This window comes from Alosa sapidissima, chromosome 6 (genome assembly GCF_018492685.1).
Source record: "Alosa sapidissima isolate fAloSap1 chromosome 6, fAloSap1.pri, whole genome shotgun sequence".
Classification (NCBI taxonomy): Eukaryota; Metazoa; Chordata; class Actinopteri; order Clupeiformes; family Clupeidae; genus Alosa; species Alosa sapidissima.
This window is the reverse complement of record NC_055962.1, coordinates 34,529,617-34,671,080: the sequence shown is the minus strand read 5'-3', so window position 1 is coordinate 34,671,080 and position 141,464 is coordinate 34,529,617. Positions and strand designations below refer to the sequence as shown.

General features: G+C 43.0%; 8 protein-coding genes and 6 non-coding genes across 25 annotated transcripts in view; 5 read left to right on the top strand and 9 right to left on the bottom strand.

Annotated features, from left to right (window-relative positions):
* Window positions 1-11,378: 11,378 nt before the first annotated feature.
* LOC121711604 (cation-independent mannose-6-phosphate receptor-like) lies at window positions 11,379-18,788 on the bottom strand. The gene is made up of 13 exons (XM_042095351.1): window positions 18,690-18,788; window positions 18,163-18,242; window positions 16,947-17,153; window positions 16,007-16,162; window positions 15,723-15,881; window positions 15,419-15,611; window positions 15,113-15,265; window positions 14,506-14,740; window positions 14,074-14,207; window positions 13,689-13,806; window positions 13,083-13,229; window positions 12,657-12,841; window positions 11,379-12,525 (listed from the first exon to the last, which is right to left on the bottom strand). Exons 1-13 carry the CDS (start codon window positions 18,733-18,735, stop codon window positions 12,335-12,337), a joined length of 2,004 nt encoding a protein of 667 aa, XP_041951285.1. The 5' UTR covers window positions 18,736-18,788; the 3' UTR covers window positions 11,379-12,334.
* Window positions 18,789-25,285: 6,497 nt separating this feature from the next.
* On the bottom strand, window positions 25,286-37,581 carry LOC121711600 (plasminogen-like). 2 transcript variants are annotated; one of them, XM_042095344.1, is made up of 19 exons: window positions 37,472-37,581; window positions 36,963-37,107; window positions 36,776-36,882; window positions 36,531-36,645; window positions 32,895-33,040; window positions 32,514-32,643; window positions 32,275-32,393; window positions 31,884-32,046; window positions 31,626-31,738; window positions 31,281-31,437; window positions 30,422-30,618; window positions 28,875-29,023; window positions 27,978-28,071; window positions 27,658-27,772; window positions 27,177-27,248; window positions 26,934-27,080; window positions 26,061-26,167; window positions 25,823-25,968; window positions 25,286-25,498 (listed from the first exon to the last, which is right to left on the bottom strand). In XM_042095344.1, exons 1-19 carry the CDS (start codon window positions 37,515-37,517, stop codon window positions 25,334-25,336), a joined length of 2,433 nt encoding a protein of 810 aa, XP_041951278.1. In that variant the 5' UTR covers window positions 37,518-37,581; the 3' UTR covers window positions 25,286-25,333. The 2 variants fall into 2 exon arrangements, with proteins under 2 accessions (XP_041951278.1, XP_041951279.1); XM_042095345.1 differs by having other exon boundaries at window positions 31,884-32,031.
* Window positions 37,582-38,157: 576 nt separating this feature from the next.
* On the top strand, window positions 38,158-62,695 carry si:ch211-140l13.3 (centromere protein J). Of its 4 annotated transcripts, none has more exons than XM_042095331.1 (19): window positions 38,158-38,307; window positions 39,304-39,635; window positions 46,738-46,834; window positions 50,797-50,967; window positions 55,709-55,838; window positions 55,946-56,045; window positions 56,126-57,146; window positions 57,311-57,431; window positions 57,959-58,019; window positions 58,181-58,369; window positions 59,837-59,956; window positions 60,227-60,290; window positions 60,411-60,496; window positions 60,706-60,828; window positions 61,075-61,149; window positions 61,272-61,412; window positions 61,512-61,596; window positions 61,851-61,971; window positions 62,059-62,695. In XM_042095331.1, the coding sequence occupies exons 2-19, from the start codon at window positions 39,315-39,317 to the stop codon at window positions 62,237-62,239; spliced, it is 3,207 nt and encodes a 1,068-aa protein (XP_041951265.1). In that variant the 5' UTR covers window positions 38,158-38,307; window positions 39,304-39,314; the 3' UTR covers window positions 62,240-62,695. The 4 variants fall into 4 exon arrangements, 3 of the variants coding, with proteins under 3 accessions (XP_041951265.1, XP_041951268.1, XP_041951266.1); XM_042095332.1 differs by lacking the exon at window positions 38,158-38,307 and adding an exon at window positions 38,964-39,104; XR_006032382.1 differs by lacking the exon at window positions 62,059-62,695 and having other exon boundaries at window positions 61,272-61,404; window positions 61,851-61,958.
* LOC121711622 (12-(S)-hydroxy-5,8,10,14-eicosatetraenoic acid receptor-like) lies at window positions 48,638-50,082 on the bottom strand. Its single transcript, XM_042095391.1, has one exon. It carries the CDS (start codon window positions 49,930-49,932, stop codon window positions 48,922-48,924), a length of 1,011 nt encoding a protein of 336 aa, XP_041951325.1. The 5' UTR covers window positions 49,933-50,082; the 3' UTR covers window positions 48,638-48,921.
* On the bottom strand, window positions 52,628-53,832 carry LOC121711621 (12-(S)-hydroxy-5,8,10,14-eicosatetraenoic acid receptor-like). The gene has a single exon (XM_042095390.1). The coding sequence runs from the start codon at window positions 53,676-53,678 to the stop codon at window positions 52,665-52,667; it is 1,014 nt and encodes a 337-aa protein (XP_041951324.1). The 5' UTR covers window positions 53,679-53,832; the 3' UTR covers window positions 52,628-52,664.
* Window positions 62,696-62,744: 49 nt separating the features above from the next.
* Window positions 62,745-62,830, top strand: trnay-gua. The gene is given in 2 exon segments: window positions 62,745-62,781; window positions 62,795-62,830. It is a non-coding gene; the product is annotated as a tRNA-Tyr (tRNA).
* A 3,001-nt stretch (window positions 62,831-65,831) lies between these two features.
* On the bottom strand, window positions 65,832-89,875 carry LOC121711602. Of its 3 annotated transcripts, XM_042095348.1 has the most exons (9): window positions 89,491-89,875; window positions 84,077-84,269; window positions 70,357-71,072; window positions 70,120-70,188; window positions 69,268-69,809; window positions 68,045-69,171; window positions 67,704-67,910; window positions 67,206-67,573; window positions 65,832-67,121 (listed from the first exon to the last, which is right to left on the bottom strand). In XM_042095348.1, exons 5-9 carry the CDS (start codon window positions 69,306-69,308, stop codon window positions 66,831-66,833), a joined length of 2,034 nt encoding a protein of 677 aa, XP_041951282.1. In that variant the 5' UTR covers window positions 69,309-69,809; window positions 70,120-70,188; window positions 70,357-71,072; window positions 84,077-84,269; window positions 89,491-89,875; the 3' UTR covers window positions 65,832-66,830. The 3 variants fall into 3 exon arrangements, with proteins under 3 accessions (XP_041951282.1, XP_041951283.1, XP_041951284.1); XM_042095349.1 differs by lacking the exon at window positions 89,491-89,875 and having other exon boundaries at window positions 84,077-84,495; XM_042095350.1 differs by lacking the exons at window positions 84,077-84,269; window positions 89,491-89,875 and adding an exon at window positions 72,554-72,706.
* trnaa-agc lies at window positions 77,304-77,376 on the bottom strand. Its single transcript has one exon. It is a non-coding gene; the product is annotated as a tRNA-Ala (tRNA).
* On the bottom strand, window positions 83,520-83,592 carry trnaa-agc. Its single transcript has one exon. It is a non-coding gene; the product is annotated as a tRNA-Ala (tRNA).
* On the top strand, window positions 88,715-88,787 carry trnaa-agc. The gene has a single exon. It is a non-coding gene; the product is annotated as a tRNA-Ala (tRNA).
* A 14,269-nt stretch (window positions 89,876-104,144) lies between the features above and the next one.
* trnak-cuu lies at window positions 104,145-104,217 on the bottom strand. The gene has a single exon. It is a non-coding gene; the product is annotated as a tRNA-Lys (tRNA).
* A 126-nt stretch (window positions 104,218-104,343) lies between these two features.
* trnan-guu lies at window positions 104,344-104,417 on the top strand. Its single transcript has one exon. It is a non-coding gene; the product is annotated as a tRNA-Asn (tRNA).
* A 10,920-nt stretch (window positions 104,418-115,337) lies between these two features.
* Window positions 115,338-120,023, top strand: LOC121711625 (mRNA decay activator protein ZFP36L1-like). Its single transcript, XM_042095393.1, has 2 exons — window positions 115,338-115,541; window positions 116,799-120,023. Exons 1-2 carry the CDS (start codon window positions 115,488-115,490, stop codon window positions 117,738-117,740), a joined length of 996 nt encoding a protein of 331 aa, XP_041951327.1. The 5' UTR covers window positions 115,338-115,487; the 3' UTR covers window positions 117,741-120,023.
* A 3,058-nt stretch (window positions 120,024-123,081) lies between these two features.
* The window catches only part of rad51b (RAD51 paralog B), a 47,222-nt gene continuing 28,839 nt past the window's right edge, over window positions 123,082-141,464 (bottom strand). For 4 of the 6 annotated variants that reach the window (XM_042095381.1, XM_042095380.1, XM_042095383.1 and 1 more), the window contains one exon: window positions 123,082-123,631. In XM_042095381.1, the coding sequence (XP_041951315.1) occupies window positions 123,462-123,631 (170 nt within the window). In that variant the 3' untranslated portion in view covers window positions 123,082-123,461. The remainder of the gene's footprint in view (window positions 123,632-141,464) is intronic. The other 2 variants (XM_042095384.1, XR_006032391.1) reach the window with 2 other exon arrangements.

Genomic DNA, 141,464 nt, shown 5'->3' with positions numbered 1-141,464 from the left:
TAGACCGTAGTGACGGTCATCCCTCGGTCTCGCAGATCCATAGTTACATGCGTAACTTACGATCTCCAATATGGCGATGTCCAGATCTGATGACACACTGTGCAAACCCCTAATACTGGAAGACTCTCATTTCGTTTATTTGACAGACTTCAGAGCAAAGATTCTAGAACAGAGCTTCTACAATCACGTTTTTCTAGAGACACGTTTTGAGTTTGTGGCCAAGAACCTAAAATATCGGTTTCCATGTGTATGTGCTGGATGGTGTGCGTCCTTTATGAAAGTAAGTGTTTTATAGAGTTACAGACATAATGAGTCATGTTGTAGTGGTCCACATAAATGTGCCCCTTCTGTTATTAGAATGCTAAGCGGAGATTTAACATCATTCATTTCTTGTGTGGCTAGAAGCTAGCTAGCTATGTCATAGCAGAGCCCGTCTATGGAGAGCCTTGCCACTCCCTTTGTCGGCGGTCGGCCTGTCGCTTTGTGGATGCAGAGGTGTCGTTCTCGTTTTCCGGATGCCCATGCGCTGGCAAACCTCAGCAAACACCTCTGCCTCGAAATTCCGCCCTTGGTCGCTGTGGAGCTCTTCCGGTGCCCCGAACCGGCAGAACATCTCAGTGACCAGTCTGTCCGCTGTCGTCTGGGCGCTCTGATCTGGCACTGCATACGCCTCCGGCCACTTAGTGAAATAGTCCATAGCTACGAGCACGTAGCGATTTCCCCGCTCTGTGACTGGCAGTGGGCCCATGATATCGACGGCTACCCGCTCCATGGGAGCCCCGACTGCGTATTGCTGCAGCGGAGCGTGCGAGCGTCGTGTGGGGCCCTTCTTCGCTGTGCAGGCGTCACAGCAGTGAACATGCAGTTCAACGTCCAGCCTGCATCCCGGCCAATAGAAGTGGCTTCTCAGCCGACGAAGAGTTTTTGCAATGCCGAAATGAGCCGCCCCCACTGCCCCATGTACCTGTTCCAGTACACGGGCTCGTAATCCAGCAGGAACCAGCAACTAGAAAATGTCAGATTGTCTATCGGGAGCTCGCCAGTGTCTACACAGCAGTCCTTGACGTGCTACTATTCCCGGCCACTGTGAATAAATCGCTTTGGTCTCTGGATCGAGTGCTGATACGTCAGTCCATGGCGGTCGCTGACCGGCTTCGATCCATGACCACACTCGGGCCGAGTGTGGCGTCTTCCGATTGCGCCTTCCGGATCTCCTCCCTTGACATCACGTCCACCGGCGACTGCGCGTCCATGGCCCCAGCTGCCGCTCTGCAGTGCTGCGTTGTGGCGTTGGGCTGCGGTGCGTTGTCTCCGGTCTCTCGATCACTGTAGCTGGTAGCGGAAGCTGGCGAGCGTTGGCCCCCTCACTGGCGTGCTGTTGGCGAGCGTTGAAAACAGCGACTCTCTCTCTCTCTGCCAGCGGTGATGCAGTCTGTAGCCGACGAGCGGGCTCCGGTTGAGCCGCGACCAGGCTCCTCTCCTCCCTCCGGTGGCAGTGCTGGCACTGGTCTGCTGCACACGGACGCCTGGACAGGGCGTCCGCGTTGCCGTGAAGGCGACCCGCCCGGTGTCGAATCTCCATGTCGTAGTCCTGGAGCGCCTCCAGCCAGCAACCCAGCTGGCCCTCTGGTTCTTTGAAGTGCAGCAGCCAGGTGAGCGATGCATGGTCCGTTCTCAGCAGGAACCGTTTGCCGTAGAGGTAGGTTCGGAAATGGCGCACTGCCACCACCACAGCCAACAGTTCTCTGCGGGTCACGCAGTAATTCTTCTCCGCCCGGTCCAATGAGCGGCTGAAGTATGCCACCACCTGCTTGCCCTGCTCGCCTGCTTGAGAGAGGACGGCGCCAATGCCCACGTCGCTGGCGTCGGTGTCCAGGATGAACGGCAGTTGGGCACTGGGGCCTCACATAGCGCCCTCCACAGCCGCAGGAATGCCGCGTCGCACTCTCGCGTCCACTCAAAGAGCTGGCCTTTGTGCGTCAAACGATGCAGCGGGCTGGCGACTGTAGCAAAGTCCCGGATGAAACGCCGGTAATATGACGCCAGGCCCAGGAAGCTCCGCAGCTCAGCACCATCGCGCGGAACAGGCCAGCGTCTCACCGTCTCCACCTTAGCTGGGTCGGTGGCCACTCCGGCGGCCCCCACGACATGGCCCAGGAATCCGGTTTGCCTCCGGAACAGGTGGCACTGAAGGAGAAATTTTGGATTACTAACATTTTTTTAGATTCTTTGTATGCTTTCTATACATTCAATACTGTGCATCAATTTTGCTTTGTCTGTCATTTGCTCTCTCCATGTCATGATTTTCTAATAAAGGTCATGCGACCCCCTTTGTCACGAGTTAAGGGTATTCTGCCTGAGGCAGTAATATTAGGAATATTAGAGAATGCTGAAGGATGTATATGTATTGTATTGACCAATTATCTACTTACTTGGAGTAGCCCCATGACTTGCATATGGTGCATGGATCACATGCTATGTCCAAGAAGTGTATATGTATTGTTGTATTTCTGCATGTATGAGGATCTTTGGAAAAGACCATTGTACTCATGTGATTTGTATTACCAATGTAATTAACATGTATAAGATGGGGCTTCGCCCTAGAGAACTTTGAGTTGTGTTACTGGAACATGCTGTTGCTAGTGACCTGCTCTCGGTATCGTGAATAAACCTGCAGTGGTTCCTCACACCTGAGTGTTGCCTGGATATTTTTGACCACAGCACTTTTTCGGGTGCAGTTTGAGCACAAAGCGAGATGGTGGAGCCAGTATCGATCAAGGCGCGACACCGAGTCCCGTCTAGCGTGCAGTCCACATACAGCCGTATGCAATCCATAGCCCTTCCCGCCGTGCCACCTTCTTCTAGTAACTGGGGCGCGAGCGTGAGGGGTGCCGGGGCTGGGCAGTACCACGGGATGTGTCCCGGCTCGCCACACCGGTGGCATCCATCTCCGCTGGCCGGCCTCTTCCACTCGCGTGGGCGGTGTTGTATCGTGGTCTGCCGCCTCACTTCCAGTTCCTCGTCGTCTTCCTCCATCGATGTCTGGCGTACGCAATGCCTCGACTCTGTTGTGCGGAAGATGTTTTCCACCCGTTCGGCTTCCGCGAGGGCCGCGGACAGCGAGCTGGGGGCGCTCAGGCGAAGGTGTTCTTTTAGCCGCTCTGGGTGGATGCCTCGCACGAACGCTTCCAGTGCCATCTCTTCATGTAGACCCTGGCTGTACGTTGGGTAGCCCCGCCGGGCATACAGCTGCAGGTCAGCCGCGAACTTGCCCAGTCTCTCGTCCTTGTGTCGCCGTCTGGAAGCGAGTTGTTCTCTGGCATCGCTGATGAAGATTCTCTGGCCAAATCGTCGTTGCAGAGCTGCTTCGATTGCGGTCCAGCTTACTTGCTCTGCCGGTGGCAGGTCTTCTAATACTTGTAGCGCTTCCCCCTCCAGAGCCAACGCCACCTGTACGGCCGTTCTCTCCGCCGACCAGCCATTCAGCTCGGCTGCCAGCCGGACCTGTACCAGGTATGTCGCCAGTGGCCTTTCGCCATTGTAGTGGGGCAACTTTACGCTGGGGCGCCCTTCTACCGCCGCCGTCGAACCGGGAACCGGCCGGTTTCCATCGCTCCCGTGTGGAGCGGGTTCAAGTGGCGGGATGCTGCCATCAACCCGGTTCGTTTCCTCCTGTTGCCGGGGGCGGGTCTCTTCGTCACGGTCACACTGCAGGCTGGCTCCGTCTGCTGGGCCCAGCAGGTGGCCATGGGCGAGCGCGCTGTTGAAGAGCCGGTTTGGCAGGAAACTCATCATCGCCAGGGTGTCAGTTGCAGCTATCTCCTCCCGTCTAGTAGGGGTCGTCATCCCACTTCTGACACCAATGTAACAATCTTGCAAAGTTGTCTCAGAATGGTTTTATTGGTTACGCACCAAAACACACGGACGTCCTTACACAGGCAACACAAAGGAGGTCAATTAAACAAGCACGATACACAAACAGGGTAGTCACATACAATACACGGGGTAAACACATGAGGTACAACATAAAGAAAGACTATACCAGCTAACACATACATGACAAGGTAAATGCAATTACTCATACTAAAACCAACATCAACACACACACATACACTGCACAGCATTATGGGAGTTCAGTCATGAACCAGCTAGGCTCAGTTCACTACAGTAGTATACAGTTGATTTACAGAAGGTGGTTTAGAGTAATATGAATTAAATATAAATATGTGCAGTGTATTAGCAGTTATCTCATACAATAAGTAGAATAATGTATGTAGATGTAGCAGTAACATTATAATAGTAGAAATAATAATATAGATATATGCAGTGTATTAACAGAATATAATAAAACAGAATAAATATGGATATTCAATATGACAAATATATAACAGATATGTACATAACATACAGCTATGTGCAGTGTGGAAACAGTGTCATTGTAGTGCAGAAACAACATTATAAGAGTAGTAAGAATAAGTCTATGTGCAGGATGAATACTATGAAGATCAGTAGAATAACTATGTATAAATGTAATTGCAGTAGGCTATGTACATTTGTAAATAAATAGAAAACTATGGGTATGCAAAAAGTACAACCAAAGCTGAGCTTGATCAACTAGAACGTCTAAAGAACCAGAACTTGAGTATAGTTTTTTGCTGGGTCCCAGGCCATGTTGGTCTGAGGGGAAATGAGAAAGCGGACAGTGCTGCTAAGCAAGCCCTCAATGAAGAAGTCACAGAATGTCAAATCCCTGCCCCAGACCTTAAACCTATACTGAACTCTTACATCACAGATAAGTGGCAATCTGAATGGGATTAATGTACCAACAACAAGCAAGGAATGTGAATTTTGGCACATTTTCATGATCCACTGGGTCTTTATGGGCCACACAAAATACGGTGTTGCTAAAATTACTCCTATTGTGGCTATTAGAGACATGCGTTCATGAGTATCCAGCTACATTTAATGAGCTAAGTAAAATACATTCACACACACACAAAAAACATCACTAATGTTGTGGACATTCCTTTATTCTGAGATACATCAATAGGCTCTCAAAACAATCCCAAACAGACATAAGGTCTTCATAGAGCAAATCCATATAGATTATTTGTCAAATAAACCAGTAAAACAGAATTAGGGGATGGAATATATAACATTCACTCATAGCTCATATTTTTTAAATAAATCAGTGAAAAGTATCCTGACAAACAAGCAGCATTTTAATGCCTTGGTCATATTTCATAATTTCAATTCTTCTCTAGGTTACCTGATAGCCCAGTTTGAGAGGTGCAAGACGCGTGACATTATTTATTTTTGCAGCCAATCACTGCTGTTGTTTTATTTGATTGATTTGATCTTAGTCATAGAAGCTAAATTCGAAGGCAGGCCACAGGTAAAATCCAACGAACCGCATTCACCCCGCAAGTCAATAGTTGAATAGCCCTCTCCTAGAGCTTTAGAGGTATTGCCACTGCTCCAACACTGAAAGGCACTGTTAGAATGCTTGGATCAAGCCAGGTTTAGCATAGCGTATGCCACTGTCTGTGCACGTTGGTGACCGGACCAGGGCAAGCACACTTTCGCAGTTCCCGCGGGAAATGCAGTCTAGTTTCATATTAGATTTGTACATACAAAATAGAACCATGTACAAATGTATGTCCTCCAAAGTTTTCAGGAAGGTGGGATATGTCCTAATGTATGTTAAATCACATCTACTAGTGAAAAGCCTTCAGAAAATATATGGTTTGGTTAGGTAAAATTGCTTTGCCTTCAAGTTGGAGCTTAAAACGTATCATATGTGCCTTTCGTTCGGCCAAAATATACAAAATAGAACCATGTATAAATTTGTCCTAATGTTTTCTACACCTATTTTAAATTTGTCCCCTCTACTTATGTTTTAACAGATCCTTGCTCCTGATATCCTGATGTTTGGGTTGCATTACATTATACGACTCCAACAGAACACCTACAGAAATAAGTGTTCCAGTACTAATTTCTGCTCATCTGTGGTTCTCCTGACTCTGGCATGTTTGGAGAGCAAGGATTCCAATGAATGACTTCTCATCAGTTGCACCATTAAAGCCCGTGGTGCAGGTTTTTTTTTTTTTTTTTTTTTCTGGCAATTTTCTAGTTGGTAATAAACATTTAAACAATTATCCATTGTATTTGATGTTGTAAGGTATCACAAAAAAGAAATATAATAAGGAAAAGTAGGTGATATTTTAGCGGTTAGCAACAGGTTTCCGATGATTCTTATTTCTCCCACAATGCATTCCATGACATCACATGAGGTACTCGCTTTGGGATGACAGACGAAAGCCCGCCTTGATATCATTGAGAGAGACGATGAGTAGTGAGATTACAGTAGCAGCTAGTGAGAGAGTAAGTGTCAGATAGATAAGTAAATATATAGATATAGATAGATAGATAGATAGTGAGAGAGATAGCATAGTATAACATAGCATAGATACATAGTGAGAGATAGCATAGCATAACATAACATAGATAGCTGAGAGAGAGAGAGAGAGTAGATATAAATAGATAAAATGGTACTACTGTGTTTGTGCCGGGTGCAAGAACTCTAGCAAAACTGGACATAGGGTCCATTGCTTCCCCAAGGACAAAGGGCTCTTCCGAAGCTGGGTGCAATTTGTCAAGGTTAGGCGGGCAGATTTTTTAGCTAGCTCTGTCACCGCCTTCTCGAGAATATGCAGCGCGCATTTCAAGGAGGAGGATTACCACTCAGGGGATGCCAAGATGGTCTCACTTGGTTTAAAGAGTGAGAGAATGGCGAAGTTAATTCCTACCGCTGTGCCGTCTGTGCATGCAAACCTCTCTGCCTGCCCTGTCCCAAGGTCGAGAGACACTGTCTGCCGCAAGCGAGATATTGCCATGGTAAGCATCATGCTAATGTTTACAAGCTGCGTGTTAGCTAGCTCTGTGTGTATTTTGCATACCGTGTTCCCTTTGACAAAGTTGTAAATATGGGATCCGAGTGAAATTACCTCACACACCCAGGAAGCTACAGCAACACACAATCAGATTCAAGTCTCAAATACAGCAAACCAGTTTATTCCCCTAAATCCCCTAACCTGTGCCGCATGTTGTTATTGTTGCCCCCTAGAAATCTAGATTTTTCAATCTTTGGCTCTGCCTCCTGTCAACACACAAGCAGTCAGAGGTCTAAAATTTGACAAACAAATTTGTTATCATATCCTGTATCAAAATATGTGCCACATGCCAACATTTCATGAAATAATGAGTGTGACACTAACCTAGACCCCTCTGGCCAATATGGGTGTCTGAATTGTAGTTTCTGAATATGTCCAATGCATCAAACTTGCCAAGGCGGGTAAGGTCAGTGAAATTTGGTTTATTTCAGTACAGCACACCTCAATGTATGGTAATCAATCAAAATATGGATGTTTTAATGGTTTGGGTATGATTTAAGAACTTTTGTTTATCAATGAAAAATATGCTCTCTAAATGTCAGTTTCTGGGTTTATTTCAGCACAACACATATCCAAATATGTAGCAGGTATATGCTAATACAGAGCAGCACTAGAGGGAGTAAATAACAATAATAATAATAATAATACATTTAATTTTCATAGCGCTTTTCAAGAACATAGAGAATGTGGTTGCAGTAGTCCAGTCTGGGGGGGTGAGGGCATGGATGAGAATGATGCATTGTTCAGCCGTGCGGTCACAGTGGGTCACACTGACCCATCCTGAAGACTAGACTAGAGGAACAGTCCCGCCACCAGAATTATGTAGAGGACTCTGAGACAGCCATGTGGTGCCTTTGACCAGTGGTCACAATACGGAAGACCCCTGACCAGTCAATGGGCAGTGCTTGACAAGCATCATGCGTAATATATATATATATATTAGAGAGACCAATTTTGTAGACACCCATCTATTCTCAGGAGCAGTCCATCTATAACTGGCAGGAACAGCTGCAGAAAATACAGGGTACACCTGATACAATTAAACAATATAAACTTTATATTTTCTAAAAGCCTTTACTCTCTAGATATTATTTAACATGAATTGAGACATGTCACACCTTCCTCCACAGTTGTGTCCAAATAGAGAAAAGGCCAGGAGCTTCTTTCCACAGGAGCAATCCAGCTCTCAGCAGTCAAGTGTCTTTCTGCTTTGGGATGAGCCTATCAACTATCAACCTGGAAATCTGAATCAGAAAGAACATTTTAAATGTTTAGAGTACCAAGAAAGAAACTACAATCTCAGTGTTTCTTTTGACATGTTCAAACATACTGATGACTAAAGTTCACCTATACAACACAGGCCTATGTCTTGAAAATAGTGCACTATAGCAGGGTTGCCAACTTTGGGTGTTTGGCTGGAGTGAGATTTTGTGAAGTCATAGTGCGTGTGCGTTAAATCTTTCCCTAAACATAATTTTAAAATTGTGTCCCTTGACTTTTTTGCTATGTACAGTATAATCCCTGATTTATGTTTAAAAAAAAAAAAACTAATAGAATGGAAAAGTTTCTTCAAAATGTACAATTAAATTATTGATTGCACTTGAAAACAAGACCAGTGTTTTAACCCCGTGGCATGGAAGGATTATGAGCCACTGGGCCCCTGGGCACAGACAAGAAAAGGCCCCCCTGCCCACCTGAAAAAGTTAGTAGCTCAGTAGAAAAAAATTAAAAATAACCCCTTAAATGCTGACTTCTGGCGAGTTTTGTGGAAAGAAATGGACAGATTGAGACTTATGAATGTGTGTATGAGTGTACATATGTATCAGGGATGGAAATAGCCTAACATTTTTTTCCACCTACCATTGTGGCTGGTGGATTCCAAAGTCTACCAGCCACCAGAGATACAGTATGAACATTTGATGAAAAATCATGACCAAAATGATCACGGTTATTGGTATTATTGCGATATGATTAAAATGTGCTGACTTTTTTTCTAAACCTACCATCAATGTTGGACAGAACTCATAATTGGCCTGCCCTTCATGCCCAGTAGCAACAAATCTAAAGGTCAAAAGAACAGCTATAGTGTCATAAAAGTGGTGTGGCTCCTTTAAGACCCAATCCACTGGTGTGAGTTCTGAAGCCATCCAACTTTATCTAACTCTATACTAGCCTACATCATCTGATTTTAATATTATGTCTAGGCTATATTTAACACATACCTGTCAACACTCCCGTTTTTCCCAGGTTTCTCCCGTATTTCAAGGTCATCTCCCAGCACCCTCCCGTTTTGTTATTTCTTCCGGAAAACTCCTAACCTGACCCTAGCCAGATGAATTTCGTTCCGCTTAGCTCCGCCTAGCTTCACTCACATCCATCTGGGACCTCTTCCATTGAGAGGGATTTCTGCAACCGACTTTATGGTTCAGCCAATCACCAGGGCGGGAGTTTCATAGATGTGACATAGCGTAGAAGCGACTGTGACACTGTTATTAGCATCACGGGTTGGCTTCGATGTGAGTGATTGAAGTAGCACGTCAATAGATGACGGACAAGTGGCTTATTCAATCATATGCAAGCATTTTTTGATTAGGCCCAGCCTTCTGAAGCAACACTTCAATGGATCGGTTCCAGATGGATGAGTGGAGCTAGGCGGAGCGAAATTCATCTGGCTAGGGTCAGGTTAGAAAACTCACGTAATTTGCATGGCCATCAAACTTCATTTTAAAATCATTGATCCATTCAGGTTGCCAGATTGTGTATGAAATACACCCTACACATACACGATCACTTAGTTTCAATTTCAACCGTTTTGTCATAGGCTAAAACCTGGCAACCCAAAACCCAAATAAGAAAGCAGGTGCCGACTGTGCAGCCTGAGTCTCGTCGTAAGCAAGCGGGCTAGTTGAATGGCCTACTCCAGAACTAGCTGTTGTGAAATTGTTGGGAATTTAATTGATTAACACATCACATAAACTGTTATTGAGTGTTGTTGATACACTGAACTTGTGCCCTCGGAACCAAATCTGACAGCAAGCAGCTTTGGAGTTTTGGAAGTAGGCTGCAGGCAGGCAGCTGGTGGATACATAACTGGCATGCATAAGGTAATGGTAAGGTAAAAGCAACGACCGAAATGCAGTGTTGAAACACGTGTATGAAACGTATTAAATATGCAAACACAGACCCCCCCCCGAAAAAAATCTCCCGTTTTTGGAAAGCTAAATGTTGATTATGTATGATTTAACATTTAACATTTATTTTCTATTTGACCTGTTATGAAATTATGCGTTGACCAATATAAGCACACTTTTTTAAGACACTTAAATACATGCATGCTTAGCATTTTGTGAAAACAAATCATTATGGCTACATCACAAACTCTTAGCCATGAGCTGTATATCCTCTGATTTTAATATTTACACATATGTAGGTATTTAAGCACAGCTCAGTTTTAAGACACTTAAAACCCAAAATTGGAGAACATATAGAAATTTGCTACCGTTTCAAAACCGGATTACTCTGGAACGGCTTATTGTACAGGGGATTGCATTACACCTTTGTGTTCGGTAAGGTCTGCTGTTTATTCTGGTTTACGGTTTGTCATGTGTGGAACGAAAAGTTTGTGAGATATTCCACCTATATGAATTGAAATGAGCGCAGAGCTATAGCCTAATATGATTATTTCTTGAAAGTTAATTTTCTCGCGAACCGTTGATCGCAGCAAATAGCGGCTATAGCACCTTATAAAAGACCTCTAGAGGCTATGGGCTTCCAGAAAATATATGGTTTATGTGGTCAATTCAGCTGTCCCTTAATAGTGTAGGCCAAAATGTATCAGCTGAACAATTTGCTTCTCGATCTACAATATGAGCCTATATATACACCTTATGATACTCCAAAGTAAGTAGGAAGGTGAGACATGTCTTAATTCATATTCATTGACATCTACAGGCTATAGGCTTTCAGAAAATATATGGTGGAACTCTGAATCTCATTCATAGTGACCATTGGGTCCTTGGTTACCTGTCCGACCAAAGCCCTTTGTCCCAGATTACTCAGTTTGGCTGAGCGGCCAGGTCTAGGAAGACTGTTAGTTGTTCCAAAGTTTTCCAGTTCAGAATAATGGAGGCTACCGTGCTCTTCAGCACTTTCAATGCTGCAGAATTTCTTTTGTTTCCTTGACCAGATCTGTGTCTTCTCACAACCCTGTCTCGCAGGTCTACAGACAATTGTCTCGACTTTGCGGCTTGGTTTTCACTCAGACATACACCATCAACTGTGAGACCTTATACAAAGAGATGTCTGCCTGTCCTAATAATGGCCAATGAATTAATTTAGGCACAGGTGGACTCTAATCAAGTTGTAGAAGCATCTCAAGGACCATTGATAGAAGTAGGATGCACCAGAGCTCATATCAATTGCAAATGTCATAACAAAGGGTCAGACTTTTATTTTTTATAAATTTACAGCATTGTGTGTAGATTGATGAGAAAAAAAACCAAACCCATATGTACAAGGTCTTATGTGAGATACAAGGTCTTTTGTGAGGTACAAGGCCTGATGTGAGATACAAGGTCTTATGTGAGGTACAGTATAAGGTCTTATGTGGTGAGGCACATGGTCTGATGTGAGGTACAAGGTCTTATGTGAGATACAAGGTCTTATGTGAGGTACAAGATCTTAATGTGGTGAGGTAAATGGTATTATGTGAGGTACATGGTCTTAATGTGGTGATTGTGGACATCCTGCAGACATTGTGATTCCATCTGGTTACTTGAAATATTCTTGAAACGTAATGTAATTTCACACCAGTTGAGCAGGAAAGGTTCAGCAAAAAAAAAAAGATGCTATGAAACTATTTGATTGGTAATCACAATGGGGAGAAGATGCAAAAATGAAGTGATTTGTGCTACAGGCTCCCCCTGTTTCCCTTTGGGCTTGTCCATAGTCATGAGGTGACAGCTTTGATATCAGATGAGATTAAAGGTAGGGTTTATGATGAATGACACTGCATTTGTTATTGTTTTAGGGGCAGGCCACAGTAAACACTTCAACACCCTCACCTACTGTACACATACTGTACACATTATATACACATGTATATATTCCCTGGGCAGATATCAATGAGCATAACATTTATTATAAACTGGGTGGCAGCTTCAAATGATCTGTTGTTGCAGAATGACCCAATGTGATTTGGGAGGAGATGTGAGTGTTGATCATATGGAGCACATGAAATGCACTTTCTTTTGACACCTGAACCAGAATCTCCCTTCTCTTTCTAGGTAGGCCTACGTGAACACCACCATCCATGCTGGCACACACATAACTGTTCACTAGAGTAGACTGACTACTGAAAACAGTAGAGTGCAGAGAGCCACTCACAAAAAGTCACACACTCTGGAGGTGTGCCACACAAACAGGTACTGGCACAGGTCCGTCTCCAGCAGGAACTCTGGAATGCCCTCGCCAGCCTCGGGGTTGCAGTGGAACAGGATAGCCGACGAGACCGTGTGCTTCCTGTCCCGTCCACAGGTCGACACGGACGGCACCAACACGTCCAGGTTCCCTCCTGCGGGAGGAGAAGGACAAAACCACTTCATTATGCCCGATGAGGTCATTACAAGATCCCCAAGATTAGGGAGGTCCATCTTTGATTGCTACTCAGCAGAATAAGATGGCTCCATGAGAGAGTGGGCTCACCTTTGATGTAGTACTTGGCCTTGCTGGAGGAGCCAATCTTACGGTGCCAATTACCGTTCACCTTCACCTGGCAGATGTAGGCCCCCATGCAGTTGGTGACCGAGCTGTTGGTGATGCCGGACAGCTGGATGTCGTAGACGTAGCGGTCTCCATTGGGTCTGATGTCCCCTGTGGCCTGGTGCAATCTGAGGACCAATAGACAAGTCACTCTAGGACAGTCTCATAAACCCATGCAAGTCTCGTCTAAAAGGCATCACTCGTTCTAATGCTACAGGTCAGCCTTGGATGGACATTTGCAATGCACATCACAGTAATACGTAACTATATTGAGCTTCAATGTGCAAGACCAAGACTGGGTAGATATGTGACCAGGATTTTAATTTCATAACATGTGTGTGTCTGTGTATGTGTGTGTGTGTGTGTTACCTGGTGTACAGGTCCCCCAGGTTAATTCGGGCTCCGGTGTCCGGGAGGGTGATGGTGCCATTGACCATTTCCACCTCCTGCTGCTCAACAGCACAGGCTGCTCGTGTCTCCCACTCCAACCAGAACTCACACGCGACAGGATCCTCTCTGTGCGCACACACACACACACACACACACACACACACACACACACACACACACACAACGATAAACAAGATCCGAATACTCTGGGAAGAGCCATTTACAAGGTGACAGGTCATGGCTTACATACTGTTACTGGTCCTTCAATTTATAACACTTAAGACAACATTCATAACATTTAAGGATAAACAAAACATCTTCGTCCCAGTCATATTTGCCTGCTCCCTATGATAGCCGAGACAGAGCAGAATTGTGCAAATCTTTTTGCCTTCTATTTTTGCAAACCCCTGCACATTTATATGGACGTGGCCTAGACTTCCAAATACCAGAGTTATTTATTTCAATGTGATGCCCAGTCTTTAGTGTGCCTAATTCAAGCCATATGCATTTGACATGAGGAAACCAGATTTCCTTGAAATGTTTATGCAGAACAGCCAATGTGCAGTGACACTTAGGGACACTTACCTCTGGAGTTTCGGATGGCCAGTTATGGTGCTACATGTCAACTGAATTATAGTTTTGGCACGAAGGTCACTCCCACACACGGCATCTCCCATTGTGTAGTTAACCAGAATCTTCCCCTCTAGTATTGTGAAGAGAGAGAGTACTGGTTTATATTTTACACATTACAGTTTGGAGTGACAGTAATACAACAATTCTACAAAGCCACAGAACCCTTATTTCTCACACTCAAACCCTTTAATGTTCAAAGCTCTCCCATGGTTCAGACTACTGTATGATGAAATAATTGCAAATAGGTCCCCAAGGTCATGGTTAGACATGGGAAGGTGAAAGGTAACCCATACAGGTTATGATGAAGGATCTCAGCGAGACCTGATCCTGCACTCACCGCGGTACTCCAGGGTCTGGGTATGGACTAGGCCCAGGGTCTGGGTCTGGCCTTTGTTCTTGCGACACACAGTGGCCCCCTCTGGACAGTCAGTGAGCCCCCCGTGGATGCTTTGACACAGATTAATGTAATACCTGCAGAAGACACCAGAGATGGAACATGGGGGGCATTTTCCACTCGCCATGACAACAGGAGTGAGGGAGAAACAATAGGCAACAGAAACACATGCAAAGAAGGACAGCAAACCGTGTGCATGTATATTATGGGGGTGTGGCTGCATTGTCGATTCTACTTTTAAGTTCGAAGTTCGAGATTAAGATGTAATTTCGATCAATTTCAATATAAAATCGAAATCGTGATATAATGTATATACATATATACTGTATATAGTACACACGCACACGTTACAATCAGAGAGAAAGGGGGACTCACTGGTCAGTGCCGCTGCTGAACTTCCAGGGCTCGGTGAGGGAGGAGAGGGTGCGCAGGTCGTAGGTCTTGTGGAGGCTCACCAGCTGGCACTCCATCTTCTTAGGGGTGCAGACGGCGCTGGTGTTCCACCGGAAGGTGCTGGAGCAGCCCTTCGTCTCGCTCAGAAGCTCCGGGCTGCCCCGCCCCGCCGTCCGGCTGCACGTGAACAAGATAGTGGACTGACGCTTCGTGCTCTCTGCCAACGAAACAAGTACAGCGCCATGCCGTCCATCAGAGAGTGTAACAAAGGGCTTTGGACTAGTTGCTCATACAGGTTATGATAAAGCTCATGAAACACCATTTGAATTGTTGAATTTCCCCCAGGGATCAATAAAGTATCTATCTATCTATCTATCTATCTATCTATCTATCTATCTATCTATTTGCAACCTCCCTTGACAGCCGCTGTGTGTGTCTGCTCTCGACCCCTTATGTGTTTTAATAGTCATTGCCTGTGGAAATGTGGAAGTCTAGGCATGTTTGATAACGTTTAGGTAGTAGTGCTTCATTGAATCCATTTAACTGAGCCGTTTTCCATTGCTTTGCCTGATGTGTGAGCAGGTCTCACCTGTAGCGCAGTTACCCCATTGGTGGTCCTTGTTCCAGTCACTGGTGATGGGGCACCATAGCCGCTGTTCAGTCATGCCTTCAGTGGTGCATTCTGTTAAGGTCTTCTTCAGGTATTGCGAAGGGAAAACGCACATATCCCCCTTGTCTGTTACTGTAGAGGAAAACACAGTCACTTCACATAAGTCAGCAAAACTTGTTGCATGTTTAGTCAGGTCCTGGGAATGGTGCAAAACCACACTGTGAACAGACTATTTGGCACCGGAGGTCAGAGTTACAGTGAGGGTCACAGTGGGAAATGCCTGACCTGGAGGACACGGATCCCCGCCTGCGTAGGTCATGATGACGGTCTGGTCCTGGCGCTTGTAGTCCAGACTCATGGCTTTGCTGTGGCCGAAAGAGACGCCCGAGGCCCCGTCCATCTGACACACGGCGCTGTTGTTACAGGCCGAGTCAGGGATGGAATCACACACGTTTATCTTGTAGGAGCTGGCGGGCACCTGGAGGACAGCAGGAAATCACTGATTTTCCCAACCACATGTGTAATACGCCATTGGGAGTTGTGTGTGTGTGTGTGTACGTTTAGGGGGGGGGGGGGTAAGAACACATACCTGCACGAGCCCTGACAGAGAGGTCAGGTTGAAGGTATACTGCAGCTGGGAGACATGGAGAGAGCAGCCACTGGTGGTCAAGATCTCTGGGCAGACAACAGGAGTGGCCCACTCAAACACGTACAGACACTGCTGCTGTCGGATCATCTGAGGAGTACCCTGACAGACACACACACCCATACACACACATTTATCACTCTGACTAAATAGTGCCATGAATATACACCTTTCCATTACACCAGTGGCGTTGGCACAGACTGCAGAGTCTCAGGTGTGCATCTTACCAGATCAGTGCCTGACTGGCAGCTGAAGATGACTTTGGACGTGTAGTTCAGGGAGGCGTTCTGGCTGCAGGGGGTGGTGCTCTGGAAGACCATCTCCACGTTGCCCGTGTTGCTGTTGTACTCTGGAGTGGATTGGAATGTGATTCGCCCAATATCCTAACCAGGACAAATACAGGACAGGTGTAAACACACTGGTCAAACTTTGACATTTGACACATGCTACTGATTGTTACAAATGCAAACTAAGTAAATAAAGTTGGGTTACTCAAGCAAGCAGTAAAGCTAATAACCAGATATACACTAAAACACTGGACATATTTGTATTAATATATTTTGGTGATATTTGATGATATTCCATGACTTTGCCCTAAAAATAAGCAAATTCCCTGACTTTCTGGAATAGACAGAATTCCATGATATTCCAGCAATTCCATGACCCGTGGGAACCCTGCCCTTATCTAACTCTGGGGCGACTCAACAGTCAGTCAGCATCACAGCTAGTGCTTTTGAAGTGGGCTTGGTCTGTGCAAGAAGAGTATAAGTATATATACTTTTTTGATCCCGTGAGGGAAACTTGGTCTCTGCATTTAACCCAATCGGTGAATTAGTGAAACACAAACAGCACACAGTGAACACACAGTGAGGTGAAGCACACACTAATCCCGGCACAGTGAGCTGCCTGCTTCAATGGCGGCGCTCGGGGAGCAGTGAGGGGTTAGGTGCCTTGCTCAAGGGCACTTCAGCCGCGGCCCACTGGTCGGGGCTCGAACCGGCAACCCTCCGGTTACAAGTCCAGAGTGCTAACCAGTGGGCCACGGCTGCCCACAATAATGTGGTTTATGTACTGACTGAAACACTATTCTGGTACAGGCCTGAAAATGTAACATAACTTTATGATGTCTACATGAATATGCATGCAGAGTAAGGGCAGGTAACTCACAATGGGCTGGCCTTTGTCAGGGTCCATGCACACGGCCGCTCCTGGGGGACAGAGGACTCCGGGGATGGGGTTGAGGGGCTGGCAGATGTTGATGTAGAAGTCAGGCGAGTTCTCATTGTCCTTGTCCGTGGCCAGGTAGGATCCAGTGGTGTGAATCAGAGGACGCAGGTCGATCAGGTCCTTGCCTGTCCACACGGAGCACCTCACCTGTACAGGTAACACAGGACCACATCAGACCTTACGTCAGCACAAGGCTGCCTGAGTTAGCACAAGCTTCCTTCGGACTTCACTTTTAAATAACAGGAGAGGAGAGAACTTCTACTATACTATGGGCCTCTGGTGCCAATAATACATTCACACTTAAGATTGTGCTGTGCACTTTCTACACGAAACATGGTATTAATGATGGGAAAACATGGACAAGCATACCTCTGTGTGTGATCTCAAGGTGGCATACAGATTATATTTATGATTTGCAGATTGGCAACATCATGAGGAACTGATCATTTTAACAGCAAGGAGGTTGGTGCTGATTTTAGAATAATTTATCATTCAAAATATTAATTGTTATCAACATTCAAAGTGACATTTAATATTACTAAAAGGGAGATCCCAGGTCTAACAAGGAGCAGGACCGGAGCACTCAATGCTTAAAGAGCCAAGGAGCGGCCCCAGCGGTGGCGCGACTGGCTGGGGCACCTGCACCGTACGCCGGCGACCCGGGTTCGATTCCCGCCCCGTGGTCCTTAGCGGATCCAATCCCGACTCTCTCTCCCACTCACGTCCTGTCAATCTCCACTATCCTATCTAATTAAAGGCATAAAAAGCCCAAAAAATATACTTTAAAAAAAACAGCCAAGGAGCAGGACCGGAGCACTCAATGCTTTAACGTGTTTTTATTTGTGCAGACTGACTAACGTTTCAACACCCATGCGTCTTCTTCAGAGTCAAGAAAAAGACGCATGGGCGTCGAAACGGTAGTCAGTTTCAGGTCAGGTTCAGCACTCTGGGAACACAAATGAAATATATTTGTTTATTTGGATTAATGCAATCACATACAAGGCTAATGGAAATAATGTTGTACCATAATCCAGTAACTAACCCCTTGGAATAAAATAGAGAGTATTTGACAACCATTTACTACAATCCTCTCCTTTCACAAATTCAGTCAGGAACTAGTTCTAAAGGAGTGATAGAAATGGAGAGTGGATTTAACCTCCACGGCTGCCGTGTTCACTGAATATGCCCCATCAGTTTTAGTGTAATCATCAAGGACATTTGAAAGCACTCCAGTGACTAAAGAGACAGAGGAGAAAACATTGATTACTATGCCCCTATTGTCTGAAAATCAAATAAGAGCTTGCACAGTTTGAATGTTTGCTAACATACTGTACAATTGGGAAAGCAATGGTATAATGATTTTATCAAACTGCCAAATCTCATTGTAACTGGCAGACTTCTTTTACAAAGATGTACGGATTAACAGATTGCTTAATTGACATTTCTGTGACAATATATGAAACAGAATCACTTGGCTAGTCAAACTTTCATCAACATCAAACAAAAAATTTTTGATGAAAACTATCAATGTGCAACATGACTTCTCCAGTGTAAGACACAAACTGTATTGGAAAAACAATTACATCATGAGATGAACTCCAAATACAGATGGAAAATGAAATGGCAAATATCAGTTTCCAGATGTACATGTAAATGTAAAGTGGATTTATTGATTTATCTTACCTGTACAGAGCAGCGCACATGTTAAAAGAAATTTGGATGTGTCCATGTTGTGGCAGGAAGAGCCACCGCAACCAGGCCCTTACATGGATTTGGAGTCTTTTAAACCATGTCAGTAAGACAAATAGATAGATCTCACTCATCTGTCAATCATTGTCCTGACAAGAACAGGGTGCAGAGGTCAATATTTGGGCCAATTTGCTATAGAGGTCTCAACCCAGATTTCTGTCTATCTCAGGAATGACATTGTGATGTAAATAAATGTTGTTAATGGAGCCAAAAGTATATTTTCGACACATACTTAGTGTTTCACTTTTTCTTAATCGATGTACACACTTCACAATTGAGCATAAACACATCAGGTATAAAGGATCAGCATTATTTTTCTTAAATGATTATGGGAATGTTGAAGGAAATAGCTATGAAATACATTAGTTCATTCATCTACTAAAAACACATGAGCATCAATAAAAAGCCAAGTATTTTGCAATGTATTTTCTGCATCTTGCATCAATCAATAGGAGTTAATATTTCACAAAAATAGACCAATGTCCTCTTTAGCAAACAGAATTCACCAAACAACCTAATTTGGTGACTGTGGACATTGCATACATTACAGTGTTAATATATAATGGGATATGACCACATCATAGCATAACAACTCTCCCTTTCACAAGGCAAAGATTGCAAGCCCAAAACTATAAACTACAAATATGTCATTTTAAATTAAATTTTTAAATAAATAAATAAATAAATAAATAAAGCACTACCATATGTGGATCCTACCATCAAAAAGGCTTTGTGTGTTAAAGTTGCTATGTCATCAACAATATTTTTCTAAAGATAGAGAATTGTTGGAGATTCAGTTGTATGTTAATACTAGATGTCATTGTACCCCTCAAAAATAGCTTGATGTTGTCCATTTCCCACATATGTACTGCTTCAATAAAACATATTGTGTGCATTGGCAAGGGAGATGACACTACATCAGACCAATCATAATGGGACAATTAACTGCAAAATCATTCAGCTGGTATGACATTTGACATATATTTCATATATTTCACCTAAAACTATTTTTACCCACAAACAAAGCGCTTCAGTTGTGGACCCACAGTAGCCTGGGTGTAAAAAATTGTGGTTTGTCAAATGAAAATCCATGATCCGTTTTTCAAGATGGGTTCTAATTATCTTCATCCAACTGTCAGTTCATATGTTTTTAAACATCCAATGTCTGGACGGAGGGATTGCTCAGCAAGGGTGCCTAACGTCAATCTGCAAGAGATCTGCAGCTGCCACGACCACCGAGCTGCGGCTGACATGCGAGCTGCCATGCTAGCATCTACCGGTGCCTGGAGTCTGGATTGAGTGCTAAGAAACTCTGATGACAGTGTCAACCATGAACAACAAACAACAAACGGTCACTGTCTAGGACCACCGAGCTGATAATCAGCAGGGTTTCCCATCACAAATTCGGACTGTCTAGTCCTTCCAGTGCTCTCCAGACCGCCAGTGAATTCTCTGGGTTGGTCAGTTATAAAGTTGGTGTTGCATCGTGAAGACACAGCTGTGCGCAGTTTTCACCCGGGTCATCTTTGCCCTTGGACATTTTCAGCCGGTTGGAAATTGGACTAATTTTATTTTTAATTTTTATTTATTTTATTTATTAATTTGTTTGTTGTATGTCTTGGTGTCACGGGTACGCTGGCAATTTCTTCTTATTACTGCACTGTACTGTTCTTCCTAGGCAACAACTTTTTCTTCTTATTACAGTGCATGAAAATGCACTGTACTGTTCTTCCTAGGCAACTTCTTCTTACTAGCTGTCGATCAACAATTTTTAAACTATCTACTGTCTATCAACAACTTTTAAACTATCTACATTCAGCTTTTAAACAGTCTACTTTTAAACTATCAACTTTTATGAAGCTATGCAACCACCATGTCTATCCTAGCATCACCGTAGTAACCATCTCTGTATTATCTGTTTTAACTATACATGATATTTTACATCACAACTTTAGCATTTTCATGCACTGGTAATTCCTTGGAATTGCATTTCTAGTTATTATTCTTCTTCTAACGCTTTTTCCGCATTTAATGCGGCTTCAACCGTTTAATGTAGACTTCATTCAAACTGTGTTACGTAGGTCTTACTTAGGACAGGTGTGGAATGTATTTTTCATATTTGTAACTTTTATACTTTTTGAACTATTAATTAAAAACTATTCAAAATTTCCCCATAGACTTAACATTGGCGATTATGGCATCACAATAGGGCACTTAGAATCCTATGCCAAGTGTTCCGGCCAGAGCCATATGGTTCCGGCCACCTCCAGCAACTGTCTGTCTCAGGCTTTAAGCATACAATCTGGCTCTCTTAAGACTACAGATCCTGTTCAACTGTTTCCTCTGCCCACAACTGTTTCAAAATAAAAGTCTCCACTACAATAATTCCCTATTAAATAATTTAACCATTTAAACTATCAAACTATTTAACTGTTCAACTATTCCAACTGTCAGTTATCATCAACTATGCCTCTAGCCTACTATATTAAACCACCACCTACCTAGTAACCAATTTAGCAACTATTAAAATTAAGCATATATGTCAGTTTCCATAGCAACCAAGATGATTATACTAGCAAACCACTGTAGTAACTCCTTTATTTCTGATAGTAGCCACCATGGACACCCTAGCAATAACCTAGCAACGACTTCAAGTACCCTAGCAACAGCCTAGCAACCACATTCCATTAAAACCTAGCAACCAACATCATTAACCTAGCTACCAGCATAGCAACCACCATAACTACTCTAGCAACAGTCAGTTGTCATCAACTTTGACTCCAATCAACTGTTTCCTCTCCCCACAACTGTTTCAAAATAAAAGTATTCACTGCTATAATCCCCTATTAAATTATTTAACCATTTAAACTATCCAACTTTTTAACTGTTCGACTATTCCAACTGTCAGTTGTCATCAACTGTGACTCCAGTCAACTGTTCCCTCTCCCCACAACTGTTTCAAAATAAAAGTATTCACTGCTATAATCCCCAATTAAATTATTTAACCATTTAAACTATCCAACTTTTTAACTGTTCAACTATTCCAACTGTCAGTTGTCATCAACTGTGACTCCCGTCAACTGTTTCCTCTGCCCAACGCTGTTTCAAAATAAAAGTCCTCACTACAATAATTCCCTATGAAATATTTGAACCATTTAAACTATCCAACTATTTAACTGTTCAGCCAATCCAACTGTCGTCATCAGCTATGACTCCCGCCAATTGTGTCCTCTGCCCACAACTGTTTGGCAGCCTGGGCTTTTCAGTCAACTAGTGTGATCAACTCCCAATCTACATTCAACTTTTAAACTGTATACTTTTAAACTATCAACTTTTATTAAGCTGTGCAACCACCATGTCTGTCCTAGCGTCATTTTCATGCTCTCGTAATTCCCTGGAATTACATTCTCTAGTTTCTTAAATGTATGTCTTGGTGTCACGGGTACGCTGGCGACTACGCCGCTCCGTCCGGCATCTATTGTCTTTGTTAGTCTGTGTCAATGACAATGTCTTATATGTGGAGCGCTTTGGGTTGCACTCTGTGCATGTTAAATGCGCTATACAAATAAATTGTAATGTATTGTAACATCGGGCATTGTGACATTATTAGTAGTTGAATTAAATAGCATGTCCAGATGATAATTACTACAGTGTAGTGGCCAGATTAGGCTGGACCTTCTCCCCAGCCTCCCGATCACGCATGGTCAACCAAAGTGGCCTGGTTCTCAAGGTGATAATTTCTCTTCCCTTCTCGCCAATATTGGTCTATTGTTGTCCAAATACCCTCCCTAAAATGCGTGGTCAACCAAAATGGCCCAGCTCTATGTGGGAATGTTTCTCTTCCTTTCTCTCCAATATCGGCCTATTGTTGTCCAGATCCTTCCTAACACTCATGGTAAACCAGAGGCCAGGTTCTCACTGGTGATGGTTCCTCTTTATTGCTGTCCAAACCAAGGCATCTGACATTTGGCCTATTTTTATTGCTCAAGCTCTGATTTCCACAAGGATCTGGTCATAAGTGTTTTCATTCATGAGGACTCAGGTTTGGTCATCGGTAAGGTGTAACAATTGGATGGCAGAATTCCTTTCAAAAGAGACACAGGATTTTCAGTTTTGAATATTGTGTCTAATAGAGAACTGAGTCTAATGTTTTAGAATTGCAAAATGTGAGTATAGTGGGCAATGTGCTTTAGCAGACCAGCTCAAATGTGCTTTAGCAGACCAGCTCAATAATCTACCTGAGTAGTTTCAATGTCTGTTAAAAAACTGAAAAAAAAAGCTTTGTGTCTGTCCATCTTATGAATAAATTTCTAGTTAACCATGTCAGATAGATCTCTCCCCTCAGTCAGCCATTGTCCAGGGTGAAAAGGTCAGTAGTTACTTGTCATCTTTTAGCTATAATACGAACATTCATTTCTATTGACACATTGTTTGCAAAGACACCTTGACATATCACAAGTTTTGATGTCAGACATAATAACCCGAGAGATGTTGAAGAAGGTTGAAGAATTGGAGGGGTTGTTTCTCATTCATGTCCTTCCCTTTTAAAGGTCAGGTATAAGCGATTCTAAGCTATTTTTAACAGTTTTTGTAACACTCAGCAAATATCTGCTCACGATTCGCTCTCTCCACTCTCTGTAAAACACACTTCTTACACAGCCCTGGCTCTGTGAATGGGAGACAAAGTGGGGGCAGCCTGCCCCTAAAACAATAACAAACCACTGTGTGGGGTTTCAGGGAGCACTGAAGGAAGGGGTGAGCTACTTTGTGTGCCCTTTGGTTCAAATGTAATGTAAGTAGCTTTGGTCAAATGCATCTGCTAAGGAACATAAACATAAGTGCACAAATGCAATGTCATTCAGCACTGCAAACAAAGCTGTCACCTTATGACTATGGACAAGCCCAAAGGGAAACAGGGGGAGCCTGTAGCACAAATCACTTCATTTTTGCATCTTCTCCCCATTGTGATTACCAATCAAATAGGTTCATAGCATCTTTTTTTTTTTTCTGAACCTTTCCTGCTCAACTGGTGTGCAATCTCAGTGAATTGTACGGTGAGTAATTGGCGGACCACAAAAGGCCATATGTTCTGTGCAGCCATTTGAGGAAGCCTCCTTGAATGAACATCAGAACACTATGTCCTTACATGGCAGATGACGTAACCGATGTCCACCACCAGAGATGAGAGCGGTAGGTTGCTCATGAGACCCATATTATGAGGCAACTGGTAATGACTATTTCCACATCCATGTCAAAATGTCAAAACAAGCATGTAGTCAAAAACATACAGTAGTATGATAAACTATGTATGTATATTGACTAGATTGAAGCTTGTTATTTATTTTTCTTTGTCCACATATTGGGGGAGTCATTATGGTTATATTTGAATATTGGACACAGGGACGTGCAAAGGGAAGGGCTAAAGTTGCCCAGGCAACTGCCCGTCTGTCCTCTTTGACTGAGATGCCCCTTGCTTTGACAAATATCCGTCAACTTATTTTAGATTACTTGAAATGTAATCCATTACAGAGTACAGACTACACACCAATTTTTGTAATCAGTAACGTAATCCATTGGATTACAAAAATAATGTAACGTAATTTGAATACTTTTGGATTACTTCAAAATAAAAAACTCAAAAATGAAATACATTGAATAAAAAAGACAGAGCTTACGAATACATTGAATAAAAAAGACAGGGTTTACAGATAGCAAGCGGCACTTGTTGCACTTGCTACAAGGTTGTGCTGGGTTGAGTGAATGGCCCAAAGATTTGTGTTGTGGTGCTATTTCTGCTACTTTATAGTACACATGTAGCCCCCACTTCCCCTTCGGCGTGTTCATGTCTAAACCTCACTCCTGATCTGGGTCAGGGCACCAATGCCTTGTGCTGATTTGCACGGCTCAGCCCTGCACTCGCTCGGACTCGAACCCGCAAACAGCAGCACCTTGGATTCGAGAGTCAAGCGTGCTAACAATCGAGCTAAACGTTGGGGGGTGTCCTCATTTTGGCCAATTTGTCCTCACTTTATAGATAACTTGTCCTCCTTTTCAGAGTCTGGTTGGTGGTCACCCTAGTTCTGCTACATTATAGCACGCATGTATGTAGCCTTATATGGTACAGATTTTGTCTTTGCTTTAAGCTCTGAACAATGTCCAAACCAAAATGTCAAAAAGAAAGAAGAAAACTAAAAAGATAGCAAACACCCAAATGATCTTACTGTAATGAAAATAGCAATATGTAATTAATTAATTTATAGAATATTCTTTACTCTCCCCCCCCCCCCCCCCCCCAAAAAAAAGGCTTTTTTCAGGAAAGACCAATGGCCCCTCAAAATGTCTGTGCACGTCCCTGGAAGGACATGTCGTTCCCCCCCACCCCCCCCAAAATGTCTATGGTGACTACGGCCCTGCGTCATCGTGTTCTTTGCCACTTTAATTGTCATTTTGTATGTTTGGATGTTACAGTAGAATAACACTTTAAGTTTCCTTACTTTTAACATCAATGAATCAAGGTGACCCAGGGAGAATCATGTCCAAATACAAAGTGAAATTTATTTGATCATACTCTGTGCTTCTTATTTGTTTTTTAGCATTTCTTCTCCAATCCAGTTGACAAATTTGGACACTCTGACGTATACCCCTGGAGAATTTGGTCTTGCACAGCCAAGCCCCCATGATGTCACTCCTTGAAGAATGAAAGTCGTCTGATGGACGCATACAAGCGGCCCTCCACTGTCCCCCTGAAATAGAGATTAAATAGGAGTTACACTGACCCCTGTCACACCTCACCATTAAATCAAGGAAAAGGTCACAATGATCTTAAGAGTTGAAAGAGGAGTTAATTTGCAAAAACAGATAGGCCTACCTCCATTTTTATAGATATTCGTAAAGCATGTTTGTATTGCACATTTCAGGTAACATCAATCAAATGTCTGTTTGCTTGTTTTGATTATGCAAAAATGAACAAATGCAATTACAGAAAATAATTACAAATTAACTTATTTAAATGAACTTCGTATTCGATACACATTTAATATATCTGGAAGACAATTCCTCCAAAGAACCTTGCAACTGTCTGTTCCTCCTTCAATATTTCCACCACACATTTCATAGTCTTTCACTTGACCATTCAGGTAAAGAGGTTGGTTACAAATTCTGTTTTCAATGACTGGGAAGCCAGTTTCCTTCAGAAACCCATCTCCTCCAGTACCTGTGAAACCAAGTCAATACACTGAATTTACATAAGGGATAACTTCAGGTTTGTAAATGATATGAAATCAAGGCAAACATTGGAAACTTTACCTTGTGTGTCACCCCATCCAGTTATATAGCATTCAGTTTTGGCTGGAACGATGTAATCCTTCTCTGGTAAGCATGCTGGCAAAACCTTATCATTAAGGACAGCTGGTCTGAGAGCATCAAAACACAACCAAAGGTGTTGTGCGACATAAATTATGGGTATATGGAGACAAGCTCTTGTGTTCTGATGTCAACAACAAAGAAACCAGGAGAAGAATTCTCTGAAACTCGACCCACTCCATAGCAAGCAACTAAACTTTCACTGATTTTTAATTGTATTGGCTAATCAAGATCCCTCTTTGCTCATGGCTAAGTGGATGTAAGCTTGACAGATTACACCAAGGCTGTATTTGCTTAAATTGTGAGTACATCATTTGAGGTCAGTGGTGCAATATTAACTTGCTGATATAAATCAGGTATAAATATTTGAAGCATTTTTTAGAAATAAGTGTACACACTAAGATGTGAAATTACATTACGTTTCAATAATATTTAAAGTAGCCAGATGGAATCACAATGTCTACAGGATGTCCACAATCACCACATTAAGACCTTGTACCTCACATAATACCATTTACCTCACTACATTAAGACCTTGTACCTCACATAAGACCATATACCTCATATAAGACCATGTACCTCACCACATTAAGACCTTGTACCTCACATAAGACCTTGTACCTCACATAAGACCATGTACCTCACCACATTTAGACCTTGTGCCTAAAATCTTATCACCACATTAAGACCTTGTACCTCACTGTCTCTAATCATTCAGTCAATCAATCATGCAATCAGTCCGTCAGTCAAACACCACACAAATACTGGAAACTAAAGACATTTTGGTCAAAAATAGAAATATTACCAATACCATACTTTTCAAGCTTGAGAAGAGCAATGTCTTTTCCTCCTGGTTCAAGAATCAGTTTCTCAACCTCCCTTACTTGCTTTGATGGTTCAGTCCCTCTCTCTGAATGGATTCCCAAATATACCCTGTATGCAGATGGCCCACTCGTTTTAGGCCTGTAAAAAATGAACATGCAGTGTATGTCAGAGACTAGATCACCACATTAAAAGCAAAGTCTGAGGAAGAATTGGATGAACTACTGAATCTCTCACCTAAGACAATGTTCAGCTGTCAGAACCCATTGTGCCTCTATCAAAGTTCCTCCACAGATATGACTTCCAGAGCTGTCAAAAATTGTAAGTTGTCAACAGATATTGCATGGACTGCAAGGCAAGGCCGTAATCATAATATACTCTGAGGGGGGCTCTTTTTTAAGTTAAATCAGGCTAGCGCTTAACTACGGTACTAGCCACACAAATACATACCCAGAAAGCATACCAGACCTGCACATATTACACAACCAGGTTTTTAAATATTTGCTACATTTTGGCCACAATATAAGGACTTATTTTTCCATACCAATGCAAATATTTATATTCATTTGATTATGGCTGTAATTTGTTCAATCCTCAAGATAGAATGGCACATTGAAATGGGAAAACAGTATTATAAGCCATTAGTGCTAAAAACAAAACATATAAACATACAGTATATCACCCCATGTGTTCATGAATTATATTTGTATATGTGTACCTGGTCCGTATGCTGACTTGCCATGGCCAAGAGTGAGGTTTGGCTACACACTCTCCTACTATGCGGCCAAAGCATTGTATTGGAGACTCCTGTGGATGTCCACATTTGTGCTCAGCTGGTGAAACACCACAATCATCATATTTTAAGATTATTTTATCATTTCCATACAAATCTCACCACTAATAGTGATCCAGGCTGTCTAAACCCTGACAAATCACTGGATCATTTTCTTCCTCATTTAGCAGGTTAAAAGTGCACAAACTGTCTACCCTTGGTCTTAGCTTTTTTGTAAAAACGTAAGGAAATGAAGAGATACATACAGCAGTCTGGGATCTGGCAGTAGTCCCACTTCTTTTTCTCATCCATAGTATAGCACCATGGTCCATTTACATCATTGTCTGGGTTCCGACATTCCTACGATGAAATATACATGATCTACATTTCATGAGGTTCTAAAAGAGGAATTCTGAAATTCTCTGTGCACCCCAATTCAAACTATCGATTAGCTCAATGCATGGCAATTCCATCGATATCTTATTTGGTCTTCAGCGGAGAGAATTTAGCTAGCTATATTTACATAAGACAAATTCAGTTTCAAAACTTAGCATTACATTACATTACATTACATTTGGCTGATGCTTTCAAACCAAAGCGACTAACAACATGGTAAACAGTAAGTTTTAGAACAATTCTCACAATTTTAGGACAGTTTAAAAAAAACATTAGAGTACAGTAAGAATAAGTGCGTCGGTGAGTGCTGTTTTTAACAGTTACTTGTCAGTTTAAAACGGCTGGTGAGTGCTAGGATCAGTTAGACTTGTTGTAAGTGTTGCTATGAGAGTAGATGTTCTCTAAAGAGCTGGGTCTTCAGGAGTTTTTTGAAAGTGGAAAAGGATGTCCCTGCCCTTGTAGGAACTGGCAGTGTGTTCCACCAACGAGGAACAACAGATGAGAAAAGTTTGGATTGGCTTGAGCGTACCGGTGGTAGAGCTAGACGTCGTTCGTCAGAGGAGCGCAGCGATCTGGAGGTAGTGTAAGTCTGTATGAGGGCATTCAAGTAGGTGGGAGCAGAACCGGAGACTACTTTGTAGGCAAGCGTTAGAGACTTGAATTTGATGCGGGCCGCCATAGGTAGCTATGATTACCATTAGCCATAGATTAGCAGGTGATATTGTACAATGTGTCTAATAAGCATGCAGATATAGTCAATGACTTACGTTTCCCTCTAATCCTTTATCAGGGTGTGATTCTGAGGTAAAGCTTGCATGGGGATGGGGCTCCATGGAACTCCAAGCCTGGCAGGTAGTGCCCGTCAGAGTGGTAGATGTCTGACCCCTGTAATCTTTCCCGTTCCCTACCTTGCAGTCTAAAGGGAGAATGTGATGTAAGCAATCAAGAAAGTTATATGAAGTAATATAGTTATGTGTGAGCAGTCAAAATGTAATATCCACAACCACAGCTGTATAAAGTATCCGAAACCCACGCTTAAGTAGAAGTACAGATATTTGATTAGAAAGTGACTTAAGTCAAAGTAAAAGTAATCTATAAGCATACCACTTAAGTAAAAGTCCTAATGTATGTATTATTTACAGTACTTAAGTATGACAAGTACCCCATTATAAAACATACTTAAGTACTGAATGTAAAAGTACTAGTAAAAGCTTTCAAGGACAGGTGGGGTGACAGCCTCCTTTCTTTGCTATGCTTTTAATAAAAAAGAAAGCAGTCAGAACTTTGAATAGGCTATTAAGTTAATGCAGCACCTTGAAACTTGGTGCCTACACTTCATACACAATGTCTTTGAAGCCTGAACAAAGGTATGGCTGCCATTTTTCACTTTCATTTTTCACTGCTGCTTCCTTTTATAGACCGATAATGAAGTTTATCCAACATGTTTAGAAAGGCAGCTACATCACACTCCATAAACACTTTGAAAGCCTACATACAAGTGCTATTAATAAAAAGCAAGCTGTTAGAAATTTAATTTAATTCAACTCCACAACAGCCTACATATGTAAGGCCTTTGTGTGCTATGTCTTAGCTATATTTGCTAGGCTTTAAGTCTGTCACTATCTCTTCATTCACCTGATGTCCCGTGGTGACATCAGGTCAGAAAATCTTGAGGTTTCAAATATCTAACATACTGAATGGAAACTGGTTTTGTTTTCATTAGTTCAGTTTGGGAATGTGCGCACATCCAAATTAAGGTGCAGGAGCCAAAAGTCCAAGATCCAACGTAACAAATTGAACTCAAATAAAATTTAAAAAAAAACAACAGCAAGTGTGCGGACCTTCTCTGTTTTGTTTTCATTAGCACATTATTTCAGCCTACCTTCAACTTGAAATGAAAATGTAGTGGAGTAAAAGTATAGATTTACCGGTAATCTAAAAATGTAGTGAAGTAAAAGTAGGAAGAAAAATAAAAACTCAAGTAAGCATCCACTTAGCCATTCATACTTAAGTACTGTACTTAAGTACTTACTTACTAGCCATTCATACTTAAGTACTGTACTTAAGTACTTACTTACTAGCCATTCATACTTAAGTACTGTACTTAAGTACTTACTTACTAGCCATTCATACTTAAGTACTGTACTTAAGTACTTACTTACTAGCCATTCATACTTAAGTACTGTACTTAAGTACTTACTTACTAGCCATTCATACTTAAGTACTGTACTTAAGTATTTCTACTTAGTTACTTTACATCTCTGATGACAACAAATGATCCGGTGGGAAAGAGTGTCTTTGATGACCCTCTCACTTTTGACTGGGAGTTCGAACACAGCTGGTTCAGTGGGTTTCTCTTCTGGACCTAGCGCTCGTCCAGTAAACTGGACTGTTCTGGCGGTGGGACACTTCTCCAGTTTGCAGTACTCCCAGCGAACTGAGGGGTCAGTGGTGTAGCACCAGGGAGCAAGGTCACCTTCTGGGTTCCTACACAGGTTCCTCTGCAGATCTCTGACATAGCAGGGGGAGACCAAAACAACATTTAATTGTGGTGTTTTCGGAGTAGGTATGGAGGCCATACATAATCTGTTCTTTGCTGTTGGTACTCTACAAAGTGTTTGACTTACACTAAGTTAAAATAAAATAACTTGAGCTGTTACCTAGTGAGAAACACACTACACACCCATACATTGACTTTTTTGTGGCGGCCCACCACAATATCAACATTGACCACCACACAATGATTTTCTATGTTGTACTAATTTATACAGTATAGGATGAAATCCTTTCATTTCATCTCTCTCTCACTCTCTCTCTAATTAAGTTATGTGCAAACATATAAGAAGCACTATCCCTACGCTAATGTTGAATACTGTTGGGTTGTCGAGGTTAGCACACTATAACATTACAGCTACTTGTCAATATCGACTTCTTGTGCAAGGCAAGTATAATTATGGGGTATTCATTTTATTGACTCCGACACAGAATGTTTGCTCAACACCCCCCCCCCCCCCCCCGCCCCTTTCACCTACCACCACAAATACAATTCAATTCTGCGGGAAACACTGGACTGCTCTGCAACACATTGCCATGTCAGCATATTCTCTGGCATGATTATCATCAGGGTAGGGAAATAGAGAATGCAAATAAGGCATTGGTGGTTGCTGTCTTACGCATGCGGAAAGGCCTGAGGTGTTTTCATGTGGCGGTGAGGAACCATGGATGACCAGGCCTGGCATGTCTTCCCAGTAACAGTCTCTGCTGTCGTTCCTCTATACGAGCCACCATTATCAACATAGCAGTCCACTACTTCACTGGCAACAGGCTCTTCTGTGGGATACATAGATTTGCATGATGCGGTCCTCAACATTGAGGGTTAGTTAGCTTTTCTTTGTCAGATTTCAGTAATTTGCAATTTTAATAAAGATTTTGATTCATTCATTCATTCATTCATTCATTCACTCATTCAGCGTAGCTGTTCCACTATGATATGGAGAGAGTATTATGTTGTGACTGACCCTCTCCACATCTGGTCACCTTGCAGTACTCCCATCTTGTTCCAGGGTCTGATGTGTAGCACCAGGGACTTCTCTCATTGTTGGGGTTTCTGCAGTGATTTGCCTCAAGTCCTCTAATAAAGAAAGTTCAACATTACACCCCAGTGTTGTCTAAATGTACGTTAAGTATATTCAATAGAGAAAATACATTTTGTGGATTGGAAATTGTACTAAAGGAACAAGTAAGATTAAATGATGACAACACCCCGACCCTCTTACTTGCATGGGTGGTTTTCTGGTGTGAATGAGTGTTTATGCGGAGCCTGAGATGACCATGTCTGACAGGCTCTCCCAGAGACTGTTATAGACACGGTTCCGCGGTAGGCCGAGCCCTCACCAGTGATGCAGGTGATCTCCTCCTCAGTGACTGGAGGATCAGAGGCTTCATGAACAACACAAGTCAGGTTAGTATTCCTGCACCTCAACAGTGAATATGAAATGGGAAGTAGTCAGGAGTCACCTAGGGTTCCCTCAGCAGAGCTACGTCAGCTTATCTGACTGTAAGAGCCAGAGTGAGTGGATAGTGCTGAGTATGTGTAGTACTTATGGGCCCATGCTATCACAGAAGGCATAGGACATAAATGGCTAGGACAGCAGAAGTGGGCCTCACCACACTGAGGGATGTTACAGAAGTCCCAGCGCATTCTGGGGTCAGTGGTGAAACACCAGGGCTTTGCCTCTCCGTCTGGGTTCCTGCAGTAGTTCTCCTCTAGGTATTTATCAGGAAGTCTGTACAGGACCACACACACACACACACACACACACACACACACATTATATTACATAAGTATTCTCAATATGTGAGAAAATGGCATTGATAATGTTTGTGTTTATAGATCCCATACTCACAGAGAGGCAATGTAACTATGACTGTGGGGAGTCTGAGAGTCCCATCGTTGACAGGTGTATCCTGATACCGTTCTTGAGATGTTGCCTCTGTAATCTTCCCCACTGCAGTGCATGCAGTCTTCTGAGGAGTCTGATGCACACGAGAGCACATTTACCGTGAAGACAAGTCAAACGACGACATAAGCTGGCCAAGACCAATACAACTTTAAACCACAGCTTTGATTGATGGTTTGCAAAACCAAAGCTCATTCAGAGGCATGAAAATAAAGCTATAGTTCTTCAGATATTCATCACCTTGGTAGAAATATTTAGAGGTGTATCTCTGAAACCTCAAACCCTAGAAAATTGTTGTTTTTGTAATGACAGTTTGCCAATGCCTACCTGCACTAGAGCAGTCCTGAATATCACAGGACTCCCATCTCTTCTGTGGATCCATAGTGTAGCACCAGGGTCCACCAGCATCATTGTCTGGATTTCTGCAGTAGTTGTACTCCAGGTCAGCCTTTGGATATCTCTGAGGAGTCATACTGTGAAGAGCAGATCAGAAGTTCCACTCAAAGAAAGCCATTCAAATGAGAGTTTGCTCACTGCTAGTGTGTTTAATTACTAGCACTGATGCTGCTGAGAAAGTGGCTGCTGATAACTTAATTTGGCCTTGATCGTGCAGGACATTTCAGAATGTCGAGTATGTAATCCATCATAAATGGCTAGGTTCAATGGAAAAGTTAGCTGGACAAATGAAAGAAAACGAGAAGGATTCAGTGAAGCATAATAATGTTTTAGAACCTTCAATATTAGAAAACTGATGCAACTGAGATGGAGGACAACTGCACGTAGAGTAGAACGTAGGCCTATTGTCCTTAGGAACTTACATTAAATGAGGAGATATTTGCTGAATGTCACAAAAAGTGTTACAGAAATTGCTTGGCATCGCTTATTCAATGGCTCTCTACCGAAACACCTGTAGTTTGCGGAGGACGAACGAGAAAGCACTCGTTTGATAAATCAGCCAGTAGTAGACAAATAATTAAATAATAAATAATCAAATAATAGAAATAATCTGTACTGCAAAAACGAATGTTGGTGGGTATTTAAACTATCTAGCGGGTGTTTTAACAGCTGCAAGAAATTCACTTCAGTGCCATCATATACAACGTTTTTTTACACAACAAATACAGAAAGGATGGAGGCAGCAAAAGTAGAGAAGTCATTTCTACGACGGAGTATTAGGGCCACACATGAAGAGAAAAAATATTTTTGCCATGGCGAGATTAAACTCGACATGTCGACTTTAAAGTCGACATGTCGACATTAAACTCGACATTTCGAGAATAAAGTTGAAATTTAATGTCGACTTTAATCTCGACGTGTCGACTTTAAAGTCGCTATGTCGACATTAAACTCGACATTTCGAGAATAAAGTTGAAATATCATATCTACTTTAATCTCGACGTGTCGACTTTAAAGTCGACATGCTGACATTAAACTCGCAATAGGCCCTACTGTTTAAACATAGCCTACACAGTTTAAGCTATGTAGCCTACACTAATACACAATATGTTACATAAAAAATGGGCTTCAAATAGGTGTTATTTCAGATAGATTGCAGATATTCAGATAGATTGCGTCTTGTCTGTTGACAATCATATTATAGGCCCTACACAATGCTGGCAATGCTGAGAACAATTAGCATCCTCGTTTATCTTACTTACATTGAGTTGACTGTGTAGCTTAATCCACAGATGTGGTGAAGCACTGTTTCGTTATGGTTTGCTAAGGAGTAACCCATTGCTTAAAATAGTGGAGAGCTGGGATGAGAAGTCAAATCTTCGCATTGTATCGCGGAGTGATTTATTATTAGCTGTGCAAAGTCTGAGTTGAAATCAAAGATTCTAGAACAGAGCTCTGCGTAGCCTATAGGAGGCTAGAAACACAGGAATAGCCTAAGCATATATAGCCTACTATTTTGATCCCGTGAGAGAATATGTGTGCATGCACTTTATTTATGCACTTTGTGTGCATATGTGTGCAAGTAGGCTACTAGCCTACATGGGGTGGTCGGGAGGACAGCTTCATTCGTCCCTCCATAGACATTCAGCAATGGGCTGTTTTGCATCCATTACAAACAAGCAACGTGAAAGTCTAGGATTGGGGAGAGCGCCTAGTATGCCTCTAGTGCATAAGCATGAAGTTGAACATTTAGATGCAACAACTAAATGTTTAGAACAACACTTTAATAATAGGCCTACAATAAATAAATAAACCGCTATGACGTTTAGGCTACTTTTGACCATCGCATTTATCGCCTGTAACTCCGTGATAAGGACCTAACAGCAAAGTATTTGGCTGAGCAACGTAGGTTAATATGTTCTATGTTTTGTCCACATGATATAGGCCTATGTCTAATCATTGTTGCACTCGAACACTCTGAATCATTGTTGCACTTGTTGCATTGTTTCATTCGTCCTCCCTTTCAATCGTCCCGAGCGGTCGTTCTCTCTCCAAACTAACTTTATTCTCAAAATGTTGAGTTTAATGTCGACACGTCGAGATTAAAGTCGACATGGTATTTCAACTTTATTCTCGAAATGTTGAGTTTAATGTCGACATGGCGACATTAAAGTCGATACGTCAAGATTAAAGTCGATATTACATTTCAACTTTATTCTCGAAATGTCGAGTTTAATGTTGACATGGCGACTTTAAAGTCGACATGTCGAGTTTAATCTAGTCATGGCAAAAAAAAAATTTCCTTCATGTGTGGCCCTAATACTCCGTTGTACATTTCAGATGGGGCAAGAACAAGGTGAATTTGTATGCTTGTCAAAACGTAGTCCTACCCTGCATTAGAGGAGCTGATCATCATACCAAGCACACTTGCTGTTTAAAATCATACACCATGGTAAACTAAAACTAAAATGTTACAAAGGTGGCAAAAATAATATAGGGTATTATTAGCCATGACATTACTAGGCTATGAATCGTTCGTTCATTTATTTATTTATTTATTTTGGGGGGGTTTACAAACTTATTAAAAATCATCCCCCCCTCTGGTTTTTACACAAATCGCACCCTGACTACCGCTACTAGCGTGGAATGGAAGTTTTCCTGGACCCCGGAACACCTGGGCACATGAAACACAGTGGGCATGTAGCTCCTCTAGACTGATAAGGAATGGAAGATTTGGTTCTCGGTGTGCGTGGGCCCTCGAAAGCCGGGAAAGCCTAAAGTAGTTTTCGCGGAATCACTCACTCAACTGTTGTGCTCAACACATTTTTGGCGAGAAGGTGTGGATCTTGTGGCAGGAATGGGTTAATCATGCACATTTTAAATATAGGATCACTACTGCCACACACACACCTGTCCTACTCAGACATACTGCCACAGTGACACTGACAATAGACCGTTTCAAGAGAGTTCCATTATCAGCATCATATTTGACCCCACAAGGCTTCCGTTTTAACATTCCATATGTTATCTTAATGCAGAGGAAGTAGATTGGGAACCAAATAGAACGTTCAAGCATTGTTTTTGTTTTTCCTGTTGAAAGGGTCTATACACAAATTTGTACAGACACACATGCTACATACAGTACACACAGGTACAACTAACACACACACACACAGAAACATATATCATACTGACATGTGTTAGGGTGTCAGCAAAGTACAAACACACTTGCCCTCTCTCTTTCTCTCTCTCTCTCTCTCTCTCACACACACACACACACATTTGAACTCGATGTTAAAGCACTTCAAGCAGATAAGCCTTGTATATTGTTGTCTTGAATTGTTAAATGCTGATTGAGTAACCAAAGAGTTACAAGAGTAGGATGGAGATCCAAGCGTGACTTTCAGTTAACTAGGAGTTGTAGGAGTATAGTAAGCCATGGAGAGAACATAATAAGTTTCATTTTCTTTGCATAGCAGGTGGCGATACCATGCTGCGGTATCATGTTCCACTATGCAGTACAACTAGTAGATAGTGATATCAGGTTGTCAAAGAGAATATACCAACTTGGGTGCCTGTGGAAATCTTGAGGTCCAATGCTGGCATATTATTCCTGATTTAGTTGTGGATTTGGTACCTCTGTAATCAGCTCCAATACCATTGACACATTCCTTTAAATACTCTAAGAAAAGGGAAATTATTTCAGTTTCTTTTAGGTGACTAAACTGCATACACATACATCACAAGGACAAATGCATCACATTTCAGTGAAACCAAAGTGCTTTAGTTTTTATTGAAGTTAAATATCTCACCTTTCTTCTCATAGAGTGTTGCACTTGGTCTCCAGTATAAAGACTGGACTTTTGAGTTAGCTGGGATAGTCTGACAGTCTTGATATTCTGTTTCATATACAAATGATCTGTGGAAAGTGTGAAGTGATTAATAATCATTCAGTCCTAGCTGGACAGCAGAAGAGCAAGACACCTGGATCTGATGTACCTGCAGGTGAAGGTTGTCTCTGCGTCACACCTGGCTGCACAATCAGTGGCTGTTCTCACAGAGTACATCCTTTTCACCGGTGACAGAATCAAAGCCCCATCAGTCTTAACATATGCACGCAGACCTTGTGTGAATACTCCAGTGACTTCAGTGATGTAAAATAATGGAATGAATGAATTAATAAGATACATTTTACAATAAATTAATATGTGCCCTTTGCACATAAAGTAGCCTGCATGACGTTTTAGGTTCAAAGTTACATTAGCAGTCATTAACATACATATACCATCTACCCTACTCTTTTTTCAAATTCTATATTGAACTTGAATAACATTAAGTTAACATTACGTTTCCCCTAAACAACAGGCTACAAGCTAAGTACTAACAATATTTCTGGATAACTACATAACAGAAAACAAGACAGCATAAGTAATCAAACATGTCGGACAGAATCTCAGATATCTTTGCTTAATTTTGCTATAACATCTGTATGTTTTTGTCTGTCCTACCTGTACAAAGGAGTGCACATATAAGGAGAGCTTTGTGTGCTTCCATGTTGTGACGGATGAAGCCTCTGCAAACAGGCCTTGTAAACTTTTTTTATTTAACAAAGCAACAACTCAGTCAATCATTGTCCTCACAAGGACAGACCATAGGTCATCTGTTTCCCGTTAGGGCCTGCCTGATCCCAGTGCATATGTGTCTCTCACTTTCAAGTTCATGTGTAGTAAAAAATAATTATCTAAGTTATTTTCAAATGCTTCAAATACCCAAAACAACAACCCTTACAAGGTCTGCTCACAAAGCAGTTCATTATACACTATACACATCAGATATACAATGTTCAATCTAGTACCTAAAACTATTTTCGTATGCCAGGCTAATTTCATAGATCAGAAAAATAAAATTGTTTTCCAAATATCCAACACATTACACTGTGCTCATGGTCAAAAGAACAAAACAAGAGAATAGACCTAGTGGTTCAAACGTTATAAACATCAGATCATCTTTGACCTGGGGGTGGTGCTAGAAAAGTTGGACAGAAGCTGTCAGTGTATGATACTATCCTGACCCAATTACCTGCTGTGCCAAATTTCACAATGTATGTGTCTTGGGGCTAGTAGGCTACCATACACACTGCAGTTATGTAACACAAAACTGCTGTTTTTCTGAATGACAATGCAGTTTCATGTTCAAAATACTGCATTCCTGCATGTGAATGGCAAGGATTCTTAAAAACTGCAGTTCTGTACTTTATCTGAAATTATTTTTTTTAGAAGGGTATCCTTTGACAGATAAATATGACAACAACGACCAGGAGGATGGATGATGAGAAAACAATGAGGTAGGCTAGGCTATTATGATTAAGTTATTCTTAATTAACGTTGTAACTTTTGTGTTGCCCTGATGGCGAGGAAGTTGAGATCAGTTTTCAGTGTAGGCGAGCTTTTTATCTCTTTTCTCCCGAACTTAATCAGTTCAGTGTATCTAGGAACAGGAGCGTCATGGCAGAGTCAGTGCCCCCAAAAAGGAAAATGTAAGACCCATTTCAAAGTGTACCCTTGTCTCATAATCATAAGAGTAAAAAAGAATGATAGGCCTAGTCTTGCACGCTGCACTGTTTGTAACAGTGACTTTAGCCGCATGTCGTGAGATACAGTAGCCTATGTGCCCTTTTTGTTTTTTCGACCCTGCCCTGTCCGCCACTGCTGAGGATGAAATATCAAAAAGATTTGGCTATGTCAGCATTTTCATGCGACATATGCCAAATCCCATAACCATATTGCTAGGCTAGTCTATATAACGCTGTTCTGGCAAGTCATGGCATTATATTGAACAGAAACTAGCATTGACAGATGATCGATGAATTTGCAGGTTTGGATATGCTGTTTTGTCTTCGCGCTCTAAACGCGCGCATTAGTGTGTGTCTCTGTGTGTGTGTATGTGTGTGTGTGTCGCAAAATCTATTTGAAATGAAATCTCACCAAAGCACAGTTGAGACGCTTTGCGTTGCCGTGGCATAACCCCACACACCACCGATAAAGTCTGTTTACTGTTACTACTGACTACTAGATTAAACAGCCGTGTGCACATCAGTGAGAAGCACATGAAGACGAAACTCTGGTTAAATGTGGAGATGAGGTAAAAGCATTTTAAACGATGTATTGCACTTTGGGTGGGCATTTAAATTAGCCCATCACCTTTATATTCACGTTATTCGAGACTTCATAGGCTAGCCCACTCACAGGAAAGTTTTTAGGTTGTTAATTATGTGAAGTGGTGTGTGTGAAACGATGTCCGCATGTCAATAATGGCCTACCCCTGAAATGTTTCCTTTCAGGTTGGATACCCATGTCTGCACAGATTAACAGAGACAACCCTGAGACCAGTGTGTGTGAAGCTCAGGTGTATAATGTACTATTTAACTCAAGGCAATGTCCTACAAAAGTGACATCTCATACCTCATCTGGAGATTGTACAAGACACATCTTGCCTGGCATGCATGGCATTGGAATAGCAAGTGATGTGAAGAGAGCCATACTCCAGAATTCTCGTAATGTGGAGTCAAGCAAAGTCCTGCTCTCTCAAGACCAAGAGATGAAATGTGGAGCTGGAACAGGAGGTTGCCAACAGACTTCACCTACTCTGCACATGCCAGAACTTTCACAGAAGGTCAGTACTATCTTCCCTTACAGTAAACAATACAACACATGGGCACCCAGAGCACTTGGGATATCTTCACCTTTTCACCCTGATGGCAGGAGGCGTGTTCCCATTGCCACAAAGATAAAGGTCAATGTAGTGGAGGCTAGAAGCTACAGTTTGGGCTCTTTTCCAATTCTTGTGTGTTCAAGAAAATAAACCTGACTGTTCACAGATGTGTGACCAGGTAGGGGGCGCTCTTTGGCCATACCTCAACCTACTACCCTGAGGAGCAGACTACACCCGCCAATAAGGTTCAGAGGCCCATGATACAAGTTTAAAACAGTTTATTGTTTATTGTTATTTATTAAAAGTGTCTCTAAGATTAAGGCAGTCGTCCATGGCCACGGTCGTCTCTGGGCCTGGCTTGTTCGATTCTGAATATGGCGCACACGTTTCTCCCACACTACCCCACTCAGTGAGTATCACGACCTGGCTGAAAAGGTCCCGGCAGATGAACTGGAAGGGTGAGACCATAAGTTACTTCGGTACAGCCCTGGCTGCCAATGATGTAAATACAGCAGTACACTACATAAACACTACAACGGCTATTACCTGGCGGTGAGGTGTTCCGGCTCACTCCCAGACACTTAAGTTAACCGCTCAGTCTGGTACAGCCCTGTCAACGGGGCCTGGAAGGGTCCACTACAAACGTGGGGCACACTTAGGGAAAACACCGCAGCACAAAGTGCAAAGGAAGTCTCACCGCAATCTTTATACAAACAGTCAGCAGGCACTTGACTCGGAACAGTGGCAAGCAGGCTGCGTCGTCAGTGCTGGGGTGCGATACTCGGAAGGGTACTCGGCCAGGGGGAAGGCAAGTTGGACGATGGGGTTGCACTTATTGGGAATGGGCTGGAAATGGAGAGCTGTGGGTCCCCAGGCTGTGATGCAGACTCGTGGTGGCAAGGCACAATTGTGCAGAGGCTTGATAGGACAGTGCAACAAGGCTTGTGGAAGTTGGCTATAACACAGACAAGGCAGCAATGATGTAAATCCAGTATGAGAGTCCCTTTAACAGAACTGAGGGGCTGACGCGTCGTTGGCTATAACACAAGTAAGGCAGCAGTAAGGCATGTTCAGTATGGAAGTCACTATAACAGTGCAGTAGGGCTGGGAGTTGTTGGCTATACACAGGCAAGGTACCATATTGTACATCCAGTGTGGAGGTCACTATAATATTACAATAAGGTTGATGGGTCGTTAGCTGTAACACAAACAGAGTCACTAACTCACTCTTTAAAAATGTTTAAATGACCGTAAACTAGTTAAAAAAAGAAATGGTGAACGTGAATTTATTCATTTTAATCTCTATCTGAATGTTCAGCTATTTCCTATGAAGTGTGAACTGACCACCACTGAAACCATCAGCAGAACCATGCTTGCAGTATGCTACCACCAGAACACAAACTCCCATCTCAACACATTTCATAAGTCATCTGTCACAAGGTGACGACAAGTAGGAGGGTGGAACTAATTTTCCGTAGTGTATGTTCGTACAGGTGTGCAGCGGGAATGTGTGGGTTTAATGATTGGTTAACAAGGCATGGGCGATGTATTTTTTTTGTGACTTTTTGTCTTTAGGACACCTTGCTTTCAATTACAAAATAGTATTTTGTAATTTGTATTTTATTTTGCGTTCGTATTTAGTATCAAAATATTTAATCGGTATATTTTTAGTTTAAAAATAAATACTGCCAGATATTTTGGGTAGAACAAATAGCCTGCTTTTGGTGATGTCATGACATCATAAAAGTGCAAAACACTTTTAGTTCCACCAGCTCACCGGGATAATCGGTTGTCCCATGTGTTTTCCCACCAGCGGAGCTAGTTGGCTAGTTCAAACTTTTGCCAACTTAAAAAAAGCTTTACTTGTGTCATGCTCTTCGCCAACAGCAACATCTATCTTCTTTGTTTTTAAGTAGCAGGGAATTCAAGCCAAACCATTGGAACTCTGCCATCAATCATTATGTTAAGCCCGTATAACGTCTCTACACGATGTGATTGGCCCTATCGAAGTTTAATTTTTCCAGCTTGCAAGCCAACGGAGAGTTGCTAGACTAGCCTGGGCAGCAAATTATATTTGCAACAACACATCATCAGTAGGGTAAAACTAACCTGTCTCACGTCACGACGGGCTAACCTAGCTCATGTTCCATATTAGTGGGTGAACAATCCAATGCTTGGTGAATTCTGCTTCACAATGATACTAGGGTGTGTCTAGATTTCTAGGCTGACTGGTGTTGACTTTGAGATATTGATATTGAGATTCAGGAAGATGATCCAGTGCAAAATTAGCAATTTAAAGGTTTCTCACACACACAATACACTCCCTCTCATACCAACCTCAAGTTTCTTCGGAACACGGAACCGGTTATGTGGTTACTCTGCAACATTGCTCAATCTGGGCATGCATTGACAATGTCAGAGACTTGTCTCCACTTTGTACCGTTTGACAAGTTCAGTTGTGACTTTTTGAGTGCATCTCTGATACAGTATTTAGGCTATGAGATGTAACAGGCAGGGGTGCGTTTCCCAAAACCATAGTTGCTAACCTGCTAGCAACTTAGTTGATTGGCAATTGGAGATTGCATTGCAACCATCAAAGTTGCTTACTTAGTTAGCAACTATGGTTTTGGGAAACGCACCCCTGGTCAGCAAAGTTGATATGTTGACTGTTTGCAGGTTAGCCTATGGTACTGTATGTCTCTTAGGCAGAGAAAAGCTGTTCCTCTCAAACACTGTCCACTTAATCAACAGAGTCAGTGTACAGATGAAGAAATAGAATAGACAGATATGGAAGGTTTGCAAAGTGATATCATGCTCTTAGGGTATTTGATATTTTATTTTTATTGTATTGCCAACAGCTAGAGCAGCCAGGCAGCTAACAGTGCTACACTCTGGGGGCATCTTTAAAATCATGCCCCCTAGAATGTAGCACTGTAGCTGCCTGGCTGCTCTAGCTGTTGGCTGCAGCAACTCGAGCTAGTTAGCACCAATAACTGTCCCCTCATACTGACAGAAGGCTACTCAGTGACTTCAAGTTTTTTTATTTTATCAGGAGGGTGGTTTTACCCAACACACATACATAGGCCTACTACACAGCTATATACCAGCTAACGACCATTAAACTCAACACCAACTCATCTACATCCAAGCAGGGTTTGAGGCGGCACATTGGGCATATGCACCACTGAAAAAAACTTGACTTTGTTTTGGGGGGAAGGGGACACAATGCTTGGGTGGGCGTAGCCCATTTTGACCCCTGCCTAGAGACGGCCCTGGCCTACCCTAAAAAATGGCGAACCCCTCTTACATGTTACACACAAGGTTTTGTTTTGGTCACAAGTAGTACTGGGTTGTGGACATGCACATGTAAAACTGCACTGTTGTTTTGATTGGGACTCTTGGGCATGCTTAACTTGGAAGGGTAGGCTATAATAAGAACAGTGATGAATGATCATGAAACATGCCTTGTCAAGCTACATCTGTCAAAAAATGAAAAACAAAATCATATGAGACAATGGACTTTATCTTACAATAATCACATTAAGTTTGTTCAAGTTCAAGTTTATTTATATAGCACATTATCATACATAGAATGTCACTCAATGTGCTTAAATTAAAATAAAAAAGAAATAAAAAAAGAATAACAGTAATAATAATAGTAATTAATAAAATAAAATAATAAAATAGATCAAGGGGGAAAATAAGACTGAATAAATAGGAGATAAAATAAATAAATAAATAAATAAACCTAAAAACGAATCAATAAATGCAAAATAAAAAAGTTCAGTTTTTAGTTTCTTTTTAAAACACTGTATTGTTGGGTAAAATCTAATATCTATTGGAAGCTGATTCCAGCGCTGTGTGGCACAATAGGTAAATGTCATTTCTCCTTGCTTGGTTTCAGTAGATCTAAGCTCTCTACCAGGTGTATATTGGGGAAGCATTTCAGAAAAATATTTGGGGCCAAGTCCATTCAGTGACTTATATACTAGGAGTAGAACCTTGAAATCAATTCTGAAATTAACTGGGAGCCCATGTTATGATTTAAGAATGGGTGTAATGTGATCTCTCTTTTTAGTCTTGGTTAACAGTCTAGCAGCAGTGTTTTGAATTAATTTAATCTGTCTAATGGACTTCTTTGGGGGGCCAGTTAGGAGACTATTACAATAATCTACCCTACAGGATATGAAAGCATGAATAAGCTTTTCTAAATCCTGTCTAGAAACAAAATCTCTGATCTTAGCTATGTTTCTGAGATTCCAGAATGCTGATTTAGCCATGCTTTTGATGTGATCAGTCATAGTCAGGTCCCCATCTAAGATGACTCCCAAGTTTTTTTTTACTTGAGTCCTAGTTGTAAGTGCTGATTAAGTTGTAAAAAAGTCTGCTGCATCCAGGTATGTACTTTTTCAAGGCAAAGACATAAGGAGTCAATAGGACTCAATTCGTTTGGTGACAATGCAAGGTAGACCTGTGTGTCATCTGCAATCTTGTACTCTTGAAATATTTCACCAAGGGGTAGCATGTACAAGTTAAATAAGAGTGGCCCAAGAATGGATCCCTGTGGCACCCTATATGGCATAGTATGTTCTCAGATACATAGGTACCAATAGAAACAGAATACTCTCTGTGATCTAAATAAGACTTAAACCATCTAAGGACAGTATCAGAAAGCCCTACACAGCATTCTAGTCGGTTGAGAAGTAATACATGATCAACCGTATCGAAAGCTGCATTAAGGTCTAACATTACCAGGGCAGTTGTTTTACCTGAGTCTGTATTCAGGAGGATATAACTTAATACCTTTACAGTGCTGTTTCGGTACTGTGGTGTTGGCGAAAGCCTGATTGGAGTTGATCATAGATGCTATTTGTATTTAAATAGTTATTGTTAGCACAGAGGGATCAAGGTTTCTTTTTTTATGAGGGGTTTGATAACTGCATTCTTAAGAGAGGCTGGGAAAATGCCTGAAATAATAGAGCCATTCACAATCTTTAGAAGCTCAAATGCCACGCAACCAAAGATGCTTTTAAAGAAGCTTGAGGGCAAGGTACCAAGACAGCAAGTAGATGAGCTGAGCTGCATCACATTTTTTTCCAAGAGTTTTGCTATCAATGGCAGTAAATTCAGATAAAAAGGCTACATGTATTTGATGATTTAACCAAGACCTTACATAAGAGGGTGGAGCTAATGTGTTTTCTAATATTTTCAATTTTGGAAGAAGGAAGCAAACTCACTGCATTTATCATATGACATAAACTCCTGATGTAGATGTACAGGAGGATGTACTATGTGGGGGGAAAGTGTTAATAGTGTATAAAAACACAGTGCTTCAATGTTGTTAACAGTGTTTAATGAAGGGTTTCATACACTGTAGAATTGTGTTTCACTGTAGCCTACTCAACCTTCTATTGTTCTACTCATAGAAATGAATAGTTCTGCATATGGAGAGATACAGATATTTTTCATTGCTTACTGTAATAAAACATTCCATTTAAGTCAAGTGGTGCAGAGTATAGCTCTCCACTGAATTCATGTATTTCAAAATAATTAGCTCCATTTACACTTGGGCCAAACCTGGTCTGGCATACAGAGTTACACTGGGTTAGCCTTAAGGCCTCCGCCCTCTGTATATAGATGCCACCATTAGTGCTGTGCACTCCACTTTCGATGTTTGATTCCATTAGATTCCATTGTTTACCATACAACCCTGCACACCGCAGTGAAAAATTTCGCCACCGCTAAGAGGATTACAATTCAGTTCTATTTTTGCGGGCATAGATCAATAAATAATCATAATAAAAGAATAAAAAGAAAAATATTCCATTCAAAAATGTGTATATTGCTCTTGGGTGCTCCTTGTTGGTGCCCCCCCCCCAATCCCAATCCTCCCTTAATCTACTAATCCCCCCCCCCCCCCCCCCCCCATAAATGCACAAATAGGCTGACACCAGACATAATTTCACTGCATTTCTTACTTCCAGTAACTATATGCATGTGACAATAAACTTCCTTGTATCCTTGTATCCTTGTATTGATTGCTTATCGGTTAAAAATATCAGTGCTGGTGTGATTGGGCAGGTGACAGAAAGTGTCGGTGCTGGTGTGCAGAGGCCATTAAACAGGGTTTAACCAGGAACATGAGCTCGGGTCACCAGCCAGGGTTGCATCGCGCCTGACCAGAGTTTGCATTCTCTCCAAAAACGTAGTTTAGTTCCTTCAGCTGGTGAGAAGTGGAAGGTGGTGGCACAGGGCCCAACCACATTTCAATAACTTTCATGCCTTGTAGAGCAAACTTGAACACATTGTATATGACTTCCTTTTTCCCAGAAACGAAAAGCAATAGGGTTGAGCACTCCAGAGCAATGTATAATACAGCAATGTATAATACATGCAATGTATACATGCAATGTATAATACAGTTGATTTGTTATCACACGATTGCTCTTATCTTGATGATTTTTGTTATGTCTTGGCTACGTCTGACTCCACAGGACATCAAAATGTAAAATATAACTTTGAACACAGAACAGCCTGAAAGGAGCCTCTGTACTGATACTTGCAATTGTGGTATTTGCAAACTTTGCATGCATCACTTTATTATCAGTACATCACACATTCTCTGGGCCATACCACAGTTTGCTAGCCTGACGCTGTCATGCTCAACATTCTAGTCAGTGTATGAGTCTGATACTGCCCCATTGGAACGTAATTATGGGGCATGTTTCAACCGATACAGGGGGGGGCTCACCTTCATTGTCTCTGTACTTGTACTCTGCACAATGACAATAAAGTTGAATCTAATCTATTTAATCTAATCTAAAGGAGTTTCTGTTGTCTGTGTTCATCATAATCACACCAAAACAATCTCAGCCAATTTGTGCCAACACAACACAATTATTTGTAGTTATAGTAGTAGTAGTAGATAATGACAAAATGCAGATGCCTTATGTACAGATATATAGATGACCACCTGACATTTTGTAAAAAAATCTGTGACCAGTCTGACTTTAACACATGTGTGTGTGTGTGTGTATGTGTTTCTGTGTGTGTCGTCTCTCAGAGCAGTGACCAGAGGGAGGCGCTGCTCCACCTGCATGTGGAGAAGCTGCAGAGGGTCCTGGAGGAACAGGCCAGACTGCTGTCGCTCCTCAGGCCAGGTAGGTGACCGACTGTCAACAAACCCTGAGGTCAGCAAAAACACCCCACGATAAGTGTCAACAGAGAGGAGGACTTCAGCACATTTTAACCCAATATGGAAGTGCTGTGTTTATCTGTTGTCAGGCTGAATGGAATGCACAGATGGTTTCTAGATTATTCCTACACATATTGTGGGGACTCCCCTAGAATTTAGATTTTTGTGTTACAGAACATAATTTGAAGCTTTAATTAATCTGTCTTTTAAAACATCACATTTATTTACAGAAGATGATGTCAGGGAGCAGCATGACATACACATTGTTAGTCTTGATAAACAAACTTGATAATGTTTTATGCAAATGCAGTAGCTGGAATGGAATGAATATAATCCCTTTTTCTTACATTTATGAATGATACATTTATGATTTATAATAATAATAATAATAATAATAATAATAATAATAATAATAATAATAATAACAACAACTAGAGAATGTAATTCCAGGGAATTACGAGTGCATAAAAATGTAAAAATGGCTGCTGAATGAAATATTGTTGAATATTGTCTAAAATATAATCTAGGTAAAAAGATGGAGGTCAGATAGAGAAAAAAGCTGGCGGGGAGTCATAGTTGATGACAACTGACAGTTGGAATGGCCCAACAGTTAAATAGTTGAGTAGTTTAAATAGTTAAATTATTTTATAGCGAATTATTGTAGTGAGGACTTTTATTTTGAAACAGCGTTGGGCAGACGAAACAGTTGGCGGGAGTCATAGTTGATGACGACTGACAGTTGGAATAGTTGAACAGTTAAAAAGTTGGATAGTTAAAATGGTTAAATTATTTAAAAAGGAATTATTGTAGTGAGGAGTTTTATTTCGAAACAGTTGTGGGTAGAGGAAACAGTTGACGGGAGTCAAAGTTATTGACAACTGACTGTTGCTAGAGTAGTTATGGTGGTTGCTATGCTGGTTGCTAGGTTAATGATGTTGGTTGCTAGGTTTTAACTGTGAATGTGGTTGCTAGGTTGTTGCTAGGGTGTCCATGGTGGCTACTATCAGAAATAAAGGAGTTACTACAGTGGTTTGCTAGTATAATCATCTTGGTTGCTATGGAAACTGACATAGAGGCTTAATTTCAATGGTTGCTAAATTGGTTGCTAGGTAGGTGGTGGTTTAATATAGTAGGCTAGAGGCATAGATGATGATAAATGACAGTTGGAATAGTTGAACAGTTAAATAGTTGGATAGTTTAAATGGTTAAATTATTTAATATGGAATTATTGTAGTGGAGACTTTTATTTTGAAACAGTTGTGGGCAGAGGAAACAGTTGAACAGGATCTGTAGTCTTAAGAGAGCCAGATTGTATGCTTAAAGCCTGAGACAGACAGTTGCTGGAGGTGGCCGGAACCATATGGCTCTGGCTGGAACACTTGGCATAGGATTCCAAGATCCCTATTGTGATGCCATAATCGCCAGTGTTAAGTCTATGAGGAAAATTTTAATAGTTTTTAATTAATAGTTCAAAAAGTATAAAAGTTACAAATATGAAAAATACATTCCACACCTGTCCTAAGTGAGACCTATGTAACGCAGTTTGAATGAAGTTTCTACGTTAAACGGTTGAAGCCGCATTAAACGCGGAAAAAGCGTTAGAAGAAGAAGAAGAAGAAGAAATCGGATAACAGTAGATTGCATTTTCATGCACTCTAATAATAATAATAATAATAATAATAATAATAATAATAATAAGCTTTATTTGTATAGCACATTTCATACACAAAATGCAGCTCAAAGTGCTTTACATTTGGAACATGTAACACAATAATAAAGAAAAATCAGTCCTTCCTCTTCATTGCTGTGGCCGTTTATGATCCAATCAGCAACAAAATCTAGCATAATGTAGCCTTAATTATGATTTACTGCTTAATGTGCAGAACATGTGCTATAAATGTGTCAGAGATTGTATTCTCAAGATATGAAATGCTAATTATTTAAAGTTTTTTCCTGATACAATTTATGTACAGACATTTGCAGCAATATAGGAACCAATGATATGTATAACAAAAGCACTGCCATACAAGTAACTATTATAGCATTTTCTTATTACGGTTCAGACACAGATTTATGTGAGCTCAAAGGTATAGAGGAGTTCACCAAGTCTCGGGAAACACTTCTCTCGCCCTCATGCGTTTGCCTCTTGACCCTTGAAGGCAAAACAGAGGACAAGTACACTTCTTTGAATTTTGAACAGCAGAAGCAATACACCAGAGGGTCCAGCAGACAGTCACTGTACGAGAGGCACATGAGGGCATCATAGATCTGTACAACCACTTTCTCTGCCACCGCATCTTCACGGACTCTGACTATCAGCAGAATCATCCTCGATACAGCCAGGGGCAGAAAACAGAGGGTAAAGACTAGCATCACAGACGCCATTAGAAATACAGCTCTGCGCAATTTGGTCTTGTCCCCAACTGTCTTTCTCCTCAGTCTGTTGTTAATCTGAACAGTACAGAACACTAGCACACTGAAAGGTATGAGAATCTGAGTGAAAAATACAGTCTCTCTTAAGAAGTCCGCCACTTGGGTCATTAGTGTGTGGTTCTCTGCACGACCAAAGCTGTTGCAGCATTCAAAGGTTTCCAGCATGGTAGGGATGGTCAAAGGGAGCAGCAGTAGCCAGATGAGAATGGAAATATGAGGTGACTTTTTAAGAATCTTCAGAAAGTTTTTCCTGCCAGAGTGAACCACATTAAAGTAGCGATCCACAGAGATGATGGTGAGAAAAGCAATACTGGCTCCCCGGTTCAGAAATAACATAAAGAGCATGGCTTTGCAGATGATGTTGTCATCACTTTTTCGCATCCCAGTCACAAAGTTACATACTTTAAATGGCAGGCATATCAGAAGCAGCAAGTCCGCCAATACCAGGTTGAAGAGAAAGAGGCTGTTATTCTTCCAGAATTTGAATTTAAAAATGAAGACATACAAAACAGACAGATTTAAAGGCAGTGCTAAAATGAATTCAGCTGACACTACCACAGAGAGGAATATATAAAGCTTACTCTCAGTATTGCAGTGATCTGTGCCGTTATTCGTTCCATTCACTTCCATTTCTCTCTGTGAGCCTGCGGTGTTGGCGCTCAGCTAGTAATGGTTTGGGTAAGTGTTGTGCACTTGCATCAGAGCCACAGGATTTATGTGTGAAACAGAGGAAGTGAGACGTACTGTAGTAGGCTTGACGAGCCTGAAAACGTACTTCATGTTTACGCTCTGGAACAACACCATATCAGGAAGAGGGCTCAACTACACATGATGTGCATTACTGAACATGTACTGAAGTACAGATAGGTATGAAAATTCCCACGTTTGAATAAAACTGTAAATGAGGCGCTAGAGTGAGAAATGAGGTTTATCCACACAATGTGGGTGTTCAACAGTCCACTCTAAACAAGTGCAGTCAGGGTCCTGCAGACCCTCTCCCCTTTACATTGGTCACTGTGAAAGGAAGTTAAAAAGATTCCAGAATCCACATCCTCATTCAGGTCCGGATTATCATGTAGGAGAACTGAGATATGGTGACCCTCAGCCCGTTAAACATTTGCAAACCAGTGTTTTTTACCTTACATGAGAGGACTCACACACACACACACAGATGGACGAACCAGATTACAAACCCTCAGTGGTGAATATTTAAAGTTGTTGAATTTGAATTGGAACCTTGTTTTGGTGATATTCTTAGTCACCCTTCAGACTGAAAACAAAGGAAAGAAGAAACAAGTCTGATTGTGAGAAATCAGTGGTAAGGTTTTTTATTAGTAGTAATTCTGAAAGCAGACCTCTCCCATATTCTGCTGAATTCCATTTCTGCTCTGATCCCAAAGAGTCTGCATTATTGATTTATTTTTGACTCAAATATCTCCTTTTTCTCTCTAAGATTTTGTTTGTAACTGATGTGCATTTCATTTTCCCCTGCAGGGCCGAGCCTGGCTCCTGTTCTCTCTGCACAGTGGCTAAATCCAGCACCTGCACTGATTGCTGCTAATCATGCGGATACCAAGAACGGCTCTCCCAGCGCAACACTTCCTAGTGGAGCTAGACCTTCCCATGCAATGACATGGCGCTTGGTTACAGCCAATCACAACTCAGGTCAGAAACAGGAAACTGCCTTGCCATTAATAAAACCTCATGATACATACATAGTGTACAAAGACACTTATTTCAACTGATGTTAGCAATAATATGAATATGAAAGTACAAACTGATCTATAAATAATCTTAAAAAACCAACAGGCTCAGATTTGGTAGAATGAAGTAAGTTGTACAGAAAGCTACCTCATGTGAGGAACAAGGCAATTACACTGTCAGAGAAACCAAACTTACAGTAGCAATGCAGTGGTATTTCAGTTTTCCCCCTCAATCCTGGAGGTCAGGAAGGTAGTCAGTCATTTCGCAAGATAACAGAATCAGAAATCAGGTCTTCAAACCTGAACTGAGCTGACTCTACACCTGTCTCTGTGCCATGATTGCGTAACAGCGTGACTAAATTGTTTTTTCAAATTGCCATTGTGTACACAGCATGTGTAATACAACCTGTAGTGTACATTAACCCTTAGAACCCGATTGACGCAAAGTGCCCTTTTATTGCATGACAGAGCAGAAGCGGGGCTTTCCAAAGAGATTACACACTTGTCTGTACAAGTTAAAAATTAAAAAAATCATGAAATTAAATCAAATTGCATCATATTTACAGTCTCTGCATTCACCTGCGCACCCATTACTCTCGTTTCAAAGTGACTGCAAAATAATAACGTCATGTACACAAACCAAGCTGTACACCCATTACTCTCGTTTGAATTACTCGCGGACAGATCGGATAGATATGCCACGCATGTCAGATGAAAGAGGAGACTCAGAGCTATCATTTGATACCAAGTACATCCTTCTGGGTTATAAAACAGATGAAGTGACAGCAAAATAATAACTTCATATAGCTGGACTTACCCCACGTTTTTGTCTGTTCTTGTGGTAAAGCATGTTTATAATCCAACGCTATCGTGTGTTTCTCTATGGCAAAGCATGTTCATAATCCGGTTTTGAGATCCTAGCAAATTCCTGCATGGCATCCAATTCAAGGCTCACATTGCATCCCAATTTGTTCAAACCTTTTTTGCCTTTACTTTGTTCATGGCAATGCAGTAAAAAGTTGAGAATCATGAGTGCATTCACCATAGACACGCAGGCTAACACGCAACCTCGGGTCAAATCAGGTCAGATCAGTTCGTGTCTCAGATATGGAGCGCAGAAAGGTCATTTTTCATCACTAAATAAAAAATAGCATTTATTTCCGTAAATTACACACCACATATTTCTGTAAATTGCTCAGCCCCAGAGTATCCCTCCAACATGGCGATTATATTGCCCGATTCAGGACAGTCTGCCCTACACACACATGAAATGCATGTAGAGCTATGAGCTTGCTGTGGTGAGATACATGTTGAAATATAAGAATTTTTATAATACGCTTTTTATATTTTAATTCTTTAAAAATCTAAATAAAATCAATGCTAGTACTAATACATGAAATTATGGGGAAAAAAACAGTATATAATATGTGTGTGTGGCACTTACAATGACCAGAATAAATCCTTATGAATAAAGGTAGTGAAAATTAATTTCTATACATGCAGTGGTGAGATTGGGCGACTAAAAATGACTCCAAACGAGTTCCTTACACATCACACACAACATACAAGTATAACATTTGTACAGTTTTTACACAATATGGCATATACAAAATAATGTTTTCATCTTACTGTGCAGTCTATTGCTTTTCATGATGCAGATTAAGTCCCTTGTGTGGCCATGTTCTCCCTCTGAGCATGCTTTAAAGGGGCTGTATTGGAATTGTTTCCTGTTGAGTGACTGCTGTCACTCGGTTGTCCATCTTTTCCAATGAGAAATGGGAGGTAGTGTTCTAGATAAAGGGTTTGGAACTTTGTGCTGCTTAAACAATACACTAAGGGATCGAGCAGACAGTCCAAGTAGGACAAACACATGAGCCCATCGTAAACCTGAACAGCAATCGCCTCAGCCTCTGGATACTCCTTGACACGCACCAGTAAGAGAACCATTCTTGATATGGTACACGGTAAGAAGCACAGAGAAAAGACCAGCATGACAGATGTGACCAGAAAAACAGCTCGGCGCAACTTGGTCCTGTCTCCAACAGTCTTCATTTTTAGACGGTTAACAATCTGTGCTGTACAAAACACCAGGACAATGAAAGGGATGAGAATCTGGGTGAAAAAGACAATTTCCCTGAAAATGTCAGTCGTCAAATTTTCATCCTCACGACCTAAGCTGTTGCAACACTCAAAGGTCTTCAGCATAGTTGGAATAGTCAAAGGGAGCAGCAGGAGCCAGATAAGGATGGAGATGTGTGGTGATTTTTTCAGTATCTTCAGGAAATTCTTCTTCCGAGGATGCACCACGTTGAAGTAGCGATCTATGGAGATGACTGTGAGGAAGGCAATGCTGGCGCCCCGGTTCAGGAACAGCATGAAGAGCATAGCTTTGCAAACCACCTCATTCTGACTCCTCCGTTCGCCCATCTGGAAGCTGTAAGCCTTCACAGGCAAACAGATGAGCAGCAAAATATCAGCCAAGACGAGGTTGAAGAGAAATATGTTGTTGGTGTTGGTCTTCCAGAATTTCAGTTTGAAAATGAAAAGGTAGATCACAGTGAGGTTCAGTGGGAGAGCCAAAACAAACTCCACAATCACAACAACGGAGTAGAACACATACAGAGGCTTTGTCTCTACTGTGCAGTTATCACTCGGGTGCATAGTACTTTCCATTGCAAAAACAAAAAGAGGGAAAATACTCTTATCAGTGGGCAGTTATAGATATCGTCAACAGAAGACCAGAGACAGCAGATCTCCAGTTGCTCTTCCTCACGCTCCGTAACAAATTCCAGTGCTCTGTGGAAAGGTTGTGCCTCTGTGATCGGCAGTGCGGTCTGGGAGTAATTTATTTCCTTCAAGCACGCAGCTCATCTAAAACTGCTATGACTTGTTGGCCAAGCACCGCCCAAGCCTGGGCAAGCAAGTCACTACAGACTGAGTAGATAAGCAGCTGAGCCCATGAGAATACCGCACTGAGATGTAGGATGGAAAAGATCATCATCTCATACTAAACACCAAGAGTTCCTTATTTGTCATTTTGGGGGGGGAGGTGACAGTTGACTTCTTTTTTCATTTATTTTCTCTTTCTTTTCCTTGTTGCTTCTTTGGGGGATTTCAGTATGAAGTAACCTGAGCTGGGTAGAGCATTAAATGTTGCACAACCTGTCTGGGAGTAAAAGCTTTCAGTCACTCCTCAGAAGGTTTACTAATGGTCCAATGCACGAGAGCTATGGAAACCCACAGGAATACTTGGGCATAAAAAGACAACTGTGAGCGGGGCAGTGTCCATGTAGTTAGGGTGTGCCTAGGGATCACTGAATGGGTTTGAAAGTGCAAGACGGCAAGGCATGTCTTTTTTTACCACAGTGTATGTCAGACCAAACAAACAACAGAGGAATTTCATGTCCAATGAGAACTTGGAATATGGAATCCCTTGAGTCCATAAGAGCGGCTGGTCCAGACATGTCAGAGCTGGCTGACTGCCTGGTTTTAAGGACATGTTGGAATTAGGGCTGTCAAAATAACTGATTAATTTTGATTAATTAATTTGAGAAAAAATAACTGATTAAAAAAACTGATTAATCGATTCCCTATGACCTTTGACCCCGAGCCGCTCTAGTCAGTAAAAATTAGACTGTAAAATGAAGGAGAGAGAAGAAAACGTGCTGCCTGGGTCATTGATTGGAACATTTACTTTAAAAAACGGCCTAATGGTTTTGATAAAAAATAAAGTGTGAGTTCATCAACTCTATAGTCACACATTAATGCAAAGAAATAAGTGTTGACATTGAGGGGAGTGTTAATTTATTTTCATTGTGTCCCCTAAGTTATATCTGTGGCTTGAAATTCCTTGTATGTGCAAAAAAAAAACTTCTTCCCGAAGCACTTTTGAATTTATTTCCTCAGCATATTAGGTCATTATTTGAACAGTGAAAATAATAATAAGAGTTTTTTAACTTTAATGTCACTAATGCTGATTATTCAATGATTCATTTGAATTTAAATATTTAAAACACTTTCACAGCAACAATTATATATGCGATTAATTTAGATTAATTAATCACAGAGTATGTAATTTAATCGATTGACAGCCCTAGTTGGAATACAAAGAAAGAGGACATGACTCATTCAACAGTCAATTAATTACGTTTTCCAGGAGTTTAAAAAAAGTAACAAATTCAATTTAATTTTTGCCATTTGTTAAAAGGAAGTTAACAGTTCACTTATACAGTAGCCCTGTTGCTATGCATGTCTGTCTGTGTGTGTGTGTGTGTGTGTGTGTGTGTGTGTGTGTGTGTGTGTGTGTGTGTGTGTGTGTGTGTGTGTGTGTGTGTGTGTGTGTGCTTTCCCACCGCCAGGATTTTTGCAGTTCCTAGAACATAATGTTATAACCCTTTTTTCTGGTGTTCCGACCGGACAAATTTGGGTTAAGATAAGTTCCTATGGCCACAGTTCCTGTAACTCTTTTAGCTCCTGCTTCAGGGCAGGGCCTTGTGACCTAGGTCTGTGTTGATTGGTCCAACTTATAAGTCACCCCACTGTCAACCCAAGTCGAATGGCCAATTTGCAATTAAATGGGCAACCAGCCCATACCGACCTGGTATCAGTATCCTTTATGAAGGGGCTATTTGTGTCATTCCTGCATGGCTAAACTAACAAAAGTATTGATTTTTGTGTGGTTTTATGTTTATGATATGAATCAGGTGAACATCTTGAGAAAGGTAGGGCAGAACAGAGGAACCTTTCTCCTATTCGAGAGGAACCCGCGGAGGAGCCCCATCCCGTCAGTCCTTTCGGAGATAGAGGGATACGCCAGGTGAACCCTGAGGACAGGTATTGATGACCATCAGAAATAGGAAACCTGTCTCTCCAGTTGGGCTTTTAAAAGGTGTTGTGTGATAATGGGCTGCTGTGTACTAATCAAAGCTGCACAATTCCAGGCCAATAAGACCTGCGGTGGGAGAAAGACGAAAAACATTTGAAGATTTTCTCGAGGAGCAGCTCAACGTCGAGGGAAACTCTCTGTCAGAGGCAAATCAGGTTGGAGGAAGTAACACCAACACTATATTGCACATTTTTGCTCTGATCATCTGTTTCAACATCACTTTTCTTTTGAACAGAGCAATAAAGACACCCAGATGCATCCAAAGAAGTTCTTGAGAAAAGGGGATGGTGTGACCAGCATTGGCAAGATCAAAGTCAGAATTTCCGATTTGCTTAAGTCACCCAGTGAAGTAGTAGATCGGTGGGAAGATACTGCTGCTCAGAATGTGGGCCAAATATTTGTAGATAAGAAAGCAAAAACTACCAAGCAAAATGCCACGAAATCGATCACGGCTGCTGCAGGACACCTTCGCTGCACTGTTGAGAATGACGCAAGTCCAGTATCCCAGTGTCAGACTTCAGTTAGTTACATAAGTGCATCACACGCATCTGAGAATAAAAGGACAGACTCTCATGATCACATCCAGTACAGCAACTTAAGGACAAACAGCCTCCATCAGACCTCTGCAACTTCATCAGACAGAAAGGTCACCTTTAGGGCAACACCACAGACCGCAGGTGGTGTTGCCTTTAAAAAGGTAAATGACCAGATTGTGCGTGTGTGCCAGAGAGCTCCTCGTGGCACAGACAGGGACAGTGAATCGGACAGGGTCCAGTCCAGCATCGAGCCTGCCGTGCCAGACATGCTTAGCCTAGCCACAGAGCTTACGCGGTCTCTGCACTGCGCTACCTCAGGTGAGAGCAGCGGCAGTGAGGATGACCCTGAGTCACAGTGTCACAGGGACCCCATGCCCCCAACCCCACCTGCCCCTTGTCAGGAGTACCATAACCTGGACCTATCAGATGGAGACTATGCCAGCGATGCCCCCAGTGAGGCTGGGCCTTGTCGCCCTGTTCAAACCCGGACCTGCAGCATCAACAGTCCCCAGCTCCCCTACTCCAGTGACGACAGTGACTCAGAACTAACACACTTGAGCTGGAACAGGACAGACCATTCAAAGAAACCAGCAGAGGTCAAAATGATGTCTGCTTCACAGCTGCTCGCCAGCATTTTCCCCCAGATTGAGCCTGCTGACAAAAAGACTGTCAATGACAAACTGAAAGAGAAATTTGTGAGCGCAAAGAACAATAGGCATGGTGAGTAATACTAATGTGTGCTTGAGTTAGTCCATTAGTGCTTTCTTTACATGGGTGGTGACTCTTAACTGTTGTGTAGTCAACAGAGCTTGCTATTGTATCCCCTGGCACAGCACTTACTCGAGGCCAGTTAAGCTAATCATTAATTCTTTCAACTCTTGCAGGTGATCGGGCACCGGCACAAACACAGAGAGATCTTACTCAAGCCATTAAGGCTGAAGTGAAACATGACACGTTGTTGGATGAATTAAAAAACAAGCAGGACAAGGCTATGCAGTTTCTCAGGTTGTCCTTGCGGTCGCTGTTTGAAATGGGTTCAACGATGCTTGAAAATACTGTCCTTGTAATCAATTTCATTTTCAGTTTGAGAATTAAATAACCTGTACTTATTTTAAGCAAAGAGTAGTTATGGATAGAATGAATTATAAAGATATTTTGTATTTCCTGTTGAAATGTGTTTTTATATTCTTTTAAGGGATTTAATTTTAAAAAATTTAAATAGTGGTGAAAGGTGGTCACTCATCAGTGCCAAACCAAAAAGACAGATCAAGTATGGCGAGTAATTGGTTGTAAAATGAAAATGTGTGCCCATGTGCAACATGGAAAAATAAACTGATTGGTTTGTAGATTATGCTGTTTTCACTCTGGTACACTGGTTGCCACAATCAGATTACAAACATCCTGTTCTCGTATTCCTCTTTCGTAGAAAAAACACGTTTGCTATCATTTTATCACCTCTGAAGGCGAGTGTGTTTCGTGCCATGATGTTCAATCTTTGACAAGCATTAATTAATATGCTTTTGTGTTGACAGAGATAGCAGTAGAAATGATGAAAAATCCACAAGGGGCGAAATGGATAATGGCGTTGCCCTGGTAGGATACTTTTTGTTATTCTAAGCATTCAACAGTATGTTTATTGTAGTGACAATTATTTTGTTTTCTTCACCGAATTGCATCTTTTCTACTTTTCTATACAGAGTATTTATATTGTATGTGCCCTCCCCCCTCTCTATGCATGTTTCTGGGTGGCCAAGCTCCATCAGCAGATCCAGGCTATGCAGGAGCTTGTCCAGCAGAAGGACAAGGAGTGGTCCAGGGCTCATGGGCACCTGCAGAGCCGTATGGACTTGCTAATAAGGGAGAACCAGGAACTGAGAGGCAGGCTCACCAGGGCCGGCCCTGCCACTCAAACACCTCCCCCACTTCACCAACCTCTCGTTAACGTAAGAATACATGACCGTTAATCAGAGTTTCAATATATGACCATTGCCCTTTCACATCACTGACTCAACTTAGAGTAAGAAAACAAAGGTGACTGTTGGGTTGCTACGTAATGTAGCCTGTCTAGACTTGTTAGTCACGTTTATGTTAGTCAGTGGACTGATGGCACAGACAGGATAAGTAGGCTAAAGATAATGTCGTCATGGCCAAATTGGGGCTCAGACCAGACTTGTTTAGGTATGTCACCGACAGTACAACTCATTAAACAAGTGGTATCTGAACTATTTACATATCCAGATACTAGTGAATTACAGATATCTTCATAACAAATGTACATGTAGCCTAGATACAGTGGTTTGCCACTATACTTTCATGCCATGTTTACAATTATAAATGTTTAAAATGTATGTAATTGCATACGATCAGGATGCTGACTTGAGTTTCATGCCATATCTTTAAAAAATACCAAATTCTTCGGTTTAAATCCTCAGGTGTTAGTTTGAAGTATAGATAAGAGCTTGTCTGAGTATGAAGCAAAGGCAAGATAAGACTAACTTCACAAATACACCAGAAGAACCAGAGGGGATTCATAGTCAGTCAGATCAGCCACACACAAATGACCAAAGTTGGTTCCTCACCCAGGGTCTGTGCACGAGGACATTCTAGCTGGAGATTTTACTGTTACATTCCTAACCAATTGGGAAAAGCGGTCATCGTCACTGTCATGGAAAAAAATTCTTATCTACTATTTTGTTTTATTTTTCAGTTAAGAATAATTGCATTCCAACAAAAAGCAGGAGAGAGAGAATCAGAAGCATCTCCAAAAAAAAAAGATACCGAGGTGCTAACTGCCTCGAAGAAAAAATAAGTAGCCACAAGTAGGTTACCACTTCTCATTAGACCACTTTGACACAAGCATTGTTGGTCAGAGACACAGCATTGTCAGCATTTGCAGCATCTAGGCTACCAATAAGAAAACCTTGTTGACAACTGCTCTTTGATCAACATTGGCAAAGCATTTCATTCGCCATTAAAGTTATTTACTTCGTCCATTCTAAAATGGGGAAATGAAGAGAGATGGGTATGTAGAGTGATTGTAAATGAAATCAGGTCCGTGGCTCTATTTTACACTTTCCAGCACAACATAAAAATATAAAAAATGGAAAGTACAGTAGGCATACTTTATCCACAACATGCTTTATTACTTTTACTTAAGTACATTTCTCAAAAAGTAATTTTTACTTTTACTTGAGTACATTTTTAAGGGAGCAATTGTACTTTTACTTGAGTATAGATTTTCAGTACTCTACCCACCACTGACAAAAAGTATGTTTCAAGCAAAAAGCATGCTTGATTGAAATTACAGCTGTATAAACACGCCACCTAGTGGTTAGCTGCTTGAAAGTCTGTAACACATTCAGGCTAACTTTATGAAGATGACTGCTAATTCTTCACTCGCTTAAATTTAGGCTACAGAACAGCAGAAGTCCTCCAAGCAAATTAGTGTGGGCCACCACTCCAGAATTCCTACTCCTGCTTTTGATTACACTCAGGACCCTCATAAAGCAGCTCAATCAAGGATGTTTGTGGTTAGTATGCAGCCTATCCTGTCTAATAATAACACGTAAGTTAAAGAGTAAAGGATGGCACAGGGTAAAGAATGAGATGATTTTTCCCTCCTCGAGTGCTGTTCACTAGTTTTTGCCATTTTTTTTATTTTTTATTCTTAAAATCAGTAGATTTTCTGTTCTGGTTGTGGACATGTTCACTGTTGAAAACATGTTTCTGGTTTGGATTGAGGTAATTAAGCCTGATCAAACTACTTTTGTAGTTATTACTTTTTTATCCTTGAATTACAGCCAAATCAAACCTTTCATACCAGTGTCCAGAAAGCCAAAGACCAAAGACCAAGCACACCCTTCAGTAAGTGGATATCATATAATTCTTCCTTGTAACAGTTTCCATTATAACATTGACCATGTTCTTCATGTTATTGTTATCCTCATGCTATGTATATGTCTTATTGTATTTACAATCACTCAGGAATGTCCTCCGCAAACTCAGGAAGCCTTGAGGGCACACAGAGCCAGGTCACACACCACAGGTCGCATGTCAATAATGGCAGAAAGGTATTCAGTTGACATGGTAACATGCTAGTTCCACTTCAGTCATAGGGGTAGACGTTCCAGATGTCAAATTAATAAGAACACTGTACCATAACACTTAACACAAAATGTAGTTGAGAACATTGTATAATGCAAACAAAGTAATAGCAAGTTCAGGGCCTATGAGTGAAAAGAAGTCTAAAACTGTCGTATTGCTGCTCATGTTAATTCAGGCATCATGGGTGTCCGAAGACAGCCCGAGGAAGCTATTGGACCGGCCATATAAGACCTGGACCCCCAGAGGCAGACGGACACCACCGGTCACCCAGACAACCTCCTCTGATTCTGATCACATGGTAATGTGTGTTGTGTGCATGAATATAGTGGTTCATGGCCTAAATAAAACACTATCCCTTTTATAAGTGTACAAATTAATCCCTGAAATGTGTTACATCCTCAATCAAGCATGCCACACATGGCTATTAATAAACTATTTTTTTGGGCTCATCTGAATTAATATTGCATTGTGCGCTGGTGTGAGGTGTAGGTTCTGTTCACTAAACAATTTTCTGACTAAATGGCCATATTCCAAAACCAAATAGGACAATAATAAACCATCAGCACTGCAGGGCACGGAGAATGACGTGAGAGAGGAAATACTCTACCCAGATGGAAAGGTGACATTTACTTTAGAATCCTTTCATCATTAGTCACTGTCATTAGCACTGACATTTCACATAGTATTTGGGGCACATTTATATATCCTGTAGGAATTAATTCATTCACATTTTCTGTGCAGGTTGAACAAATTCTTTCCTCTGGTTGCCGAATTGTTATATATCGAAATGGTACCAAAAAGGAAGTATCCGCAGATGAGAAATCAGTGACGATTACATTCTTCAATGGTGATGTCAAACAAATATTAGCTGATGGTAAAGTGGTATGTCAAAATGAAGACATTAAGTTGTCCTGCAGAAACACTTCTTTGGTTGGTATGCATTTATTAGAGAAATGAGGGCATGCATTTTGTCTCTCACAGGTGTACTACTATCATGATTCTCAGGCATCACACACCACATTCCCCTCTGGCCTGGAGGTCCTGCACTTTGCAAATAACCAAACAGGTAGTGAGTCAGAAATGAAGGGGTTGGTCTCGAGCACTGAATATATCAAATGACAAGACAGACAGAACAGATAATATTTTGTTTGATACAGTATGTTTGACAACAAAACTCTTTATTTTGAGGTACTGAAAATGGAAATGTATATTGGAAAAACAAGACTAGTGAAAATAGGGCTATGGAATAGGGTTTTTGTCCAACTGACTCAGTATAGTAATTGTTACATTTCCTCATTCATTCTTTATGGGTTATTGTAGAAGAACATCATCCTGATGGTAGCAGAAATATTATTTTCCCTGATGGCACAATCAAGCACATTTTCCCTGATGGTCGAGAGGAAAGCACCTTTCCCGATGGCACTGTGGTTAAGTTAACAGAGTAAGAATGTTTGTCTGTTGAGATCATCTATCCACCAAATATATCCTCCATCTGATCAAGCTGTATTGCTATGTATTGGACCTGTAGGAATGGGGAAAAGTCTGTGGACTTCACGAATGGACAGCGCGAGATTCAAACTTCACTGTACAAGAGGAGGGAGTACCCAGATGGAACTGTGAAGACAGTGTATTGGAATGGAAGACAAAAGACACGTTCAACAGGGAAGGTCGGCATCAGGCACAATGAGATGACTAGGGTTAAAAAATAAGGATTCCTTTCAACTATTGTTTATTTTGTTTTATCAAAATGTGCATACCTTATATTCCATCACATCTAATGCTAATAATACAATGCTGTCATTTTGTCATTTTGTAGAAAATGTATTTCAAATATGTAACCTATGTGTGGAGTGTAGTCTGCTTTATTTTTTTTTACTAGACTTGGATGAATTGCATAACCTATACTCAGTAATAGGCCTAATGTCCAATACACCCAGAAAGTAAGCAAATACGCCACCTTCATCTCAACAAACCAGGCTTAGTGCAGTCATTCTCACAATCACCAAATAAGCTATGACAGATTTAGCATATAGGACTACTATTATGTCAAACTGACCTGTTTATTTGATAAGCTGTTTTTTTTTTTTTTTTTAAATCAGATTTTCCTGGTTAATGGGGAAACGGTGGCCATTAAGCATAAAGTGATTAAAAAGTCCTGATGAGAAGATTAACAGGATCTTTCATTATGGTTTTTCTTCAATTTACCCATCAGCCCCTTCGATAGCTCAGTTGGTAGAGCGGAGGACTGTAGCGGAAACACTGAGATCCTTAGGTCGCTGGTTCGAATCCGGCTCGAAGGAGGACACATTTTCTCTCATCACACACATTTGCTGTCGTAAAAATTAAGAGGGAAAAATAAACCCTTTACCCTAAACCATAAAAATCCCAAACAGTGTCTTAGACCATGGGCAGTGCATGGTTTAGAAAGGGCAAAATGGAAAATAGGCTACACCCGACATGACTCAGCGAAATCGGAGGCTGGCTCTTAAAACTGATAACAATGTGCTCTTTATGTTTCTATCAACCTAAATGCCTTCAAATGTTAACGGTCTAGAAACTCCAGCAGACGCATTATATTTTTGCAAAATAGGTCCGATTTAGATTTTTGTATAGTTTTTTCTATGTGAGAGGGGGATTAACTCAAATGGTAGAGCGCTCGCTGCGCAAAAGAAGGGAGCCAATCTTTTCGCGCAAAAAAAGACCCTTCACGCAAGTGAAAAAATACTGAATAATTAAATAACAGATATATTTTCCCCTGCAAAAATATTCAGGTGGTATCCCTGTGCGTTATGGATATCGACCGATTTCGAGTTCTACCTTGGGTTGGCGCCAGAGAGCAACAGACCATGAGCACTGACAGGGAGGGCACCTCACGTGGCTTAAATAATTTGTTTCATTTTTCCAAAATTGGCATATAATAAAAAAAAAAACATCCTTTAAAAACAATATGATCATAAGGGAAAATAGTGCAAGAACATAGCGGTCATAGCCCAGCGTTTAATAGACTACTAGCCTACAGCGTTTAATAGAATAGCGTTGCACAGGCTACAATACAGTAGGCTATAACAGACTCGCCACTAACAGGCCTGGCTGTGCAAAATGATGAAGAAAAATGCTAGAGTGCAAAATCTCATTATCACTGTATCTTTCCATTAATTTCGAAATCTTCTTGTAAAATCCTGCTCAAAAGCAAATTGCACTGATAATATCGCAACATTGACCGCTCAAAACGTCTTTCTCCGTTCGTTGCTCGAGTTTATTATTAGCACTGGACAATATTGGAAAATATAGAAAATGCGACGTGTCAGTTTGGCCCTTTATTTACTTTATTTGTTTAGAGTCTGCCATTTAGAGCAACAGCTCATGCATTCAGTGCTTGCTTGCTCATCCTGCGGAAAAGCGAAAAACCTTGTGTGTGTTGGCTTCCCAGATCACCAGCCGTAGCTGGATTCGAACCTGCGATCTGCCAGACAAGGTAAGTCAATAAGCCTATTTCACAGTGTCCAGGTGTCCGGCCTCGTTGTAAGTAAACTTTATTTATATAGCGCATTTCATACTCAGAGGTCATTCAATGTGCTTTACATAAACAGAAGCAAACAGGAATGGCTGATAAAAGCATAGAAGGGCAATAGTCAAAGAATAATTTAAAACTAAAGAATAATAATAATATAATAATAATAATAGCCGAAAACATAAAACACACAAGGTGATAGTAGGCTACATAAAAGCATAAAAGGGCAATATTTTAAAAGTGTTTAAAAAGTAATAATTAAAACATAAGAAAACAACAACATAGAAACTATTAGAATTTTAGCAGAAAGACTTTCCCAGATCTAGAAATGTAAAAAATAAGTTAGCAGAAAGCATCTGAGAAAAGTTTGGTCTTAAGTTTAGATTTGAAACGGGCTACAGTTGGGGCAACTTTGATCTCATCTGAAGAGCTGAACTGCATGGAAACTTAACGCTGCTTCACCATGTTTAGTCCTAACAGTAGGTTTTACTAACACTGACAGCGTTAAGGTAAGCGTTCTAAATTTAAATCCCTAAGCTATGATGCCCCCTAGCGATCAGAAATCTCTTAGTTATTTCACGTATTGATTAAAAGGCTACTTAGGCTATTAATATTGTGTGTATTATGTTTATATTTATCGATTTATAGGCCTAATAATAGCTTTGAGTTTAAGATCATATGACTTATATAATTATTTATGCTCTGACCCCCAGAATATGTTATATTTGTTGAAAAAACATTATTTGCAAAGTTCTATGAGTTTTGGAAAATATTTATAGGTAGGCCTAGCTCAGTTGACAAAGTTAGTTAATAAAAGTCCATGGCATTTTCATGGGCAACATCAAAAATGTCATAGTCTGAGGTAAACATGCTTTTTGTCTTCTGCTGTTTTTGACCTTCTTTTGGCGCTCTTTTTCAAGGCCACGGCTGCCCCTTATTGCTGTATGGTACGAGACAAACGTAAATACATTTTCAGTGAGTTTAAACACCATTAACTAACCAGGCAACATTCAGAAATTACCCGGCTTATTTTTTAGTTTTTATTGATAGCTCTTATCAAAACAAAATTATAGTCATTGAGACTTGTGGGGTAGGCTATACTACGAAGCACGTTATAGACATATTTAGGCTAAAGCCTTCACTCAGGGGTATACGTTAAGTGATAGGCTACTACGATAGCATATATGATATATTTGTCAAACTAGGCCTTCAGCTCAGATCTGTGCGCGTTCTCTGTGTTGGAATGATGTTGGCCAATCGTGAAACGTGGAGACCCACAAGACCGCCTCTATTTAAAAACTGTTAGCCTACTTCCGCATTTATGAGCGATAGCGTAATCTACACTGCAGTCATTTCAGTGTCTAGCCTATAACATCAAATAAATCGATTGTCATCATTTGTTGTATGGTATGCACGTCCATAGTGGCATATTTGCACGCACAACACTTAAAGCGCATGCGATATCCAAAATGTTTGTAGAGGCGGAGCTCCACTATATGACAGAATCCTACAAGTGAGATAACTTCGTTTTTCATGATAATTGATTGGTCAGTGGGCGCTAGTTTTACACGAATTTAACTATAAGGACATAACCTGCTCCCGACCAGGTTTGGAAATAAATAAAAAATAAGACTTCAGAAACTACAACCTTTTAAAATAAGGACCACCCTAATGTATAATGACTTGTGATGTTTATTTCTGTTTCTGTTAACATAATGATCATAATAACAGTACAATGTGCCTTCAAAGACTGGGACAATATGGATGATGCACACAGGCGGAGTCTTAAATGTTGGTATGTTCAGATTTATTGAAATGAACACACACACACACACTTCAGAAAATGGTGACTGACATTCAACAGGAAAACAGAAATCCTGCTGAGGATATTCCATAATAATCATGTTAGATGCTGAACATTGTCTTGGTGTACTGCATCATGTTTTTAAATCAACAAACTAGATGGGCAACCCAGCATGTTGGCAAAATGGAGTTCTCCACTGGCCCATACAACACCTTTCTATCAGGTTACATGAAAATCATTTGTTGCATAAAAGACAAACTGTATGAAAACACAACTGACTTTGTGGCAGTAATGAGCACTGCTTTCAAATCCTAATGGTTTCCCGGGCCTAAACAAATTATTTTTAGCCTAGCACAATTACAATGTGATGCTGTCCCTGTAGAGACTTTTGTGCTGTGCTTTAACCTCTTATCTCCATCCTAATGTGAGCCTGCTGAAATCATAGACTTTTATAAAGTGAATACAAAAATATAAACAATTTGCATTTACAATTGCAATATCATTTTAGAGTGGACTGTGTAACAGTAATTACTGTGATCAGAGAGTCAAAGTATCTTGAAAGGTTTCCCATCTTTACTTGAGCCCACCCCCTATTTGAGACCAGCAAAACAAGACTCCTCCATCTTTACCCTCTGTTGATCTCTGTTCTCGATTCTTAGCAAAGAGAAGACAGTGCGGCGTCCCTGCCGAGCAAAGGCCTTGGGTCGTTATGGGAACTTAAAGCCCAGTACGTGTGGACCCTCAAAAAACTCTTAACAAGCGCCGACCTGACCTATCCCAACTACTGCTCCGGCTTCAAGAACCTCAAGGGAAAAAAAAGAGGGTTGGTAAAACTCCACAAATTAACTCCAGTCACAAACTGACAGAAGTGGGTGTGAGGAAAATTTTGCATGCATGTTGTGCTTGTCCTCTGTACTCCACAGAGTGGATAATTACGGCGTAGCCTTATGCACATGGCCTCAACCAAGCGGCTGGTGCTGGGCCACTAAGATGGCCCGCCAGGATGTCCTATCAAGTAGCGCTTAACACTTTCCACACCCGGTGTGACTCCAGACCGCGTGGGAGCCTTAAAACGGCCAGTCGTCAGTCGCTGCTGATGACGTGGCTGGTAGTCGACCCGCTCCTTGTCGCCTTCAGGGAGAGATGTCCACAGCTGGATGATCTGGTTCACCTGCAGCTCAGTGAGGTAAGACGCCTCACGGAGACCCACCAAGCAAGCAGCGAGATCCTGGACCTTGTCCCACCCAGCGATCCCATCCGGTCCAATGACTGCTCCCTAATAAATGGATTGATTAATAGTAATACATGGGAAATAAAACGTCATTAAGATTGGACTGAAATAGCTGTTAGAGTGTCTTACCTGAGCCTCGTCAGACAGTGCAGCCTCAGAGGTGCCTGGCAGCACTGAAGGGGCAGTGGCAGGATCTTGTCCTCCATCACGTGACGTGGACGGCAGATCAGCAGGTGATGCAGGGGCCTGAGGTGGAGAGGCCTGAGGACTCGACATCAACTGTGAGGGCCTGTTCTCCACCAGATCACGGCAGGGGTCATCCTCATAGAGCACAGGAACTGTGATGTCCTCTGTGAGCTCTTCTTCAAATCCCTCATCTTGTATGTCCTCATCATTGACTTGCTCCACCAGCCTGTCCTGCTCCTCTGGGTTCTGGAGCACTGCAGTCAGTGTTTTGCCGTTCTGGTTGTACAAGTACTCCATTCCCAGCAATTCACCTACAAAAACAAAACAGAAAAAAGAAAGTATGCTTAGTATTTCTAAGCAATATAGCACTCGTTGAATGAATAGTTTTATTAAAAAACAAACTAAGTTATTTCTCATGTTGGATGAGGGATAATTTCTTGCCTGTGTACGCTCCAGGGGTGTGATACCGCTCATCCCAGCATCTCCCTAGCACCTTCCGGCTGAGCTGGTCCACTGCCTCTCTCAGAGCACTGCCATAAGAGCGGATGGAAGATGCTCCTTTTACGGCGTCCTCCATTCGGTCATCATTCCAGCGCATCAGCCCTTCAAGAAGATACACCTGGAAATGCGCATCACTGGCACTGGTTCCTGAAGGTTAAATAAACAAAGAAGCTTTTGTCACATTTGAACAAGATATTCAGTACGTATGGGATGCTATGAAGAATCTGTAACATGTAATAGGACTGTAATATTAGAAATATAAGTAGATATGTATGCAATACCTGGAATAAATCTGTTCAAGTGGAGATGGAAGGACTCTAGGGAGGTAGAGCCACGAGCACACCTGTAGCAGCACAGCTCCACACCGCCTTTCTTCAGGGTGCCTGTCTTCATGTACAGCGGGAAGTCCTCTGGGTCTTGGATACAGCCCACGTGTTTCTCCTGCTCCTGCCAAATGTTCTGGATACGTTCGTGGTCCAGCAGAGGAACACCCAGAGTGTCCTTCCCACTCACACTGTCAAACAGACTGATCAGTGACCCAATCAGTCTGACTGTCTCCTCCACCCCTCTGGTCCTCCTCCTGCAGTGCAGCGCCAACTCCCTCTGGGTAATACGTGTAGTCACCGCCTCCTCAGAGATGTGGCCGACCCTCGTAGTCAGCTCACACTCTTTGGCGCGGCGAAGAGCAGCAACATCCTCCGGATCCCACTCGAAAATGCACGTGGACAGGCGTGCCATGAAAACGCCATACAGGGGGTGAGCCTCCGTTGTGACGCCTGCAGCAAACCGCCGCATGAAATGCCATATATCAAGGCGCACTTGAAGCCCGTCCCACTCTGAAAACATGGCCTTCACCCGACAAGGGCCATGCTGACTACAACAGTCTCTGTCCACGTACAATATTTTAGGCGCTGCCTGCCCTGCCTCCCTGTACCGCCTCATTAGGCCAGCTGCCATAGCGTCCAGTGCTTGTCCCTCACCGACTGTCAGGACCGAAACTAAAACCTGACCATGCTCGTTTCCCACATTAGTGCACCAAGCGGCTGTACCTGCAGCAGCACCAGCAAGTTTCTTGGTGACCTTTTTTGTGGAGTCCATCTTGAGGACGGAGCCAAAGATGGATGTTATTTTGGCCTTCACGTCATGCAGTCGACCTAGTACATCTCTGGCATACACAGCCAACAGCCACTTGGGTTTGGGAAGAGCAGGCAAGGGGGGAGGCTCAGCGAATGCAGGGGGACGCACAGCAGACAATCTCGTAAAGGGCTCACAAGCGGTCAGGTACTGAAGAACACGCTGCATCCATGCTTCGCTGTGTTGTTCCAGCAGCTTTTTGTACAGCTGAGTCACACTGTTGCCCATTGTCCTCTCCCTCATCATTCTCAGCACCCTGATGTCACATGCGTATCTAAGGAAAGAAGAGTGAAGTGTAATGTCTTAAAAAAATAATAATAACACAAACACAAATAAAAGCAACTAACAAGTGACATCCATTATGAATTACCTGTATGTTAGCAAAGCTGGAAACTGGCTGCGGTGGCCCATATCCAGCTGTCTTAAGATGTCCTCAGACCAAGCAGGATACTTTTTTGAGCAGCGTTTGCACTCCAGGTACTCAGTTGCAAGATCATACCACCCGTCAATGTCCAACACCTTGCGCACTGTTCGGTACAGTCCTGCTGCTGTTAGTCGGTGCTTGCCACAGGCCAAGACAAAGACAGACAACAGGAAACAGCCACATCTTATGGGGCATCCATAAGAACAGCGGCCGACAGAAGAAGTGGTCAGGAGAGGCGGGAGGCTGGGTGTGAATGAGAAGGGGCTGAGGAGGATGCCACCAAAGCTTCAGCTGGGCCACTAGCTCTGGCTTGCCGGTTCGTGGGTTGGCCTTGAATAACGTGTGCCGAATCCACTCCTGCTGGAAAGGTGGAAGCTGATCCTTCCAGTGACTGGGAAGCTCAGCTGGTGGCTGATTAACAACAAGACCTGGCATCGCTACTGGAGGGGGATCAGCACAGGCCTCTAAATGCACAGTCGTTGCAAGAGCTAATCAAGGAGAAACAAAGCAAACAGGCAGCAAAACAATATTAGGATGACTGTTGCATTTCATAGTAATATGCCATAAATGCAGCCCACAAACAGGCACAGTGCAGAAATACTACAGAGAGAAACAGCAAGGAAATGGAGACGGCTTCTATTAAGAAGCAAAGAACCCAGTGTACACTTTTTTGAAGAAGTGCACTCAAAGAATGCCTTCCAGTTAATGTGATTTAATTCTGTTTTGTGAAGTAAAATATAAAATGAAGAATAGAAATTTTCCACAAAATAATATTGGCATTTGTGTCATATGCCACACCTGTATTTAGCTGTGCTTCACATTGCGATGCAGCAGATACCAGTTCTTCATCGTCCTCCTCAGAAGTCGCTGGAGAACAAATGTTAAAACTATTAGACTTTTATTCTTTAAAGTGGAGCTGGCTCTTGAGCATAATAATTCCATTACTTATAATTCCTTTTATGAGTACATGACAATAAAACTACTGGAACCTGTTAATACACAGAGACAAATGTATGCAAGATGGTGCATACTTACCAGTAGGGAAAAGCTCCTGGTGGGCCAAGTGTTCGGTCGGGGTTTTGCAGCCGGAGTTAAGATGCACTGCGGTGCATATAGATGGCTATAGATCTCTTCAAGGTGCGTCTCTTCAAGACGTATGCCTTGAAAACTGCCATGTTGGTGTTGGGCCGGGCAGCTGCTGTAACCAGGTATTTGATGAGGGCCTGGGCCTACTTGCTCTGGTCCTCATAAACCTCCTTCATGGAGCGGCCTTGGAAATCTCCAAACTCCACCATTAAACAGCCCTGGTCTCCAGTTTCCCGCGCTTTAGCCTGCATTTCCTGCTTCTTACTATACTTCTCCAGTTCCTCTGTGAATTCTCTGATGTGAGAAGTGTACTGCTGGAACAGCTGTTTGTTTTCTGAAAGAGGGGTTGCCTGCACCCTCTCCTTTGAAATACTATGCACCAAATACAGTGCATAGCCAAGACTATTCTCCAGGAGCCATCTAAATCTCTGGCCCTGGTACATGCCAAACTGAAACTGGCAGTGAGCCAGCACTAGAAATCGGTCAGTGGGGTCTCCACCATGGTCGGTGACATAAGTACTGGCCTCCGCCAACACCTCCTCTTTTGGCTTAGCCCTTTCAGCCCTTCCACAACTTTTAACCAAATTTGCCTCCCCCGATGGCGCCATGAGAATTCTGGTCGACTTGGCTGACTGGCGGCGAAACACTGGATAGGCATACATGTTCTGAATGAAAAAAATAAGAACAAAAAGACTGTTATTCAAGTGTGTACATTCCACTGTAATGCAGTGTAACTAGTGCGATTTAACTGCACCAAAGGTTGCCTGCCCCCCAGGGCTAAATCAGTATTCGTCTGTGGGATATTGTTTTTAGTTTTTATTTTTTTAAATGAGGGGAGGCAACCTCTGTTACAGTGATTATCTAATTTCACAACATGGGTACCATTCATACAGCTAAAACAAATTACATTATTTAATGTAATTATGCTGCCCTCATACCTATTTTGCAGGACTAGACAGCTAGCTAACACTGGTCTCAATAATGTGAAGGAATTTCAATTCATGGGTTTCATCAGTTCCCTTTGCACAGGTGCATTAATCAAGCACCACGTGTAGTGATGCCACTAACGACTTATCTTTAGGCTAATTGACTAGACAGTCATTGAACTTCTCAAGAGTTGATAACATCACAGTGAGCCGTTAGAGACTGGAAAAAAAACATTCCTGGTCGATTATGTCTACTAAGGGCTAACCTACACCAGTCACGATAAGAGAAAAAGTGAGCCGAGAAAAAAAAAGAAATAGACCATTCGTCTAAATGGATTTTACGCATCAGTTACGCGCCTGGTGTATCTTCCCTGAAAGTCTTAGTCAAACAAAAAAAGTGTTTTCAGTTGGAGGCTACGCCAATTACGTTGTACGAAGGAAAGATAAAGTTAACGTTACAGGAAATACTTTTTTACCCACTGCAATAACACTTTAGAACGACTCCCCCCTGAGCAGAAAAATAATATTTTGAAGTAATTTATCTATCTATCTGTGAATGCTGTGTTGGTCTGCGCTGCTGGAACACTGTAATTTCCCTTTGGGGAAGAATAAAGTATATCTATCTATTAATGGCGGCAACACTAAAGTTAACATGCTTGATTGTACACCTGTTGAAAGGGACCTGATGAAACCCATGAATAATCTACAAGGAATGCTTTGTTCGTTCCTTTTACTCAAGTTTCCAGCAATACAGGAGATTGAGGCTCGTTTTTGGTTGTAAAATTGCATAAAACAGATATAAAATACATGAATTTCTCTTAAAAGAAATATTACTTATCCACAACTAGACGCCACTATGCTCGCGCATGTGGCAGCGAGTCCTAGCATAGCTATAGCTGTTAATCTTTACATGCCCCAACACATTATTACTAAATATTAAGTTGGCGTAATTTTCAGTTTGCTTAACACATCAAAACGAGGAGTTCATTCATTGGTTATTATTCATTAGTTAGCATGTAATAATTGAGCCAAATGTGTCGAATACACTAACGTTAAAGCTGGTTGTATTTCTCATTATTCACGTTGGACTTAACGATTGCACCTCTACTGGCCGCTAATGCTATCGAACATTAACATTACTATCTGCATTGGCAACACCTAGAAATGTAGCCGAAAATGTCTCCAATAATGGTACATCATGTCTAAAAAAGCATAATTACCTTGTAATTGATAAAGGACGATAACTATGAAAACCACGAAAAAGCAACTGGCCAATGCGATAGCTGACATTGAGAATAAGCGTGAGAACCGAACGCTGAAAAGTAAGCCACAGGGGAAGAACCATAGGGAAGAACGTGATTGATCAAAATTAAGTCACAGGGGAGACACGTGATTGGTCAAAAGTAAGCCACAAGGGAAAAACGTGATTGGCTAATGTGGGCTTACTTTAGCGAAGTTGACAGGATACAGGGCGCGCAAGCGAGAGGTAGGGTTAAAGCGATGTCGATATTCAGTTCCTGCCTTAAGGAGCCTAGCATTCCAACTGCTGGCCATGACAAACACCAGGGCAGAACCAACAGTGGACATCCCTGCAGCACCCCTCACTGTTGTGTGTTATCTTCCTATGCACTGTACAAATACACTTAAATGTCAACCGTACGGGACTACATTGTCCTTTGACATCCACAAGTCTGCTTAACAGCTGCTTCATTGAAAGTACAATAAGTAAGTATAAGTATATATACTCTTTTGATCCCGTGAGGGAAATTTGGTCTCTGCATTTATTCCAATCCGTTAATTAGTGAAACACACTCAGCACACAGTGAACACACACTAATCCCGGTGCAGTGAGCTGCCTGCAGTGCTCGGGGAGCAGTGAGGGGTTAGGTGCCTTGCTCAAGGGCACTTTAGCCATGCCCAGGGCTCCAAACCGGTTCAAGGAACGAAAAACGAAAACGAACGGAATTTTACGAGGAGCAGAAACGAAAACAAAATGGTCTTCAACTGTTCCGGAACAGAAACGTTATTCTGAAATCCACAAAGCCGGTTAATAAGGTTTTTTTTTTTTCGTTCTCTATATATTTTATAAAATTTCACAAAAGCATATCCTATCAGGGAGACTATTTCCGGTTGTGCGAAAAACAAGCCCGCCTATGCGTAATAGCCTATTTTGCCTGTCCACGCCTTGTCGTTTTAAAGTCGGGATTTGAAATGTTTGCGCAATTATAGCCTATTCTATGTAGAAGAGAAATGGGAAATTTGAGATAGGCCTTGTCAGCAACAGACAGGTTCGTTTATAAACAGGGTTGGAATTATAGCGCAAGCCTTTGAAGATCTCCATGTGGATAAAACTTAGGCTACAACCAGGTAAGGAGTTTAGCACGTATCCAGAAATATTTTTGATAAGAAATTATTTATAGGCATAGGTTAGGCCTGTAAGTCTGTAGGCTTTTGGGCATAGCTACGGTATAGGCTAAATCAAGGGGAAATAATGAGTACGTCTATTCTAAGGTAAAGTCCACAAAAATAGACTTGATAGGCCTGCCAAACACTGCCGGAACTTTAACAACGAACGATATTTTGCGTTCCGAACCGGTTCAGGACCGATATGTTGGTGGCGGAACGCATGCAAGAACGAAAACGTTAAACATAAGCCTACCTGAACCGTTCGGAACGGAACGTTTGAAAAATAATTCCGTTTTCGAGCCCTGGCCGTGCCTACTGGTCGGGGGTTCGAACCGGCAACCCTCCGGTAACAAGTCCGAAGCGCTAACCAGTAGGCCACAGCTGCCCCCACAAATATCAATGACTTAATGAAAGAAACTAACAGAAACCTTTACCTTCTCAAAAAGCCTTTCACAGATGAGAGGACAGAGGGTTTAGTAGATCTGTTGGAGGGTATGGGTATGATGCACCCATAAAGACACAACTGAGCTTGTCAAGCAGTACAAAGTGGAGACAAGTCCAAGGGCGCGGGAAGGGGGGTGCTGAGGGTGCTGCAACACCCCCTGCTGGCAGGAGATAGATTTTTTAAAAAGATTATATATATTTTTTTAAATAATTACTAATTCGCTGTCTGACATTATTTATATTTTTGTATGTGAAATGATGAGTCAAATAGCAAAAAAGGGTTATGGATAGGTTCGAATATAGGCTACTAAAAATTAACAGTTATAGAGATCAATGTGAAGTCAGTTACTGTAAGAACCGTAGCGTGGTTTCAGCTATGTGATAGCGATCAAGTGTGTAGGCCTACGGTTGATATAGGCCTACATATTCTATGCGATTTACACGTTCAAAAAAAGCATGGATAAGCTGAAAGAAACTAATAAATGTATAGCTAGTGAAATCATTTCACTATCCTAGTCGCTATGATAGAAATTATTAGGACACATACTTGCTGTGGAGACGACACACTTTAGGCTATTCAGAAATTATTTGCGAGATCATTGCAGCCTGATTATTAGCCTATATTTAAAGCTTATACCATGGTCTAGGTTGAAAAGGGTGTCATTTAAAAAGTGATATACTACACCTATAAAATTATTATGACGTTGCTTGACAATGCCTGAGTTAGTCCGCTCTGTGACTTATCAACATTCCACAGCATTGCAAAAACAGCTGAAAAAACGAACGATTTCAACTCTAAAACTCATTTAGTATTAATAATTGATTTCATATTTATTTATTTCGTAAGTGACCATGGTATAAACGGGATAAAGCCCTTCGATTCGTCCATTATCAGAAATAAATGGACTTCGCAAAAGCAACCGTCCTCCGCTTTGCGTCGGACAGTTCACGCCTCCGCGTCGTCCATTTATTTCTGATAATGGACACCTCGTCGGGCATTATCCCTTACCTAACAATTCTGGTGTGGTTTTGACGATCAGAAAAGTAATTTTCCTTAGCTATACTGAAAGTTCATTCTGTTCATTCTTACTCGTTGCTCGACTTATCGTGACTAAATTCAAGATGGCTGCAAACGCTAAACTTCGTGAAGATACTGTCTGTATAAATCGTCTTGTAAGTAAACTACCAGTGCTTTTTCAAAGTTCTCAATGTCTCGTTTTAAATGTCAGGGCCCTCGGAAGTCTACCAATGAAGTGTGGAGATACATTGAGCCTCGTAAATGGGTGTAAAACAGTGATTTATTTGCATGGCTAGCCCGATGCCGAAGCACCACTATTGAAAAAGCTGTTGGTAGCATCGGCTAACTAGCGCCAGATTTTGGAGTGCAGGGGACAAGCCGAGATGGGCTATGAGACATACGTTCACACTCGGTATCATGTTTCAATACACTTTAGGTCAATATCACACCGGAATTCTCCTTTAATAATCAACTATTAGGCCTACAGACTAAGCTAGATTGGGAATTGTTTAGAGGAGCAGTCTTAACGTCTTAATATGGACTATGCTGACCTACAGACACTCACCGGCAGCAGAGCCATAGAGATAAATAAATGGCTCTGACGGCAGTATCTTTGCATTGCACCATGGGATGTCATTTTCAAATATTATTTATTATTATTGTTATGTGTTGTCTGTTTTTTTATAAGAACAAAAAAATGCGTTGGTCTCGAGGACTCGGTCTGAAATTCCGAGTCAAGACAGAGTCTTTGAAGGAACGAGTCCGAGACGAGTCCGAGAAAGCAGAAATTGGTCTCGAGTCCGAGACCGGACTCGAGTACTACATCACTAGTTGTTGGGTATGTGTGTATGTTTCAGTTGAGTGTGATATAAATTAGTGCATTTTTTAAGTTTGAATGTGAACGTTCATTTCCATTACTTTGTCTATTCTGTTGAATGCACTGTATGGAGGCTACTCTGAAGGTCTGAATTAAAAAGGCTGTTTGCCAGTTCACTTTTAAAACAGTCAACTCTCATTATTTAAATCAATATAAAGGTCTCAAGAAACTTAAGGTTGGTATGAGAGGGAGTACATTGTGTGCGCGAACAACCTACAAATTACTCATCTTGTACTGGATCATCTTCCTGAATCTCAATATTATGATTACAAGTCTGGGCAAATTACTAAGTCTGCACTAGCAGAGGTGGGCACAAATGAAATTGGATTTATGGACAAATCGTTATTTAGGTCAACATAAGAGATGAATATAGGGAATTGTCCAAGGGATATTACCGGGCACCCTCCCTATTCTTATTGACTCCTATACTAGAGAGGGTACCCGCTACACTACAGGACAGTATTAAAACCACTTGATGGATTTGACATTAGGATTTATGCAAGGGATAACATCCGCCAAGGTGTCCTGATATGCGGAAATAATGGAGGAGAAACAGAATGGAGTTTTCTCCACCAAGTTAATTAATTCCATATATTGGGACACCTGTTATTCTGTTTATATAATTTTTTAGTATTTTATTTTGTTACATTTCAGTGTTTGTAGTTTGTAACAAAATGTTTTTTTTTTATGTTTTTATGCTTATCATAGTCTTGGTGAACCTGGTTTTCTATATCTAGGCAACAAGAAACCACAAAGAAAAAAATTTAACCGACAAAACCAGGTTCACCAAGACTGTGATAAGCATAGCCTATTGCCATGGTTGTAGTTAGTATATTTAACTGAATGACGAAATTTTGGCTTATTTGAGAAAAAAATTACAGATTTTTCATAAGTATTTGAAATACTCTTAATTCAATCCCTCAAAGTATCTTGTTACAAACTACATTTCATTTCCAATCCTGCAAAATACAAATTACAAAATTATAAATATGTATTTCAAATACATCTAATAATGATGTCATCACATCACCAAAAGATAGGTTTTGGTTTTATCAAATGTATTTTAAAACCAAAAACACACACCTACAAAGTATTTTGATACATTTTGAATCCATTTTGACCGCTTTGCTGTTACCCTCCCAAAATTTCTACCAGCCCACCCAAATGTAGTGGGCTAGAACCAGCCCTGATCTTTTCTAGAAATGACATTGAAAAGACTCCTTCTTGGAGAATACGGGCATCGATCCCGCTACCTCTCGCATGCTAAGCGAGCGCTCTACCATTTGAGCTAATTCCCCTGTAGGAAAGCTGATCCTTGAAGGTGAGCAGATTATGGGACTTGGAGAAGTGATGCAGCAGTGTGTGCTGCCACCTACTGGACAGTTGGAAGACACAAACGACACATCCTCTTTTAAAGGAGAATTGCACCAATTTTTCACAGAGGTCACCGAGTACTGTCGGTGCGAAAACCCCCCCCAAAAAGAATGGGTTCCATCTAGCTCGAGTTACAGTGCAGTGCTACACTCTGGGGGTATGTCTATGAGCCCCCATGTTCATGCCCCCAGAGTGTAGCACTGTAGCTGTTGGCTGCAGCAACTAGAGTTAGAACCGATTGTTTTCATTTTTGCGTACCAACAGGGGAGAGCAGCGTTGGTTGTCACATTTTTTACTTAAAATGAATTTCCGCCAAAACCGTGTCCTGCACATATTCCCTTTCAGGTCAGATCAGACTTGGAGTTGGGCCGGGGTCAAGAGGTCGGTCAGTTACAGAGGCTGGAGCAAATGCTGTGGCTGTGAATTTCACTCGCACTGAAGCCTGACTGAATTATAACAATGTCTGCTCCTTGAGGGAAGGCTACAGATATTATCTTCGGGATGTCATAAATAGTCATGGTTTTTCCTGGGTTGTGCAACATCCAGGCAGATGAGGCTTTGTTCACATACTGTATGTCCTCAGAGGGCCGTAAACAGACACATCAAGGGGCTGCAGGCGGTGGGAGCAATGGAGGGGGGGAATGACAACATAATACCATTGTCCTTGGCAAAATTCAGCCCATCCACTGACAAATGGGAACTGTGGTTGTCCAGGAGCAGGAGGGATGGCCTCTCCTTGCTGCACCTGGTATGGTTAACAAAATGCTTGAGAAACTGCACAAAGTGATTTTCTTTCATCCAGCCGGATGGATTTGCGTTTCCTATGCTTCCTGTGGGTGCACCAGTCAAAAAATGCTCATGAAAGTGGACTGGGGAAAATGAAGTGAGGAGGTATAAAGGTGCCTGTCGCAGAGACCGCACCGGAAAGAGTCACAAGGGTTCCTCTCTCAGCAGAGGTCAATGACCCCACCACCTGTTTGTAACCTCTCCTCTTCTACCGCTCTATTTGGTTTGTGAACGGTCGTTATACCAGTTTCATCCATATTCCATATGGACTGGGGCTCAGAGTGGTGTCTTCTCATTACTTCCTCCAAATTGTCAAAAAAACATGCCGACATTGTGCCTGTTAAAGGCACTGACACGGCCCAAGCTGGTGGCCTCTGGTGTTCTAATAGAGAGAGACGGGTGTCTCTTCAAAAATCCAGAAAACTAGTCTGCACCTGCCATCTCCTTTTCAGCCCAATTTGTGCGAATAGACCCGCTGTTGGCCACTGCATATGTATATGCTAATTGAAGATGTCTGTCTCCTGCACTGTCTTGACGATGTTGGGTCTGGCCCAATATGTCAGAAGGCCCTCGGTAACTACAGCCTCCATCCTCAACACTATCTGCTGCAGCAAAACAGAGGGCTGTATGAGGCCAGCGGTGGAGGTGTAGCGTTTCCTCTTCACAAATGATGAACTTTCCGTAGTTGATATGTATGTGTGGTCACCTTCTTCTGTGTGGACCAGAATATCCTGGCAGTGTGTGCATGTGGATAGACCAGGGGTCTTTTTCACTGCCTGAAGCAGCCACCCAGCAATGTAAGTAAGGACCTCCTTCTTCACACAGTCGCCTGCCTCAGTGTCCTCCATTAGATCTCCTAAACCCTCTGTCCTCTCATCTAAAGGCTTTTTGAGAAGGTAAAGGTTTCTGTTAGTTTGGGGGAAACAGTTTCTTTCATTAAGTCATTGATATTGTACTTTCAATGAAGCAACTGTTAAGCAGACATGTGGATGTCAATGGACAATGTAGCCCCATATGGTTTACATTTAAGTGTATTTGTACAGTGGATAGGAAGATAACACACAACCGTGAGGGGTGCTGCAGGGTGGTTCTGCCCTGGTTATGTTGCATCACCACTCATTCACACAGGAATTGTTATATGCACACACAACTATGACATTGTGTTCCATATAAGGTATACGTAATTATACCGGAGAGTTTAGGCACAGGATGTTAATGGACAAGCAGGACAGTGTTAAAGGGACACCAGGCAACGTTTTTCGTGTTAATTACTCATCTTCGTAAGTCGGTATATGGTTAAATGACTCATTACAGGGCGAATGAAGACTCTCTCGCCCGCCCCTACTGCCTGTAGGAAGAATATCCCGCTTGCAAGTTCAGTGTATCGTACCCGGCGACCGAAGCAGTTTCAGTTTCCATCCTGCATCCACAGCACAGAGGGATGAACAGAAAATAAATTCCTTCAGGGTCTTTTCAGAGCACCTAAACACCTTGTGGGAATATACAAAGATTTTTTTTATATATTTTTTCTTTATTCTCAATGATCTTTTCTTTTTAAAAACACCAATTTGACTCGTCTTATGCAAATCTTTCTTTTTCACTTTCCACCCTGAACATGGGCAAAATGCACCATTGACATCAAAATGTAACCCAAAATGTGACCCTGTTTGTTGTTTACACTTATTACACAAGGGGGAAAGGTTAGGGTATATGGCATGGAGCCTGGCTTTAGAGTAATGGAGGACTACTTTAAACTGTATTAAGGAATGTCTGGAGTTTATAGAGGTGCTATGAATTCTATCCAGAATTCCCTCCCAAACCGTTCCTGAAATCTCCATATTAAGTTCCTGCTCCCAATCATTCTTCAACTTATCAGTGGACACTCCTTCATGGGCCAATAGGATACCATACAGGGTGGAAACTGTGCCTCTGCTCCCTGGTACAAGACGTCTAAGACTATCAAATGTGTTGTGTTTGGGCGTGTGTTCGTATTGTGGTATACGAGTCCTGATATAATGCCTGATCTGGAGGAACCTGAATAAGTGTGTGGACGGTAAGTCATATGTCTGTTGGAGATTTTGAAATGACATTAGGTTTCCTTCAAGGTACAGGTCCTGTATGAACAAAATATTTTTGGCTTTCCAGATGGAAAAGGCTGGATCCATCAAAGCAGGGGGGAAAGCATGATTGTGACAGATTGTACTGTCTATGTAGACTAAGGGCAAATCAAGAAAAGATTTAATTTGTTTCCAAATTCTTAAGGAGTGAAGTATAATTGGATTTTTTATATAGAGGGTTATTAAGGAGTGCTGGGAGGGAGGTGGCACCACATGCAGATATTTCTATCTGAAGCCAAGAGGGCACATCTTCTTGATTGTAGTGGGCTGTCGGGAAACCTTTACGCCAGTGAAGTATTGCATTCAGATTGGCGGCCCAGTAGTAAAGCTTAAAGTAAGGTAAACCAAAGCCTCCCTCCGCTCTACACTTAAACAGGTGTTTTTTGGATATTCTGGCTAGCTTATTGTTCCATAAAAAGGAGGATATGATAGAGTCCAGCTTTTTGAAGTAATAGAGGGGAATAAAGACAGGGATACTCTGGAAAATGTATAAAAATCTAGGAAGGACAACCATTTTTATAGCGTTGATGCGCCCGACCATAGAAATGGGCAGTGTGTTCCAAAATTGAATATTCTGTTTCAATTGTTGTATTTTGGATTCCGAGTTACTGTTGAGGAGTTTTCCATGCTCCCGCGTCGCAATGATACCCAAAGTTTTGAATTGGTCTCTTGCTAATTTAAATGGAGCGGTTCCCAGAAAGTTTAAGTCCACTCCATCAGATATGGGCATTAGCTCACTCTTTCCCCAATTGATCTTATAGCCAGAAAAACTGCCAAAGGTGTCAATAGTCTGCAATAATGGTGGGATGGATGTTTTGGGGTGTGACAGGAATAGTGTGATGTCGTCTGCAAAAAGGGATATCTTATTCTCGATGCCATGAATTTGACTGGCTAGGGCTTCAATGGCTAGGTTGAAGAGATAGGGTGAACACGAACATCCCTGGCGGACGCCCCTGTGAAGACGGAATGGTTGGGAGAGGTCACCATTAGTAAGTATTGAGGCTTGGGGGTGAGCATAGATAATTTCTATCCATTTAATAAAGTCTGGACCAAAGCCAAAGTATTTCAGGGAAGTCAGCATGTAACTCCATTCAATATAATCAAAAGCCTTTTTGGCATCTAATGCAATTACCACTGATTCCTCCTTTTGTTTATGGTATATAATGTTGAATAGACGACGTAGGTTGAAATATATATGTCTGCCTGGGACAAATCCGGTCTGGTCGGGGTGTATCAAACTGGCTATGTATTTACAGAGTCTGTTGGCCAACACTTTGCTGAGTATTTTTGTTTCCATCTGGAGGAGAGATATGGGACGATATGATGCCATTTCCAAAGGATCCCTGTCCTTTTTAAGGATCAGAGCAATGTTTGCACTTTACAGTGAGGGAGGTAGTTCTGTGGTTTCCCTAGAATGAGTGAACATGCGCAGTAATAGAGGGGCCAGATTAGATGAGTATCTCTTGTAGAATTCCATGGTGAACCCATCGGGGCCGGGGGCTTTATTATTAGGAAATTGAGAAATAGCAGTTTGGATCTCCTCCAGGGTTATGGCAGCATCCATCGCTTTGGCCGCTGCTTCGTCTAATGTGGGGAGTTGGCTATTGTCTGGGAAGTCGTTCATTTTCTGAGAATCAGTAGCATTGACTCTAGACTGGTACATGTCCTCATAAAATGAAGCAAATGCTTTGTTTATCTTGATTGGATCTGTTGTGACGTAACCTTGATGGTCTCTTATTTTATGAATAGCGCGTGTAGCCTGCGAGTGTCGCAACTGCCTTGCAAGGAGTCTGTGGGGCTTGTCTCCCAGCTCAAAGTAATTTTGTCGAGTTTTTACAAGTAATTGGCCAACTCTTAGCGAAAGGATAGTGTTATATTCATATTTTAAGTTGGTAATTGTTTCAAGAGTGGCATCATTGGGATTATTTTTATATACAACTTATTGAAGAGAAAGCTCATGTTCTATGTCTTTGAGTCTACTGCCTTACATTCTCCTTTTACTGGAAACATAGGCTATGACATGTCCCCTGATGACAGCCTTTAGCGTTTCCCACAGAATGGAGTCATTGACATCGCCTGTATCATTGTCTGTGATGAAGTGAGAAATCTGTTCTTGTAAGATGTTAGTGAACTGCTCATCTGAAAAGAGCGTGGGGTCAAGGCGCCACTGATTGCGTCTAGCTCTAACCTCCCCAATTTTTAGTACCATGGCCAAAGGGGCATGGTCTGATATCATAATGGGTTGGTATGTTACGGAGTCCACTAATGCTAACAGTTTAGAGTCCATTAAGAAATAGTCAATGCGGGAGTATGACTTATGCACTGGAGAGAAGAAGGAATAGTCCCTTACAGTTGGATGCCTCAGCCTCCATATATCAACTAGATTGAGGTTCTCAATCAAAGTGTTTAGGCGAATACAGGAGTTTGATTTTTGGAGGGAGTTAGAAAACTGTTTATCTAGAAGAGGATCTAACACACAGTTGAAGTCTCCCCCAATTACAATGTTAGTACTGGAAATGTCTGGAATTGAGTTAAAAACCTTCTGAAAAAAATCAGGGTTGTCAAAATTAGGTGCATACAGATTGACCAGTGTTATAGGGACAGAATTTAGGGTTCCAGCCACTATTACAAACCTACCGTTGGGATCAGAAATGGTAGTGGATTGAATAAAAGGGACATTTTTCCTAATTAGAATCGCCACCCCCCCTTGCTTTAGTTGTGAAATTTGCTTCATATAGTTGATCTACCCAGCTGACCTTAAGTTTCCCTTTAGCGGTGTGCTTTATGTGTGTTTCCTGAAGAAACATTATATCTGCAGAGAGGGACTTCAAATGTGCAAATACTTTAGCACGTTTCACAATATGACCAAGGCCCCTCACATTCCAACTAACCAACTTATAGCCTCTAGATTGCACCTGAGTTGCAGAAATGTTATGTGCTATTTTCTAAGTATGTAAAGTAAAGTAAACATGCACTGTCACAGAGGAAGCAAAAGTAACATATATTAGCTGGCAAAGAAAAAGAAGACCCTAAACAATAACCCACCCCCCTCCCATCCCTAGCCAGGACACTACCCAAAGGGTAACTCCAACTGCTAATTCCATACATTTCTAAGTGTCTGAATATGGACATTACTTGGAATTACGCTCAAAAAGAATCCTGCTTGGAGAATGCGGGCATCGATCCCGCTACCTCTCGCATGCTAAGCGAGCGCTCTACCATTTGAGCTAATTCCCCTGGGGTCCTTCACATTCTTAAAGACTGACAGCTGGCAGGGACTTTGAGACACTGTATGGCTTATCATGCTGCCATCTACAGTACTGGACAGACAGAAGACTCAATGACCCACCTCTTCATCCATCTGATTTAATTTCAGTCCCTGTGCCCTGACCTTGTGTTCCGTTAATTTGTATGCAAGTGTGCATAAACCTACTATGCAGCAACCCCTAAACAAAGCTCACAAGCAGAAACGGTTGCAGTGGACTCAGGAATACATGAAGACTAATTTTCAAACAGTTTTGTTTACGGATGAGTGCCGTGGGGAGGTGGCGGAGTCATGTTTTGGGCTGGGATCATGGGGAGAGAGCTCCTTCAAAGGTTTAATGGAAATATGTCAAAAACATAATAACATTTATTGAATCAACAGAAATGAGGCTTGTAGTTTTCCATGTTAGCATTTAAAGTGAAACAACGGCATTGCAATAAGGGTTATTAAACTTACAATAGATTGCCGACACCTTCCTTGGGCAAAGTTGGGGCTTTGCCTCATGGTCCCTAAAGACATTTGTCGTCCTCCCGGTAACAGGGGTCTCCGGCTAAAAAGCGCATTCATTAACTAGAATTTTTTTCTTTGGCTCTTTGGAGAGCCTGAAGAGAATCCATTTACTCAGCAGGACACCCTTCTCGAGTTCCACCTGAACAGAAAAGAAGCATAATGTCACCGTGAGTTGCACAGTTTTGAAAACGGACGTTAAGGGTTGTTTGGACATGTTTGAGCATGCCTGTAGGCAGCCACTCTGACTAGTCAAAGGCGATTCAAAACTAGTCAGAAAAGTCGATACAGGACCACTCGTCAAAATTTCGGTGTCCACCACTCTAGTTCATCCAAAACAAACCAGAAAAGGGACTCAAAGTGCTAAATACTGGAATTTAACTTTAAGCCTTTAAGCTCTCAGTAGGTAGGCTACAAACTGTTTATTTCTACACGCCTCTGTTCCTGAGAAATTCCAAGCTAAACAGTGGCTAGTTTTCATCAAAATCCCTGTTTCCCCCTCTCTAGAAATGGAGATAAAGCGTATTTTATGAGAGAACGCTGTTTGAGCCTGTCCCTCTTCTGACACTTACCATTGGGGGGGGGGGGGGGGGGCTGCCTACAAAACAATATCAGGCCTGGGTCATTCTACGAAACCGGTGCCTTTTCACTTTGACATTTTTTAAAAAAATCATGTAGGACAAGCCATATTTTAAGACATCCACATGATATAAGACATATATGACCTGCATAAAAAAATATTTTCCCACCTCAGGCTTAAATCCCTATTAATATTTTCCTTTTTATTGTAGCCCAGGTGTCTTTTTTTTTACCACCCCGTAACGGACAAGATGCGCTCCATTTAGACATAATGCATAAATTGAATTCAGAACATTTCATGTTTTCCTGTCATAGAAATGTCCTTAATTTGATATTAAAAGTTATAGGTTTGTTTTTTAATTGGAGATTTGCAGAATTTAGATTCTAATCTTCAAACTGTGAATTCCGCATGCCCATTGGTTGGTGTTTTGAACAATACTGGCTATTTTACTCCCTATTGTCAAATTAAAGTTACATGTGTAAATAGGCCCACTTCATCACACTATGATCAAACATTTATTTATGGGCTATTTCACTCACTCTCTAGTATTTTTAAAAAAAAAAACACACATGTTATGGGGTGGTAAGTCATGTTACAGGGTGGTAAATCCTGTTACGGGGTGGTTAATTTTGTTTGTTTCCATAATTTAACAATAATTTGATTAGTTCTGGACATATGTGTGGACTGTTAATGTCGTAATAAGGCAAGATCCAAAGTATATAGAAACATATTTATTGATATGAAGTTTAAAATGCAAATTTATGTCATGAAATACTACATTCAACATGGATAGATTTCAGAAGATTGAGTACATTCATTTTTGAAATATGATCATAAAATTGGGTACATTGAACAAGATAAAGTACTCTCAGGAGGGGTGTCAAAAGCCTTCATTCTAGCCAAACCTATCTTTTTTTCCTCCGTCTTCCCTGGAACCGTATCAAGAATATTTGCGTCCAAACGGATCCATCAACACGACTCAACACGTTACTTCATATCCCAGGCCTAGAGGTGGCACTGTTTCTGTTACAGAAATTGACCAAAGCTTGCATGCTGTAGGCTATACAAACAGACAGAATAGGCTACGACGAAAATGGCTAGTGCAAGGAAACCAGAATTGTTTGTGTGGACTGATAGTGAACTGTCAACTGTAGTCAACTGTAAAACTAATAAACTTCATTTTTACGGTTTGTGAAGGGTGCAGTCCCGTCCTTTATTTGGCTAACGCAGGTACAAATAATCTGCTTTACTTTCTTTGGTTGTAGGATAGTCCGCGATTCACATTAGTTTTGGCTATCACCGCAAGTGCATAGGCTACTGAACGCTAGGCCTACCCAAGTTCTAGGCTATTCCGTCGCCACATTTATAATATTGCTATAATACCTTCGTTAGTAACATTTAAACTTACACCGCACTTCCCTAATAAATGGACGGGGCCTCATTCTGTTCCTTCCACTTTTTCCTTAACTGTCGTTGGTCCTCTCACTCAGATCTTTGATCAACAACTTAGTATGAGTATACTCTTTTGATCCCGTGAGGGAAATTTGGTCTCTGCATTTATCCCAATCCGTGAATTAGTGAAACACACTGCGGTGAAGCACACATTAATCCCGGCGCAGTGAGCTGCCTGCTACAGCAGCACTCGGGGAGCAGTGAGGGGTTAGGTGCCTTGCTCAAGGGCACTTCAGCCGTGGCCTACCGGTCGGGGTTCGAACCGGCAACCCTCCGGTTACAAGTCCGAAGCGCTAACCAGTAGGCCACGGCTGCCCCTAACTTCTTCCCTCTTTCGACATCTCGTCTCCATCTTTGCCGCTCCATCTCTAGATACTGCTGCCTCCTCTCTGGATCAGCATTGCGGCGAGCACAGAATAGTCACTGTCGTTCAGCATTACTCATTGGAGCCATGATTGTCTGCAAATTATGAAAATTATCATAATTATTTACACTGACTAGGTGTGTGTGCCAAGTTGAGAGAGACAGAGAGTTCATGACTGGGTTGTCACTAGATACACAAAAAAGTACTCTCACATTTTGAAATGCATTCATTTGCTGTGATGACCGCAGAAACCTCCGTTCTGCTTGTAGTTAGCCCTTCCCAACAAGTCCATCACAACTAGTTAATAATTATTTCTCACCACAATAGTCTCCAGTAGGCTAACATTGGCATGCATACAATATAGTCATAAAATATTAACAGTGACCAATGCATACTGATGAACCAGCATTCAACAGATTAGCTGGTTGCTATGGACTCATTGCTAAGGGCTCACTGCAGAAAGAACAGAGGTTTCCCCCAGTCATCACAGTATGTAAAACTATATATAAATATAATTTTTATGAATTGTGTAATCTAAATGGCAATGACAACCACTCTACATTCCCCTTATCACCCCCTCTACATTCCCCTTACCACCCCATAACGATACAAAGTGTTATGGGGTGGTATGTTACGGGGTGGTAAATTTCACCTCAGAATGACTGCAGCTAGCACTGTAATTGACTAGCTAATATAGCAAATATACCATTCAGTTTAAAATTTCCTTCACTTTACATTACAGTTGAAAAAACCCCCCTAATTTAACAGTTTCCCTATCTATTATACGTTATGGGGTGGTAAGGTTAAGCTTAACGGACCCTATCTAACTACCAAAAAGAGCAAATAAATCATATCAAATTGTGTGGGAACTTGCCTGCTTGAGACCTTGGCTCCTGCAAGGGTTTGAGTGATGTCATCTGCTGTCTGTGATGTCACTTAAAGAAACAGTGTCTTTGTAATAGCCAGAACATGTAAGCGTTATGGGGTGGTATGTAAAACTACGGGACGAGCATAAATCATGATTTTTGTATGGGAAATCATACTTTTATTTTAAAAAAACATATAGTATAGTATCAAGAGCATATTTTTAATCATGACATTAATGAAAATTTGGTTAAAAAATGAAATGTTCTAATTAATATATTAGGTGCGAATTCCATATGTGACTTTCCGGACATGGGGAAATTGGCCATGTCCTTGGTAAAGATGACTAAAAAGTGTAGGATTTATATTTACAATGACATTGAAATATGCATTATGTAATTCATAACACTTAAATTAACAGGTTTGATCCTTTGAAATAAATTTTGACACATTTTTACATTGTTGAGAGCTCATGAAATGGACCGGACGCAAAAGGCACCGGTTTCGTAGAATGACCCGCCTACCATTTCTACTGCTGTCGGGCAGTTCCTCCTTCTCTTGGTTGGTAACATCTGTGTCGCTATCGCCTTCTTGCAAGCGCGACTCGCCCCATCAGCCACTCCTACTACTGTTGCTACTGACTGCTGTCTCTACATGTGGCACATGTTTGGCACACTGTATGGGTCACTTTTTATATCGGTAATAATACAATGTGTAATCAAGTGACTGATTAACAGTCATCAGGCCTAATGTAGCCTAAATAGCCTACTAAATGCCCTAATACCTGTTGATACTACAATTGCAAAGTAGCTCTACAGGCTATGACCTTGCAGTTTTGCACATGTCATGTAAGACTTGATTTCTCCATTTCTTTGCACAAACTTCTCCAGAAAGTGGCATTTAAAGGTTGTATCCGCGATCTCAGGCCTAAACATAAATTATCACATTCATCTAATCTTTCCTAATGTCCGCCAGCTGTCTGCCCCATAAGCAGGCCGTCAAAAAACCGCGTCTCTGTAGGCTCCGAGATCTGTGCACAAAACAATTGATACCAACAAGGGTTGGAACTCAAAGGCAAAATAAAGTGTTTCAACGACGAGATGCGCGTTTAGGAGAGTTTTAATTGCACGAGAGGGAGGGGAAGTATCGAGCTAGCTCTCTGTTTTGTTTGAACATCGACAGAAGTGACCTATCCCCGCTATCGCTGATACAACCTTTAATGGTCTATTTTCCAACATTTTCTTTTTTACAAATTTGGGGGATTTTAATGGTCCTTCCAAATCGTTCCACTAGGTGGAGTAGTTATCTTGAAACTTCATGGCGACATGGGGAATTAGCTCAAATGGTAGAGCGCTCGCTTAGCATGCGAGAGGTAGCGGGATCGATGCCCGCATTCTCCAGAAGAACTTTTTTAGGAATGTTAAATTGTCAGGCAAAAGCCAGACTCGCTCTGACCAATGTAAATGTTATGTTTAATATGTGAACACGGTAGTACACATCCCGAATGACTGAACAATATACACACAAGGCCTTTATTACAACTGTCCACAAGAGGGCAAACAAACTGCGTCAGTTGCAAGCAAACCTTATATTCATCCACCGCTGTCACGAAAGATATATTGTGTGACAAATGTAGGCCATGGGCTACACTGCAAAAAATGAAATCTAACCAAGTGTTAATAATCTTATATTAAGATCAAAGAATCTATTTGGTATTGTTTTTAGTATGAAAAGACTTACCTAGTGTTCTCTTGTAAGATCATTTTGACTTAAGAAGACTTTGACTTATTTTAAGGAGTCTTTTTAAGACAAATTTACTCAACGTACTGGCAGACAAATTTGCTTGTTTTCAGGATGAGATGTCTTAAAATAAGTCAAACTTCTCTTAAATTAAGTCAAATAATTTCATGAGAAAGCACTAGGTAAGTCTCTTTACAACAATACCAACTAGTTTTTTTTTTTATCTGATTAATAACACTTGGTTAGATTGTGTTAGATAAGCAGTTTTTGCAGTGTACATTTACAATTGTTGACAACGTAATCAGAACTTGTAAAAAGATGTGCAAGACAAAGCAACAGTGAATGCAACAGTTGGTTACACACATTACAGTGAACGTCAACTGCAGTCAACAGATGGCAGCATTGTTCAGGTGAAATCCAGTGGCCTTCACCGGATGGACGCACGAGGATCGATTGATGGTCGTATTCTCCAGTTGGGATTTTTTTTATTCACCCTTATATAATTGTAGATTGGAGGTCATTGACACATATCATGTCCTATCTGTTGCACAAGTCAGATCAGAAAACACCAATCAACAACACAAAACAAATTCTCCTCATCTAAAAAACACATTGACTGGCTAGTGATGATAAAGTGATACATTATATTCTTTAAAGTAATATTTCTTGTTTTCTTTCAGGGAGTGCTGTCACTTACAACATAAAATTTAATTGGGGTGAGGGTGGAGTCTGCAACATTCCAGACACCTTTGGCCTGTGAAGGTAATCAGAGGATAGACAGCAAGTGTCTAACCCATATACAGTATATGGTCTAACCACTCAAGCTTGTACCCTGTCCCCAACATGTGCCCGTGGTGCATAGGCTAAATACAAAGTCGGAAGACCACCCAGGGAAAGAACATCCAAGGAGCCAGTTGATCCAGCACAACGTAGGGATGAGGGCTGTTTTGCTACAGACTATCCTTGCAGAGATGTAAGACAGACAGACATGGGTTGCAGAAATACACACATATGTGAGTATGTAGATAGAAAGAGAGAGAAAAAGATGGAGAGATGTACAGTAAGATTATATAGGTGAATAAGTAAAAGTAATGCTCCATTTAAAATAGGTAGATAGCATGATTTGGGGTAAATGTTTGTGGAACATTTTTTTCCCTTTTTTTCCTCAATGTCTAGTGACCAGAGTTACTAGACCGTGCTGAAAAAAACAGCTAGAAACCAGCTTATGCTGATAGCTGGGTTTAGATGTCTTTTGCTGGATTTCTTCCAGCTTTGCTGGTGTAGCTGGTTGGGCCACCACCAGGTGGACATGCTGACGTGACCATCTGAGGAAGCTGGTCATGCTGGTGTAACCAGCATGTGTGATACAGCTGGTGTAGGGTGGTCATGCTGGTGACCAGCCTGCCAAGCTTGACATTGTTGGTGTAAAATGGTCATGCTGGTTTGCTAGAATGACCAACATAAGCTGGCATGGCCAGTTAAACCAGCAATGTAAGACCAGCCACACTAGCTAAAATGACCGGCTTGACGTAAAAGCATCAAGCCGGTCAAGCAAAAGGTAAGGTATGTTTTTGTAAGAATTTTGCTGGTCTAGCTGGTCAACCAACATAGGGTGGTCAAACAAGCTGGTCAACCAGCAAACCACTTTTAGCTGGTCAGGCAGCAGGGGAGAAATACTACAGGTCATGAGGACACTCAAACAATAGATTATGAGTGTAATGACTTGCACACAACCAAAGTGCAATATAATATAAACATATGTATGTGAAAAACAAAAAAAAAACATTAGTATGCAAACATTATGTTATACCGTAACAACCATAGTCTTACGTTTAACCATACCAATATACATTGCCTCACTATCCTTAAAATGCATAAACATGTTTTATTTTTGTTTGGGTTGCCATGGGGAACACGTGTGCTATGATGTGGAAAGAGACTTCAACAGACTCTCTAAAAATATCTGAGCAAAATCGCACACATGGATGACACACAGTAAGCTACTACATCTAAGCTGAGCCTTGAGGTGCATCAGTCTTGTGACCTCTGATTAACAACCACTTATTGGATGCTGACTGGTGTGTGTTATGACAGGTCCTGCACATGTGCCGTTGCATCGGAGTCTTCAAAAAACGTACAATAAGATGTGAGCACCTCTCTGGTCCAAAGTGGTTGAGCAAGCATCACTATGGTGAAACACTCTGGTTTCGGGTCAAGCACAGAGATAGAAAAGTCTACAAAAGGCTTGCACATCCAAGTAGTCTAAGCTCAGGGTATGAGCAAAAGACACAGCAATAACAACTAAAAGAAATTGTCACACTAGTAGCTGATTTGCCAGAATAATCTGATTTGTGGACCATCAAATGGGTTTGTTGCCTTCCAAGTGGGATAACATCTGTCACACTTGTGATGTGCACCCATGACAGATGGACTGACGTCTGCAGTGTCCCAGTCACTGAGAAAATGGATCAAAGACCGCACATTTAATTTAGTTAAGAGCTAGGAAAAGTCAGCATAGAATCATGAACACGCAAGAACTTGAACAGGTTTGTAGAATAACTCCACAGCGACGACTTGATTCTTCTTCATTGGCACCATAAGCTGTTTTGATCACACTGTTTGACTATGTTTGGTATGTACTTACTGTAGCCTACCCTTGTGTGCATTTGTTGGCCTTAGAAAATTTAGTTTATTGAAAACTATACTTTCTTGGTCATGAAGGCCTAGTGCCGTTACAAATGTCACGAGTACACTTCAAAAAATGAATTCTAACCAAGTGTTATTAATCTTATATTAAGATTACAAAATCTATTTGGTATTGTTTTTAGTATAAAAAGACTTACCTAGTGCCCTCTCAAAAGATCATTTTGACTTAATTTAAGAAGACTTTGACTTATTTTAAGGAGTCTTATCAAGACAAATTTACTCAACGCACTGGCAGACAAATTTGCTTGTTTTTAGGACAAATTTGCTTAACACACTGACAGACAAATTAGCTTGTTTTCAGGATGAGATGTCTTAAAATAAGTCAAACATTTTTTACATTAAGTCAAATGATTTCACAAGAAAGCGCTAGGTAAGTCTCTTTATACTGAAAACAATAACAACTAGTTTTTTTTTATCTTGATAAGATTAATAACACTTGGTTAGATTTTGTTAGATAAGCAGTTTTTGCAGTGTAATAAAAGGAAGGAGTTAGATGGTGACAGCGAATATTCTGTATTTGTTTGGCGCCTGAGTGCCAGAGAAATATTACCCACCAGGATACTTTTTGAACACAAACACACCTCATTGCATGGGTGTGTGTGCATGGGAGTGGGATACAGCTTGAAATGAGTTCAGTGTCTGTGTCAGTGTGTGTGTGTGTTCCCTAGAGTAGCTCCTCCGTTGCATAATGAGTGGTGTCTGTGGGTTCAGCATGTGAATGAGTCAGACCAGGGGAGTCCATGTGGAACTGCTGGTGGTTTGGCCCTCCGCTGTCCACCATTGTCATGTGCATGCAAGTAAAAATGTATTCCAATAAATTAACAGATGAGACAAAATGAAAATATACATATTTAATAATACACATTTTCTCCCTGCTGTCCACTACTATCTTTGTGTGCTTGAACTGCTTAGGGACCTGAGGTGCAGTTACAACTTTCTACCTGCAGGAGCACTGTTGCCAGTTCAGTCAGATGAATTCAGAATTTCATAGAAGACCACACACACTGATCTAAACCTGGCAAACCAGGACCAGAGGCTTGTGTTTTTCTATGGCATGTAGATCAGGGTTATGGCTAGGAAACCTTGGTCACCTGACTCGAGAACCCTCCTGCCCCCAAAACGTGCCCTCCTCCCTTGCTGATGACCCGGAAAAGGTTAGATCACACTCTCGTTATCTGGTTCCTCTGCAATGCTCTGCAGTCAGACTGGCTAATGTAAATTGTTTACATGAGAGCATCAGTTGTTTATTCAGGGCTGCGGTTTTACATGCGGTCCAAACCAGCCATTAATGCCAGGTTTATCAACAAAAGGAATCGAGGTGGAATCTCCATCAGATTTTCACAATAATATTTTTTACATCCTTCTTTATTTTAGCCGTCGCTAAAGATTTGGAAAGAAATGTAGTTTCCACAGCAGAAGGTGTATGTAACAGTAAGTAGTTCAAAACTGACTGTTGCACAGGCACATCTCTTGGGAACTATTTCATTCTAAGTGACTTGCAGCTTAGTGAAGTCATTCATGTTTTTCAAAAGAACGTGTGCTTCTGTGAATGAGGTCATATGTGTGTTGGTCACACCTTGCTCTAGCAGTTCAGTTAAAGCAGAGCAGGTGTGTTTGTGTGTGTCTGTCTTATAATACCCTCCTAAGGCTCAGTGCATGTGTGTACATGTGTATTGGAGAGCGAGAAAGTGTGTGTGTAAGAGATGAGAAGAGAAGGAGAGTGCAGGAGAGAGAGGATGTGGTGAGGTATGTAGGGGAGTGGGAGAGAGATGAGATGAGAAGAGAAAGAGACAGTGCAGGAGAGGGAGGATGTGGTGAGGTATATGGGGGAGGGGGAGAGCTCTGTGGGTGTTATTGAAACCAGGCTTGTGTATTCAGCTCTAGGGTAGACCTTTTCTTTTTCCATGGTTTACTTTTTCTACCCCCCCCCCCCCCCAACCTTCAGTAGTATTGTAATATCAAGCTGACATTGATGGAACCAGATACAAGACCTCCAACCAGATACCCCAAGGAGTCTGGCTGGGTCCCCACCCCACACAGGAACCACATGAGAGGGAACTGCTATGGTGCTGGGGATGGTGGAGGGGGCATGCACAACCAAAACAGAACTGCTCTCTCTTATGTGCCCAAATATTTCCGTTCTCCATGGTGAGTCTCACACACAAACGTTACCGAGGTCTAAAGGGTTCTCATCATGTTCTTATTAACAAGACAAAGGTCGAAGGTGAAAAACCTAAAAGTGGCGCAGTTGAGTACACCTGACCCCTCAGTAAAGCAAGTCATGTTATATGGCCTTAAGAGGTCAGATTGGGTTTCCATTTGCCAAGCTTATGTAGGTCCTATAGGGGACCAGAAGACAAAATTAGACTACACCATTTAGCAGTGCAGCTCAGATAAATGGGTGAAACCATACTTACAAGTTTAGGAAATAATATTCATGCAACATTTCTCAGTCGCTCACACAAATGGAGATAGATATCCATAACAAACTCAGTGAACGTAAACTAAAACATTTTAAACATTTGGGATGTATTCCTACTCCCATCAGACAAGCAGAGAGGGAAAGAAGTATTTGAATAATAACATTCTGGTGGTGGTGGTGGAAGGGGGGATGTTGGCGGGCTTGAGTCACATCCTCAGAGCTGCAGATGATTGGAGGAGCCTGCTGGCAGTGCAGAATGAAACTCTAGTTGCTTGTGTGTTGGCCATTAAAGGAACACGCCACCCAATGTCAGTAGTAATATATGTTCTTACCTTAACTTTCACGAGTTGAGTCATACCTCTCCCGTGTCGGTACGTGCACTCAAACGCTCTGGTGCACGGCGCGAATGTGTTAGCATGTTGCTATGCTAGCGGGCTCAGACGTAGCCATAGAGGGAGGAAGATAGCAGTAATCAAAAACATCCACGTTTTCCCTACTTAAATACAGTTGCACGAGTAATAAAAATGTGTAAGGTCGCACAACATGAAACGTGGCGATTTTCCAAGCGAATAAACAGGAGAACTACAATGTGTGGCGCAATAGCACTTGGGAGTACTTCGACCTAGCGTAGTAATATTAATTAACACCTAATTGTAGATCCTATCCACCATGAAATCACTATAATACTTCTGCTTGTTATCACAACCCTTGTCAATGCATGTTATAACCATGATTGTTCATGATTGTTGTTAATTAGGTGTTAATTAATATTACTACGCTAGGTCGAAGTACTCCCAAGTGCTATTGCGCCACACATTGTAGTTCTCCTGTTTATTCGCTTGGAAAATCGCCACGTTTCATGTTGTGCGACCTTACACATTTTTATTACTCGTGCAACTGTATTTAAGTAGGGAAAACGTGGATGTTTTTGATTACTGCTATCTTCCTCCCTCTATGGCTACGTCTGAGCCCGCTAGCATAGCAACATGCTAACACATTCGCGCCACGCACCAGAGCGTTTGAGTGCACGAGAGGTATGACTCAACTCGTGAAAGTTAAGGTAAGAACATCTATTACTACTGACATAGGGTGGCGTGTTCCTTTAAATTACAGCCTTGGGGAATGGGCTATTCTCAATTTTAGGGTGGGTGATTATCCCTCCCTATAATATACACACAGACAGACACACACACACACACATATATAGGTAGCCATGGACAAATGCCCTTGGTCACATCTGTCCTATACAGACACACACGCTGGTGCTAAGCATCTGTGGTTAAAATTCTGGGCAAATCACGGCGCTAAATGGGCATGTTTATGGCCCCTACTGATATGAATATCCAAGAATGCAGCTGGATTCTTGTCTTGCAAGGCTGGGTCAGATGTGCATTCACTCCCTTTCCTTTTTCCTGTTGAGCAACACAGAGGAGCCAGCGGGCCTATCCCCCTGGCCGTCAGATTGTGGATTCAGTCTGAGCCCAGAGCAGTTCCTTCTGAAAACACACACACACACACACACACACATACATGCGCTCACACACACATTCATCGTCTGCATTCTGATCAGCTGCATGCAATCTTCCCAAACCACAATTCATTTCAAACGCTTTTAGCCAGAACACTGTCTAAAACTCTGCTCTTTTCTTTCGTCTTTCCCTCTGTCACACACACACACACACACAGAGAGAATTGAGAGAGAAAGAACCAAGACAAGGCGTCCCTAAAAAGTCTGAGACGCCCTCATCAGGGACGTGTGGCACGTTTACAGCAGATCTCGCATTACAAATGGTGATTTATAATAAAGCTGGGAGACACAGGCAAGTCTGGCAAACGCCCCGATCCACAGACGCGCGCCCAGAATAACCAACCAGGCTTCCGCACAGGCACAGGCACAGACGGGCAGGCATTGCCCATGAACGGGGACATTCATCCAACGGGTCATCTCCTGGCACCGGGCCCGACACTGACTCACTGCGTCACTGCTAATTGAAAGCAACTCATGAGTGACTGAAAAGGGGCCCTCTCCTCTTAGGAAAGGACAGTCAGAGAGAGAGCATGCTAAAGCACCATCACTAGCACGGCTAGCGTGTGTGTGTGTGTGTGTGTGTGGCCTCTGCTCTCAGAGTGATACAGAGCGAGTGAGTGAGCATGCTAAAGCACCAACACTAGCAGGGTTAGCAGTGTGTGTGTGTGTGTGTGTGTGTAAGGCCGTCTGAGAGAACATTCAGTACTCAGAGTGTGACAGAGTGAGTGAATGAGCATGTTAAAACACCATCACTAGCAGGGCTAGCGTGTGTGTGTGTGTGAGGCCAACTGAGAGAACATTCAGTACTCGGAGTGTGACAGAGTGAGTGAATGAGCATGTTAAAACACCATCACTAGCAGGGCTAGCGTGTGTGTGTGTGTGTGAGGCCAACTGAGAGAACATTCAGTACTCGGAGTGTGACAGAGTGAGTGAATGAGCATGTTAAAACACCATCACTAGCAGGGCTAGCGTGTGTGTGTGTGTGTGAGGCCAACTGAGAGAACATTCAGTACTCGGAGTGTGACAGAGTGAGTGAATGAGCATGTTAAAACACCATCACTAGCAGGGCTAGCGTGAGTACATTCAATACTGGTCAAAGGCGGTTAGCTGTCTGGTACGTTTCTTTTTTTTTTTTCTTCTTGCATGTTTATGAACGTAAATTATCGTTTCAGGGTGTTTTCCACTTGTTGGACTCCTGTGACAGAGACGTCCAGGAAGTGGAAAGTACTTTTCATACATACCAGAGGAGCACTGCTGGGTCTAAGGACCCTGACTGACATTAATGGCTGCCTCTGGTGGATAACCTAGTGCACAAACTAACCCCTGAGTGAAACTTGTGTGCTGAGCTATGTTGCCTTAACCATGTGGAAACTATTGTGAGGCCACAGAGGATGAAACTAGAGCACAAATGTAAGTGTGTGAATCACAGAAGTAGGGTTAGTGCCTGAGTGAGAGCAAGTGTGTGTATGTATGTGTGTGTGTGTGTGTGTGTGTGTCAGTGTTGAAGTACTCGAATCCGAGACTCAAACTTGAGTCCGAGTCATTAGCTAAATTTAGAGACTCGTGACTTGACTTGGACTTGAGCACTGAATGACTCGAACTTGGACTCGGACTCGTGCATTCGAACTCGTCGAGGCTCGACTTTTTTTTGTAATATATCATAAGGCTATAATTGTAGTATGTCATTAGGCTATAATTTGCTATATGGTTTTAATATCTAAATTATTTGTAATACTAATTTTAGTTCAAGGGAATGTTAGGCTACTGCTTCGTGTCATAGTAGCCTACATCGCAAGTCACATCATGTTCACATGCAAAGCAAACTAACGTTAACTTTAACACCAAAATGCCTGGAGACATGGCCGCCGCTATTTCAATGTAGTATTGCCAGGCAATATTAGTTATCATACATAATATGACATTAGGCCAGGGGTGGGCAAACTTTTTGGCTCAAGGGCCACATTGGGTTTTGAAAATTGGCCGGTGGGCCGCACAACAACCCCCCCCCCCCCCCCCCCACGACATGCGCATAAAAAAAACAAACAAATTATAACCTATAATTTAGTATGAAAAGTATTTGTTTTAAAATATGAATTGCTTAAAAATACTGCTAATTTTATGCTGTTTAACAAATGTATAAATTGTGCACTGTCGCTTTAATTCAAGTTTATTTCTCAATGATCTGTCTGCTCCGCTATGGCTAGTGCTGTACTTACGGCTGGGCCCTCTCACAGTTTTTAAATGGTCAGTAGTGGGAACTACTGTTGCCTTCATGATTTCCTTTTAAAACTTTCTTATAAGAAGGAGATATCAATTATCAACAATCACAAGCCAGCTGGAACCTGCTGCTCTCTCTCCCTCTCGTGAGTGCAGACGCGTGCCAATTAAATGGATTGCATAATGTTCACGTTAGATCTGCTGCAAAGGAGATAACTAAGAGTTAACTTAGTTTAACATGATGTTATCTCTATTTAAAGGAACCATATGTAAGATTGTGGCCAAAACTGGTACTGCAATCACTTTCAAATTACTGTAGAGCGGTGTATCCCCTCCCCCTACCCCCAGACTCGAGGTTGCCAACCCGGGTGCCGAAACACTACTGACTTCGTGATTAGTAGATAGGTGGAGGGTGGCGCATCAGGCCAAAACACAACATGACATGACAAAACACAACATCAACATCAGTTGAGGGCTGCAACTTCACTTTTTAAATGACAATATCCTGGCCGGACTACAGTTGTCAGTGGTATAAGTATTTGAAATAAACATGATTTCTTAATGTCTAGTGACATATCAGGGTCATTTTATGATTAATTGAAATACATTTCTTACATACGGTTCCTTTAACATGATGTTTTGACATTGACATTGTAAACGTTATCTAAGGAGAGTGAAAAGCAGTTTGCAGTAAAGCTAACCAACGTCGTCTCTATCGCAGGAAAAAAAATAGCGAGCAGCCTGCTAACTAAATGAAATGCTCGGCGGGCCGGATGAAAGTGCTTGGCGGGCCGGATCCGCAGTTTGCCCATCTCTGCATTAGGCCTACCTAAGATTACACTCAGCCTAGGCTGAACATCACACGTGACACTGCTGCTGGATAGCTGATCATCGTGACTTGGTGAACAGTGTTTTTCCTGACTGACGCGAGAAGCGAGGTTCCATTCATTCATTTTCATTTGGGGCGTGCCCTGCCGTGCTTCTGTCTGTTAATTTGCAGCAGGCTATTATCGGATGAAAGAAAAATAAACTGAAAGTTTAAACTTAACTTAAAACTTAAAGATATAGCATACTTATTTTGGTGTCATAAAATATAGAAGCATAACATTAAATTGCCTAGTAGAGTGTCCATGTAGAGTGTCAATGTAGGCCTACGTGTCTGTGCAAGTGAAACTGACAAACTGAACCTCTCGTGGGTAGGCCAGAAACAACTATATTTAAAACCACGAATTACTGTTCAAACGAGCGATTTGATAGTCTAATCCACTGCACGAAAAAAAGGAAATAGCAACTTCTATTTCTAACAGGTGAATATCGTAGCAAATAGTAGCTTATGGCGATGGCAGCTTAAAAAAACATTTATTTCACTCATCTCGCTGAAATGAACGTAGAATGTGGCCTGTTGCGCAAAGAAATTAATTAGGCTGATTATCTGCATCTCCGTTAACCGAAAGCTAGTTTTCATCTCTATTGTTGACGTGAAATATGTCTCCATAGTGTCAGTGAAGTGATAACGTTATGCAGTTGCAGGTAGCCAGTGTTCACGTCACGGGAGTCAGAAAGAAGCTACCAAGACGGGCCCTGCTCTGTTTATGTCCCTCCCAAACTGCGCTAAAATTGTGTAGGCTATTTAACAGCCAGAATTTAACAAAAAAAATGCCCGGGGGAGGCCCTTTTATGATCCACACTACCTCTTACAAAATAGGCATACTCCAACGTCCTTCTAGCTCTTGTGAAGTATGAACTTCTACAACACTGCCTATACAATTGTCAGCAGTCAGTAACAGCATAATGTGACTTAATGGCCTGTGTGATTGGGATGTGGATTGTTAATTTATTATGAGTAGGCCTATAGCCTATATGGTATGGCTATGGTATGGTATTCTCTCCGATATAATAAATACAACACATTGGGTTTGGCAAGAAATTTGGCAATACTACTTTCACACAAGTGATGGCACCCCTGCTTGGAGACAGAAGATTGTCCGTTTTGCTTTTAAGGATTTCATCTGCAATGGGAAATAATGGAACGACATGTAGGCTATGCTTACTTTAGTGCTGGACTTGGACTCGACTTGATCAATAGGGACTCGACTCGGACTCGACGTGGATCAATAGTGACTCGATTCGGACTTGACTCGGATGAGTAGTGGACTTGACTCAGAATTTTTTTTTTTTTAATGACTTGGACTTGACTAGGACTTGAACACTGGGGACTCGAACCTGGACTCGGACTTGAGGCATAGTGACTTGACTACAACACCGGTGTGTGTGTGTGTGTATTGCAGTGTTAGCTTGCCTGTAGAAATAACTTTTGGACAGGCGAACTGACAGGAAACTCTCCCAGATTCCTGCTGATCCTGCTTTGAGTTTGGTGATTGGGAGCGCTGGGAATGCCGTCAACTTCTGGGAAACGGCAACAGCGAGCGAGTGAGTGAGCAAATGCAACCCACTGATGATTACCAGACGGCACTCGGTACTGTTCAACTTTGTTTAACTTCCCTTAACACCTCACACACACACACACACACACACACACACACACACACACAAGCAAACATGCACACACACACACACATATTACATTTGGTACACACATTTACATGTAAACATCCTCACTCTCTTTCCCACCATCACACACACACACACACACACACACACACACACACACAAAGTGAGTGAGAGAAAGAGAGAGATGACAGTGAAAAGGAGTACGAGTTGAAAGCTGTCCTGGGCAGGAGTGGAGGTGCAGCCAGGAATGTGAATGAGTAGATAACAGGTGACATGGCATACCCAGCGCTTCAGTGGCCGCCTGGTACCACACACTCCTCCCCTCACAACCATCCAAACGCTCCTCTCCTCTCCCCTCACAGCCATGCAAACGCTCCTCTCCTCTCCCCTCACAGCCATGCAAACGCTCCTCCCCTCTCCCCTCCTCCTCTCTTCTCCCCTCCCCCCTCTGAAACAGCAACAGGCCCTGGTGATTTATTTGTGTAGAGAGCAGGTTCTGAGTCCATAGAAAACTCATAAATCTCGCTTGTACCGCAGAAAGCTGGGGGAAGGTTTAACAATTTAATTTCATGTGTCACGTCTCCTGTCTGATACATTTCACCAGGCTGGAATGCTGGACAAATGATTTAATGAATGTGACACACACTCTCACTCTCACTCTCACTCTCTATATACACACACACAAACATACTCAATCAGAGCTCTCAGATCGAAAGCAAACAAAGTCTTATGGGTGTATTACATCCGGAACGGGCAAACACTTCATATAAAGGCACTATTGTCTTATTCTGTATCAATTCCAAGCGCAGGAAGGATATTAGCAACACATGGCATATGGGCACAGGATGTTTCCATACATATTGTCCATTTTCCTACTCAGTATACTGTATGCAGATGACAGGTTTTTGAAAGGGATAAGGTCCCCTCTATGGCTGTGGAGCTGATGGTCAGTGAAGCCGCCTAGATAATCATTAATGAGTGACAGACTGAAATGGTCCACAATGTCACCAATGGCCACTGAAACCTCAAAGAGAGGACTGCAAATATTTTAATGGGGTTGTTGATGTGAGGGCATTTTACAAGTATGTTCTGCAGTCATATTAACAGGAAATACATTACATATGCAATCAGCCTTTGGACCGAATCCAGGCCCAGCTTTCTTCCAATGAGAGAAATGTGTTTCATATTAACCCCCAAAACTGCATTACAGGCGAGCACTGTAGGTGGTATGACATCAACGGGAATGTTTTCGCTTTCTGCAAGGCAAGCCAGGTATGATCCACCACAAGAGACTCCCTCGCTCACTCTAGTGCATAATGAGAAGCCTCACACAGGCCAGTTGGCCTTCTTTTGCCTCAGAAAGCCTTCACATTAACATGCATTTGCATCCAATGATACTGGCCAGTCTCAACCCCAAACACTGGAAATCCACCTGCACAAAATCTAGGATCAACAGTCTAAACCATTTATACCGCCAGACCAGTCCCGGCGTCATGGGGGGGCTTTGGGGGGCCGGGACTGGTAGATTGGCTTTGGGGGGCCGGGCCCGTCCTGGAAGTCATCTGTGCCCGCCCTGGACGAGCTTGGCTGCACCAACCAACCCCATTTCCCCAATCCCATAGATTGATTTTGAACATTAATTAAATGTAGGCCTATATTATAGGTTTGTCAATATAGCAAGTAGCAAATAAAACTTGTAAAATCTGTATTATTCCGTATTAATCAGGAACATAAGGTAAGCCCAGCTATCACCTTAATGGAAAGGACGTTTTAGTGGCGCAGTTTAGGTTAGCCTACTTCACTTCTGCACTAACCCCTGTCATCCGATGACAAATATGGCTTATCGGCTCGCAGGTAGTCTCATATCGTAATTAGTAGAAGTAGACCTAGTTTCTGGGTTTGTTTGATAGCGTTAGCCTTTACTGTTTTTTTTAGTCGGAGAACATAGGGGAGCTTGTTACCGCTCCAGGGCCGAAGTTATCCGTAACGTCGGGGCTAACTCCCTAACCCTCTATCTGAAAGTGATTAGCAAATAAACGAGGATTTTGGTTTTATCTGCGGATTTATTTTTGCATTACTTTGAATATGACTCGCTCCAGTCTCAACAGCACGTCTACTTTTTCCACACGCATCTCAGTTCTAACACACGTCCCCTCTCTCGCTTTCTCTCTCTCCATCCCTGCGCACGGGGCTCTCTTAAAGGAGCTGCACCATTTTACAACAATTGCATCTACATTTTCAGTTTAAGCTTAAACTATCGTGATCAATTTAAGTTCCCGTGCCCCCCCTGGAAAGGTGTAATGCCCGTCCGTGAATTTGTGTCTGCTGCCGGGTCTGCGCCAGACTGCCAGTTATTGACTGATATGGTCTTACCTGATATGGTGTATCAATCTAAATTGATACTGACATCTAATAAGAATAAGTCCAAGACTTTAGAAACAATGCTTTCAGATTTTAGAGTCAAGACTTCAAGAATGTCCAGTCAGTGGCCCGATTGTAAGAGGCCAGGTACCGTTCTAGAATAGCGGATTGGGTACCGTTCTAGAACAGCGGATTGTAAGAGGCTACAGTAGGTACCGTTCTAGTAGAGCAGATTGTAAGAGACAGGTACCGTTCTAGTAGAGCAGATTGTAAGAGACAGGTACCGTTCTAGTAGAGCAGATTGCAAGCGAACTGCAATTCCGCTGTTCAGGTACCGTTCTAGTAGAGCAGATTGTAAGAGACAGGTACCGTTCTAGAAGAGCAGATTTTAGGAGGCAGGTACCGTTCTAGTAGAGCAGATTGTAAGAGACAGGTACCGTTCTAGAAGAGCAGATTTTAGGAGGCAGGTACCGTTCTAGATGAGCAGAGATACCCATGTCAGTGTTATAACTGATTAGCATTGGCATACCCAATGTTTTATTCATAACCACTCTCATATCTTTTAATATATTTTAATATCTTTTAGTATAATATATATGATGACTTTCCTAATCTAAAATCTTTTTTATATCTGGAGATGAGCTTGACACTGACTTGACTATGACTTCCGAGATACAAACTGGTTAAACAGGGTTTAACATAAGCAGTGGCCCGTTGGCCCAGGGTAAGTTAAAGAGTGTGTGGGGCAACTTAATTACCCAGCCACTGGCCTGATGTAATGTTACACACAACTTTAATTTATTTGTGCACCAATTCAATATATCGATCAACTGTTAATTAACCACTTTAAAACAATTGTTTGGACAAACATTACAATGCATACATATTAAATATATGTATACAATAAATTAACAGTTTTATGTAAACTGTTAAAAAATACAAGTGATCTACCGGTGGGGCAACACATTATGTTGTGTTATGTTGGACACTGCTCTAATAGATTGTTCATGAAAATTATTCTGATAGAAATACACTAGATTTGCATGTCTGTGAAATTGTCTGTGCGTTTAAGGAGTTCTGACAATGTAAGACTTTATGCAAGAAAGTAGTATGCTTTTGAGCAAGATCCGTGTTTGTTAGACTGCCAAGATGCCTGCTCTTGGTTGAGTGCTTCCTTGACAGCAACATATTCTGACTGTTTGTAGTGCCTCTGATTGTTTGCTCTGAGGCTGCTTGAGACAATGGTGACATAGGACGTCTAAGAAAAGCATGCGCCCAACGTGGGGCTCGAACCCACGACCCTGAGATTAAGAGTCTCATGCTCTACCGACTGAGCTAGCCGGGCTTGACGTGTGGAGAATGATTAATGCAGACAAGGCGGTGAGCAATGCCGGCACTACGCGACTGCCTGCTTGGCAGCAAGCCAGGCTAAGATCGGAGGTGTAACAATACTCCACAGAGCCTTGCAGCTGTCTCTGTGGCGCAATCGGTTAGCGCGTTCGGCTGTTAACCGAAAGGTTGGTGGTTCAAGCCCACCCAGGGACGCGGTTCTTTTTCCCAGGAATTGTGCTCCCGATGGGAATCAACGAAAACTCTACAAGGTCAATGCAAGACTCGCACTGGCATACATGTGCACATCACCTCAATAGAAATGGAAAAGGGGGGGAACTCTGTCTCAGCAATCTAATTTCCTCTACCAGCCAGAAAAACCTCATATCCAATTGCTTTACCACTGTGAATCTGTAAGAGAAAATAGACAGTTATAGCACACAGTGCGTGTGTGCTGTGACTGTGCAAAAGAATCTCCCCTGTTTGATCACGGCACCACTATTGCCTTGCATGTTTTGGGTTTCACATGTTCTGCTGATCCACAGAGAGAGAGAGAGAGAGAGAGAGAGAGAGAGAGAGAGAGAGAGAAATACCCAGAGGTACTGTTGTACCCAAATGGGCTGTTCTACCCAGAGATACTGTTCTACCCAGAGGTGCTGTTCTACCCAGAGGTACTATTTTACCCAGAGGTACTGTTCTACCCAGAGGTGCTGTTCTACCCGGCTGCACATACTGTGCTCTGGCTGTGTGCACTGGATGCCTGAGCTAACATCACAACTCAAAGCCTCACCCTCAACAGGAGACAGAGGAAGAGCGAACAGACCCTTTGATGTGACAGATATATGATGCATGAGGTGGGTGTGTGTTTCATAATGATGGTGGCTTTCTCTGAATTACTTTTTTTTCTCTCTCTCTCTCTCTTTGAATGGGTGTGATATGTTTGAACATGCAAACCTTCTCATGCATGTCAACGTAAATTCGTCATTTAAAGTTGGCCTGCTCCCTCTGTGTTTCTGTCCCCTTAAAGGTGCCATGTGTAATGTCCGCCAAAAAATCAATTCATACTCCACATTCCATAAAAAATGGGGCAGTATACCTCCAGAAAGTGAGTTGGTCTACCCTAGAGTAACAACCGAGACACGTGTATTGCAGTTTGGCTGGCGGTTATGTTGCCCGCATACCGCCTCCCATGGCCGAAACTGGTATTATGACACCTGTCGGGCTGTGGCTAGTAATTTAGCATGCTAATTCAGGTTGATATCTCTGCAGCACTATACCTTGTCATTTTTTTAATGACACCATCGCCCTTATTTCTTTTGATGCGTGTAGCTCATTTTTTGGATATTTTTACCTCAATTCTTACACATGGCACCTTTAAACACATATAACCACCTGTATGTGGCAATACGTTCTGGTTATACACACTGGGGCTTATCTCTCAAGGGAAATGACATATTAACCAGATGAGAAGGCAAGCGAATGTCCTGTACAGACTTTGGGGTTTAACGGTTGCAGGTTTATTTCCGGCCATCCAAACATGCGTGTCCAGAAATTAACTGGTCAAAATATAAACAATCAAGAATGGTATGGTTTGGTTATGAGGTTAAAACAGTTGCAGGTCTATTTACGGACATCCAAACACATGTCCACAAGTTAATCGGTCAAAATATAAACAATCAAGAAAGGTGTGGTTTAGTTATGGTTTAATGGTGTAATTATTAGCCTGGAATAAAATCAGGTTAATGACTAAATGTTAATGGGAAACTGCATCAACTGACCAGTGTGCATGGTCCACATTAGCAATAACAGTAATCCAGGTGACCTACATTATATCGCCTCAAAGAGCCTTGGAGTGGGAATATATCGTAAGGGGCTATCTTTAGTTTCTGCCCCTTCCTCGCGCATGCTCAATGCTGATAGAGCCTGACCCTGACATTGAGCCAGGCTGAGCTTGGTGTGTTTGCTCAAGAGCGGACACTGTGTACACTACACACTCACTACTGCTGCTGAACAGACACACACACACACAAAAGGCTAACCTAAGAGGGCGTGTGGTGTCTGAATTTGTGTGTGTGTGTGTGTGTGTGTGTGTGTGTGTGTGTGTTTGTATATGTTGAGTGGCAGAACAGGTTATGGTCCAGTCTAATCTGAGAGGTGTGACAAGCATGACCTCATTTCTGGCTTCAGGCAAGGCACACACACACACACACACACACAAGTCCCAGGCAAAAGGTGAAGACAGCACCAGCAATAACCTTGCAATTGACTCTTGACCTCAAACTGTCTCGGCACCACCGCAGCCAAGGGCCAGAACAATGTAGAGGGCTTTGGAGCTGCACAACCACACACAAACACAGACACACGCGCACACACACACACACACACACACACACGAGACGTCTGTCCCACCAGGCCTTGGTTCATTGTGCTGAGAAAAACACAGCAGGAATCTACCATTTGGGATCTGTCACAGGCCACTGCCTGGGTTAAAGGGAGACAGGTTATGTCTAAAAATGAGAGCGTGAGAGAGTATGTGTCTGTGACATACTCCCCTTGAACTAGGAGTGTGTGTGTGTGTGTTTACGACACAAGGCCAAAAGTACATATTGTGTTGCGAAATGTGTGTGTGTGTGTGTGTGTGTGTGTGTGTGTGTTTGATTTGGCAGGCACTGCTATGTCCAAGGGTCATCATCTGACACCGACGGGTGGGGAATTTCCCCCTGGGGGGACCTGGAGCTCGGAGCGTCATGGGGGAATTTCTCCTGAATGGTGAGGACTCAGTTTCTTCACCAGCCATGACCAACCAGCGGCTGAGTCTTCTGTCCAAAGAACAACAAAACAACACTGGACCAGTGCTGTACAGTGTTCTCTCTCTCTCATTCTCTCTTCTTTTCTCTCTCTCTCATTCTCTCTACAACACAAAAATAGCACGAGATAAAAGCAAAAGGTTGCACTCCGAGACAACTGACTCTTCAGCGGACCACATGCGGGTGTTGGATTTCGGGGCTTTTGAATTAGGGGTCTGAAATAATGTCCTGGCTACACAAAGGGGTCTTTGCTCTTTCAAGTCGCCTGAAAAACGATCTCCCCCTGCCTGATCATCATAGAGCAGCAGGTTAGCCTCCTCAGGGCCCACAGCATCATGGGTAATCGTCTCCTCTGCAGTTTGAAGTCACATCCAGTTTCAGCCCCCTGGTTACCAGTAGCACCTCCATTCAGCTGCATGGGAGGCTGTTAGCTGACACGCTAGGCCCAAGCCCTTGCCCTCAGCATGGTTGGGATATAAACCTCAGACGAAATGGGATGTGGGAGGGTGTGTGTCCTGATGAGGGTTGCTTTTGTTTATGTGTGTGTGTGTGTGTGTGTGTGTGTGTGTGTGTGTCTACGGGTGTGTGCCTGTGGTTTGCTTTGCGACCACTCTATGACAGCTCTGACGACGTTTGAGGCCAAACGAGATTATGTCACGTTGCCTCAGGCCCATTCTAGGGTTCAGAGGGCACCTGTGAGCTTGAGGACCAGACAGAGAAGGAGACAGCAGCAGGCTCCAAGAGCAAGAGGAGTCACTCTCAAATCAGATCATTACAGGGCAAGACATAAAGCACATGTGCACACATACTGTACATCAGGGTTGTGCACAATTCAAATTGCAATTCTGCTTTCTGTTTTCTACCTCAATTGAAATGCAAGTGAAATTCAAAAATTGAATTGAAATTTAAGAGCCAGTTTCAATTCAATTCTGGAATTTTGCACAAGCCTGCTGTACACACACAAACCCATGGTGTTACAAACATTGTCTCACACAATCCCCTCAAACAGTGCATCTCCCTAAGCACACATAAGTCATTTTAAATATGCTTTGCCTGCAGACATCACACTATGTGTATTCTGAGAATAAAAAAGTTGCTTACCTAAATGTAAGAAAAGACTACATCTGAGGCTTAATTGGCCAGCTGCAAGGTCAGCTCCTTGGCAGTTCACACACTGATAAGACATATACTTTTCCTGTATTGCACATTGTTTTGGATAAGAACGCCTGCTAAAGTAAACAAATGGAATGTTAGAAAACATAGCTCTGCCCTGATACTATTTCCAAACAAAGAATGGGCCTTCTTATCAAGGCATGAGGCTGACCGGTGTTTACTCACCATGCAGAGAGAGTGGATGTTTGCCACAGCGCCTCACGGCTATTTTGCCCCTGACCAGCTACTAAACAAACACTATGGGCAAAACATACCGTAAACAGCAGTCATGTGTGTGTGTGTGTGTGTGGTTTTTTTTTCCCCGTCAATAATAGAAATCTATTAAATCTGCTCATTACATACGTATATTATAAGATGTCATTTGTTACGGTAAAACTTATTACCAAAAAGCAAATTAAAAACATTAAAAACGTAATGTTTTTTAACTACTCTGCAGTACAAAGTCATAGCTATTTTGATGTTTACATAATCTCGCTTTGTATTACCAGACTCTTCCATAAACATCAGATCAATGTTTTTCTCGACCTTAAACGTTCACCAGGGTTTTGCCCAGTAGGGCTCTGTGTGTATTGCCACACTTGTGGAATGTGCATTTGTTTACTTTTGGCCCGTCTTTGGACTTTCCTCATGCACGCCGCTTTCCAGTTACATGGAAAGTCATATTCTGATAATAGCAATCCCAGAAGAGCATTTGTTTTTACTCTGAGGGCTTGAGAAAAAAAAAAAAAAAACACAAGCCCAAGCAGTGTTGTAGTCGCCGCTGGTCTCTGGGGCCAGACACACACCCACACACACACACGCACACACACACACACACACACACACACACACACACACACACACACACACGCAGACAAATAAACATTAAACATAATTTCATCAACATTACATTGTTTCCATTCCTAATGTGACAAACCAAAGCAAAACACAGGAGAGAAATAAATACAAGTGTCCATTATAATCATGCTTGCTTAATAGGTTAGCTCAGGGTTAGCATTCTGCCGTCCTGGTATTATCTACTGTCGACTGAATGTGTCTTTGTGTGAAAGTCTGTCTATTCAGAGGAGTGAACATAACCCAAAAGCTAGAGCCTGACTACAATGGGTTTCAAATGTGAGACTGTGCTCGTTTATTGAAGAAAGCAGAATGAATGTGGCCAGTCCCCATTGACCGTTTAGCTATTTCACGAGCGTATTGCACACACTATTGTTTGAGAGTAGTGAACTTCCTAGTGCTCTCCAAGAAGGCACCAAATAGCTTCTCAAAAAATGCTAAAGGTTAAAAGAGGAGAGGACAAAACCGACCCCCCCACTCCAGCAACCCAAACATAAATCTGCAGGCAACATGGCCAAGAGGCCTGTGAAAAAGAAGTGCTTAAATCTCATGGGTCAGGGCCTTGAGCTCTGGAGATGACAACCATGAAGACAGCCTGAGCTCCACTGGTGACAGAGACTGCACACACACGCGCACACACACACACACACACACACGTAAACACCTCATATTAAAATCAGACCACTGAGGGTTCTATAGTGTTCTATCAGACCACCGAGGGTTCATACAGCAACACTTAGACACAGTGCCAACATGTACATCTGCCTGTACACACAAACACACACACTCCCATGAGAAAGCATGGTGCTATGGACAGGGAGGAATGTGAGGAGCAAGGGTTCTTCAGTGCAGCTGTCTGAATCAGTTGTTTACTGCAGCTTTTGGAGAAATAGGAATTACACACTCACAAACATAACACAGACCCCCGCCGCTTCAACCCTGCATGCACGTGCGCGCACACACACACACTTCTCTATTGTTGAGCCAAAACTGACATATAGCTCTCTCTCAGACACACACTACACACACACACACACACACACACACACACACACACACTGACAGCTTGCTCAGATTACAGCTGTAGAGAAATGGTTTAGTCACACCGGTAAGCGCCCCCACAACATTCCACAGTCCTGACAGCACACTTTCCCTTGGCAGCTCAGAGCTCTCTCCAGGCTTCCTATGCATGCTTGCACTCTCCCTCTCTCTCACGCACACACACACACGTGCACACTACACACACACACACACACACACATGTGCACACTACACACACACACACACACACACACACACACACACACACATGTGCACACTACACACACACACACACACACACACACATGTGCACACTACACACACACACACACACGCGCACTATACATACTGTACACACACACACATGTGCACACTACACACACACACACAAACATAAACACATACAAACACACACACACACACACACACACACACACACACACACGCGCACTATACACATACTGTACACACACACAAAAACACATACACACAAACACATACATATGCACAAGCACACACACATACCCGCACACACACACACACACACACACACGCACGTACACACACAAACACACACTCATGCCTTCACTCTGTTTCAACCAAGAAAATCAACGTCTGTTGGGTTTACAACGGATCTCTTTACAACAAGGAAGAAAAAGGATTTAAAATATGTCTCCATAAAGACATCGGCCATCTACTTCAGCGTTCACACCTTACTTTAATGAAATATCCCACTGACAGATTGGCTGATGAAAAAAGGTAAACCAGCGGGGTTGCGTTTTCCCTCTCACGTAACATTAGTGTAAACAAGCAGTGATATGGAGCTCATTTAAAGTGGCTGATGAATCATACCACTTGGTCATGGTGCACTGAACTTTTGCTTTGTGGGATAAGGGACACGCGGATACCCAGCCATCTATCAGCCTCTTAGTCATTGCTAAGCCTTGAACTTAGGAAGTGTTGAGATGAGTCAAATCTAAAATGCTTGTGTTTGCCAGTTTGTACACAACTGCACAAGACGGTGTATTTTTTTATTGAAGATACTTATATCCTCATGTTAACAAGGGGAATGAATGTACTAAACGGATCTACAAACTACAACTGAGAAGAGAATGCACAGGGGGTGCATCTGTGTGTGTGTGTGTGTGTGTGTGTTTAGGTACATCTAAAGGGAATATAGCACAGTTTACATGAGCTAACACAGACTAACTTGTGTCTAGTAACCTCAAAGGAAAACAATAACCTGAAGCACCTGCATCCTGTAGTACTGTGGAGCGGTGGCGGTGTGCTAGACTCTCATCTCAGGGCATGAAGCTTTTGGGAGAAATAACAAACAAATCCTACTTGTTTTGACTCCATATCCCCCCCCCCCCACACACACACACACACACACTTATCCTTTCCCTGCCCTCTTCCCTTCTCTCTCTCTCTCTCTCTCTTTGTCTCTTGGGCACAGAGAGGCTGAGGGTAGAGCAGTGATGATGACTTTCAACATCGTAGAGACAAAAATGAGAGAGAGAGAGAGAGAGAGAGAGAGAGAGAGAGAGAGAGAGAGAGAGAGAGAGAGAGAGAAGAAAGAAACATAGAGAGAGAGAGGATATTAAAGGATAAGGCACTTCCCTTTACTTTGAATTGTGAAATGGCTGCAGAATGACCAGATGTCCGCATCCCCTGGGCCTCCCTGAAGACGCCAGGCTGGCCAAATGAAGACGTGTCCTACTAAGGTAAAGGTCATGGCGCCGAGACAGACAGGACATCTCAGCAATAACATGTCCTGTATAACACTACAGTTCCACTGCACATGCAGGAGGAGCTGGACATACTGTAGAGCACCTCTAATTTGTAAGAAGAAATTGTATATACATTATGTTTGGAATATCACTGCACTACCATGCACATAGTGGATAGAAGTCCATTGTAGAGTTTACAGTTAATTGTTTGCCTACTGACCCTTCCCTTCCATAGGCCAAAGTACGATTACATAAATGGAGTAGAGGAACCTTCCTGAGAAACGATCTATTAGGCTGTTATAGATTAATACTGCCTGTGCAGGTGACATACAGTACAGGGGGAGAGAGAGACAGAGAGAGATAGAAAAGAAATAGAAATGCTTTGGCAATACAAATTGTATTTTTTGTCATGCCAATAAAGCTCAATTGAATTAAAAAAGAGGGAAAGAGAGACACAGAGGAGAGAGAGAGAGAGCAAAAGGGAGAGAGAGAGAGAAAGAGAGGGAAAGAAAGAGAGAGAAAGGGAGGGAAAGAGAGTCCTCTCACCCGTGATGGCCATCCTTTCCTGGTATTCAGGCGTGATAAGGTGTACAGACGGCCTGCTGATGGAAGTCACCAGTGTCATGTGAGAGTTCATTCAGGTCGTCGCCATGGAGACGATTCTGCACAGCGACAGTGGCCTGAGGACACACGGCAGAAACATGACGCTTGCTGACACTGCAAGTTGTTTTCCCCACTTAGCTGGACCTACATTAATGCATCAAGAGGAAAGGTCATCTAAGGTCATCTACATCTCTCTCAATTTCCATTTCTTTCTCAGCTATCACAACTCTATGCTGAGATCCACTTCAATGCAATGTGGCTACTAAAGTCACTCTATCTCTCTCTCACACACACACACACCTATGCGACCTCTGTTTCTTTTTGTTTCCACTAGTCAAGCGCCAGAGCTCTTCCGGGTGGAAGTCAGAAGATAAAGTGTGTCTGTTGCAGCGCTTTCCGTCTATTCAAATCTCCAGGTCAGCACTCGCGTCTCTCACTCCGGGGCGGCCCTTCCCACCCCTGGCCGCCCCTTCTCTCTCTCTGCTGGACAGGGACACTCTTTCCTGTGGACGTTTTCTAGTCAAGACCAGTCTTTGAAGAGCTCCTTTTGGTCATCTGTCTGCTCTTCACCGAAAAGGGCCCTCAAAATGTTCTGCTTTAAAGCAACACTGGATGTCACTAGACACTACTGGGGCACAGTCCAGTCTATTGATAATAATACAAATCTGCTGCCAAAGAGGCAACAAGAGCTAGTTAAAAAAACGTAACTTTTTTACCGGGGCATGGCAGTTTAATACTGGGGCACGTGTTCCAGTAAAATGGGTTTAGTGACGCCCCTGACTGGTGTCATCCTCAGATTCATTTTGATGGTAGATGGGTCATGTGAAGGACAGATAAATATTGTTTATGTGTTATGTGTCGTTCTCATCACATATCTCGGTTACACAGCAAAACATTACTTTAGTTAGTTTATTTAGGTAGCTAGCTTGCTAGTTTTAGACAAACTCCTTAGTGCTGCTTTAAAAAGTGCCAATTGTAACTTTCCAAAAGGGAACTTTAAAATGTTCTTGAAGGTGCAGTAACCAGGAGACAAAAGAAAGATCTGGATTCCGTTCCCACAAGATTTATATAAATCATCGACAAGCTGCACAATTGTTTATCTTTTGTGTAATAAAAAGATTGCATAAGATCAGTGGGGGCAACCTCCCCACAGCTGAAGCAGAGAATGAAGTCAGTCTGGTCTCCTTCGCTTCTGCACTAGTGCTTCATCTTTTCCCCACCCTAGCATTTCACTGAGGCAGACACACACACATTCCTGCTCTTCAGTCCTCTCCTGTTTCTCTTTCGCTTCGCAAAATCTCCGTTTTATCGAAGGGAGATGTTTGTAGTGGCTGCCCTCCGATTGGGGTGTCTTTAAGTGGCCTGTTGGAAAATGGCGACCCGTAACGCTGGCCTTGTGGGTTCCCCCGCCCATAAAACAAACAGTGCTGCAGTTTTCCTTGGCCACTCTGGCTTGGCCCGTACCAGAATGATGCTGTACACCAGTCAGAATTTGGCAACACAGCCGACCCCTTCGCTGTACCCAGGAGGCTCTGTTTATGCCACAGAAAAATATTTTAGTCAAAAAGCCCCCAATCAATATGAGCACAGCTGATGTAAGACTTTACTCTAACTAAATTTAGTATGAGGTTGTTTTTAGTTTGTAAATTATATTTCTGCATGTCTGTTTTCCTGAAGCCAGTCTTGGGACTTTACATAATGTTTTTCACATGAAAGCTCCATGGTTACAGTGAGAACGTCCTGTTTGTTGTATGGCATGTGCTAGTGTGTGGTTTGGCCACACCAAGCACCACCCTTTTGTGTAAAGGTAAGAAGCAATGGAACATATCCACAGGCAGACACATCAGTCTGCTTTGGTTCTGAGAGCAGGTACAGGAAGGGCAAGTCTGAAGGGGAAATATGTGCAGATGCTTCTGTGGGTCACTCCTGAGCAAAACAACTCAAAGAAACCAGAAACTATCTGCAGCATGGGAGCTATGTGCACATCCCCTCCAGCGTCAGATGGGAACCTAAGACCCAAACGCCCCCCCCCCCCCCCAAAAAAAAGAGCTAACCGCACAATCCCACTGTGGTAAGACCTCTCCCCTCCTTTCTCTCCTGCTCTCTCACACACACACCAAAAGTAGTCTTGCACTCTCCATTGACTGGAAAGTTTTTAAAGCATCCCTTAGCGCTTAGCCTGCAGAGAGAGGGCTCCCTACTGGTCTTGTGTACGCTTTGTGTGATGCTTCTAGCAGCTCTCCAGTATTGCTTTAACCCTTCTGCCTTTCTGAACCCTATGGAGTCATAATCCTTATCTGTGTCAATCTGCTGAAACAGTCAATAATAAAACTAAACAAACAACAAAACTATTTTGCTGCACTGGTCAGATAAAGATAATTTGCTGGTAGCCGAAGTATTGTCTGATATCCAGGTAAGAGGTAATTTGTACACTGTAGGCCTACTTTCTTGCTGCAGCTGACTGAAAATTTGGGCTCAATGACGGACAATAATTCTGCCCAATATTAAAATATTTGGTTACAATATAGCCCGACAACAATTTAAAAAGCGATCGAAATGGCAGCTGTGAGCACAAGAGTTCAACTATGACAATGAAAACTTACTATGAATGTGTAGTGACTGAACATGTAGGCGATGTTGTTCTTGCCGATACAACAACGCTGATACTGCAGCTTAACAGACTGTGACCGACTCGGTGTTGTAGATGCAATCATTGATGTAAACCTGATTAAAAGCTAGACACAACAAATCACTTTACCATAACGTAACCCATTTGTGCAGATAACATGGTTTATTAGTTTAACTCCAAAGCAGGTATGGTTTGAAAGAGCAAAAAAACAGTCAGTCAATCAAACAAACCAAGAAGGAGGTGACGGCGAAGTGTTTTTTTGCTTTTACAGCTCCTGTCAACTCCAAGCTCCTCCTAGCGTGGTCCGAATCATGCCGCTTTTTATAAAGGAAATGCGCAGTGCTGAGCTCGACAGAGGGGGTGCGCTCTGCGGGTCAGAAACAACTCACCGGACCAGGATTAAATCCACCCCATCAGGCCTAAAAACTTCATATTTCCACCAAATCCGCGCTGACTTCAAGCTTACATCATGGCTGCTGCCATCGTCTCTGCGTTCTTTGATTACGACGAAGTGCTGAGCAAAGTAAGGAAACTATCTTTATCACGAAGTTTTGCGCGGATTTGTCGAAGTGCATGGAGTTCGTCAGCAGTTGGTTGAAAAGGAAATCACTTGAAGACGTGACTAAATAGCGTGCCTGAAGTTACAAGATAAATCGATTACGTCGCAAAAGTGTATTTACTTAAACATGCTGTCTATGCTGAAATGACAAACATAATGTTTGTATAATATGTTGCTGACCAGCGGGTGTTTATGCGCTACTTTTTAAGAATCGCGACAGATTTATGGGCGCGTAATCTCAGCCTATAAATCATTGCACCATGTTTCGCGACTGTGGGAGTGGGAGATAGATTGCATAGCGTATAGACTGCTGTCACCACTTTTTACAGTTCAAGTCCTCACGTCTATCACGCGTTTGTCACATTAGAACGTGAACTGCATGTCTACCAGCCTGATGACTGAACTCCCTTTCAAGGCCATTGGGTTGTAACAGCTTAGAAACATGCCAGAAAGAGTGCTGTAAAATACGCGATGTTTGTGCCTCTGATGGTAAAAAGTTCTAAATTTGTATCAAGAATTTTGTATAGAGACTGTTGCTGCAATATGCAATATACGTTACCGGTGACCTACACCTGGTTTATTGAACTGTGTCTTGGCTACATATTAGCTAGTTACGTGTTGGCAACCTAGTTTCAATCACAGAATTATATTGTGGGCATAGTGCACGCTGAGAAAGCACAACATGTGTTACGCTTAAGTTCTTAGAATGCTGGCGGTAAATTGCAATAAGATTGTTTTCACAACATATAGTCAACAATATATTCTAAAGGCAGAATAAGCACAAACACAACACATTTTAAGTAAAGATGATGTATTCTGATGGCAGAATGAACACATTTGAAAGTAAAGATTATCAAGAATGGTTATTGGGGGTATTGGTGGGTGACGGTGACATATATTTTTCGCCACATATTATGTAATCCTTTGTGTTATAGGTTACAATGTATTGGTCAAATCACAGTCAAGCCTCATTGGTCTTGATTTATGCACTATGATGTAATACTCAAACGCAACTGCCATGCTTAAACGAACAGCATGCCAACACACTTTCAGCTCCATAACATTATGAAGCAGAGGAAGGCTTTACAAAGTTCAGATATAGTTGTACTAAATGCTTGAAATATCTTTGGGGAAAAGTATTTGTATTCTGTGTAGTAGCATTCTGCTAGCTTGGTCTGATTGTGTTTTGTTGTTTTTTCTTCCCCCCTCTTTGGTGCGCAGAACACCAAGATGCTCAACTTCAACAACACCTTCAGTGGCCCCCCCTCTAGCGCAGGTGTCCCCCCCAGCCCCCCTCCCACCGGCCCCCTGCTGGACAGATGGGCTGTGGGCTCTCCCCCCTCCTCCTCCTCCTCCTCTTCCTCCTCCTCCTGCTCCTCGGCCGGGGGAATCCACCAGCGGCGGCACTCTGCCAACGCCCTGAGCCTGCCACCACCCCCGGGTGCTCGTGACCCGCGCCTACGGGAGCGTTGCTACTCTGAGACGGGTGACCGTCTTCGGGCCCCTGGGGCTGGCGGTGGAGGTGGAGGCACCCTGGCTACCATCGCTGCGGCGTCGGGCCTCGGGCCGGTCAACTCCAGCCGCTACAAGACGGAGCTGTGCCGCCCGTTCGAGGAGCACGGCGCTTGCAAGTATGGCGAGAAGTGCCAGTTCGCCCACGGGCACCAGGAGCTGCGTAGCCTCAGCCGCCACCCCAAGTACAAGACAGAGCTGTGCCGCACCTTCCACAGCATCGGCTTCTGCCCGTACGGCCCGCGCTGCCACTTCATCCACAACGCCGAGGAGCGCTGCGGCCCCGTGCCCCCCAACAGCGGCACTGGACGCATGCCACCACCCCCCACCCGTCCGCGCCTGCAGCACAGCCTCAGCTTCGCCGGCTTCCCCAGCGCTCCGTCCCTGACCCCCCCGCCCAGCCTGGCGGCCGACTGGCCCAGCAGCGACCCCTTCGCCCTCCCCAGCCAGGAGCTGGCCCAGCTGTTTGGCTCTGGCCTGGCCGACCCCCCGGTGCTGCGCCTGCCCACCGTGCCCTGCCCCCCCGACTCGCTGTCCGACCAGGAGGGCTACCAGAGCAGCCTGGGGAGCCACAGTGGCTCCGAGTCACCCGTGATGGACGCCGCGCGTCGCCTGCCCATCTTCAGCTGGCTCTCTATCTCCGACGACTAGAGGGAGCGAGGCAAAGAATGAAAGAGAGAGAGAGAATGAAAGAGAAAATGAAACAGAGAGAGAGAGAGAGAGAGAGCACTTTCCCCCCCGTTCTCCCGCCACCCCTGACCTTGTTTACAGATGACAGAAGGACAGAGAGGTGCAGTGTTGTTGTAGCCATCACGTCCAATCAGGCAGTCCAAACCTACCCCGTCACCCCATCCCAGCCACTACCCTTGCCCCAGGTCCCCCTCTTTCTGAAGCCCCCCCCCCATCTATCGCTGAAGACTCTACTGGCCACAAGGGTCCTATCCTCTCCTTTGTTTATGGACGGCAACAAGTGACAATGAGATCACGATCCCAGTGTCACGTCATTCTGGTGCCAAACTGAGTGCAGCCTAGAGGAGAGGAAGAGTGTCAGAGGTCCATGTAGTCTCATACCCTGTGTGTGTGTTTGTTCTTGTGTAAGAAAAATGTCTGTGTGGGTGGGTGTGTGTGTGTGAGTGTGTGAGTATCATTAGTGCCACTGTCCTCCATGGCCCCTTAGTTCAGCTGATTGGTAAACCAAGAGGAACCATGGAGAAACATCAAGTGCCTTGAACTACCCATTCCTCTGACACAAATGTGTTTGTGTCTGTGTCTGTGTCTGTGTGTGTGTGTGTGTGTGTGTGTGTGTGTGTGTGTGTGTAAGGATTACATGGACCAGCACAGCATATCCATCCTCTCCTGGCCATTTTGGGAATACACACATGCAAGCACAAACACACACACACACAACACAACACAACACACACACACAGACTTCTTGAATTTCCTTTTAAACTCACCTGGAAGATTCACGAAAAATAAAGAATCTTCGGTGCTATGTTTGCCATCACCTCGGCAACAATCCCTAAAGTATGTGATGCCTTATACTAAAAGCTATACACTAGTAAATTGTTTTGAAAGATATTTAATTTAATTGCAATGGGGAAGGAAAGTTGGATGTGAACCAAGTTCAACCTAAAGTCATCCATTAGGCCTCATTTATATCCCTCTTTTGCCTCTAAAGTTGTGATTTCTCCCACTGCTGTCTGTGGCCCAGAAAAAAAAAAAGATAATCCTATGACATTCCTCCCTATGCCACCACATAATACTCTAATACTATCAGTACTATATTATTATTATTATTATTATTGTTGTTATTATTATTATTATTATTATTATTATTATTATTTTGTTCAGAAGAACTTTTGGACGCAAGGTTTTGCTTGTCACTGCTTATTTAACTTATCAAAATGTATTTATTGCTGATTGTATGCGTTTTTATTTTGTTTGTATTTATCTGGATCATGACAATAGAATATATTTTTTCTTTTATGTTAAATTATGATCTTCCGTATCAAGATTGACCTGCTTTTGTTTTTATTTTTTCACAGTTAATATATTATACTGCAATGACATTTTGTAACTACACTTTGATTTTATTTTAAAGTGAATCTTAATTTAAAAACAGAATGCAATATTTATTCTTTGCATCCCTCGAGGCGGACTGCAGTTTGAGGTTCTGTTTTGTGTCACTGTCATACCCGTGCTATCAATGGTTTGCCTTGACAATACGTCCTATTCCTGAATGCAATTGCCTTGAGTGGGGCAGACCAATCAAAGGTGTGATTGTAAAACATCCCCCTCCATGAGAACCAATCAACTCCGCCCATACCAGTTGAGCAGTTATGAATGTATCTGTGATATAACCCCTTTCCCACTCCCTTGTAAAAGTCCAATCAGGGACTTTGACCAGAACACTGAATGTAGTTTACTCTTGTATTTAGTTAACCTTGAAATTTCTGTAAGCTACATTCATCCTCTACTTGACATAAGCGTGAAGTTATTGTTAATTAGCAGGAAGAAATCATGTCTTCTAAAGCTCTCAAATGGGTCTTTTTAAACATGAAATTTAGCATCAGACTTTACTATGATTTTAACAGATTGAAACACAGTAGAACAAGCTAATGACTTTCCTTTGTAATTTTGATGATGTAGTACATCTGATCTGGCCCACCCTCAGCAGCTGTTAAGTGCCTACCAACACATTCCAGTGGCCACTTTTTACTGTGCCTTTATATAAATTTTGTAATTCAGAGCTGGTTAATAATTTCTAGTTGATGAGAATAAGGTTTACAACATTGACATTAAAAAAAGTACCTGTTGAATGTCTTTGTTCTGCAACAGTTGCTGTTCACCACACAAATTAATTCCTTTCATATTTTTGTAGTGACAGATTGCAGTTTAAGACCAATAAAATACATATTTCTAAAAATAAAATGCTTCTTATTTTGTCTTTATGAGGGAAAAGGTTCCATGGTGGAACCATGGTTGGTCAAAAACTTGCCCAGTGAGCCCAGCCATTAGAAGCTAGCTATATTTGCATTGGTTGCCGTGGCAATGTGTCATGAGAGTTCTGACACCTCAGAGCACATAAAAGGCAGGATTGTGAGACTTGTGGGCCTGAGTGAGGAACATATAAAAAACTGCCTATGTGGACTCTGGGGTTGGTGTCTATGTGGATGTAGGATATCTGGAGAAGGAGAAGGAAGGATTTTAAGTCAGTGATCACCAGCAGCTGCGTGGCTGACATCATGAGCAAACAACTGGGCCAGTTGTTCCACTGCATATTTTGACTCTCTCTGTGGCAACAGTCGGCCTTCCTAGACAAGCTGTGGCCTCTCCGAGCCAGCATTGGGTGTTAAGGTCACGCAAACCTCCTGATAAAACCTACTAAAGAGTCCAGCGCTAAGAAGATTGTTTTCCAGGAAAGTGAGGCCAGGAAGCCTGCCTTGGCCTGGTGCTTTACTGCGGCTCAGTGCAGGAGCAGGAGAGGCAAGGCTTTGACTCACTCACTTCTGTTCCCCTCTAATGGACTGTGTGTCAGTATCGAGTGCTTTAGCTCCTACGCCGCAACAACATGAGTGTTTGAGTTGCCTGTGTTTGTAGGCTCAAATGAATCCAAGAGGTCAGGGCTGTCTGTTGCCAAGGTAACCATCAGGTGCAGCTCGGACTCATTCAGTCTAGCCCTTCTGCTGATGGATTGGTGGAGAGAGATTGGGGGGGTTGTTTTCTTTCCTCTCCTCCCTCCAAGTCAGAGGGGGTAAATTACGAAACAAAATGAGTGCTATGTTGAGCCTCAAAAACCAGGAAACCAGAAATTGGTTTCAATTCTGCAAGCTGAGACAAAAGTCTGTGGCAGTCTTTCTGTTCCCAGTTTAAAGCAAATACCGGTAATTGAAAGTTGTTGTTTTTTCCACAAAAACGTCAAAGATTTTTTTTTTTTTTGCCAAGAATATTCACCTTTGTTTTGTCTAATTTGACCACACTTCAGGCATGGGGGTCACCCACTAAAGCTCCCTCACAGGGACTCATCCTGCTTGGTGGGGAGGGTTTAGACAACATTTACTGTGAGGAGGGAGCCAGCCCATGACAGAGAGAAACAGGGCTAATGGCTAATGGCTAACAGGGCTGTCCTCTGCCTGCCTCCAGTTTTATGACCACTGCATGAAACACATGACGAAAGCCTCGCCCACAAACACTATACGCATCATTAACACAACCATTAATATTTATGCCTTTCTCAGGAATACTGACATCATCGACACAGCAGTTGTTAAAGACAGCAGTGTGGATTAGGTCACTGTCGACAAACACTATAAGTAATCACAATCATACTGGCAATGCAAACATACCACTGATCATATGCAGAAAAATGACCATAAACCCTGCAGCCACCACAAACTAAATATGCTAGACCTATAAAAAAGGAAGATATTTACACAGTACAATAGTAATGCTACTAGCCTTTTCTGTGAAAAAATATAAAGAATATTTTTATCTGGGTTCTATCTAAGAGTCACAGCCTTAATTTAACCACAACAGCAACAACACATTACCACAGTATAATGAGTCTGCTACAGCCAGATCTGAGAGTGGAGTTGCTTGGTAGCTGTGCCTTTAAGGGCAGCCATAGCGGCTGGAGGGGGTGAGGGAGGGAGTCTGTGCTCGAGACTGGATTTGAGCAACACTCCATCAGCTATTTATCTCTGTACCATCCCTCCCTTTAGCTTTAGGCTGAGGACACACAATCAACTGCAGTGCTCCTCGTGCTCTAGTACTCTGGATCAAGTTTGGCCTCAGAACTAAGGACAAGCCAGTCGTTTTGAGCAGCTCAATGAACAGACTATAGGAGTGTGTGTGTGTGTGTGTGTGTGTGTGGGGGGGGGGGGGGTAGGGGTTGTGGGGGTGGTATGAAGCGCATTTGCGGTTTGTTCAAAAGGTCTAAGGTCAGTGATGTGTACAATTTATCAGGGTCATGGCGTGATAGCGGGTGGAAAGGGTTGACATTACATAATATCAGTGAGGATATAAAACCATTAAAATCACACTGCTATGACTAATAAAGTAAACAGAGGCTTCATTGTGAAAACAAAAGAGCTGCTCACCTAAGCAGTTACTGAAAGTGGACTGTTATGATTTCCACATATAGTTGTTCTTTTACGATTACACAAACACAGTTGTGTGTAACTTTATTTGTAGTCCTTTACAGATAATTTCAGTAATGTGTATGGTATGTGTTTGTATAAAAAAAGCAAGGTGGGGCGGGTGGACGGGTATAGAAGGAACTGTCCAAAATAACGCCATTGTTCAGCTAATCAGCAAAACTTCCCTTTAAGGTAGAGGGGGCTATAAGAACAGAAGTCATGGGAACAGGAGTCATGGCAACCAAGCCGACTGGAGTTCCACGGTTGTTCAGCAGAGAGGTGAGCCACACCATAATATCTGAGGGGCTGTGGCTGCTGTGAATCAGTAGCCAACTGAGGCTGCAATTTTTACGGCAGACAGCGTGCTTTGGGTAATGTTCCACCGGCATTAAACATGTCTGGCTCAGCCCCCCCCCCCACCCCACCCCCACCCCCAACCCTCTAGAGAGCAGACCTGCTGGAGAGCTCCAGCAAATGTTTAACCAGACAGTCCTAACCAGCTCCAGTGGCCCTGCAGGCTGGCAGCCCAGCGTCGAGCGGCGTGGCTGCTATAGCTCAGCGTCTACAGGCTTTAACGAGGCAAACACAGCCTTCAGCGCTGTCGAGCGCCAACCTTATAAGGGCAATTGAGGGCTGTAATGACGTCATGTGTTCACTACGCTCTTGTTGACAAACACTTCTGAGATAAGTGAGACTTTCTCCCTGGGGAGAGGGGAAAGCATACCTCTTTGGCACCAATTCTACACCCATTAATCTTCTCATACAAATCTCATCTTCCTTTACACATAGACATATAATCCACAAACTGTCTCACATTAAACAAATTCAACTGAACAAATTCAAATTCAACCCTTTATTAAACACACTATAAATCCTTATACCATCCCCCTATATTACCCATCTATCCGTTTCTACATATCATAACTGTAAACATGTAAACATCATGATAACATTCCATTACCTGGACTCAGATGCATTACATACTAAACCTCTTTAATATCCATACTAAGGATCATGCACTTCTTTGAGACTTAACCCCTTAACCTTTTTCTGCTTTCATATTAGATAAGCGAACATATCCAAACAGTCTGGAATCAGTGTTCCTGGTTTCCCCCCTGACCTCTGCCGAGGTTTTATCTCCCGAGTCACCAATGGCCAAAGTTCAGGCCACAACCCAGCCCTGGCTGACCAATCGGCTGGGTCTGCAGGTGAGCCTGAGCCCCTGGTCACCTCAAACACCTGTATTATCACACCTGCCGCCGCCAGTACTGGTGGTGGAGGGGGTCAAGGGGGTCATCGCCATGGCTCCTGTCAGTCTGTAGTCGAAACCAGTCCTCACGCGGATCGGCTGCAGCCCTGGGTCAGTTCCTTGCGCTGATATCATTTCCTCACTTGCATTTCCTTAGAAAACACAACAGGATGGGGGGGGGGGGGGAAACGCATTAGTTGGGATGGCTCTGTGACTCTGTGTCTGCTTTGCTGTGGTTTTCTACCACAACAGTGCTAAACACCATAATCCATTGTGCTGCTGACCTCCCAGTCACCACTGTGGCCAATGGACCCTCTTGACTTCACCCTTAGGGTCTGAGAGGGAGGGAGGGAGGGAGGGAGGGAGGGAGAGAGAGAGGGGGAGAGGAAAGGAGAGAGGGGGGCAAGCAGCCAAGTCTCGAGTCTCAAAGGAAATCATATGGCAACGAATAAACAAGGGCTCTTGTTTACGCTAACCACTCACAACGATCGAGGTCCTGTGTAGAGAGAGCTCATAGGACAGACGAGTAGGAGAGAAAACGGCTCGCGGCTCACCACTAGGAACTGATGGTGCAACTCACAGGGTTTCAAGTTGGGGCTAGTTCGCCCACGCATCCCCTTGCAGGCAGTCAGTCGCATAATAGAAAAGTGGGACGCATGCCAGTGAAGATACAACATTTAATCGCTAAAGTCACGGTCTTTTCAGTTCTAGGATGAGGTCAGACCCAGCAGATACACATAAACACACACCCATACACACACCCACACCCACACACACACACACACACGGGTGAATACAGGGATTCCAGATCTTGAGATAAACCAGTCCAAAGCAGGATAAAACAAACTCCAAGTCCAGCAGTCAAATATTACTGTTGTGAGCCCGTTCAACTTAAGGCCGGCTTGCACAACAAGCCCTCTGTATGGTGTAGTAGTGCATAAAAGAAACCGTGAGATGAGAACAAGAAAACGCATCTTAAAATGTTTTAAAATGACAATTACAGCCACAATGCCCCCATACAGACGAAAGCACATACACTACACTTGATGACTCAGCTTCAGCATAGTGACTACAAAGTAGCCAACAACACACAAGACAAAAAGAACAACGTGATGGAAAACAAGTGGAAACAATGTTTAGGTATAAAACAGCTTGTGTTCTTCAAGACCAGAGACTGCCACACTTTCATTCTGGTCCTGAAAAAAAACAGCTGTCCTACTACATAGAAGGTCAGTCGGAAAGCTTGGCCCTCATCTCTGGTCTGGACTCCAGGGGAAAAGCCTTGATAAAGTGCCACAGTGCATGTGCTGACATTTGAAATAAATCAATCTAATTTCTTATCGTCTGACACAAGCTGAAGGTCCTCCACATGCTAACAACGTTAGCGATTAATTGGCAGAATGATGGAGCAGTTGGCTCCATCGCTAGCTGCTACTCTTCACATGCCGCTAGCTGCTACTCTTCACATGCCACAGACCATAGTGGACATTCACAATGGTATTGAGCGCTAGCACAAGGTGAATTTGGTACAATTTTAGTTACATTTAAATGTATTTGTTTAGCAGACTCTTTAGTGAGCGCTTTAGCGTCAATGATATTACAAGGGCCATTGTCCCCAGAGCAACTCGGGGGTTAAGTGCTTTGCTCAAGGGCTTAACGGTGGAAGCCGGGAATTGAACTCACAACTTTCCGCTCCCCTACCACCGGCCCAGTATTACAGTACACCGTATCAGCTGGTGCAGAGCATCGGGAGAGGCGGTGAGTGGGGCAAATGAGACGCCGACGCAGGAATAGCTTGAAATCCCGAAATCAAAAGCAGCCTACAAATGAGACGTATCAACAAAGATCAATGCCTGCTTCTGAGTGAGAAAGTACTTATATTTACTGAAATCTGCTGCTGCTGGAGTTTCCATGACGTTAAGTCTACGCGGCTGTGTTCTACACACGCTCCAGAATCCAGCCGCTGTCTGTGTCTCCAGATAAAAGCAGGGCTATAAAACTCTCCTGTGACACGGCCCTGGCTGGACTTGACCAGAGCTCTGACTCTGCAGGTCCATAGTGTATGTGTGTGTGTGTATGAATGTGTGTGCAATCTGTGCATGTGAGTTAGAGAGGCTGTTTGTATGTGTGTGTGTGTGTGTGTGTGTACGTAAATGTATGTATGTATGATAGTGCGAGTTCGAGAGGGTGAGTGTGTGCGTGTGAGTTCGAGAGTGTGTGTGCGTGTGTGTGTGCGTGCAGGGGGTGGGTTCATGTGAGATGCATTTTCCATCTGACTGCTTTGGTACACTGAGTTCTCTGTGGAGAGGCCACTGGCCAGAGCGCTGGGCTGCTGGTCCAGGACCACAGGAGGGAGGCTACAGTATCCACCTCTCCACACAGCCTGTATCTGAACAGTCATACGCTACCCCACTCCTTTATCCCTTTATCTCTCTCTCACTCTCTCTCTCTCTCTCTCTCTTTCTCTCTCTCAAACACACACTCACACACACACACGCCTGCAAATATGATCCATTTACATTACAGTGTTCCGTGATAGGGTGAGATGAGATTTAGGGCCGTAGAGAGTTTAACTAGCAGTCCAAACAACCTTTGGCCCACAAACTGAGGCTGCGTTTGGATGATGGGCAGGGATGTAGTGGAGGCTAAACGCAAGTAAACACAGTTTATCCACCTCTGAAATGTCAGAAATAGTTTATCCACCTCTCATTAGAGTTTATCCACCTGTCAAGAGAGTTTATTCACCAATTGCAAGTTTTAACATTCAAAAATTACACTGTATTATCTACATATCTACATTCACAATATGTAGTTTCATCATCTCATCAACACTCTAGGAACCATTTAATACCATTGGTATTGTTATAAACTTTGGACCTCCACCATCATCAAACATGTTCTGAATTATCCAATACCGCATGGCGCAGTCCACCTCACCGTGATCACAGAATTCATAGTTTACCCACCTCTTATTTTACCACTACATCCCTGATGATGGGTCATACTCAAGCAATGAACTTATCTCCAAGGTTGTCCTCTCTAGGGGGAAGCTGTAAGGGGGTGAGTTAAAAGAGAATACTGTATAGGAGAGAGTTGAGGATCGGTGGAGGAGGGCAGCACAAAACCCAGCTCACCCAACCAACAGTGTTAAATGCAGCCGTTGCCAACTGCTCTTTCAAGTGTTCAGGAAGAGCATCAGCTTCTGAGGAATGGTTTATGGCTTTTAGGGAGACTGCCAGGCAGAGACGAGCAGAGCAGCAGGGAGAGAGGGGGAGAGGAGAGGAGGGAAGTGGAGGAGAGGAGAGGGGGAAGAGGAGGGTAGTGGAGGAGAGGAGAGGGGGAGAGGAGAGGAGGGAAGTGGAGGAGAGGAGAGGGGGAGAGGAGGGGGGAGGAGAGGAGAGGGGAAGAGGAGGAAAGGGGGAGAGGGGAGGAGATGAGGAGAGGGGAAGAGGAGGGTAGTGGAGGAGAGGAGAGGGGGAGAGGAGGGGGGAGGAGAGGGGGAGAGGAGAGGAGGGGGGGAGGAGAGGAGGAGTAGGGGGAGGAGAGGAGAGGGGGAGGAGGAGAGGAGTAGAGGAGGAGTAGGGGGAGGAGAGGAGAGGGGGAGAGGAGGAGAGGAGTAGGGGGAGGAGAGGAGAGGGGGGGAGGAGAGGGGGAGAGGAGAGGGGGAGAGGAGAGGAAGAGAGGAGAGTAGAGGAGAGGCCATTTGGTCTTGGCCATCCCTGTGAAACCTGCTGTGAGTGAAAGCAACCCGCAGAGACCACGGGCCCGTCCCGACAGGCAGGTGGATAGCGTCCAGCAGCCCCTCAGCCCGGCGCCCTCCCCGCGCTTGCCTCTCTGCCACACCTCATCACACACACTGCGGGTTTGGGAGCCGGAGCGCGAGAACGGCGGCCCGGCCTCGCCAGCGACCCAGCACACTCTTCAGATGTGTTTATGCTTCGCCTCTCTTTCAGTTTCTCCACCTCTCCCTCCCTCCCTCTCTATCCCACAGCTCTCTCTGTGTCTTTCTACACTCTCTCTTCACTAATTCTGTCTTCTCTTAGTTCTGCTCTTCTCTCCATTATCTCTATCTCTCCATTTCTCTTGATCTCTCTTCTCATCTTTTCTCTCTCTCTCTCTCTCTTTCTCTCTCCGTAGCAGGGCCTGTGTGCTGTGTGAAGCCTGTGGTGTGTCTTACGCAACACCCCACCGCGCCGTTTCAGAGCCGCCTCTCTCCCAGGACTGGGCCAGCGAGCCGGAGCCAACACAAACCCCACAAATAATCAAATCAAACTGCTAAATTACAGGGGGCTATTAGAGTCCAGCACACACCCTCTCTGTTCCCCCCACTCGCTCACTAGCTTTCTTTCTTTCCTTTTCTCTCTCTCTCTCAGTCCTGGGAGTTATTCTTGCTTTGGTGGAAGGAGCTAGCAGTGGTGGGGTGGGGAGGTTGGGGGTTTGGGGTTGGGGGGGGTGGGGAGGTTGGGGGTTTGGGGTTGGGGGGGGGTGAAGGTGGGGGAAAGGGCTTCCAGATGCCGTCCGATTGCACATGATGAGTCAGAGCGTTTCAGTGGGCCAAGATTCTCAGCACTCTCCCATGGCACCTCACGCTAAAGCAGCCCCTTCACACACTCACACACACACACAAACACACACACCACCAACACCATCAACCCTCAGCCCTGCCTGCCTGCTTGCCTGTTGGAAACACTGAGTCAGCCAACTGGCCAAGGACTTTCCTTTCATGTTTATCTGTGGGTCCATAATGGGAGGCTGTCGCTCACATACACACACACACACACACACACAAACGCACACACTGGTTCATGGAAGTAAGGCCCCCACTAATAATGTAAGTCATGCCAGAGAAAGCAGACAGTTATCAGAGAGCCCATTTCCCTGTTTCCTGCGGATGTGTTTGTTTGAGGTCCATCTCTCCCTGTGTGTGTGTGTGTGTGTGTCTGTCTGTGTGTGTGTGTGTGCGTGTGTCTATGTGTGTGTATGTGTGTGTGTGTGTGTATGTGTGTGTTTGTGTGTCTATGTGTGTGTGGCGGGGGTCTGTGTGTGTGTGTGTGTTTGTGTGTGTTGCTGCTTTCACATAGCCAGGTTACACGACTATTCCAATTATGACCAGTGGTGATAGAGGCAACCAGCACTCTTTTCCTATGATCAAGTGTGTATATGTGTGTGTATCTCTCTCTCTCTCTCTCTCTCTCTCTCTGTCTGTGTGTGTGTGTGTTTGTGGGGCAGCCTTACATAACCCCCCCAGTAACCCCACAGGGAGGAAATCATCAGACTGCAGTTTCCACTGACTGTCCCGATGCATTGTTCTGACCATGTCAGACGGAAGAGATCTCCACTCTGGCCAACCCAAAAAGGAAAAAAAAAAAAAAAGAACGAAAGAATGAAAGAATGAACGAAAAAGAAAAAAAGGACAGCCAAACACAAGTCATTTCCAATCAAAGGCCGGCCAATCCCTTTTGATTTCCCCTCCTTCCCTCCTCCTCGCTCAGTCTTATCGGTCTCCTAATGAGGAATCACCCGTGTTGCCAAAGCTGCCCCCCCCCCCAGTCCGACGAATCCAGCACCTCGTCTAACCTCTCTCTCCCGACGCGCAAACGCGGCCTTCGCAAACACTTTCCACCGGGCTCCTTAATTAAACACACAAGACCTTCATCCTAAAAGCATTCCATGCCTTTATGCAGGATCCATGTCAAATGCCAGCTAGCAGACCAGATGTTGAGCTTCTGGTGATTGCCATAAAGTCTGCTGCTCGTTCTTGCTACTGAGAGGGACACACAGGGAAGCGATTCGGTTTCCATCGTTTGCAGTCCATCTCCTGTACTGAACTGAAAGCTCTGGCACAAACAAAGTTAATGAGGTCTAGTAGGCAGGATGAGAAAGCCTTCAAAATCCCCCTAACCCCCCCCCTCCTTATAAAACAAGAAAACACAAAGTACATACCAGGGTGAGTGAGTGAGTGAGTGAGTGAGTGGATGGCAACTACTCACTTTTGGAAGGATTTGTTGAAATATTAGCCAATATAAGTCAGGGATCTGACCAGGCGTTAACAGGTGGTGTTTGTGGTAGGTTGGGCTGGATTGGACTTGGATAGCATAGTGTTGCATTCAGGTTGAGACTGGTTACAAACCTCAAGCCCCAATGCAAGCTTTCATCAGCAATGCTAAGATCATAGGTCAGATTTCTGCGCACATACAGATAAGGCATGAGACAAGAGGTATACCTGCACTGGGCTACAAATGACATCGCTCAAAAGGGGAACATGCTTTTCCAGGAGTACTGGAGATCCAGTTCAATGACTGGCCAGAGGACTAATAGTTTTGTAACTCGATCAATAAGCTTAGTTTAGTGACTTAAGAGTTTTGTAACTGGCCTATGTACTATTTGCTTTACTCTGTTACTCTGCCAGTAGATTTGGTGTTTAGATATTTTGCAATAGTTATTGTGATCTGCCCAAGACCAATATGTTAGTAGTAAGTAGTACTCAGTCTTGCCAAGGGCTGGGACAAAAACTGTTTAGGCATAGACTAGAGTGAGTTTTAATTAATGTCTTAGTCATCCAGTGTGTGTTTTAATTAATGTCTTAGTGTGTGTTTTTCAGCAGTCAGCAGTCTTCAGTCACACTTTTGATTATGAATATCTGGGGTTCAAAGAGAGAGATCTCTGAAAACCAACGCAGAGTTTTTTTTTAAGAGAATGCTGGCAAGACAGTCAGTCGGGCACCCCTCACACACAACTGCCCCTGAGCCCAAGTGGAACTGGCAAAAACGTGTGCGTCTATGCATGTCTGTTAGTGTGTTTGCAGACTGAATACTAAGCAGCAGCTGTGGCAGCATAGATTTGGAGACATTTAAAGCACAGCAAAAGAGAGGGGGGGGGGCAGAGAGAGAGAGGGTGGGGTTGAGAGAGAGATAGAGAGAGAGAGAGAGAGAGAGAGAGAGAGAGAGAAGGGAGAGAAGAAGCCTATGAGGCAAGACTGATTATTTTAGCAGATTCAATCATGCACCAGCTGAGGAAAGCACGGTGCACCTTGTGGGACACAAGTTAAACAGTCCCAGCCTCTCTCTCTCACACTCACACACACACATACAAAGTTCCAGCAACTTCAGTCTGGGACTACTATGGCGGCTGTGCGAGGGAAAGCTCAGCTTCACGGATCTCTGGTGCTTGTAGTGTGGGCTTGGTGTGGTGGTGGGGCAGATACAGATACTGGTTTTGGGCCTTTGTGGCTGCGGTGAAACACTTATGTGTAACTTCTTCATCCAAGCTGTGTGAGAGTCTCTGCGAGGGGACTGCTGTGCTCTCGGCTCGTCTTGTCTCGTCTCTCCTCTTTTGGCCATGGTTGTTTATGCGACCCAGCGCTGGGGTACAGAAGTGAGCTGCAGCACACGTGGGAGTGAGCCAGACAGACAAGACAAGAAGAGATATGGGGAGAGAAAAATGTTTTCTGAGAGAAAGAGAGAGAGAGGGAGGAAGAGAGAGAGAGAACAAAATAACTGGGCAGATACATAACTATGGGTTTTGAGAGACAGTTAGATGGAGAGAGATCAAGTTTAATACAATATTTATGGGATGTTTGAGTGTACATGTGTGTGAGAGAGACAAAGAAAGAAGGAAAGAAAGAAAGAAAGAAAGAAAGAAAGAATGAAAGAAAGGAAGGAAGGAGAGGGTCCATGTATATATGAGTATGTGTGAGAAAGGGAGCAAGCAAGAGAGAGAGAAAGAAAGAAAGAAAGAAAGAGGGAGAGAGAGAGAAAGAGAGGGAGTGAGAGAGGAAGAGAGAGGGGGGGGGGGGGGTTAAGGGAGTGCAGAACAAAGCGCTCTTTGTGTGGTGCACACAGAGGGAGAGGAGGGGAGTGTTTAACAGTCTGCACTCACTGCATTCCTGCAGCCAGATTACCAGCCAGCCACACTCACACACGCACGCAAGCAAGCACACACACAACCTTTCAGATCCCAACGCACAGACTTAACTCTTTACAAACTACATTCAGACCGCAATAAGTTCTACAGTTGGGTCTGATGTCTTTTCTAATCTTTTCTAAGATAGATAAGCACATACTACTAGCCAGCCATGTCTGACTAAACATAAACCTACTTCCTTCTGAGAGCCAGAACCACCACAGAACTGACAGAAACAGACACTGTCTAAGGTACAGTATTGGTCAGCTTCTGAGAGGTAACAGTAACAAAACTAGGGGGACAGGAACACCAGTTAAAGGACAACTACACACTAAATCCCCTCATACTCTGTGAAAGGGCAGACATCTGTGATGCACTTTTGATTCTCTAGTTTGATGATGTATGCTCCTTATGCAAATTGAACACATACACACTCCCTCTCTCACACACACACACACACACACACACACTTATGTCCTCACACACACACACAGAAGGACTCCAAAACAGAAAGTCGAAGCATACAGAGAGAGAGGGAGGGAGGGAGGTCTCCTCACCTGGGAGCATGATGCTCAGAGGAATGCACTCCTCCTCGGGCTCGGAAGGGGATTGTGGGACGGCGGTACGGTAAGAGAGAGCGCCTCCTCGACCACTCTCCGCTATCTCTGCCGCTATAAATACTCCAAGATGACCGCTAATGTCAACAGCCTGGAAATGGCCAGCAGGCTAACAGGCGTGCATCTTGAATTTCCCCTGGGTATCAATAAAGTATCTATCTATCTATCTATCTATCTATCTATCTATCTATCTATCTATCTATGATGCATTATAATGACTAAGGCCCGTTTCACACCGGGTGCGTGGTGTAAGCGTGTCAGCTGCATGGCGTGTCCGTTTTTATTTCGGCTCCCATGGTAACAGGTTAGTCCTTGCACACCGCCTGGGTGACACGCACGTCTCAGGCGCAGCTCGAGCCGCGCCAAAAAACGCGTGCATCCTAGGAATAGGACGCCTATTTTTCACGCTCCACGCAAGCGTCTTGGAAGCGTTTCCATTCAAAACAGTGAAGAAAAAAATGACGTGAGAAAAAGTGAGCGGCGTGAAAGGGGCGTAAGAATGCTACGTTCATATAAAGGGGCGTAAGAATGCTACGTTCATATAAAGGGACGTAAGAATGCTACGTTCATATAAAGGGGCGTAAGAATGCTACGTTCATATAAAGGGACGTAAGAATGCTACGTTCATATAAAGGGACGTAAGAATGCTACGTTCATATAAAGGGGCGTAAGAATGCTACGTTCATATAAAAGGACGTAAGAATGCTACGTTCATATAAAGGGACGTAAGAATGCTACGTTCACATAAAGGGACGTAAGAATGCTACGTTCACATAAACGGACGTAAGAATGCTACGTTCACATAAAGGGACGTAAGAATGCTACGTTCATATAAACGGACGTAAGAATGCTACGTTCATATAAAGGGACGTAAGAATGCTACGTTCATATAAACGGACGTAAGAATGCTACGTTCATATAAAGGGACGTAAGAATGCTACGTTCATATAAACGGACGTAAGAATGCTACGTTCATATAGTCAAGTCAAGTCAAGTCAAGTCGGCTTTTATTGTCAATTTCTTTACATGCACTGGTCATACAAAGAATTGAAATTTCGTTTCTTACTTTCCCATGCAGACATAGACATGCTTTAAATACAGACATAGACATACTATGGACATAGCCATAGACAATAAACATTAAATTAAAGTGCAAGACTGAAATATAGAACATGTATGTATCAAAATGGAAATATAGGACATATATTAAAAAAAAAATAGAGGTAGTTGTGTTGTATATTTCTATAGTCTTAACAGTTACATGAAGTAACTGGGGGGGTTTGGTAGACAGGATCCTAGTTTCCTAGGTTCCTGGTTGGCTGGTGGGTGGGGGGGGCTGTCAGTGATGGGAGAGTGGGGGGACGTAAGAATGCTACGTTCATATAAACGGGCGTAAGAATGCTACGTTCATATAAAGGGACGTAAGAATGCTACGTTCATATAAAGGGACGTAAGAATGCTACGTTCATATAAAGGGACGTAAGAATGCTACGTTCATATAAAGGGACGTAAGAATGCTACGTTCATATAAAGGGACGAGCAAACTGATGTACAGTAATTATCGGTGGACCAAAGCTCACGATCATATAAACTGTTGCAGGTGTAGAGATGCAAGATGCGAGATGCGTGCCGATGCTTTGGAGATTAGTGTTCTGGTGAGGCTTTTGCTCATAGCTTACACTGCACTTTATGCATGCAAGCGTTTACAATACTGAACTTTGGATGAGTCAAGCGACTATTGAGTTATTAATTCTCTTGACTTCATGATCATTTCATTAAACATTAGAGGAGACTGGTTTTGAGTGGAGACATGATAGCATTGAAGAACAATGCCAGAGGCCAAGGCCGCTCAGTCTTGCCTACTCCTCGACTAAGGTGAGGTTAAATAGTTCATTTGTTTGAACGACTTTGAACGATTTTCTACTAATTCGACACTTTGGTTGTACATCAAACTGTTGCTTTTGGAATCAGATTAGCTAACCATTATAAATCATACCGGTGTGTTGACAGGCATTATACATGATTACGCCTCTTCAGTATGAAACGTACACAGAAACTCTTTACCACAAGATTTATCATGCGAGTATTGCACATGAGTGTGATTCCTGTATGTTTTCTTTTTGCAGTCATTTCCCATGTGTAGCTACCTCACCTCCCAGGTATGAGTCTATTAAAAGCCCTGGTGTGGTTTTGTGGGATGCTGCTGTTGTTGCTTTTTTGCGCTGATGTGACAGAAGTGGGAGAGCAGGAAGATCTGTCGAGTGGCCCTGCAGTCGGAGAGGAAAGAGGAAGTGCCCGATGGGGCGCCGATCTCCAGAGGATAGCAGCCAGGCGCTGAGAACGCCGGGCACGGAATAAACCACGGAACGTCAGGGCCACGGAACACGGGGAACACGGGGAACACAGCACAGCACAGGACAGGACACCGCCAAGCCGCGGAACAAAGGTCCATGGAACACACAGGAGATGGAAAATGGCAGGGATGGCGGGCGGTTAGTGGACAGGAGCAGGAGCGGGGGGCACTAAACACAGACCACTTCATCAGCCGCACAACAGAGGCTGCTGCCAAACTCACACTCCATCTGTCTGTCTCTTTCTCTTTCACACTCACAGATGCGCACATGTTTCTTTCTCTTTCTCACATGTCTCAGTCTCTTTCACAGACACACACACACACACGTGCGCGCACACCCACACACCCACACACATCTGAGAGCGTGCACACACACAAACACACACACACAGATAAACACAGCCACAAATAGCTCCAAAAGGTGTCCAAACAGACAAACACAGATGCAAGGTTTTGAAAAACATGAACAAGTGACGTCGCCGTCAAACGCTGACGTTTCTCAAACGCTGACGTTTCTCACATTCTCAAAAGAAGACTCGGATGAAAAGCACTGACATGATGTGACAACGAAGACATATTTACTAACAACAGGGGGTGGGAGTGGGAAGAGGGAGATGTGGGGAGAGAGAGAGAGAGAGAGAGAGAGAGAGAGAGAGAGAGAAAGGAGAAACAGAGAGACGGCAGAGGACACCTAATCCAAGGGATTAGTGGCTACTCTCCTACTCTACACAACGGCACATGACCTTAGTGACACCAGTACATAAGGTTCATGAGGAAGATCATATATCTATCCATCCATCCATCCATCCACCCACCAACCCACCCATCCATTTATCCATCCATCTATCTATCTATCTATCTATCCATCCATCCATCCATCTCTGTGGGTTTATAAAAGAGGGCTCAAGGACGATGACTAACTTTGAGTCACTTTTCACTGCTTTCCTGTGTGTATCAGAATAGGGTGCCCACACACACACCCACACACACACCCACACACACACAGGGACATCCGCACAGACCAAGCCTCCCGAGGCAGGGGATGATTGAGAATGATTCATGAGCACTCCCAGGATTCCAGCACCATCACTCATATCCGGACCCCAGGGCCCCTTATTCCAATCATCGACACATTCCAAATAATACAAATATAACATTCCTATAAAATGAATGTAGAATATAAGCGTATAAAGACCCGGCGACATAATTTGTAGCTATAAACAACTGGAAAACTTCAGAGCTGATTTCACGACCCTTGAGTGTGAGCCGGAGCCTAGAGGGAGTTGTTTCACCGAGCAGGAGTTGCTGTGTTGCAATGCCTCTCTGGCTTCTTATCACTGCGCATGCATGCACAGATATCAAAACCACATTAAAACACCCGGCATTCCAAGCCCGCATTCCAAGGCGTCCACATGCACACTCCTCCGTCCCCCCCCCCCCCCCTCTCTCTCTCTCGCCAGTGCTAATGAAAACCAGAGTCTGGCAGCTCTGCAAGAGAAGAGGGAGTGGAGGGCCCAGGGGCCTTAACCAAACAGCTCCGCGTCCGGATCTGATGATACTCACACTCGCTCACATATGCATGCTTGCAATGATTCCATACCAATCAGCGTTTGCAGTGAGGGCCAAGGCAGGCGCTGCTTAGACTCAGCAGCAGAAGCCCAAGTGGCAGCAGCGACACTGGGGCCAGGACTCTGAAGGCTCCAGCTCTGACAGATTGGGGGGGGGAGGAGGTGGTGGAGGGGGGGGGGGGGGGGTGATGGGTTGAGTGAGGAGGGGAGGGGGGTGAGGAGGAGGTGGAGAAGGAAGCAGAATTCCTCCTGAAAGATGAGGTATTTTTCCATTTCCTCAGGAGCGCGCTGGACTAAATTGTTTTTGGCCATGGCACGCTCAAGCCTTACCCTGTGGTGTTCGGAGATACACACACACACAAACACACACGCACATCTCACCCTGGGGTGTTCGGAGATACACACCCACCCCCCCCACACACACACACAAACAAACAAACTCACACACACCTCACCCTGTGGTGTTCGAGAGACGGACACACACACACACACACACACACACACACACACACACACACACACACAAACACCCCTCCCCCACACACACACACACACACCTCACCCTGTGGTGTTCGGAGACAGTGCTGAGGTCAAGGGTGAGCTCCAGCCCAACGGCTGCTCTCCAACTTGGGCTACACTGTTGCTTTTTGCTATGCTACACTTGTGCTACGAGTGCATTTTGTTATGCCATACATTTGCTACGAGTTTTTAAACTATTCTTTGACTATTGCCCTTCTATGCTTTTACCAACTATTCCTGTTTGCTTTTGTTTATGTAAAGCACATTGAATGACCTCTGTGTATGAAATGCGCTATATAAATAAAGTTGACTTGACTTGACGAGTACTTTTTGTTATGCCATACTTGTGAGTACACAAGACCTTATTCAGAATATCAACTCTATATTAGTGTGGCATGCCATATATTCTGATCACAAAAAAAACATTCTTCTTTCAACCTTGTGTATTGTACAAGTACTGATCAGGAGTTAGGGCTGCAGCTATCGATTCTTTTTGTAATCGATTAATCTAGCACTTTATCGATCGATTAATCGGATATTTTTTTTTTGCATTTTTAAACAACCAAAACAAATAATGCATAACGAAAATGACATGGCTGTAAAATGATCAAACAATTGGCACAGAGGTATTTATTCTAACTCCAACATCAGGCTACAAAACTAAGCCCATTTATTGCAATTTACCCATTTAGTGTTTATAAGTGCCAGTGCCAACAATTAAATAATGTTCAAAATGCTCTCTGTAAAATTGCAGCCTCTTGTGCTTAGCTGGGCGAACAAAGCTGTCCATACTATGTTGTGAAGTGCTGGGAGGGAGAAGAGGTAAAGCAATTAATGTGCACAAGTTTCATGCTGTAATCTAGACCGGACATCAAAGTAAATAGGCCTATCTGTTTTATGTAGATTTCTACAACTGCAGCACTTACCATTAGGCTACTAACAAATAATTTTACCATTAGGCTACTCAAAAATAGCCTACCATTAGGCTACTAACAAATAATTTTACTATTAGGCTACTAAAAAATTATTTCTGGGGTGAGCCTATTTGCTATGGTAACCTAGCAACCTGTGTGTGTGTGTGTGTGCACGCGTGCGGTGCGTGAGGGAAGATGAGGGTGCATGCTGGTGTGTATAAGAAGGGGTTATTTTTTAGGCATACTGTCTTGCAATTGAACGTGAATAAGTTTACTACTTAAAAACATCAAAGCTAAACATTATATCACGACATCACTACAAATACAGTATGTGATTAAAATCAGCCAACATCAATGTAGCTAGGCTATAGGCTACGTAGATAGATGATAGAGAGGCTAGATAGATTGATTGATTGCCATCTTGACTCCGCCATCACGCCAGCTAAATTCAGAATGTATCACCAAAGATTGTTAAGGCGGAGCAAGATATTTCATCAGGAGCCACTTCCGGGAACCCGGATCGCACGAGGGGGGGGGGGGGGTCATAATCCCCCTTTATGCAGAGCAGAGGCAGCGACTGCTCCATTGAAGTCTATGGGCATAGCTCAGAATTTTACCACATATGCTAAGGTCTTGGTTCTATAGAGTTAGGAATGTGAATTTCGGGCACGTTTTCATGATCCTCAAACCCTTCTAAACATTTCAGGTACATTTTTAGCATTTTTGAGCATTCCAGTCTGGAGAAAATCGACTTTATATCAGGTGTGCGCCGGTTATTTATGCCGCTGCTGTTGGCCGGTTGCAACGTACGCTTATCAATACGTCATCGACACGCCTCTTTATGCAGACAGGATTCGATCCCCATTTCGCGCCCATAGACATGAACTACGACGAAGTATCTTGCTCCGCCTTAACCATCTTTGGTATCACGATTCATGCGCTAGTGGTGTGCTTCCTGAACAACGGTCCGTGTGGAACAATCAGATCCCTGCGCGTATAGTGCGCGTCATAGGAATTTAACGAGGCTTCGAGGCAGGGTTTTTGTAATCGAGTTATTCGAGTAACTCGATGAATCGTTTCAGCCCTATCAGGAGTCCTGATCAATTAACTAATCACCAGATCATATAGCTAGGTTGAGGTGTGCACACATCCGATGCGCATTTGGAGTATGGAACAAAAGCCGAGTTTAGGACTGGAGATTTGAGATGAACTTCAACCCCATGCTGACTAAGGACACAGCTGTAGCCCATAATAAAATGAATTAAAACCCACGTTAGAATTTGACACAATAGCATTCTTCTCCTTTCTCATCCATGATATCAATAGGGAAGCAATAGGGATTTTTTACTACTGACTACTGTAAGCTGCCTAAAAATGATGACCTTGTAATGCCACGCTGCCTACCACTCCAATGACCTCAGGTTTCATTGTATCTTCATGAGAGTGTGGCTTGGTATGGCATGTTTGTGTAACCTTTGTGTTTGTGTGTGTGTATGCTAGAGAGAGTGGGTCTATGTGTGTGTGTGTGTGTGTGTGTGTGTGTGTGTGTGTGTGTGTGTGTGTGTGTGTGAGTGTGTGTGACACCAGGGCCGTAAAAGGCAGCTGTTCTGCACTCTCTCTCTCCCTCCCCAGGGCCGCTTGGCTTCACCAGTGCGGCGTATCCTACAGCAGGCCTGTAAAAGGTCCTGTAACAGAAGCCCCATCAGAGTTTCCAGTCTCCTCATTAAAGGCTCCACAGATGCCCTGGCCGCTGTGCCGAGCCACAGAGTAAACGCGGCCTTCAAAGCAACGACCCCTGTAGGTGCTCCGCAGGGAGGGAGGGAGGGAGTGAGTGAAGAGGAGTAGAGAGTGATGGATGGGTCACACACGTGTGATTACAAAATGCGCTACTGTGTGCTAGAGTAACATGGGCTCACATGGTAGGCTCACCTGTGGCTCGGACAGGGAGAACGCTAGCCCTAACAAGGAGCTAATGGAGTCGCAGGCATCTCAGGTGTGTGCTATCCCCCCCCCCCCCCGCCTCCCCGTGCTACGTGATTAGAAGGCGGCAGGGTAATAGGATTACGCGAGCGCAATCCGAGACGGCGGACAGTGTCTCAGCGAGGGGGGAGCGTGGGTGTGGGAGCGCTGGAGAGACAAAACGATCCCTGCGAATCTGAGCGAACAAAGAGGCGAGATGATTCCTTGCCAGAGGGGTTAGTTCATACACCTGGCGGATCCAATCACGGCACCTGACGTGGAGTGGCACACCTTGGATGTCAGGTGTCACTCTGAAGCTGTCTCAGAGGTCTCAGGGACATGCAGAAACGTGTACAATTGCATCAGACAGACATGGGGATGGGGAGGCACAGATGAAGAGAAAGAGTGGGATGAGTCTCGTGTCCTAGCGAGGCCGGGCCTGTGCACCCCGCCCCCCCTCCAATTACAACAACCAATCAGCTGCCACCAGGAAGTAGATGTATGTGGAGACACATGGACACATATGCGGGGACACGTAAATGCGTAAAGTGGACACAAACGCATACAGACACAGAAAGGTAAACACATAGTTAGTTCATTGACTGGTCTAAAGTGCTGCAGTTCACAGATACCATCTCTCTCTTTTTCACACACACACACACACACACACACACACACACACACACACACAGAAAAGGAAAACACATAGCACATATCACAACAGAGAGACTGGCCTAATGTACAGCAGTTCACAGGTATCATCTCTCTCTTTCTCTCTCGCGCTCACACACACACACACACACACACACACACAAAGTGCTTCTCTCGTTTCCTTTCACATCACACCAGCAACTGTAATGCCTGCAGCATCCAAACAAGTGGAGAAGGTTAAGGAGAAAGGAAAGGCTTCTCCGATATCACTCCACCTCTCCTGCACCCCACCTTGGGGAGCCACGTCCATCCCAGGAGGGCCTCAGCCCACGTCCATGTGAGACCAGCCCAGCAGTGGGCCGCTGCACACCTGGCGGACCGGGCCTTGCGGGACACCTGAACACTACCTGAGAGCTAGATACTGTACAACGCATCACTGAAGAATCACCTCATCCTCACGGGAGATCAGCTCACTGTGGAGTTTAGACTTTCCCCACTTTCAGTGTTTACACAGCGCGGCTAAAGCAGTTGCTAAATGGAGGGAGATGTTAACTAACTTCATTTTCAGGTCAAATTAGAGTTCACTCTCTTGACTACACAGAAGTGCATAAGAGCTGGACAGGACAGGACACGCTTTCATTTTTCGTTTCCTCCGCCAGTGTGGCATTCCCTCCTCAAGCTAGCTGTTAGCTGATACGTTTTCATTTCCTCAAGGTCACCAGAGTAGTATAAGAGCACCAGAGTAGTATATCAGAGTATTCTCAAGCTAGCTGTTAGCCGTCACGTTTACATTCCCTCAAGAGCACCAGAGTAGTATATCAGAGTATTCTCAAGCTAGCTGTTAGCGGTCACGTTTACATTCCCTCAAGAGCACCAGAGTAGTATATCAGAGTATTCTCAAGCTAGCTGTTAGCTGTCACGTTTACATTCCCTCAAGAGCACCAGAGTAGTATATCAGAGTATTCTCAAGCTAGCTGTTAGCGGTCACGTTTACATTCCCTCAAGAGCACCAGAGTAGTATATCAGAGTATTCTCAAGCTAGCTGTTAGCTGTCACGTTTACATTCCCTCAAGAGCACCAGAGTGGTATATCAGAGTTTTCTCAAGCTAGCTGTTAGCGGTCACGTTTACATTCCCTCAAGAGCACCAGAGTAGTATATCAGAGTATTCTCAAGCTAGCTGTTAGCTGTCACGTTTACATTCCCTCAAGAGCACCAGAGTAGTATATCAGAGTATTCTCAAGCTAGCTGTTAGCTGTCACGTTTACATTCCCTCAAGAGCACCAGAGTAGTATATCAGAGTATTCTCAAGCTAGCTGTTAGCTGTCACGTTTACATTCCCTCAAGAGCACCAGAGTAGTATATCAGAGTATTCTCAAGCTAGCTGTTAGCAGTCACGTTTACATTCCCTCAAGTGCACCAGAGTAGGCCACTGTACCCGTCAGCCACTCTTCACTATCCTGTCAATGAAGGCAAAATGGCCCCCTAAAAATGATCATCTACC

Coding starts and splice junctions, on each gene's coding strand:
- LOC121711604 (XM_042095351.1), bottom strand. CDS start 18,735: ATGGACACATCCAAATTTCTTTTAACATGTGCGCTGCTCTGTACAG. Junction 18,243..18,689: donor ATGTGCGCTGCTCTGTACAG/GTAAGATAAATC, acceptor CTGTCTCTTTAG/TCACTGGAGTGCTTTCAAAT. Junction 14,741..15,112: donor ATGGGGTAACTGCGCTACAG/GTGAGACCTGCT, acceptor TTTCGTTGGCAG/AGAGCACGAAGCGTCAGTCC.
- LOC121711600 (XM_042095344.1), bottom strand. CDS start 37,517: ATGGAAGCACACAAAGCTCTCCTTATATGTGCACTCCTTTGTACAG. Junction 37,108..37,471: donor ATGTGCACTCCTTTGTACAG/GTAGGACAGACA, acceptor ACATCACTGAAG/TCACTGGAGTATTCACACAA. Junction 27,249..27,657: donor CAAGTCAGCATACGGACCAG/GTACACATATAC, acceptor AATTTTTGACAG/CTCTGGAAGTCATATCTGTG.
- si:ch211-140l13.3 (XM_042095331.1), top strand. CDS start 39,315: ATGTCTGCACAGATTAACAGAGACAACCCTGAGACCAGTGTGTGTGAA. Junction 50,968..55,708: donor TACAGCCAATCACAACTCAG/GTCAGAAACAGG, acceptor GATATGAATCAG/GTGAACATCTTGAGAAAGGT. Junction 60,497..60,705: donor ATGTCAATAATGGCAGAAAG/GTATTCAGTTGA, acceptor ATGTTAATTCAG/GCATCATGGGTGTCCGAAGA.
- LOC121711622 (XM_042095391.1), bottom strand. CDS start 49,932: ATGGAAGTGAATGGAACGAATAACGGCACAGATCACTGCAATACTGAG.
- LOC121711621 (XM_042095390.1), bottom strand. CDS start 53,678: ATGGAAAGTACTATGCACCCGAGTGATAACTGCACAGTAGAGACAAAG.
- LOC121711602 (XM_042095348.1), bottom strand. CDS start 69,308: ATGGGCCACCGCAGCCAGTTTCCAGCTTTGCTAACATACAG. Junction 67,911..68,044: donor CTTGAACAGATTTATTCCAG/GTATTGCATACA, acceptor TTTAACCTTCAG/GAACCAGTGCCAGTGATGCG. Junction 67,574..67,703: donor CACCCCTGGAGCGTACACAG/GCAAGAAATTAT, acceptor TTGTTTTTGTAG/GTGAATTGCTGGGAATGGAG.
- LOC121711625 (XM_042095393.1), top strand. CDS start 115,488: ATGGCTGCTGCCATCGTCTCTGCGTTCTTTGATTACGACGAAGTGCTG. Junction 115,542..116,798: donor ACGACGAAGTGCTGAGCAAA/GTAAGGAAACTA, acceptor TTTGGTGCGCAG/AACACCAAGATGCTCAACTT.